Genomic DNA, 126,594 nt, shown 5'->3' on the forward strand with positions numbered 1-126,594 from the left:
GGATATGAAATGTTTTTCTTTCTGCCCACCTTTTTTTAATGGAAGCAGAGTTGATGAACCCCATTGGATCTGCTCTGAAGTTCAGATGTGTTGTGATGTTTACTTACTAAAAAAAAAAAAGGAAAGCTTCAGAAAGCTAAGCCAAAAATGAAAATTTAAATCCCTTTAAAGCGATAGTTTATACAAAAATTCTGTCATCAATTACTTGACCTCACTCTTGTGTTGTTCCAAACCATCAAGACATCCGTTCATCTTGAAACAGGAATAAATATAAATATAATTTTCTGTCCCTCACCCAAAACTCTGAAACTTCAAAACATTCATAATGTACAGAGCCCCTAAAGGGACATGGTGGTGGAAAATGTATGAAATGGGAGGGAAAATACAAAGTGTTGTCATGAAACTCTAGATGGTGCAGGCTGATAGGTCCTCAACTCAATCTGCTTGCAATCACATCATTCTCTATAGGACACAGATGATTAGTTCGTGCTGTATCGGTAGCCAATGACCTCAACCTTCAAAACTTGGTCAGCATTTGCTGTAGCAGTGCAGTCCGTTTTCAGACACCCTCCACCTTCCCCAGCTCCACCTGTATAGGGTAATTCATGTATGCTATATTGAGCAGCAGCGGCATGTGTATGTATTGACAGTAGCAAGTCCCGTACTTGCTCTGCAGCAGCAGCGGAGCAGATCTGTTCCACCAAGGCCAATATCCATTACCATGCCAAACCCTCCGAGAGATGTCATGTGAAACTCAAAAGGTTTGCGAGCGAACATAAAGTTCTCAGGGGAACGCAAAACATTTGTGAGAAAGCATTGACATACAATTTTTCCTCCCATCTCAAACTTTTTTCCATCACCATGTCCCTTTAGGGGCTCTGTAATAAAGAGTTTGTGAAAGAAATCCAAGCACACTTAATTCAAACACGCGAGAAGAAACTTCACTGGTTCTTATGGAAGCTCAAACGTACTGCGTAAAGCAAGAATTAACCTTGCTGGTTGTTGCGCGTTGAGCTGAACTTCCGTTTACCGAAATTAAATGTTAAAAACGCTGTTTGCTGATGATTGTTTTTATATGAATAAAAGCTGAAATTAAATCTGTTCATCATATAAAGTGATCGTGTCTCTTCAAAAGACTTGAATTAAACTGCTCGATTCACATGGATTTCTTTTACCATCTCTTTATGAACGTTTTAAAGCGTCAGAGTTTACTAAAGGGAGGGACAGAAATCTCAGATTTCATTAAAAATATTTTCATTTGTGTTTTGAAGATGAATGGAAGTCTTATGGATTTGGACTGCACAAGAGTAATTGAAGATTTTTTTGGTGAACTAACCCTTTAAGTCTTTGTGTCTTCAATACAAATGGAGAATTATAAAGATAGACAGAAATGGAAAGTACTCAACAAATCCATTTGGATGACCTCATTCTCAATGTGTCTGTAAATGAGCTTAAAACTATGCAGATATAATAGGAAACAACTAGATTTTTACATTTTCTTAGTTGCTTGCTCATTCAAAAGTCACCTCCTCAAAGCAAAGCTGTTCTATTGCTTTGCGGTTGATTTGGGTGGTTGCTGTTAATAACTTGTATGTATTTTATGTTACAAATAACCATAATCTAAGCTGCCTAAAAGAGCCAATACATACAACATTCCTTTTTAAAACTTCCTGGAATTTCTTTGGATACAACATACAGCGGATTGAGGTATAATGTAATTAGTTGTATGCCAGAGTCAATAAACCCCACAGAGAAGTGGTCAGTTCATCTCCCTGTGGACTGAACTTTTACAGGCTCAGCGTTTGCATTCTCTTGTGTTTATGGCCTTCCTCTTAGGACTATGCCAACTTTTGGCTTTGCATGGGCAATGCTTTAAAATGAACACAATACAACACAACTTCAATTAAAACAACAATTCCCCTGTAATTTTTCTGTTATATCATGAAGACTTCAAAATAAGACATCTTGTCTTTTGTACACAGAAGTGACGCAAGTACCAAACATCTCAAGAATGTCATATTCTACCCTTTGGTCAGAGAATCAGCTGTCTTGATGACATAAGACCAGTGTGTTGGATCTAGTCTCACAGAGCCAGACTTTTGGCATCAAGCGTTGTCCACAGTGTATTCTGGCCAAAAACCGCCCACTTCTAGTTTAAAGCTTCATCATAAATATGCTAAATATAGGCTACACTTTCCCTTACGCATTCTATATTTTAATACAGTCATAATGTTGAAAAGCAATGTATGTTTTACATGCCATTTTGAAGAGTATAAGTCTGAAAAAGCCTTATAAAGAACAGAAGAAATATGTGGAATATATAGACTTCATAAAAAGAATTTCTGTCTGACCAAAACTAATACATACTGAAATATCAAACACAGCTGTAAAGCTGAGACTATGTTGGATCACATAAACAGATATGTGATCACTGTTAGACTGGACAACCGGTTTTATGTTCAGAGTGGAAGTATTCTGCATTCATCCTTGAGCGATGAGTATGTTATGTTTTGTAGTTGGCCTACCTCTCAAACATTTACTGAAAGAACACTTTGTCATGGGGAAACTGGCTGAGTGAAAATTTCCTTCTAAAGCTAAAAATGTCTTAAGGTGGAAAAGAAAATGTACTAACGGTTCCAGAACATTGCAAGAGACCATTAAAAGAAATCACCAAAAATAGATTTGCGACCTTATCTTTATGCAATGAAGATATTCAAGAGTGCTTTCACTGAATGAAGGGCACGGGCATATTACAACTTATGTTTTAAGATTTTTGACCAAATTAGGCTGCATGTTTTCCAAATTCTATCAAAAGGAAAAGTTCCAACATTATGTCCACCACACGCAATCCTTTATTCATTTTGACCGTATCTGGTAACATGCAGAGAGGACATTTGTGTGGCTTCAGATGATTATATGATGAGAAAAGTGTTTATGAAAGATATTAAATTACAGAAAATATATATAAGTAAACACATTATACTTAAAGGGATAGTTTTTTTTTCTTCATACTGAGGAAGTCAATGGGGTCCATCAACTAGCATTCTTCAAAATATCTTCTTTTGTGTTTAAAGGGTTATCTCACCCAAAAATGAAAATAATGTACTTTATTCCACACCCATAAGACCTTTGTTAATCTACGGAACACAAATTATGATATTTTTGTTGAAATCCGATGGCTCAGTGAAGCCTGCATAGCCAACAATGACACTTCCTCTCTCAAGATCCACAAAGGTAAACATATTTAAATCAGTTCATGTGAGTACACTGGTTCAATATTAATATTATAAAGCGACGAGAATATTTTTGGTGCGCCAAAAAAAATAAATAAATGACGACTTATTTAGTGATGGCCGATTTCAAAACACTGCTTCAGGAAGCTTCGGAGCGTTATGAATCAGCGTGTCGAATCAGCTGTTCGGAGCGCCAAAGTCACTTGATTTCAGCGGTTTGACACGCAATCTGAATCATGATTCGATACGCTGATTCATAACACTCTGAAGTTTTGAGTACCTTTCTGGATCTTGAGAAGTTTGATGGCATTGCTGGCAAAGCAGGCCTCACTAAGCCATCAGATTTCATCAAAAATATCTTAATTTGTGTTCCGAAGATGAACGAAGGTCTTACGGTGTAGAACGACATGAGGGTGAGTAATAATGACATTATTTTCATTTCTGGGTGAACTAACCCCTTTAATAGAACAAAGAAACTCATACAAAACAACTTGAGGGTGAGTAAATGATGACAGAATAATTTTGGGTGAATTATCTCTTTAAAGTCACAGTTCACAAAGCAATAAAAATTCTATTCATTTAGGTAAAAATTCATTTAGGTACTCATTCTAATGTCCTTCCAAACCTGCATTTCTTTCTTCTGTGGAGTAAAAAAAACTTATTTGAATAAGAAAAACTTTAAAAACTTAGAACATGGACTGACAACAAATCTGAATAATGAAGGCGACATGTTCTCCTCAAAAGTAGCTATGTGATGATTTCTGTCCTACTACTGACAAGAAACATTATTCAATAGCTACTGTTTAGTAAAGCAGGCTATAAGAAATACAATATTTTTAATACATTTTACAAGTGTACACAAATATATATACACACATATACACACTTTATTAAAACTATTAAAACTCTACTTTGTTAAGGGTTTCTGTAACATATTAATATTCTTGATGACGCACAGCGTCTCTGTCAGCACCTCTCTTTTACTGTCCGTGAACGCGCGTGTTTTCCCGCGGGTTCTGCCTTGTTCTGTGACGTGTGTGAAAATCTGCGAGCAGTTCTGAGGCTGGAGCCCACCAAAGATCATTCAGCAGGACGCACAGCTCTGCTCCACAAGGTAAGAGCCTATCACTACACATCCCTTCTTTATTTAGACTTCATTTAGCCTGTTTTTAGCGACGCATCAGTGCCGTCCATACGGATAAAAACACCTGTAGAACAGAACATGCTCATGTTAGTGACCGTCTGCATAGTCTTTACATTCATAAACGTCTATTACGTTACATGGTTTTAGCCTATCATATGTTATTTTGTAAATACGCTGAAACTTTTACGTAACTCGCAAAAGCTTGCAAATATGTTTGTTCTAACAAGAGACAACGCTCAAAAATACATTAAAATGCAATTTATACAAAACATTACTTATCTCTTTTCATATGTTTTGATGGTTTAAAAAGATGTCTGTGATGAAACTGTCTACAGAATGTGCTAAAGAAAAAAATACAAAATGTTTAAAATAAAAAATATAAGTCTAAATACTTTGAAATAAGCTTTATTTCTTAAAAACAGTAAAGCTAAATACTACCCTAAAATATTAATGCATTGAGCCAGTTTGCTGTCATGTTACAAGAATCAAATATTCCAAATGTATTTTTGAGTAGCCTAAATAACATTTAAATCAGCCAATGTAAACTTATTTTTCAATATTGTTTACAGATGAACCTTTTTTTTTTCAGTATTATTGATTTGGCAATCTTTTGAGGTTGAATCAGAGATGTAATTGCATTCATAATGGCTACATCTCTGTCTCAATCTCTCCCTCAAAACCATTTGTTTTATCTTCATGTCTTCGTAAAGCTGTTTAGTGGTTTACCAGCAGTTGAGTCAATTCATGAATCCTCCCATTAACATTAACACAAACAACTTCCCCTTGTTATTTCTCAATGAATTATGAGACAGCCTGGCTCCAAAGAGACCAACAAGTGTAGCCCACATTCTGCAGAGTGAAAAGCTTGCTTGTTGAGTCCATGCATTGACAGAATGTTCTTACGAGGCAAAATAGGCACATACAGAGGGTCCACTTCAATACAGGCAAAAGTGCTAAGAAGGAACAGATGGTTATACAAATATTAGGGGCCAAGAGTGTGTAAAAGTATAAATTAATAATGCATGGCTTTATTTGACACATGAATGAAGCACTCTGTATTGCATGGAGGGCAGAGTTTGCCATCTATTGGTTTGGAGCAACCTTAAAACTTGAGCTTCAGTGAGCCACTATGGTGACACTTTGCCCAATTTTCTTACCCCAGTTATATATAGACAGACCTGGAGCTAAAACAACACCTCATGAAAAGAAGCTAAATACAAATGCACTCTTGTACATTCATGTCATTTATGACATTCTAATAGTGTATAAGTGTATACTAACGCAACTGCATAGTTTCCTTTCAGTCTGTCTGGTCTTTAAGGTGGTAACGCCATTGTTTCAGCTGACACTATGGTTCTTTAAGTAAAGCTTGTTGGCATAATGCATGTTTGCTATTTAGCGGTGGTTAATCAGATCTGTCTGGAAGCTGTTTGGCTGCAGATCTCAAGGTCATGTCGCCAGCTTTCTCAAAGATATGTCTAGTGGTCTGTGATCACCATGGTTGAACTCCGACCTTTTTCTCACATGGTTGCCAGAGCACATTAAACCAGCCGATTTTCCAAGTGACCTTTCGTCCTTATTCTCCACAGTGCAGTGATGTAGAGGAGGGTGGCCTGGGGTAATGCAATTAATTTCACCCCTGGTCTCCTCCAGGTTAATGTCTTGCATCACTTCAGAGTCTGTTTTATCTCATTAAACATTGTTCATTTCATGCTTAGACCAGTGTTGTTAATCAGATTTGAATAAAACTATCAATGTGTTTTTGTCCATAGAGATCTATTAAGCAGAACAGAATGTTCTTCAGTGGTTATTTGCTTCACCTTAGGTTTAGCAAAGAACATCTTGTTATGAAGAACCATTTTTCATTGTATTGCTATGCTCTTTGGACATAATAAAAGCTCTCGTTTTAACTTACAAAGATTCTCCAATGGCATCAAGCTATAAAACTAGTGAAGGATTGTTGCTTTTCATAAGGGCAGATGACATCAGGCACTCTGTGGCCCTGTTTACACCTGGTATTAAGGTGCATTTTGGTCAATTGGACCAAAGTGGACGATGCTAAATACAGGTGTAAATGGGGTCTAAAAGGTTTTGAGCTTGTCCACGTTTGACCACTTCCAAAGTCGAAAAACACATTCGACTGGATTGCTTTCGTAGTGTAAACGCTGTGGTCGAATGCTTTGAGCCACAAAACACCACCTACTCTCCACCTACTGACCTAATGCATAAACATTATGGGAAGCACGCTAGCCATACAGGATTTAAACTTTGTTGGCTGGATACTCAAGTTTGGCTTGAAGACGAAAAATGTACCATATACCATGTTCTTTCACCATTCCTGATTTATAACTTACACTAACGTACATACAGAAACGAAAGCTGCTGCTCCCCGTATGTTTGTTTTTCCGTAGTATTTTGTCCATTATATCGTAAGATCTAAAAAAACCCATACATTTACCCACCCATAGACCCTCCTCTCGAATAAATCAGAAGTGGTCAAAAGCAGACAAAGGAGGCGGATTAAAACACCAAGTATAAATAGGAATGTGTCTCCCTCATCTACTTGTGATCCAATCGACCAAAAGGCATCTTAATTCTAGATGTAAACAGGGGCTAAAATACAGGAATGCATGCCTTTTGAGACTGGACTGCAATACAACAATATTAGTATACTATACTATCTGCTTAATGCTAACACTTTATTTTGATGGTCTCGGACAGACATTCGACTGACTATAAGTAACTTTGTAACTACATGTCAACTACTAACCCTAACCTAACAGTCTACTAATACTCTAATTAGAGTTAGTTGACATGTAGTTGCAAAGTTACTTAAAGTTAGTAGAATGTCTATAAAGTATAACCCAACACTGAGATTGAAACATGCTATTTGGACTGAGACAAATGCAGGCTGAGCTTTGTTTAGGACACTTACAATTGCACATTTCAGTTGTAATGAATGTTTCAATATGCTTCATTTCAAACAGCCTATTGTTTAGAGTAACTAGATAGTATTTTCCTTTTTTGTTTTCTCTTCAGAATTTTTAATTTATGGCCTTTGGAGACCTAACTCTAGGGTGTGGGAGAGTATCCGGTTTGAAGATTTGGTTGAAGATGCTGTAGTAGAGAGACGGTTGTAGTTTATGCATCAGCACTGAGGACTCTTTGTGTGTGCTAAGGTGGTGCAAGGGTGACGTCAAAACCCACAGAACTCTAATGAGATGCTGGATGGAGGGGACTGGCATGAACTCACCCCATGTACAGCTAGGAGAAAATATTCTTTCTCAAACTAACAGTTTATTTGTGGTACGGAATATTTAGCTTTCAAATATATAGACATATCCAAGAGTAACAGGCTCAGTTTTTTTGCCTACTAAGTCACTGGCTGTTGATTTCAAGAATGCTACCTGCTGCTGCCCAATCAAAAAGCCCATCTGCTGTCCACCAGTGACGCCTTACGATTCCATTTTTGGAGTCGGTATGAGCACCCCTATTAACACGCCCAGGTAGTACCGCCAAGTCAAAGGCTCTTTATGCACTGAGCACAGAGCCCTTCCTCATGCTGGAGTCTATGAATAGGAGGTACATTGTCTTAAACGAACATGGAACATATAAGAGAACAGTAAGGAGCAGGTACAAGCGGAATGAACGGTTATAACACAACTGCTGTTTTTCCCCATTAAATTAATGAAACATGAATGAAACTGGAACTTTGCTCGAAAGATGCAGTATGCTTTTTCCACTTAAAGTCTAATACTTTACAAAAAATGTTTAGAAATATAGTTACAAGCAGAAAATACTTAAAGGGATAGTTCGCCCAAAAATGAAAATTCTGTCATCACCCTCAAATTGTTCCAAATCCCGAACGATTTATAAATCGAGAGAACGAAATAGTAAATCGTAAATAGTAAATTTTTTTTCTTGCATGTCATTTGCTTAATTGGTTATTTGTGTTTATCCAACAAGATACTTGAAAGTAGAGGAGTATAATAATACTAATCTTTGTTAGTACAAAAATTAATGCTGTAAAAATATATTGCTTAAATTGTTAGATTTTGTTAGATATTGCATTAACTCATGTTCACAAATGAGACCCTATCGTAAAATATTAGAAGAAAATGTGAGTTTTCCTCATATCACAAAATAGTTTTATATGTGGATCTTAGACAGCCTCTTTGTATTATTCCAAACAGAGTGTCTCTTTATTGTTCATTATGAATGGCTGAACTGTTTTCCGACCTGTGCATAATTTTTCCTAAATAATGTGAAATATTCAAATATTTTAATAGACCCCATTTAATACATCTATAACTCAGTACACAATACTCACCCTCATGGCATTCCAATTCCACTCATTCAGGTTTGGAACAACATGAGGATGAATGCATTTCTTTTGTTTGGGTCAATTATTTATTTAATTCACAGAATGCAAATAAGGCTACAAACCATGTCCATGTGTAGTAATAAACGTTCATGACAAATATACTGCATATGACACCTGTAACTAATTGATTTGACTTACTAACAGAGTCCATGAAACAAATTCAGTTTATTAAGTGCTTGCACAGAGTGGAGGTCGAACACACGCCTGACCCCTAGAGAAAACACATGGAAAGATTTTAAATGTTGTGACACGGCTCTTTAAGTTTTTGGGAGTGGTGCTTTGGAGACCAAAGACTGCGTAATGGCCCATCCAATTACCCCGTCAATGGGGCCAGTCTTAGATATGTTAGTGCACTAAATCTCCTGAAGTGTCAGTGGGTCTTTCAGTACTGTTTAGAAATAAATATAGTTGATTTGCCTGGAAAATGAAATGAACAAGGTGAAGCAAAAAATTAAATCCGTGTTGCCTGAAAACATCAAATCTATACAGTATTCAATTACAATTTTAAATGGTTAAGAGGGTTAGGAATTTCAAACAGAGTAAATAATTTTGTTAGGAATACCTTTGTTAGGAAAACTCAATGTGACTCTAATGCCAGGTTCAGACTGTGCAATATCACCCTGATTTTGGCACAATCCCTTTGATGTAGGGTGTCATGTTGATTCGTAAAAGAGAATGGATGTTGAGATGCAAGAATCAATTGTTTTTTCTTGTATAGTGTGTCATAGTGGATAACAACCAATGCCGCATCTGCGACGCTTCTACGTCACAACAGAAAGAACACGTTTAATTTGTGACATTGACCAATAGGAGCACAGAAGCTCTTCCATACACAGCTTTCAAACATGGTGAAACGAAAGAGAGAAGAAGGTATTGGTGCTGCTAGCTGGAATTATGCAATAGAGGAAAGATTCGTGGAACTATGGCAACAATACTCCTGCCTTTATAATGTTTCCTCGAGGGACTACCGTGAGTGAAAAAAAGATAAATGCTGACGAACAATAGAAGAGGCGCCTGAGCAACCTGATTAGTACTGGAATTAGCATTAAGCTAACATGCCACTTCGGTTGCCATTGTTTGTTTACACAATTCCACCTTCTCAAAGACATCATGCACATAAGTAAAGATGGCAAGTGATAATTGGTCAGGAAGCAACGTGTAGTCTGACATGTTTCTTGTCCATGACACGAAAATAATTTAGGAGCCAAAATCACAAAATCTGACAGTGACTATCAGCAAAAATGTTGTGTAGTCTGAACCCAGCAAAAGTCAGATATCTTACACCGTGTCTACACCGGACGCAACCGTTGTCTCTCGCGTTGCAGCGGCTAAAACCTGTCTACACTGAATGCGACAAAGCACCTGTTGCAAAGCATTTGTCCTTCATGTCAGTACGTCATAAATAGAACGAGGCATCAGATTACTGTCGGAGATTTGTCACTAGTGTCGCACCACATCCAGTGTAGACAACATCAATGATCATAACTGGTTCTATTGTCTTTTGTCACATGACGCCGCTCACGTCTGGTGTAGACATGGTGTTACTTTAACTAAACGTATCTTAACGTTAGGACGTGGTGATTTCAATAAGCATTTCATCACAGACGGTTGCAATGTTAATGCTGGTATTAAGAGGTCAAGCTTAAACAGCTTTTTCAGGACTTTAGTGTAAAACTGCCCTTAGTAACTAAAACAGGACGTTTAGGTAGACTGAGTGACAGACATTGAAAATAAGCCTGATTTCACTGTAAATGAGAGGTTTTAGGATTCCATTCATGCACTGTCATCGGTCTAATGTCTGGTGCAGAGAGATTGTGTGGCCTTCAAAGACAGCGACTCGTTTGAAGGGTGAAAACAGTCCTCTTACTGATGTTATGGAGATTAAGGGTTACAATATGCTTTGTAGAATCAAAGGTAAGCTTTAAACATGAGTCATTGAAATCACAGGTTTACACTGCATCTATTTATGTGTTGAACTGTTTCTGCATTCACCTGAAAATCACCACTGCCATCTGCTCAGGTTTACTGTGGACTCAGCAGGTTTACTGCCTTAGGCCATTCAAATATCTCTGTCTTTCCTGGCAAGAATAATTAACTCATTAACAAACACATTACAAACACGATCTTTATCTAACATGCTCATACATTCATCTCACGTTGAAATTAGAGCATACTCTCTATTATTGCTATCAGGTGTTATCAGGATTGCTAAAGGACATCTCTGTGCTCTAAATTTAGGTAACAGATTAATTAAAATGGCCAAGTATTGACAGATTAATCAGTCTGGCCTATATATAATGGTCCATTACTATTACAAAAAATGTATTGCATTTCTTTGACAAACTGGAATTATACTTTGCAGTGCTTTCTGAAAGAAAGAACACATTGCTTGAAATTAGGTTGACTAGCATAATGCAGGATCACTGAAAGTAACATTTGGCACTAAATGAACATGAAAAAACACAACCACTATCACTTCTGGGGATCTTGTGCCAAATGAGGAAAGGAATAGCCCTAATAGTAATGCAAAGTGATTAACGACGACTACTCAAATCAATTATGTTTTGGCACATTAGGGAATGGGGTCAAAGGGGAATGAGGTTCTGGCCAAAAAGAATCCATCTCCCTGAGGAGTTGTTGAGGAGTGTCATAATGAAATGCCCCCCAAGTTGTGTCGACCATTGACCATTTTGTAGTCATTGTGTGTCGACTTATGCGTTTAGTCTCCAAACCTGGAAGTGTCTAACAATATATTTTCTTTTACTAACAAAAGACTTTTATAACAAAGGTTCTAAGTAAAGACTGTAAATATTTAGTTCTATTCAAATAAGCAAATCTTTCTTATCTTTGAAATTGGGCTTTTTAGGAGCCAAACCCAATGCAATAAAAAAGTACTATTTACATCAGGAAAGGTCATTTCAGAGCCCATGCTATCAAACATCACTTTAAAATGACACTAATAGACACATACTAAAAAGCCCAGTTAACTAAACACTTTACATCATTAGGTAAAAAGCATAACAAAAGAAGGGTTAGGATCTTTCAAAAGGGATTTCCAAACGAGGACTGGAAAGTTCTACAGAAACAATCTGGGACAATCTGTGCTTGAGTTAAACAAGCATGTTTGATCAGGACCTGTCCCAGACCTCAGATTGTTGACGAGTCATTTATTTTCTTTACATATGATGCCATGCTTATTTTCTCATATTCCACTGCACTAAGACTTTGCAAGTGACCTGGTCTGGCAACTATTATACTGCTTAAAGACCTTGAGCATGATTACTGAAAAATTGGCATTGTTGTTAAACAACAAATGAAGCTGGCAATGCTTACTTTAGAGATCAGGATTTAATGTCAAGGTAGTAACAACACCCTGGCTTAAACATACAAAAACAGGAGTAGTACAAGGTTAAGTATCAGAGAATTGAGTCATGTTTAAACTGAACTGTCTTAAAGCCAATTCACCAATCAAATTTGTTTTCTGGAAGCAAGTGATTTCAACAACGAGGGATTTTTTTCCCCCAATTGCAGAATCAGTGCCTCTTCCCAGAAGATAAGTTCTCAAGTTGTGCAAGACTAAGATTCTTGTGATGCTTATGTGAATTAGCTGGTGGTCTGGCACCGTTTCTAAACCATTGCTGTCTTCTGATCAACTGCAGTAAATGCGTTTAGGACATTTACCCACATTTAAAAACTCAAGGCATGAATTGTTTTCCCTGTGCTTGACCTCACTGTATACAATGGAGTCTCACAAAGGAATGTGGTCGGTAACAATGTTCTGTGTCAACAGCCCAGTTAGTGTGGATAAGAGTTAACGGCCTGTGTTTGGTTAACCGTCAGTCTGCAAAACAGAGCATGTTTGACAGTCGTTACACTAAAAAGGCCTTAGGGTCATTTGGGCGGGAACGAATTCTTTTAACCGTAACAGTTGTGCCATAAAATGGCCTCGTAGGGCAATTTAGCACAGCAGACCCATGTGGAGTCCTCCAAGCCCCTGCCTAATTCATGATATTACTTTTTTGAAACAATGCCTAGATCTCCTTTGCACTGTATTTGGTCTTTGTTTTTTTTGTTTTTTTGCAACAGAGGACTTGATATCCTTCGCCTGCAGTGAACCCATATGATTTTACCTTGTCACAGTTGAGCAAGCTCACTGTACCAAGGTAACTTATCTGTCACAGGAGAGGGCACTGCATCTGCGAGTCCTCACTGTTCTCAGCGGTGGCTTCCTGGTATGCGTAATGACTGTTTGCAGGCTGGGTTTGGGGGGGTTGGCTACTCTGCAGAGCAGTTCTGCTGACTGCAGTAGAGAGGAACTACCTCAGTGCGTCAGCACTCTGAAATGAATGAAGAAAAAAACGGATCAATCAGAGTGACTGCAGAGAGAGAGGAGTCTACACACTTTCTAACCCTGATCTTTTGTGTAGCTGTCCTCACATGCGCTAGTGTCCGGGAGCACACACTCCGTAAGATGGTAAGTCCTTTCTGAGCTTGTTGTCTGTAGGGAGACGATCTGTGTTAGAAGTATGCCTGCAAAGTTTTGTGCTAGTTTGTGCTGTAGTGAGCATCTTGACTGCACTTTTCTCATACTTCAGTGCCTCTTAAGGTGAAGGGTAAAGGAGGCAGTCCTGCAGCACTTGTAGTTGGATTGCACTAGTGTTAATTGGGATTTATGAATGCGTGAAAAGTTTAACGGTCCTAGTCATTTATTTCTGTAGCTGTCCTATTTGTGTGAGTGGCTTTCTGAGCGATGTGGTGAAAAGGACACTGTGTGCACTTGGGTCTGCGTGACAGCACTGCACTGGGGAGTTACTGCAGATGGAAACGTGTATGAGATCTGGTGCAAGTCACAAAAAACTGAACTCTCTCACAAACTCCATAAAGCCTAATTATATAACTATGAAGAATGTCTCCCTTATAATATTAAACTAGTTAAGATATACAGTAGATAAATGTTTTTTTAAAATGCACACTGTCTGACTGCCCTTATTCCTGTGTTCTCTATGTAGTGAAGTACCTCCCAACCCCCCGGTGCTATAAATCAAGATGACCTTCCTGCTTTTTTTCCTCTTGGTCCTCTCCGAGAGCCGAGCTGACAACTTTGATGAGGCTTACAGTGACCTGGAGCACTACAGGACCATATACATCTCAGGTAAGAGATGGAAAATGGTGTGTTTGTGTGTGAAAGTAAATTGTAGAAAGAGAGTGTAGAGAGATAGAGAGGGGGTTGTACTGCCCATCCCCTAAATGGTGTTCCCCTCCAGCATTTCTTAACAGGGGCACTCACCGTAATTATCTCATTGGGTGTTGGGCTCATTGGGCTTAGGTGATTTGAAACCCTCTGGCTCCCATCACAGGACGCAAAGTGGCTGGAATTACTTACTACAAGTGTTAAATAATTGATAAGCTCCATATTTACTCATGCTGAGATCTGATTATAGTATTATCAGCCTCCCCGTCTGCGTATGCAAAATAACCAAGATTGGTATGTGAGAACAATAATACATTAAGTATTAAAAAGTATAAAAACACCATAATGTGTCCTAACCAGGAAAAATGCAACATTTTGACCTAAAAAGCCACATCAAATGCACAACACAACTTGGTAGCTTGGTTTTAATTTCTTTTTTCTATTTTGAATCATGCACAGTAGCCACCAGTGAAATCACGTTTGTTCAAAAATCTGAAATCCTGTGAGACTTTTTAACAGTTTTAAAGATAGAAACTTGTTGCATTGCACCTGGTTAGGACACTGTGCCAGTGCCTGTACTCAATGTTTGGTTGACGTTTTGACAGAGAAGCATTCCCTTAGCAGAAGCTGAATTCATCTGCAGTTCAGCTGTAGTGTCTGTTTGCTGACTGGATAACTTGCAGGTTTTCAACAGATCCATCAGGGTGTTGTTGAGAACTTGTTTGTGACAGTCCAAGTCTAACTCAGATCCTTATCTGACCCGCCTGTTCATGGGGAAGAGTATGGGAGAGTTATTTTGACATATAAATCCCTCTAACGTTTATTTAAAAATGAAAACATTTGTTTTACCTTGGACGACATTCTCCAATCATGTCTTCAACAAATCCTAAATATGTCTTTCACCACTTTTCAATCGTTATGAGAATCAGATTTGTCAAGCTTATCATACAGTGTAACCCTCCTCTTAACTCTAAATAGGTACAATAGATACAAAAGTGCAATAATTTAGTTTTGGGATTATGGATTTAAGAAAAAACTGGCCAACATTATAGTTATATGTGCACCAAAATGGTTGCAAGTGTAGCAACACCTACTGGAGGGTCTTCATTGGAAGAGCGTGCACAGTTTCTGTCATAAACACGTAGGGGAATTTCATTACTAAGAAATGTAGCAAACATGATGATTCATGTATTTGCATAACCACAACAGCCTGTAGCAATAAGACAAGGACAGATTCACGCCATCATCTTTGTGAAACGCCTTAAGTTATTAACACTAACCAATGCAACAGGGACAAACAAATCAGAGCCACGGCTATTAAATCAGTTGCATTCTGCATTATTATTGTGTCTATTTCTTTACTTCTTTGAATGAACATCTGAATATCTCATTCTTTGATTTTTAGAAAATGGCCCCCGACTGTCAGTGGACACAGCTCAACCCAAAGTAATCTCACAACGTGGAGGCAATGCCACACTGCCATGCAAGTTCAACCGAGATCCCTCGTCTGCACCAAATCCCAAACTGAGGATTAAATGGACTAAACTGACTTCAGACTATCTAAAGGAAATCGATGTTTTCGTAGCAATGGGCTTCCACAAAAAGAGCTATGGTCAATTCCATGGCCGCGTGTACCTTCAGGCTGCCAGCGAGAATGATGCCTCACTGGTTATTACCGAGATCACTCTAGAGGATTATGGGAAATATAAGTGTGAAGTCATCGATGGCTTGGAGGATGATACAGCAGTTGTATCCCTTGACCTGCAAGGTAAAACATGGATTTAGGTTATCATGCTGGTTTTTATGTTGGATTTATTTTATCTTGCTGGTTTTTCCTACACAACCTCAAGGAAATGTCCCTCTAGCAACATTTAGTCATGCAACACCAGGTCATTTGGGAAGTTTTAATTTTGTTTCTGAAGTCTCACCCTCAAGAAAAGATGATGATCTTTAAGATGCTGGTGTAGTGGTGTCACTACCATGTTTTAAAACTGGATTAACTAGCAAGATTTACTTGGTCAAACAATTTCATCAGCCAAGCTTTGGACCAGCACCAAACAAAAATCTTTCCTAAAACCATATTTTTTTTTTGATATCTTTGATAGCAGTCAATTGATTGTGTTAATGCAAGAATCAAACTTTACCATTACCAAAATTGTTTTCTATCTACATTGTGTACATCTTCTGCATTTTCTAACACGATAACCTCTGAAGGTTTTAAGCGAGCCTCTGAAATTGCCACATTTTGGTGGTGCATGGAAAAATGTTGCTAAAGTGACATTACCATTTTGAGACTGGGCTTGAATTTTTTGGAATATTACACACAATTCTATAAACAGTTTATGCAACATCCTTGGCTGTTGCTCAAGCCATTTAGCTATGAGAAAGCATTGTGCTGACTCTCTTCACACTGTGTGCCATGTAAACGCTATTCAATAGTCTTATAATGCAGACTAGAACAAGTTTTAAATCTGGACCATCAGCAAGATCCTGACACAAGAGCTATCAGTGCCAAATAATGGGACATTTATTTGGTCCTTGCTCTCTGCATTCTTGGCATCAGTTCAGTGGCATGTAATAAATCAAAATTTTAATTCACTTTAGATGGTGCATTGGAAAAAAACATAGATTTAGCAATCAGGAATTTGATTGCCAGATTACATACATTATTCTCTAATCAGGAAGCATTTTTAAGCACTTATATTATGAAATGATGCAATTTCATACCTTTTCTGGTCTTCGGCTTTCTACAGGCATTGTGTTTCCATATTTTCCTCGACTGGGTCGTTACAACCTGAACTTCCCTGATGCTGAGAAAGCTTGCAGAGACCAAGATGCCATTGTGGCATCTTTCGACCAGCTGTACGATGCCTGGAGAGACGGGTTGGATTGGTGCAATGCAGGGTGGCTCAGTGACGGATCGGTGCAATACCCCATCACCAAACCCAGAGAGCCATGTGGAGGCAAAAACACCATTCCCGGTGTGAGGAATTATGGGATGCGTGACAAGCAAAAAGAAAGATATGATGTCTTCTGTTTCACCTCTAACTACAAAGGTTTGTCCTTTCCAACTGTTTGATAAAAGACATTGAAATAGGCTAGCAACTGTAAAAAATGAAATGCAATTGATGTGATACATAATGTATGAGTTCACCCATGCAAAGAATCTCTAATGCAAATTATTTGACTGTAACCAGCTTTGAGAATAAACACATTTCCCTTTTCTTTTCTCCAGGACGTTTCTATTATTTGATACACCCTTCCAAGCTTACATATAACGAGGCAGTGCAGGCATGTCAAAAGGATGGCGCTCAGATTGCAAAAGTCGGTCAGATGTACGCAGCATGGAAGCTGCTGGGCTACGACCGCTGCGACGCAGGCTGGCTGGCAGACGGTAGTGTACGGTACCCGATCTCAAAACCACGCAGGCGCTGCAGTCCCACAGAGGCCGCTGTACGCTTCTCTGGATTCCCAGACAAGAAGCACAAACTCTACGGCGTCTACTGCTACAAGAGTAACAACTGAGCGTACAAACTATATAACTCACGAACTAAGTGTAATAATGTAAGGCATTAGTTCGAGTGCATTAAAACTGTGACAAAGTCTCTAGATACTGTAATACAGAAGGATTTATAGATAAAGTAAGTAACTGATGTTTGTTTGAAGGAAAGATTCTGTAGGGTTAGGCACCTCAGGCGCCCTCTTCCCTCAAAATCAAGACTTCATTACAAGATGGCAACAGGACAGGAATAGTATTCATAGGATGCCACAGAAATTATAGCTAATTATAGCTACAGCAGTGCTGAAGGAAGAAATATTTGGCGAGATTGAGGTAGAAATTCACACTGTGCTCTTCCATTTAGCATGCAGTAGCTTGAGGGATGTTCTAGATCTGAATGACAGAAAGGCTTAAATACTTTGAACTGATACCTTTGGGCACTTAGTTTGTCATTCAAGAACATCATTTCCCATATAAATAGCATGATGGAAAATACTGTATATTTTCTGCTGATTAGAAAACAAATTCAACGAAAGTGCTAAACACCATACAGAACCCTTATGGCACAATGAACGCAATTTTTCCTTTTGCCATCCTTACAGGGTGCTATATTGTATTATTTTCTATAAACATACCTTTTTAAATTTAGTTCAAAAACATTTTATGTGTGGACCAAACCATGTCATAGGTCACATTAAGAAACAAAACATTGTTCTGTGATTTTTTTTAAACTGTTGAAATATACAAGTAGAGTGTTTATAAATGTATGTTAATTATCTTTTTCTTGAAATAATGCGTTTATAAGATGTCTCCCCTACGTCACAAAAAAATTTAGAGCTTCACTGTATCGACCTCATCACTGTCAAACATTTTTTTTTGTGTCCAGGACGATGAAGAAATTTGACATAATAACAAAACCATTGTGTTTTAAAAGTGTTTTTCAGATTGTTTTTAGTATTTCTGTTCTGTTCTATTTCAGACCTGATGTGATCAATTCATGAAACTGTAGAAAACCTACCTTCAAACATAGCCCATAGCAATGGTGCCAAATGTTCATACAAATTAGTTTGATAGAGGAAGTCATGTGAAAGAAAGCACACGGCCCAGATTTTAGCCCATGTGATGAGTAGTCTATGCATGTTACAGTTTACAAATAGCAAGACTGAGGTGGTCAAAAAGATGACAGTGCTAATGACCATGTTGTGTTACTTAGTAAAAGAAAAACAGCACAATGACATCTATTTTCTATTCTAGAAAAAATAGACCTTGCAGGTAAAGGTTTACTCAGAGATGATGCAAAAAAATAATGGCACAACAAAAAAAAAAAAGTGCATAATTAGCATGCTGCATTCAGTCTTTACTTGTCTGTGAAGTAGTAGACCTTCAGAAAAAATGTCAAGCCAAGGCATTTGGAAACAAACCATTAAAACCGACTGCCAAGCTAGGACAAAAACAACTTAATGATGTTTTATTCTTGTTATCATTACTATTAGGGTCAACACAGCCAGTTTAGTCCTGAAGGTCATATTAGATGCTACAATAAATTACCAGCTCCACAAAAAAGAAAAGCAGTACTAAAATAGGTTTCAAAATAATTGCATATCTATTCACATTCATTCATTATTCATTTTGTTTTGACTCTGGCAACTGTACATGTGCCTTGTTTACAAGATTTCAGAATCAATTTTAGAACTGGATGCTTAGACATTTTCCACCCATGTTTTGTGTACATAAAGTAATTAAACGGATGATTTGACTGTATCAATGTGAAAAAAACCATTGACCCCAAAAATAAACAATCAGTCAAATACATATTTGGTTTGGTTGTTTTCTACTCTGCCAAAATACAAAAGAAAAGAAAAGAAAAGAAAAGAAAAGAAAAGAAAAGAAAAGAAAAGAAAAAAAAATGTCAAGGAAGAGAAATCGCAAATATTTCATTATATTTGTTTTGCCAGTTCTCTCACATAATTTTTCATCTCCGCTGATTGGCTCAAAAATACAAAATAATAATAAATAAATAATTAAATATCCTTAAAGGATTAGTTCACTTTGAAATGAAAATTGCCCAAGTTTTACTCACCCTCAAGCCATTCTAGGTGTATATGACTTTCTTCTTTCTGATGAACATAATAACAGAAATATTAATAAATATCTTGACGCATCCAAGCTTTATAATGGCAGTGATAGGGATCAATGAGTATGAGCTGAAAAAAGAGCTTCCATCCACATCCATACATCATAAATATGTACTCCACACTTCTCCGGGGGGTTAATAAAGGCCTTCTGAATCGAAGCGATGCGTTTGTGAAAAAAAAATCCACATTTAAAGGTCCTCTAAGCGATGTCACGCGTTTTTAGGCCAAAACATTTTTTGTCACACACAGCAAACATCCGCTAGCTGCCTGTCCCCTGAACACACTGTAAAAAAACGCGGTCTCTGTAGTCGCCACAAGCTCCAAAAACAGCAACAAAAACAAACTGGTGCAGCCTGGACCACGAATCATAATAAACACGCTCCAGCCAATAACCGACAAGAATGATTTTAAATGCGCGTTCATGACTGTTTCAGGAAGCACTGATGGGAGGGGAGGAGGAGGAGGAGGAGGAGGAGGGAGGGTCTAGCTAGCCTCTGTTTTGTTTGACAACACTTCGAACGTCAACAGGAAGTTACTCCGCTCAGGATCGCTTAGAGAACCTTTAACAAGTTAGGAGGAAAATATCTAGCTTCCGCATGAGCCACCTTCTGTATTCAATGTACACAGAAAGTGTAAAACTCTTGCGGTTCACAAAGCTTACGCTACGTCCTACAGCCTTCCCTATTCAACTTAAGGAAAAAATTTAACTGACGTGACGCCAGTTTACACTTTCTTCATAAATTCAATACGGAAGGTGGAAGCTACATACTTTACTTCATAACTTGTTTGAATTTTTTTTTTTTTTTTTATGCAAATGCATTGCTTTGCTTCAGAAGTCCTTTATTAACCCCCCTGGAGCCGTGTGGAGTACGTTTATGATGGATAGATGTGGATGGAAGCAATTTCTTCAGCTCATGCTCATTGATCCTTATCACTGCCATTATAGAGCTCAGATAAGTCAGGATATTTATTAATATTTCTGTGATTATGTTCATCAGAAATAAGAAAGTCATATACACCTAGGATGGCTTGAGGGTGAGAAATGCTTGGGCTAATTTTCATTTAAAAAAAGTAATCCTTTAAGAATTAAAAGTCCAAGAACATATTGCAGGGAGGAGGTTGGTATCTCAAAAGTGTTATATTTTAAACATTATTTGAACCAGCAAAATTTGACAATGGTATCACAAACATTGCCGACAACAGCACATAAGCTACAGTAAGACAGCCTAAAGGCTAACAGACATAGACTAATGCCACAAAACTATATTTTTATGGGTCTTTAACTAAACATAGCTGTGGTCACTGTTATTTCAGGGCAACTGAAACCATCTTAGCTTCTTCAGGTCTAAACACAAAGTCAAAGTCTCTCAGACAAAAAACACACTAAGCTCGACATTTATATATGATGAAGAGCATCAAACAGTGTTCAACAACCCACGTCCTTACCGTGTCAACGTTATCAAGTTGGTTAAAGCGTCCAGTAAAAAAAAAAAAAAAAAAAAAAAAGGCAAAACAGAGCAGCTGTCTGTTCATTCCTGTCACACATCAACTTCATGAAGGCGCGGGAAAATCTCCTTTACCGTTACATCGCCCTCCTTTGGTCAACATCAGCTACAACAACAACTTTCTATCAGAATTAATTTTTCTGAAATGCAATCAAACACACGGTTCAAACGAGTTCATAATATACTAATAGCGCTTTATTCAAAATCTCACAGTTCATTCATTGTTATATGTATCTTCAGCAATAAATTAAACTTCTATGGCTTCATGTAACATTTGTAATAATGTTTGACAAAAATGCTAGTCCATTCAACCACACATACAGTATTCATATTTTCAAATTTTACCATGACATTCATTTAAAAAAGTAAAAATGGTTATATTACAAACCCACATATAAAAAAAAAAAAACTGCCTAAAATATATATTTTGATGCCATATGAGAATATGATTATGAGAGTGTACAATAGTTTGGTGTTATCAGAGTAATCCTCACAACTAGAAAGGATGCTGCCGAGGAAGATGTAGATGAAGATTTGTTTTCCAGTCATGAGTTGCAGTCCTTTCAGCATTGTCCTCCAGCCCCGTGACATCCCTTTTGAAACCCCCCCCCCCCCCCCCCCCTCAACACCATGTGAAACAATATAATGCCTATTGTTCTTTTACTCTTCGTACTGTAATTGTTCTGTTTATGCTCTGCTCGTACCATAGTGCTCTTTTATTGAGCCAGAGAGAACAGGAAATCCAGTTCTTTGTAAGCAAAAGTTACGGATTGAAAAAAAAAAAGAAAAAAAAAAGTCACCATTCACAGCTGTTTTTACTTGTTCATTATCTCTACTATATACATTTCAACCAGAGACCCCCTCCCCATGTCAAAACATTAAGACATTATTACAATATGCATAGTCAAAGATAAAGTACACTCTCAGTGGGTGGATGATGGTGTTTTTTGCAGTCCCTCAGGGTAATTCACTTCGTCTCTAAAACATTCATCAGGCACATAGTTTGGCTTTGCCCCTTTAGACTGAAGACCTTCTCTGTGGATGTGAAGCATCTGTAGGTCAGGATGGAGATCAGTGTATGGAGTCATCAGTTGTTTTTGACCAGCGATGACGGTACTGCGACTCACTGTAGCGTCTCTTACTGTTGTTGTAGTAGTTATTGTTTTGATATTTGTGTGCATACGTCTTCTGGTAGGTAGATGCTGCAGATTAAAAGGAAAAGATATGTTAACTTAAAAGGATAGTTTACCCAGAAAAGAAAATTCTGTCATTATTTACTCATACACATATGACTCTTTCTTACATGGAACTCAAAGAAAAATGTATCGCAAAATGTCTTGAGTGAGACATTTTTAACAATTTTGACTTAAATCTCTATTTTTTTTCCACCTCACAGAAATGCTTTTGTATGACTTCAGAAGACATGGAATGCACTTTCTGACATTTTTAAATCTGGACAGATTAAAGTAATTTTCAATAATAAAAAATCATTAAAAATGGTTTCCATTAACTGAAATAAACTAAAAAAAAAATTGATGAAAAACATAAACTTAAAAACTTTTTTACATAAAAACAAAAACAAAACAGTGCTGGGTAGATTACTTATAAATTGTAGTCTGTTATTGAATCCAAATTACATGACAAAAATTGTAGTTAGTAACGTAATACATTACACATTTGATGTAATATAATCTGACTACTTTTGGATTACTTTTCACCTGAATGAATGACCAATGAATTATGAATAACTTGAGAAGAACATAATTCATAATTCATGTAATCAATAAGAAGTAAATTTAGTCTGATTATGAGTATTTTAAAACATAATATAATCTAAATAATATCTATCTATCTATCTATCTATCTATCTATCTATCTATCTATCTATCTATCTATCTATCTATCTATCTATCTATCTATCTATCAAGTTTCAATACTAGTAAACTTAAAAATTAAGTTTAAGTTTACTAGTACTTTAAAATAAAATACAGACAAAGCTAAATAGATTTAAAATAAAAAAATATGTATATATATATATATATATATATATATTATAAAATGACAAAATGATTAAAATTTCGACTTAAATTAAAATGAAAATTAAAAATATAGAAATAAAAAAATAAAAATATTAATAAATACTTTAATAATATATAAATAATACTAAAACAACACTTTAATTTTAAAGGTGCAATATTATAGTACTTAAAATAATAATAATATAGTACTTAAAATATCCCAAATGTTTCCAACTATTTGTAAATCGTGAGAAAATTGCAGTTTTAAGCAAGGCTCCGGGACGTGTGAGGAGCCGCTTGTCAATTGTGTCATACCTGCGTTACCTTTGGTCTCCAGTTTTATTTTGTAGAAACCATGGAAACACCAAAGACTCTTTATATATTACATATTTACATGTTTTAATAGACAAGGGAACAACTGTTTGGATATATTTATAGACAAAAAACTTAATTATTGTTATATAGCTCCACACGTTTAATCTTATTGCTTAAATCTAATTTTCTTGATTTTTTGCGAGTACCATGCTTTACCATGCCTCAGAGAAAAACACCATTTTGTGAAGTAGCTAACATAGCATCATCAGCTTTATTTTTAGTAATAGTAATACAGCATTTTCTCCATCATACAATACGTTTTAAAATTAATTGCATGCCATTTATCAACACAAGCCATCCAGCATTTAATATGATATTCTAAAATCTTACTGCAGTGTGTCTCAAACAAGTGTCTGACAGCAGCCGCTGAGCGACCACATGTCCCAAGATTCTGCACTCAAACTTTGCGTCATCAAGCTATGCCTTTGTTTTAAATAGTCCTCTAGCGACCTCTAGAAAATTTTACATAGTGCATCTTTAAGTCTGGATTTCACTTAGCATCTATTTAAACAGAGACAGCGACTTACGATTCAAGCATGTGATTTTGGGCTTGTCCCAGTGGCCATCTTCTCTGCATCTGATAGTAGGAACGTGTCTTTGGATGAAGCCATCCTTGCAGTGGTACCTGACCAGAGAGTTGATCTCATAGCGTGGCTTCATGCTGCCATAGATATGGGCGTCTTTTATGACAGGGGGCTGACCGCATGACACTGGGACAGAGGAAAAGGAAGGTCAAAGACAATGAACTCACAGTAAGCAACACTGCAGACTAGATTAGGGGGGAGAGGAAGTCTCACCTGTGCCCTTCTTGCAGGTGAAGGTCAGGTGGTAATTGCAGGGCACATCATTCCACTGGCCGCTCTCATGCCAGATCATCACCACGCAGTCCTCGCCCGTGGAGAAGAAGCTGTCCGGCTGACCCTCTCTCCAGTTCTCAAATTGCTATAGTGCACAAGAACACAAGTAGAGAGTGTTATTCTATTCATGCACCACTGCATGTGCCCACACGAGGGTGCAAAGATCACATGTAAGAATCAAAATAGACTGTATTTCATCCACATTTGGAAGGGTTACATGGGACTTTCCTTGATAAAAGGGGGAAAGGGGATGCTATGTTATTCAAACAAAATGTACTGCTGCACTTAATTTGCATGGGTTGAACACAAACACACAAGCATATTTCATATGTAGAAAGGCAGACAAAACATCAAATAAATAAAAACGGGATGACGCAAGGTCATTTCAAAGATTTAAACTGTATATTGTGAGTAAAATCAATATTTGTGTAATGTATATAATTTTAATATATGCATATAAATACATACACACAAACACGTTTTCATGTTTTATGGAGACTTTCTATCTTTTTATACTGTACAAACTCTATATTCTATCCCCTAACCCTAAACCTACCAATCACAGAAAACTTTCTGCATTTTTACATTTTCAAACAACATCACTTAGTGTGATTTTTAAGCTGTTTTCCTCATGGGGACCAAAAAATGTCCCCACAAGGACAAGGATTTCGAATATCACCATTTTTGTGGGGACAACAGGACCACACACACACACACACACACACACACACACACACACACACACACACACACACACACACACACACACACACACACACACACACACACACACACACACACACAGGTTTGTTCTGCTATCAAAGTGAGGACATTCCATAGGCGTAATGGTTTTTATACTGTACAAACTGTACATTCTATCCCCCTACACTACCACTAGCCCTAAACATACCCATCTCAGAAAACATTCTGCATTTTTACATTTTTAATAAGGCATTGTTTAGTATGTTTTTAAAGCTATTTTAAATCTGAGGACTCATGAAATGCCCTCATATTTCATGTTTACGTCATAATACCAATGTAATACCCATGTCATTATACAAATTTGTCCTCATAAATCACAAAAACGCGCAAGCACACACACACACACTTCGATATGGCTTTTAAGTTGTATTGACTTTCAGTCACAATAGCATACTACTATTTTTTGCAGTATGTAGTATGTGTCCACCTTATTTTTTTAATGTAAGAGTGGGTGCAGTTGTAACTTGACTGTGCAAGACTTTCTGTGTCATCTTTCAGTTATTTTATGCTGCTTGATATTGCAAACATCTGTTATATTATTTATGATTATTGTCATAAACATAGTTTTACCGTTTAATGAACTTTGATATTCTTCTAGTTATTTACATATTGCCATTAATGAATAGTAAGTTTCACACATTCACAAGAAATAGCTGTTGCAAAACAAGTTGTATACTGTAGACAGCATGCAAATATTCAGTATGCATGGAATATCGAGATATACATAGAACATTAGTCATTAATTTAATGAATTGTTAAAAGTCAAAACTTCGAAAAAATATTTCGATGATGATAATTGGACTTCACTTGCTGAATTTAACATGCAACATTAAACTTTTGCAAAATGTGCAGTTTTGCATTCTGATTAATATGGCATTGTAAGTTAATTAATTAACGTTGAGAACTGCTTTTTTAAAGTGCCCTGTGTGCTTCTGTTTATACCACACAGAATGCTAGAAATGCTAAATCAAGAACTTTCCTATTAGCATTAGAATCATCTCATGGTTTATTGATGAGTAACAGTTGCACTTGGGTGGCAAATTTTTATACTGAGTTTTTAAAGTCTGTGCACTATGGGTTCTCACCAATTGCAGGATCAACCTCATTTAATCATTGTCAAAAAAAAAAAAGGACCAACAAAAACAAAACAAGAAAGACTCATATCTCTGCAATGTTGGTCACCTGGAAAACAGACGTGCATCTAATAAACATTATTAGGATCAAAATAATGAATCCCATCTTACCATAGGGTGTCCATCAGTCCAGCGGAAATCATTGTCAAACATTTTATCATTCAGCCCGATCCACTGATAGTCATGGCCCAAACCTACAAGACAGTTACACAGATTTCAATCAATATCTCTGCCAACGTAGTACATACAAACCATCATATAACTTTAGAAGACTTAAGATATAGTGCACAAGTTGTATGTCTATTTTATGCTATTGATTATCTGTTTCATTCTGCTGCTATTGGTGGGAAAAATGGATAGTTCCCGCTTCATTCTCAAACTGCTGTGTCAGGCTGGTTGGGAAACTCAAACAAACAGAGCAATGTTTTCATAGCACCACATGCTTATACTTTTTGGGATAATCAATCCACTTATAGCTGTCTCTGCGTATTAAACTCGGAAAAGAGAACATATTGTAATATGAAAAAAAACATCTTTAAGCAAATAGATGTGTAATTTTAGAGAAGTCTACATAGAAGCCCTGAGAAATGGAAAAAATCCATTAATCTTTCTGTATGAGGACCTTTGCAAACTTCTTTGACATCTTTATAGACTACCTGGCTGATGTGAAAATAGCAGGAAATCAGTTAAACCAAACCACACATCAAATGACAAACAAATGTAGAACAAATCGTTTCTGTGCCCCGAGCAACCAAGATGAAGTTTGTTTAGTTTAGAGTCAACAGCGTGGTCAAGCACTTTTAATATGACATATGCTTTGTTTAACCATTGCTAGAATTCATTTGGTCCTGAATATCTTTTTTTGTTGTTGTCCTAAAACGTAGAGAAATAAAACTAGATTCTTCTACATTTTATGAAAATGTGTCTGTCAGAACTTGCCACCACAATGTTAGGCTGCTGTGGGTGTTTGCCAAAACCATTGCTATAAAGTTGCTAAAATGTTCTTGTGGTTTTTAGAGCTTTGCTATACAGTGATGTAGATGACGTATTTTAGTAGGCCAAAACTCAGAAACACGTTAGCATTTTAGACACTTCCTGTTCCACCGTCCTAAAGTCAGTGGGTTTTTGGGATTGGGATTCTTGGGATTTTTTTAAAGCTTTTACTTGTCATGAAAAAGGTGGTTGTTAATGCTAACAAGTGGCTAAATGGGACTACAGAGGCTGTCAGGGACATTAAAGGTCATCAGCCAAACACGCAAACTCATCTCACTAGTCGCTTTCACAACCTCATTGCATTTATTATTACACTCTTACAAACTATTCTAACTCAAACTTTCAGGGAAAAAGCTTTTAAATAAAGACTGAAAGAGTTATCGGAAGCTTAATGGTGGTGACGTTGAAGTCATGTGACCAAGGTGTAGTTAATGTATAGCCTACGTTTAGCTTTTGACTTCTGCCGATTGTATTTATGCTTCAAAATTCATAAAAGTTGTGTTCATTTGTTATCATGATGAATGAAACATGTAAGACTCCTAAACTGTTGTTGGTCACAAAGACTATTTTCTGAAGTAATCCAAAAGTCAATAGAAAAATCTTTTGGGTTTTTGTCGAGGGAACCAGGGTGATGCTAACTTTTGGGTTGGCATACAAAAATACATCATCACTGAAGCTCGCTATATAGAATACTAAAAGAGTTAGGAAGTAAAAGAGTAAAGGGTTTGTTCAAGCCCTAACTATTAAGTGTGGGTGTAGTGGAGACCAGGTAAACCAGCGACTGAGCCTAGAGAGGGGAGTGAGCGTCCTTGTCTTTAGTGTCCTTGTTAACGCGCCCACCTCCCATGCCGGAGACGCCGGTTCCAGTCCCACTCAGAGCATGGCGAGTAGGACCGGAGGGGTTACATTGGTGCCGTGACCCGGATGGGAGTTAGGTTTAGGGTGAGTGTAGCGGAGGCCAACTAGTGAGAGTTGTGTGAGTAAACCTCACTCCCCTGATCTTAAGAGGCACACTAGCAACTGACTCTATAGAATGTGGTCTTTAGTGTCCTTGTTAACGCGTCTGCCTCCCATGCCGGAGAAGCCAGTTCGAGTCCCACTCGAAGCGAGGCGAGTAGATCTGGTTACATTTGGTGCCGTGACCCGGATGGCAGTGAGGTTTAGGGTGGGTGTAGCGGAGGCCAACTAGTGAGAGTTGTGTGAGTAAACCTCACTCCCTTGATCTTGAGAGGCACACTTGCAACTGACTCTATAGAATGTGGTCTTTAGTGTCCTAGTTAACGCGTCTGCCTCCCATGCCGGAGAAGCCAGTTCGAGTCCCACTCGAAGCGAGGCGAGTAGAACTGGTTACATTTGGTGCCTTGACCCGGATGGGAGTGAGGTTTAGGGTGAGTGTAGTGGAGGCCAACTAGTGAGAGTTGTGTGTGTAAACCTCACTCCCTTGATCTTGAGAGGCACACTAGCAACTGACTCTATAGTATGCGGTCTTTAGTGTCCTTGTTAACGCGTCTGCCTCCCATGCTGGAGAAGCCAGTTCGAGTCCCACTCGAAGCGAGGCGAGTAGATCTGGTTACATTTGGTGCCTTGACCCAGATGGGAGTGAGGTTTAGGGTGAGTGTAGTGGAGGCCAACTAGTGAGAGTTGTGTGAGTAAACCTCACTCCCCTGATCTTAAGAGGCACACTAGCAACTGACTCTATAGTATGCGGTCTTTAGTGTCCTTGTTAACGCGTCTGCCTCCCATGTTGGAGAAGCCAGTTCAAGTCCCACTCGGAGTGAGGTGAGTAGAACTGGTTACATTTGGTGTCATGACCTGCATGGGAGTGAGGTTTAGGGGGGTGAGTGTAGCGGAGGCCAGCTAGTGAGAGCTGTGCAAGTAAACCTCACTCCCCTGGCATCAAGAGGCGCACTAGCGTCTGACACTAGAGACTGCGGTCTTTAGCGTCCTTGTTAGCGCACCCACCTCCCATGCCAGAGACATCGACTCGAGTCCCACTCGGAGCGGGGCAAGTAGGACTGGAGGGGTTACATGAGCAATAATATTACTGATGTCTGCTTTGGCAAATACATTCATAAATTCAATAGGACACAGTTCATGAAGAAGAACTTACGATTTACAAAGAGCTGCTCCTCGTGGGACAGGACGCTGGTGAGGTGACCACCCTGCAGACGACACTCTCTTTCTGCTGCTTCCCATGTCCGTCGGTATGTGAAGTACTTATAGCAGTGGCTCTGAAACTTGTGCCAGCCAAAGTCACAAATCTCTGTATCTGAAAGTGTGAATGACAGACATCGAATCATGAGAAGCTAAGGAAAAGAATCCTAAAAATTTGTAAAACCGGTAATACATATTGGATAGCTTCCATAATCTCATCCATATCGGTGCACCCCTGTTCAAATTGTAGATGCTTTTGTAATTCATTATGCAGCAACAACAAACATTATATAGTACCCATAGTTTATCACAGAAAAGACATCTCATGACAGCCATTTTCTTTTGCATTAGCCATGAACAAGCCTGTCTTTCAGATCATATGGTTATGGTGCAGAATGGACACACAAAACTGCATCTGTTTTGAGTTCTGCCATTAACTGGGTTAACCTAGTGCAAAGCACTTTTTATTCTATGCCATACAATGAAGATCATCAACATTTTACTTGGACTGAAACCCCCTAATGACCGCAGAGCTCAGTGTGAAAGCTAAATGCAAACAATGACATCTAATGAGGCTGGAAAGAAAACACTAGTAAATGAGGCCAAGTAAATCATCTCAGACGCACGGCCCATAGTGCTGTTTTCTTTAACTGATTATACACCATTACAAGCTCGCTTCATCCTTTGCCCTGAATGGCCAGTAGATTAGCAAAACTGCTGTCATAGCAGAGTGCATGTACTGTATATTAGAAAATCTGTTATAATTGCTACAATAATATCCAAATCTCCAATTTACTTGAGAATGTATACTGTCCCTCCAGTTTCCGTTGTCTTAAGTTGCATATTTTTTAAAGAAATTATGAATCACTGCAAAATAATTTAGCCAAACTGACCAAATTTGATGTTTCATCATGAATAGCACAATTTAGTAGTAATCAAATTATGGTCAGAGGAAATATTAACAATTGTCTACTTATTTCAGAGAACTAATACAGACAATGGATGAAATCAGGAAAAATACTGTAACCGCTAGTCAGTAACTAGCAACTGGCCGTTGCATGCAACTTTGGCTCTTTGTCAGAAAAAAGTTTGTGTACTTTTTCTTGGCTTGGCATCTTGGCCATGACAAAGACTCTTGTCTTCCAAAGTTCTGTCTTGTGCCATTTCAAATTTTGGCTAAAATATTGCATTCATCACAATATCTCAACGTTTAATGCAGCAGCTATAAATGAATTGTTTTCAGCTCTCAACAAAAGTCCAGATTCCGCTTCACTGATTAAAGAAAACTGAATAGAATGTGAAAAAAGCATCTTTTTTTTACATTGCATGGAACGCAAGAGTTCGGCTTTTTACAATCACCCCTATTCTTTGGCTAAAAAGCCTGAGAAAACAGATGTCCTCAGAGGTGATGTTTATGCATGGAGAAGATTAGCTCTGCTGACTAATAGCAGCAATATTTTGTATGAAGCTGGAACCAATCCATTGGGGGACCAACGCCCAACACGACAGCCAAGCCTGTGCAAGTGAGCGTAAATGTCAAGTCCTGAGAACGTTAATAGCTCTCTTCAAAGCTAAGACATGCTCGCATTCATAAGTCACCTGATTATTTTCACACTGTAAAGCTAAGGAAAAGCCCTACACCAGACTTAGGCAGGTGTTTTTGGAGTTTCTATACTGTGGCTTGTCCCCAACGTGACTCAAAAGGGGTCTCCATGAGCCTCTTGGACAAACAACGATTCATTAATTGATTCCAGCTGCTTTTGCAGTACAGACCCATATGCCAATAGCAATCGCCTTCCCAGAATCCTTAGGGGTCTCACCTTTAAGTGAGGGAACAGCAAAGAAGGGCCATGTCATCAGAGGAGAATGGCTTGACTTCATCATCCTCAAACATGATACACTGTCCACAGCCATGTGAAAAAGAGATTCACTATTTTCTTTTTTTCTATGAGTTGTTTGTCTTAGCGAAAACCACAACAGACAATCCAAAAGGGATGTTCCCATTTTTGAAGTGCTTCACTTAACATTTTGATGGGTAATGGGAACTAACTGTGAAACAAGGCTCTCACTGCACGCCAATAAGACACTTTCTGTATGTAAATGTGATACCAGTAAAAAATACATTTTATCTTCATTTCAAGCATATCAAAGCATAACCCCTAATCAGAACAATGCCAAGCCAATGGTCAGACTAAATTATCAGCATGACGGTGGATTTGGCACCTACAGATAAAATGCTTTGTTCCCCCTTCAAGCTTCATGTGATGGTATTAAGACAACATTAAGACCTTCTGTCACGTACAACAAGGTTATATTATACATACTAACAATAGTTAAAATCTGCGAAAACAAGCACTGACCAATGCCAACAGAAGCCGACAGGGGAAAGACACTGGTCCAACAAAACCTAATAAACTTGTCTGTTGCAGATGGTCAACGTCTGTCAGTGCTGTGTGAACTGGCCTTAAAGGGATAGTTCACCCAAAAATGAAAATTCTGTCATTAATTACTCACCCTCATGTGGTTCCAAACCCGTAAGACTTTTCGTTAATCTGGGAAAAACAAATGAAGATCTTTTTGATGATATCTGAGAGCTTTCTGTCCCTCCATTGACAGCTATGCAACTGACACTTTGATGTGTCAAAAAGTTCACAAAGATTGTAAAACTAATCCATATGATAAACAGATTGAATTTAGGCATACATTCACATATAAACATTCATCAGCTCACACATCAGTTGTGGTAAATGGAAGCTCAAGCATGCTTGCTTGACGTGCCAGAGACAATTCTCGTATGTTACGCAGCACGTTTGGGCTTCCACAGGAGACTTTTTCTCACGCATCAAGCAGGTTTGGTTGAGCTTCTGTTTACATTTTCTGATCAAGGTTTATATGTGAATAAAAGTCAAAAGTCAAATCATATGGATTAGTTTTACAATCACTTTATGAACTTTTTGAAGCGTCAAAATTAGGGATGCTCATTTCGGTTAAATTTCTCGACGGACAACCGACGCTCGTTATCCGATTATTAACCGTTAACTGATAAGATTGTAATATTGTATAGCCTAGCTATATGATGATAATATGACATATATAGGCTATGACATTAAATAAAAAATACAATTGACGAGTGTCTGTGTCTTCCACGGGTTTATTTTAACATGCAAACAGCAGCATAGAACAGATAAACAACAGAACCTGGATATGGGCCATTCCACCGAATGGGTAACATTTGCCTACTGTAACTTTTAAAAATTAAACTACTTTTTTTTTCTTTTTTCTACACTGAATCTAATAGCACTAATATTTAACTCTTCAAAATGTATATTGGTCAATCTCAGGTAACTTTATTTCATTTTTTACAAGGTTTCAAAGTGGGAAATTGATGCATTTTTCTCAGTCCTGTTACCAAAAATCATGTGTCTTTTAAAAAGCAAGTTTAAAAGCAATGTCAACTATTTTTTTTGTTTTCCTATCACAAAAGTGTTTATTTTAGAGAAATGGTTGATTACATGTTTAAATAATTGATATTTGAAAAAAAAAATCAGTAATATATGCACATAATGTGTATTTCTTTTAAAAATGCAAAGCCATCTTTTAATTTCAAAGGAGACCTAAACCTCAAGTTTAATTCATTTTTTATCATGTCATTAATTAAACTATTGGTTAAATGATGGACATAACACAATTGAGAAAAACAGTGGTTTATCTTTATTTTTTAGAGAAAAACAATTTAATAACAGGACTGAACATTGCGTAACAGGAATGAACGCTGAGTAACAGGACTGAGTATCTGTACTCTCTCTCTCTGTGTGTGTGTGTGTGTGTGTGTGTGTGTGAGAGAGAGAAAGAGAGTGTGTGAGAGTGAGTGAGAGAGTGAGTGAGTGAGTGAGTGAGTGAGTGAGTGAGTGAGTGAGTGAGTGAGTGAGTGAGTGTGTCTGTGAGTGTGCATAGCTTGTGTGTGAGAGAGATGTGAAGGAACGTAAAGGAACATGCTTGTAGTTTGTCAGCAAAAACGATGGAAAGATAAAGAAGGAGACAAAGAAGGATTGTGGCGGGTGTATCTCCTTCCTCGTCAGCATGCCATGGTGGGTGTTCCTGGCTCTTGGGTTCTCTCCATCTTCATGTTCAAAACAAAAAATGTTCAGTTGCAGAAAATACACCGAACAGTGTTTTAGCTAGAATGGCACTGAATTCATGAAAACAAACTTGTCTGACCCTTTCTAAAAAGCTGCTTCTAGTTTGGCCCAGACTTCTCTCTCAATTTCCATGTGACGACCTGTGACTGGCCTCGGGGGTGGGATGATACACACAATGTCCTCAAACAAGTACCAAAGAATGTCTTCACGGGCTGGCCAGAAAAACCTGTTGACCCCAATCTTTTGCATACAGCGGACCTCAACTTGCGTTTCACTTATATCTGTGATGACTCCAGGGTATAGATCACCATCGTACTTCAGCACACACCATTTACCAACAACTTCAAGACTTTGCCACTGATCTTCTGTCACTGTGGGAGCCATAGGAGGCGTCTGCTGGTTGCTGAACTTGAAATGCTTTGTATTAAAGCACCCACAGTTCAGATTTTGTGTTGTTGTGCACAAGCAGCTGACGTCCCTGTATATCAGTACTCCATGGGCTAGAGACACAACCTGATGGATCCTCATAATGGACGGAATTGGTGGCACATCATTGGGCATCTCCAAAACTGCTTTATCAACTGCTTCCTCGCTGACAAAAAACAGCTTGATTTTTGTGTTTGTCTTTTGCAACACCTCAAACAGCTCTGCAGCATCAGTAATGACCCTTCCTTGGCTCACCAGACTATCAGCTCTCCACTTCAGGGCCCCTCCCACACCATCTGCGGCACCCTTCCCATGGCTCGCCTCGAAAAGTTCCAAGTACCAGCAGTGAATCCTTGCCTGAAGAGCTCAGTACAAAACAAGAGCAAATTACCCCTTTGTTTTGTATTGAGTGAAAGGGCCATCGCTGTAAAAATGGATAGTGGACACCTCCGGATTTACACTATGCACATAGTCTAGCACAGGGGACAGGTGTTGCCAGATTGCTGGCGGGCCCTTTATTCTTGAGGGTGACACTGTGCAGAAGGACATCGGGTGAGGGGCTGCATGCACATAAAGCACACCTGTGTGCAGTGTTGCCTGCTGATGTGATGCTCCGAAGTGGACGGCCTGTATTTCTTTGCTGTACTTGCAGAGGTAATTTTCAGAAAAGTCAACATGAATTAAGCATTCATGTGCTTTTAAGTTTTGTCTCAATGCCCTGTAGTGGGTAAACTGATTGTTAATGTTAAAAGTGTGTCTCTTGAACCTGTGCAGCAGCAGGTTTAGCTGTTCCAGCATTTCTTCTTGAGTGGTATGAAATTCTTTTTTGATTGTGATTTTAGATGTTTTGCCATTGGGATCATTCTTGTGCTGCTTTTCCACAATTACCCACTGGATATAAGACACTTTATTCTCTGGATTGTACTCTGTAGAGACTGGGCAAGAGAGGTCCTTGCACGCAGAACATTCTCCATACATGCACTTCACATTTTCTGTCTCACATGAGATCTCTTTCACAAGGTTATCCAGATTGTTGGTGCTGATTACTTTCAAGTAGTGTAACTTCTGGACAAGAAAACCCAGATTCTCATGCATCTTGCACATGCATGTGTCCCGATCACTCAGAGTCGGATGAACAACCCAAAAAGGTCTGAGCTTACAGAAGAGTGAGTAAGAGATGGAGCTTTGTTCTTCAGCCAAAAACTTCCTGTGTAAATTTTTCATGGTATCCAAAAGGAATCGTTTTTGCTTTTTATTTTTCTTCTGAGTGAGGGTCTGCCTCTTCCCAGTTGTGATGCGACTCACATCATCCCTTGAGTAAAAGCCCTCACTCTACTTATCAGAACATCCGCAATCCTGTTGTTCCGCTTCCGCTGGTAGGTGTAATTAACCGTATTCTTCTCATTGTTTCTTTTGTTTGAAAAGCCCAATGAATGTTGAGCTAAGCGTTGCATTCTGTACTTTTTCAGAACTTTTCCTGTTATCACTTTTGAAATGATTTGCCTTTCCCTCTCCCCCTGTGCATTTTTGTAATTGTTTCGTATGTCCTCCACCAGAGCTTCATGAAACAAAAGAGTCTTCCGAATGGCCACACTTGAAACATCTTTCAATTTTTTGTTTACCTTTGTGCGTGGAGATGCATTTTTCTTTTTAATTCGTTGGAGTTTTTTCTTGTACTTTTGTGTTTTTTTGGTTTCTTTTTTCAACAGAACCTTTAGTTCTTGAATTTGTTTATGAAGCTTCTTTCGTGTTTTCCGGATTCTTCTCTGCCCTTGATCATGTTGCCTAAAAAAACACATGCATCACAGTAAATTACACATTGCAATAGTCAGGAAAATGTACTGTTACACTGTTAAATTAACTTCTATGACCTGATAGCTAAATTCATAACCCTGGTTTCACAGACAAGGCTTCACACTAAAATGCATGTTTGAGCTGTTTTAACTGAAGGTTACTTACACTAACATATATTATAATATGTCACTGCCATTGTTCTGTCTCAAGATGCACACCAGTAATGTTTTTTTCTATAAGGCACATTTATTAAAGCTTCTTAAATGTCCTAATTGAACTAAGGTCTAATCTTGGCTTAACCTAAGTCCTGTCTGTGAAACCGGGCCATTGTGTAACATAATCATGTCTATTTTCATTAACCCTAACCCTCTAGCACATTGTCTTTGGCACATGATCCATTTCATGAAGTAGACCTGGAAGTGCTTGGCTCTGGATGTACTGCTTGCTCTGGTGATAACTGGGGGCTGTGCGGAGGGGTGACGAGATGTTGAAGGGCTTCTTTCCTGTCCTTGATCCTATGGTAATCCTCCCTCCACTGTCTGCGACGTCTTTGCTTTGCTCTCTGACTGAGGTCACTGATTAGTTTCCTCCTGCCTGACTCAATGTCCCTCCTGTATTTTTCACATTCTCTCTCTAAATATTTCTGTCTCCTCTCTGGGTCTGCATTGCGACGAGCGCGATAGAGTCGCTGCTTTTCTGCAGCACTTAGTGGTGGATTGGCTCCCTGTAAGCATGGTATTCACATTTGTAAAACTGAAAACTACAACTTAAGTAACTGTAAAACTTAAAAATTGAGTAAATTGTATTACATAAACTTATATTCACACTAATAAATCAATACACCATATGATGATACTCAGTCCTGTTACCTATTACTCAGTCCTGTTATGGTTTATATGAGTAACAGGACTGAAGGTAACAGGACTGAGTTTTTAGCATATCATTAGCAAATACATGAAATATAGCCACATAGCATACATGCTAATAGCATGAGGATACAAAGCAAATTCTAGTGATTTATCAAACATTTGTAAATTTAAAATAAACAAATAACATCTAAAAAATATTTTAGGTAACAGGACAGTATGTTAAGATTGACCTTCTCAGACAAAGTTGCAATATCATCAAATATAAAAAAAAGAAAATGAGAGGACTTACTTTTGGTCTTCCCATTGCCTTCAGAAGATTCAGATGATGCAACTTCCTGTTGAAAATGTGCCTTATGGAATATTCCAAGTTTTTCAGGGGGGGAAATGTGTTAGGGTAACAGGACTGAGTGAAAACCGGGGGACACGACTAAAATGTGTATTATATCTAAAATATTATGAATTTCTCATGCAAAAAAACATTTTATATCATAAATTGGATAAAACGTCACACAACAATGCAAACAAAATAATATTTCTGAAGGATTTTAATCATTATATTTCATGGTAAAGTACAGAGATAGAGCGTGGGGACATGCAACAAATGCTAATTTTTAGTGTTCTAAGTAGTTTTTATAAATGTTTTTAATTATATATTTTAAATTTGCAGTTAGCATAATGTGCAGGACACTTTGCTTAATAATAAAATGTATTTTAGAGTTAATGTTCATGCATTTTTATACATATAATGTCCTGGGGACTTAAATGTTACCCATTCGGTGGAATGGCCCATTTACATTATCAAATTGTCACGCACCTGCAGCGTTTCTGACAACAGAAAAAAATAATTTAAATAAAAGGCATAAAATAAATAGGCCTACACTAAATATTTTTCACTTAAATGTTTAACAAATTAAGATGACAAAGCAAAAACACGGTGAAGCCATTGAAGCTTTGAACAACCGGTATTTTAGACATTTTTTCCGTCAAATAAAAATAGCAGGCTTACCTCAAGGATTGTTATTGTTGTGACCACGGACGGTGCACGTGTGCATACCGAACGCGTCTTTCCGCGCTCATGGGCAAAGGAGTTTCTTTGAAAGGCTCGCGCACGAGACTAAGCGGAATGCGGGAAATGAAGTATACCATGGCCCTAAATTGTAATGGACTGGAGCTCACGGTTCACATCGAGAGAAATGGGAACGCGGGGGCACCGCGATGCGACCGACAAAAGGCACTTTCACTTTCGTGATCAAAGTGCATGCCACTGATAAGCTTTGTAAATGCAGTATTACAGTAGCTATACACATACCAATTAAACGCGCAGGTCTCCTCTCGTGCTCCTCCCCACTGTCGCCGGTCGAGGCAATAATTTTCGTTTCGCTTTTAGATATCTCTTTTATATATGCCATCAATGCTTTTAACTTTCTAGATACCGAACTCAAAACAGTCCATAAACTACAAATCCTCACGAAAACTTCCGTCAAGCCAGCTCGCGCGTCAATCTGAGAGATCAGCCTCTTACCTTGAAGTGTCAAATTTCTTGGTTTCTGAATGGACGGTTTAGCTTGATTGACAAACGCTAACGTTCGGCCATGATTTATATACCATCGACCTGTCCTAAAACGTTAGCACGCTGTGATCGATTGCTTGGAGATCGCGTGTTTCTCTGTTCGAGAGCGCATTTCCTCTTCTTCACATCTGCGACAAAACAGTTGATTATTTATGAACGAAAGCTCACAGAAACGTGAAAATGGTCTCATTTGAAAGAAAATATCCTAAGCTAAAAGATGATATATTGTGACTGATTGAAGCAGCCCTTATCAAAAGTGCGGGGGTCTAATTCTGTCTTTTCAAAACTGCGGGGGTCCTGACCCCCCTGTCCCCCGTGCCAACGGCGCGCCTGACCCTTTCTATCGAAATGGTCAGTACTTCTTTTCGCTTGCTTCATTTTGCTTGTTGCTTAGCGAAATATGTCTGGCACGTGTGAAACGCCCCGCGAGTTATAGGTATATATATAGAGAGGTACATATAGCATATTTTTCTTTAACCATGCAGCAAAGAGCAAAAAAAATAAAAAATAAAAAAAAGTTTAACTGATAGTATTAATCGGTTAAAATTCTTACTTTCGGTTAACGGTTAAACGGTCAATGTGAGCATCCCTAGTCAAAATGGTAGTTGCGTAGCTGTCTATGGAGGGACAGAAAGCTCTCAGATTTCATTAAAAAAAAAGACCTTCATTTTTGTTTCCCAGATTAACGAAAGTCTTACGGGTTTGGAACAACAAAAGGGTGAGTAATTATGACAAAATTTTCATTTTTGGATGAACTATCCCTTTAAGATATTCTGGTCTTTATGGCTTCAGTGTAGATCTAAGTTAGTCTATTGCTATTGTCAAAGCAAACAATGCTAATCTTAGCCTGAAATGTCAATCTCAAACCAATTCCTGTCCTATATTATTTTCTTCTGAATATTTTGTTTTACGCCGAAATATGCCATATTATGAAATTCAGTGTGCTGCAAACGTCATTTCATGCTGGCTTTAATTACTTTCCAAAGCCTTCTAAAAGTCACAACCTAAGCCTGGGACCTACACAAGTCATGCTTTTGTGGTGGACGAGTATGACGAGGCAACCAAAGGAAAATGCACGCATCATTTACGTAACCACTCTATGTGCCTGGGACCATGCCAAGTAAGGCAGTTGGCTTAGCGAATTGCCCATTTGTGAGAAGTCTGGTGGGTGTAAAGGAAGAGGCAGTGCTGTCGCTGACTGTCTGACCTTTTCTCTGAACCCTATTGTTGGCACAAATCTGCTTTCATCCCTCTGGACACCATACTGCAGACTCTCTAGAGGATCCGGCCTGCCAGAGGTGATGAACTGTGTGGTTTGGTTTGCTCATTGCTAACAGTTTGGACTGACCACTATATACAATTTGCTTCACTGGAATTATTAAACAGACACTATTCACAATTTAGAAAATAGCCCCTTGAATCATAACATATTCCATTCGCCGGCTCCTACAAATTTAAAACAAGTTACAAAATTATTCCACTTATTGGAAGCCTAGCAGGCAATCAGGCAAAAAAATATGCAATCACCTTAATGTTTCAAGAATAAACCATAAGATTTATACATTAGGCATTGAGTGATGTGATAGAATCGCTTAGCAACTTGATAGCATTTAGTTGCAAAAAACACAAATATTCCTTTAAGAATTTAATATATTAGTCTACGTAAAACAATTGTAAAGCATCTTGTTTTCGTACCTTGCTCACAGAGGGCTCCTGAATAGCTGGGAAGACAGACACAACTGAAAGAGTTTAACCCGTCAATGCATGTAGCTCCATTGCGGCAAGGGTTTGACTGGCATTCGTCAATTTCTGCAAGAATTAGGATGAGAAAACATATTACTTTTCTAACAGAAACTCTCAAAAGTTCATCAAAAGTAAATAAACTGAAAAAGTAATAGTATTAAAGGCTTCAAACCATTTTCACAATGTTCCCCACTAAATCCAGGCATGCAGAAACAAATGTTTCCTTTTCCATTAGAATAGCATGTTCCACCATTTTCACACACACTGACGGAGCAAAGTGTGAGATCTGAAATAATAAAGTAACGTCTATTAGTGGATGGACAAATCCACTATGGACAACTGAAATATGAAGCAATTAAACTAAATCAACTATTTGTAAACCTCAAGATAGTAACTTTGGAAATTTCCTATTTACCCCTATGTAAGATAAGCAAGATACTTTGCAAGTTACAAAAATACATATTATGTGAAACTGTACCTTGCAAATCCACCATAAGGCTCACAACAGTGTTGCTGGATTCTGTCCAGACCTCTGGTTTTCTTGTGGTGAACTCTTCCCTGGATGGTGGTTGTCCTTCAACAATTGAGGGACTTGCCACATCTTCATAACCAACGGCATTCACTTCAAATGCCACAATACTTGTGTCTTTGGTGGTGGTGAGAATGTCTACTGAAGCAGAAGTAGTGACTCTATCTGAGACCTGAACTGGCTCTTGCACATTTAAGTCTATAGGAACACTGGAGGAGGGACGACTAGAAACTGGAGATAATGAAGTGAGAGGCTTCTCTGTTGAGAATCCAAACGTAGAATGTGATATTTCTTGTGTTGTCTCCTCTGAAGTCTCTGATGACTGCACTGGGGTGGTTGTGTCTTCTGAAGATGTCTTTTGGATTAGAACAGTTTCTTGGGAAGAAGACATTACTGCTCTAAGACCATCAGTGGGCAGAATGGTGGTCTCTGAACTCTGGGTTGTGAATTTTGTTTGAGTCTGGACACTAGCAAAAGTCAATGGTGTTGTGTCTTCTGCAGAACCTTCAAATACTTTAGCAGATTCATCATGCGCTTGACTGAGAAGGGATGGAAAAATAGTTGCAGTGAAAGGTTGTTTTGAGAATGCTTCAGTTGGCTGATCACCAGAGCTGATGTCCTCAGAGCTGGTTAAGTTTGTGTTTACATCTTTTTCAATCTCAGGGACCAACAAAGGACTCTCGGGTGTACTTCCGTTTTGATCTTTCTCAGAGTATTTAATATAAGGAGTACTTTCCTCTGGGATTGCCCCTGCTTGAGGAGTTGAGACCACCTGAATGGCAGGCTCTGTACTGGGCAAAGGCGAACTAACAGGTTGCCTTGGCTCTTTGGGATGAGTACTTGTTAAAGAACTTGTAGAGCTGTGAGATGAAACACTGAAAGATGGAGATAAAGTTGGATGTTTTATTTCTTCTGTTGAATATATATCTTGTCCTGAGCCTTCATCTTCAGTGGAGGTGGAGCCCTCAAAATCTTCTGTTTCTGGTTTCATTTTTCTTTCTACAGTGCTGTATTCTGGAGTTGTAACAAATGGTCCTTTGGTGGAGCAATCCACCCCAAATGCCTGTGTAGTCTTCTCTGTTTCAGCCTCGTCAGTAGCCACCACATCTGGGTCATTAGATTCCGTTGTTGAAAGCACGTCATCCGCAGAACCTTCCAATGGTGTCGGTTCCTCTTCATCATCTGTTGGCCGCATCCCAGAACCTTCTTCATACTTCGGCATGCTAAATGATATGGCTTGTGAAGTCATCTCCTGGCTTGGAGATTTGGTTGCAAATGTTGGAAACTCTGTCGTGGTCGTACTTTCTGAGCTCTTTGTTGTGAAATGGGGCTCAATTGGGCTTCTTGTCGTTGACCCAGATTCATTTGTCTCAGGGGAAGATGTGCCGCTTTCAGCCTCCTCCGTCAGTATTACCATCTCGTCATCAGGGATGGTTTCTTCTTTTGGTGGGATAGCAGTGTCAAATTGGTCTCCTCTAGCCTCCTGAGTTTGGTCAATGTCTGGTTTCAAAGTCAACTCGTGCTTTCCGTTAATGAAACTCAGTTCTGGGGTGATGGTAACAGAAGCTGAGGGATATATTTCAAGGTCTCCACTGCCCAAAGGTGACTCATTTTCACTAGATGTTAGGGTTTTAGTAGTTTGCCCAAGGAATTTCAGAACAGAATCAACTGCAAACAAAGAAGAAAAGACATTACACAAACACTTTCTAAGTCAACAGCTAATCATGAAGGGCTGTTGTGGCCTAATGGTTAGATAGTCTGACTTATAACCCGAAGGTTGTGGGTTCGAGGTTCAGTACTGGCAGGAAATGTAGCCGGGGCAACTGGCACTGCATGTATATTGCACTTAAAGTCTAGAGTCTCTTTTAAGGCAAATAAAATGCTCAAGTGAATTATAATTTTGGCTGTCAAGATATTACTTATTATTGTTCCTACATAAGTAATGGCTCTACTTAAATAGAGTAGAGCGAATTGCTTATTATAAATATGTCCCTGTGAGACCATAAAGTATACTATATTGCAAAATCACAAGGCCCTTTTCTTGTTCAAAATTAAACAAAGTGATTCCAGCTACTGGTACATCACACATTACACTGTGTGAAATATAGCCAGAAATTTTACTACATCCTGAAAGGCCTCAATGACATACATAACAAAATATACCTTTCCTTTGGCTGCTATGGACACACTAGCAGCCACATATGGTAACCTGATCTTTAGACTGGACGAGGTAAGGGAAAGTAATTAGCTTGCAGTGATTACTTTGCTGACTGATGTTTTAAAGCGGCTTTGCCATTTGACCCAAGAGGCATTTGTCTATGGCTTTGAGAGCTACTCTTTCTCACACTCAACACCTCTGTCTCTCTCTGATGTTTTCCTAGAGTAGATGCCCCTTTAACAGTCTCAAATGGTATAAATGGGTCAACTGATTAATGTCGACCCACAGGACCTACAAGACAGGAAAACTGGCAGCAGTCCATTTACAGATGTTTATCAACATCATCACTCTTTCCAGCAACACTGGAAGTCAATTAAGTTCATGAGAAGGCATGGAAGATCTGTTTTCCTTTCACTTATTTATGCATGTAGGCAGCACCACTATTTTAGCTATACTTGTGGATGATGTAAAGATCTAGCACAAACCAACTACAAAAGCAACTGCATAAAATCAAAGGGTCAAGTCCAGACCTGTTGTTTGCGAGAAAGCAGTAGGCGTTGCGACAGAGCCAAATATGTACTCTCTTTAGCCAAGATCTACATTCATTTTGCGTCTCAATGTTTCCTAAACCCAGTCACTCATTTACAACATGCTGCTTTGGACAAGCAACGATCACAGAAAAACAATGCTGCAAAATACCAAAATATGAAAGGATGAGCAAAATTGGTTCATGTGAACAAGAAGTCAATGTATTACCATTCTTTCTCTGGTAAAATTAGCTTCGATATGATTATCGATTATGAAGAGTCCTATCTATCTGACCTACCTGACTGATTTTGGTCCTTAATGTTGACAAAAAGCATATTGATGTCTAGTGGAAAGCCGAGGTCATTCGTGGAATCAATCTGTTGGCTGTGCACAACCTTTTCACTTAAACCTTCTGTAGTCGTGTTTGCTGTGGTTTCGTTCTCTTTGTACACAATTTTTGGCTGGTCTGGATCTCCTTTGAAGGTCGTAACAAACACAGGCGAAGTAGGAATCACACTCTCAGAAGTATCTGTGTCGCCGTTGCTGCTACCCTCAGCACCACTGTATTCAGCATGCGGAGTATCTAACACAGGATGTCTGATCCCTGCGGTGGGCTGACGGGGTAGCTGGATAGAGAATAAGGAATCCAAATAATGGGGCATTTCAGTTGGAGTGGGGACTGAGAATGGCTGAGAAGGAAAGTAAATACCGGCACCAGGGGGTGCCCCTTGCACCAAGGAGTTTTCGTTGTCTTCATAGTCTTTAAATGTGGTCGGGGTTGCCATATCTGAAATCGCCTTGGCTTCAGTTGGTACAACAACTGTGGATTTAGCATAAGGATATGCTTCAGGAGTGGCTCTTTCGCGTGGAGCCATGCTTGCAGAAAACATGGATGGTGGCTCTTCTGTGGTGCCATGGGCTGGTGTAGAAGGCATTAATTTAAGGGAAGAGATCTGAAGGCTCTCCGAGAGAATTTGAGATGTTGTGGGTCCAGCTGTGGGTACAGTTGTGGGATCCCATCCTGAGAACAGAGAGAAGAGGAAAGATGTAATTTTGACCAAGAATTTCAAAGGTAAAGTGTAGAATTTTGATGCCCCTATTGACACCAAGTGGAATTATAAAAATAATGGTTTGTTTCCAAACACTTGCCCATCTTCCATTGTTTAGCTAGTCCGCCCATATTCAAACCATTTATTGACAAAAGCTGACAAGTCAGATTGCCCAAGCAAAATTGAAAGAGCCACAGTGTCAACCTACAAACGCATATTTTTTTACAGTATATTTATCTATATTAATTTGGGATATAAAAAACTATATCAGCTTTAAGATGTGCTATTAAGGAGAGTACTGTAGAATGCTTTTGTAGTTTTATCACAAATCAGTCACAGCCCTCAGTCTATTAACACTGACCAAGTATGCACAATCACTGGCAACAAAGTCAAGATATTTTTAAAAATTTCTAAAAACACCAACAACAGCAGAATCGTCTAAGCATGAAATAATTTTTTGGCTGGTAAAGAGTTATTTTGGGAAAATTACTTGCTATGACAGGGTAGAACTTGACAGTTTACATTTATTTTGAAACTCTAGCTTCCTTTCCAGAATGTTTTTGGCAAGGTTGCATATTGCCAAACCCCTTATTTTGACTCTGACCAGTAGGTAAATAGTCTTGAATAACTGCACTTGGAATGTTTTATAGTTTAAGTGCCAAAGGTGTCTCATTTCTCACAACGGATAAATCAAACCGTAACACTGCTATCTACATGCAGGCTAACTCTGACACACTGTCACAGACCTATATAAAAAATGCAAATGTGGCAAAGTAAACTACACTATAATGTTCACTCCTGTCTGTTCATACACATATAGCTGCTGTGCTCAGGACATGTTGGCGGACCTCCAAAGGTTTGACTCAGACTGTAAAAAATGTTCGTGCTTAGCAAGAGGTTTCAGCAGCAAGGCAAACCCATTTATGACGACATGTATGGCAGTCGCACGTCTGGCTGTATACAGTGGGGGTCCTAAAGTCTGAAAGAACAAGTGAAAATGCCTCCATTTAGCTGAATTTAAAAATATATAGAGATTTCAGAATGTCTTAGTATATAGTGTATATCTTTTTCTTTAATGACAGAGCATGAACAAAAACAGACAATCCATGTTATCCAGGCTTAATCAGGCTAGACGCCATATTTAATTTTACTAATATTTAATTTTCTATTAATAAAAATGAGGCTGTGAGGGATAGACATATATCGTTCAAAAGTTTGGGGGTCTTTTATTCAGCAAGGATACCTTAAACTGACCAAAAGTGAAGGTAAAGACGATTTCAAATGCACTGTAAAAAAGAATTGTTGGTTTAACTTAAAAAAGTAAGTTACCTGGTTGTCTTAAAATTTTGAGTTAATACAATGAAGGCGATTGATTTTATCAACAGAAATTCAAAATATTATGTTATCTGAACCACATTAATTATCTAAGTTGATTTGACAAATGAAAAAATGTTGTGATAACAAATCATGAAAATATTTTTTTACGGGGTAAGTTCTATTCTTTTGAACTTTCTATTCATCAAAAAATCCTGAAAAATAATGTATCACAGTTTCAAAATTGAGAGTAATAAGAAAAGTTTCTTAAACACAGCATATCAGAATTTCTGAAGACTGGAGTAATGATGCTGAAAATTCAGCTTTACATCACAGGAATAAATTACATTTTAAAATATATTAAATTAAATATTTGAATATTCAAATAGAAAAGTTATTTTAAATTAATATAATATAATATAATATAATATAATATAATATAATATAATATAATATAATATAATATAATATAATATAATATAATATAATATAATATAATATAAAAATATTACTGTTTTTACTGTAGTATTATTAATCAAATGCAATATTTGTGAGCATAAGAAACGTCTTTCAAAAACATTTTAAAAAATCTTGGACTCTACAAAATTAAACGTGACTTAGTATCTTAAGACAGTACAACATATTGAACAAACATCTATGCCACATTTTGAAAAAAATAAATAAATAAAAATTACATTGTGATGCCTATGCTTTTTATCTATTGCATGTTTTCAGAGGCATTTCACTAACAGTAGTCTGACTTATGAGACAAAACACTTGTTTTCAATAGTAACCACCAATTGTTCTTCTTTCAGCATTTACTGCTTTTGAGAATTGATGTTGTTTTGAGTATGTTTTTATATTTCAGCTGCATAATGCTGAAGTTATGCAGAGTGTTGTGTATAGACAAAGACCCACACCCATCTCTCCATCCTTCACTTTGCCAATTCTGGCAGTCTATCTTCATCATTCTGTAAGCCTATACATATCACAACCAGAACAGGCAGACTATAAAATAACTGAATTCTTATGACGACGTTATGTTAATCTGGATCCAAACACATATGAAATTATGAGAAAAATTCATTTTTGGGTGAAGCCACCTACTTTTGCTCATGACAATGCTATGACAGTACAACATCTCACTGCTTCTTTGTCTCAGTCTCAGTGTGTGGACACACAGCCAGCTGTTAGACGTTAGGGATGTGTCCTCTTTTCTGTGCAGCGCCTCTGATGTAAAACATCAGGCATCTTTTTCCTTTATAAAACGGCAGTGATCTTGAAACAGCACAGGAGGAAGCCACATCCCCCCACTAGCGCTTGTTTATATATTATAGTGGGGCGCTCTTGCCCTCCACGCTCTTTCCTGGCCTACTCAGAGTTCTTCTGTTTGTTTTGCGGTAGAAGCCCATTTAAGAGAAGTGTTTCAAGACTGGTTACATGAAACAAGCCACGGCTAACAGGAAAGCCACAAGATCCCTGGAGGTAGGGGGTGAAAAGGAGATACCCGATGTAAAATTGGATTAAATGCATGTTAAGCTCTGCTTTTGTGTGGCCTGTTTCTATTTTCCCTCTCAAGTGACAACTGAGGTTGTACAGACAGAGAGTTTAAACAACCCCCAGCAGGACAGTTACAGGGTTCAAAGGTCATAGTCATTCTGGGCAGCGGAACTGACCTTAAAACAGGTCAGTTAGTTTGCCGTTTTAAGGCACATATTTGAGCTCGACTTAGGACAGACGTTGAACAGATGAAATCTGAGGATGCCCTGGAGAGAACAAATTATTCTGCTTCCACCCAGCTAGCAGAGAGAGAGAGGAAAGGTCCTCTCGGAGTCACAGCTGTTATGATATCACAGCAAAACAGACGCCTCCCTATCTACAAAACAATAGATGTGTGAACCTCACAAAACCTGTCAAAGATGTTACCATATTCCTCCGAGAAGGCAAGGGAGGCAGTGCCTCCTCTAAAAAATTGGATGAGAAAATAATCCATATTACAAAAATAAAAAGGCAAATATTACAAAAAGCGACATTAAAAAGTGTATAAATCACTCCTTTTTCTACAGTTACAGAGGGTGTAGTTTGTGAGATAATATATTGTGCAAAAATATTATTTAAATACATTACACACACAAACGTACACTATATTGCCAAAAGTTTGGGGACGCCTGCCTTTACGTGCACATGAACTTTAATGACATCCCATTCTTAATCCGTAGGGTTTAATATGGAGTTGGCCCACCCTTTGAAGCTATAACAGCCTCAACTCTTCTGGGAAGGCTTTCCACAAGGTTTAGGAGTGTGTTTATGGGAATTTTTGACCATTCTTCTAGAAGCACATTTGTGAGGTCAGGCAGTGATGTTGGCGAGAAGGCCTGGCTCACAGTCTCCGCTCTAATTCATCCCAAAGGTGTTCTATCGGGTTGAGGTCAGGACAGTCAAGTTCCTCCACACCAAACTCACTCATCCATGTCTTTAGGGACCTTGCTTTGTTCACTGGTGCGCAGTCATGTTGGAACAGGAAATGGTCATCCCAAAACTGTTCCCACAAAGTTGGGAGCATTAAATTGTCTAAAATGTCTTGGTATGCCGAAGCATTAAGAGTTCCTTTCACTGGAACTAAGGAGCCAAGCCCGACCCCTGAAAAACAACCCCACACCATAATCCCCTTTCACCAAACTTTACACTTGGCACAATGCAGTCAGGCAAGTACCGTTCTCCTGGCAACCGCCAAACCCAGACTCGCCCATGGGATTGCCAGACAGAGAAGCGTGATTGGTCACTCCAGAGAACAAATCTCCACTGCTCTAGAGTCCAGTGGCGGCGTGCTTTACACCACTGCATCTGACGCTTTGCATTGCACTTGGTGATGTAAGGCTTGGATGCAGCTGCTCGGCCATGGAAACCCATTCCATGAAGCTCTCTACACACTGTTCTTGAGCTATTCTGAAGGCCACACAAAGCTTGTAACTATTGACTCTGCAGAAAGTTGCCGACTTCTGCGCACTGTGCGCCTCAGCATGCGCTGACCCCGCTCTGTGATTTTACGTGGCCTACCACTTCATGGCTGAGTAACTGTTGTTCCCAATTGCATCCATTTTGTAATGATACCACTAACAGTTGACAGTGGAATATTTAGTAGTGAGGAAATTTCACGAATGGACTTATTACACAGGTGGCAACCTATCACAGCACTTGAATTCACTGAGCTCCTGAGAGCGACCAATTCTTTCACAAATGTTGGTAGAAGCAGTCTGCATGCCTAGGTGCTTGATTTTATACACCTGTGGCCATGGAAGTGATTTGAACACCTGAATTCAATGATTTGGAGGGGTGTCCCAATACTTCTGGCAATATAGTGTATATACATGTGTCTGAATATAAATTATACAAGAAAAACAAGCCCGTTTTTAGCATTTTATATTATTATATATATTATTGGAGTTTATTATCATATAAAATAAATATAATATTAAGTTAATTGTTTGTTTGTTTGATAGATGTTGCTGATATATTGTTACCATGTCAATCATTTTGGTCATCATGAGTTGATTTTAAAACGAGCAATATTAAATAAATGTGAATGAGTAATTTCTCGTTTTTTTTCTTTTGATTTTGGTATGGCATGTTTCCCTGAGATTTACCCAGTAGGTTTTAGGATTCATGAGCATTTCATGAAGACCTACCTTTGAAACAGAAAGCTCCCAGTTTCTCGCTCGGTAAAGGAAATCCTGTCTGGTTGAGGTAGCGGTACATAGTCCTCACTCCCAGCTGTCCTTTGCCGCACTGAGTTCTGGGTACAGAGATGGGGTAGCGGGCGCTGCCGTCAGACAGCCAGCCGAAGTCGCAGCGGTCCATGCCGTCCCTCCAGGCTGCATGCAGGTGACCTGGAGATGCTAAAACGGCGTCCTGTCTTTCGCACACTGCCCTGGCCTCATCTAGAGTCATCTTAACATCCACAGGAGGGAAGAACACCTCACCTGAGGTCAGACACACACAAAAACACATTCACTTTATACATATTACACAGCCTCTGTTTCAAACCCTAGTAAGCTGCCTATCTAGACAACATTCATAGGCATCATACACCCGACACAAATGCTAACTCAAACACGGCAAAATTAAGATGATTTGGCTAAAATCTATAAGGTACCATTTGATGCTCTTAACAAATAAGGCAATCCCAGAATGCACTGGTATGAAATGGAAAAGTAACTACGTTACAACTAGTCCATTTAATTAAAAGTCGACTATTTCACCCAGAATTTGTGCATAAAAGGTATTTGTGTGCTTATTAAAGTATTATGTTTTGCTTAGTGGCATGCTAATGACCTGACTTGGAATCAGCTGTGAACATTGTTATGCATTCATGTCATTAAAAAAAAAAAAAAAAAAAAAAAATCATTAATTACATGTTTTAACTCATACCATTTTAACAAGTGACATCATATAAAGCAGCTAAACCACACATTTGACCATTTGATGTGTCATTGTGCACCTTCTTTATCTTTCGATATTTTGCAAAAGAATATAAAAATAAATGAATAATGTGATTGAGTATTTGCTGACATCAGCAATAAAGACACACTCCTATTAATTAAATTAAATCAAATCAAATCAAATCAAATCAAATCAAATTAAATTAAATTAAATTAAATTAAATTAAATTAAATTAAATTAAATTAAATTAAATTAAAATTAAATTAAGATTTCTTCCCTTCAAATTGAGACATTTGCCTTCTAAATTCTCATTACTGCAGTGAAAAAGAAATATTGTAAAATACATATATATATTGATAGATATAATGTTTAGTTATATTTGTTATTTGCTGTCATCACCAATAAAGCTGCACATGGATATATTTAGATTTATATTTTCTGAATAATAATAATAATAATAATAAAGTATTATTTTATTAAAATAATACAAGCATTTGTACATGATAGTAATATTTTTTTATATTTTTCTTTCCGAAAATGTTGGGGTGATGTTTCCGTGAGATTCACTAAGTAAGTTTTAGGATTGTTTTTCTTAGGATTTTTCTTTTGCAAGAAAATATGTAAGTAAGTTAATGTGATTAAATATTTTGCTGTCATCACCAATAAAGCCACACACTGATATTGTATTTGTATTTCTTTATCTATATCTATTGATTGATTGATTGATTGATTGACTGACTAACTGACAGATTGATTGAAAAAATAATTTTTAAACAAAAATTTAATTTAATATATGTGAACCTTTAGGATTTTTTTAAAATGACATTTAGGTGTTATGAGCGTTCCCATAAAAACAAGTAATTTCTGAGTTTGAGCACGTGAACAGCTCTGAGCAGTCATCTCATAATTATAGTAATTCTGACAAGACGTGATCACAGAATGAGGAGCGCTGTTGGTGTATGAGAAATCCATTCCCTAGCTGATTTCTAAACTTACCCTGAAGTTTTCCTACATAGCAGTACACATCATACGTTTCGGAGGAATTTCTGAGTCCGTATGTTCTGACTCCTGGCTTTAGCATCATATCGCCATGGCAACCTTCCCTTGGCTTTGTGATGGGGTATCTGTGGAGAACAACCCCAGATGTGGTTGTCATATCAGCAATATACAAATGTAGATAACATGATTTGATAGATTTGTTTTTGAGTCTGGAGCTAAAGAAATCACCTGACGGTTTGGTCTGCCAGCCATCCGGCGTCGCACTGGTCAAATCCGTCCTCGTATGCCGAAAACAGCTGCTCAGCGGTGGCGATGGTCGCGTCCACGTAAATGCAGGCCTGCTTGGCGTTCTCGAAATCTAAACTGTAGCGACTGGTGTTGGCACGGTAATGAAACACAACACCTAAGAAAAAAAAACAAAACAAAAATCAAGTTCATTAGAAAAGAACAAAATCGATTTGATCAAACTTTATAGAGAGCAAATTTTGATTGATTTTTGTGATGCACTAATATATTTTCGAGTAAATGACAAGAACACCATCTACTATGGAAGCTTGTTTCGCCACTGAATAAAAAATACAAAAAGTAATTGTGATTTTTTTTATCTCAAATTCGCAATTGTGAGTTATAAAGTCAGAATTGTGAGAAAAGTGTGAGAAAGTGTAAATTTTTCCCCTCAGAATTGGACTTTTCTCAGAATTCTGAGTCAAAATCACTAGATATAAACTCACAATTGCGAGAAAAAAGTAAAAATTGTGAGACATAAACTCGCAATTGCAAGGGAAAAAAAAGTAGGAATTGCGAGTTAAATATAAACTTGCAATTCTGACTATTTTCACAATTATCTTTAAAAAAAAATATTCTGTGGCAGAAACAAGCTTCCATAACTACTCCATATACTATTATATTATAAAAGTTTGAGGTTAGTAAGATTTTTTTAAAGAAATTAAAACTTTTATTCTGCAAGAATGCATTAAATTGATCAAAATGAAAGTAATGACATTTAATATAAAAAGATTTCTACTTCAAATAATTGCTGTCCTTTTGAACTTTCTATTCATCAAAGAATCCTGAAAAAAAGCATCACAGCTTCCACAAAAATATTAAGCGGCGCAGCTCTTTTCAACACTAAAAATAATGATAAATGTTTCTTTGAACACCAATTCAGAAAATCAGAACAAATTCTGAAGGATCATGTGACAGTTTTACAGAATTTTTTATTAAATATAGTAAGCATATATAAGAGACTTTCAAAAACCTTTAAAAATTCTATTTTTAACAATCTGATTCTCTTTCTAGTCAGGTGGTCATATGGTCAGTGTTATATGATTTAACTTTATCTAACAATAAATGTGATCAAATAGGCTGTTTTTGTGAGGAATCACATTTGAAGAGGGCCGCCTTTGTACTGAATGTACAAGAATCCTTTTATTGTTCAGCTATTTAGGAACCTGCCGTGTCAAATACTGAACATGATCTGAATAGTAATCACTCTCACAGCATTACACAGCACAAAAGCAACGCAATGGCCAAAGGCGTGTATGAATGTATATGAATAAAACTGCCTAACAGCTAAAACTTGCAAATAAAATAAAATAATAAAAAGATTTAGGAGCTGTTCACACAGAGAATGATAACTATAAAGATAACTATAAGTATAACAATATTAGTTTCCACATGACCACACAATAACATTTTGTATATTATATTATATATATGTGTATGTATGTGTGTATATATATATATATATATATATATATATATATATATATATATACACACACACATACATACACATATATATATACATATATATACCTACATACAGTACAGTCCAAAAGTTTGGAACCACTAAGATTTTTAATGTTTTTAAAGAAGTTTCGTCTGCTCACCAAGGCTACATTTATTTAATTAAAAATACAGTAAAAACAGTAATATTTTGAAATATTATTACAATTTAAAATAACTGTTTTCTATTTGAATATATTTCACAAAGTAATTTATTCCTGTGATGGCAAAGCTGAATTTTCAGCATCATTACTCCAGTCTTCAGTGTCACATGATCCTTCAGAAATCATTCTAATATGCTGATCTGCTGCTCAAGAAACATTTAATGTGTACAATTGTACAAAATATTTGTGTATTATTATTTGATGAATAGAAAGTTTAAAAGAACAGTGTTTATCTGAATTCTAATCTTTTGTAACATTATAAATGTCTTTACTGCCAAACTTTTGAACGGTAGTGTATAATGCTACAGAAGCTTTGTATTTCAGATAAATGCTGTTCTTTTGAACTTTCTATTCATCAAGGAATCCTGAAAAAAAAAGTACACAACTGTTTTCAACATTGAAAATAATCATAAATGTTTCTTGAGCAGCAGATCAGCATATTAGAATGATTTCTGAAGGATCATGTGACACTGAAGACTGGAGTAATGATGCTGAAAATTCAGCTTTGCATCACAGGAATAAATTACTTTGTCAAATATATTTAAATAGAAAACAGTTATTTTAAATTGTAATAATATTTCACAATATTACTGTTTTTTACTGTATTTTTAATTAAATAAATGTAGCCTTGGTGAGCAGACAAAACTTCTTTAACAAACATTAAAAATCTTAGTGGTTCCAAACTTTTGGACTATATATATATATATATATATATATATATATATATATATAAATATATATATATATATATATATATATATATATATATATATATATAAATATATATATATATATATATATATATATATATATATATATATATAAATATAAAGAAGAAAATATATATGTAAGGTGGATGAATTTATGGATGAAACTTTGGATGCAAAGAGGGTTTTACTGTCCAAACTGTCTAACAGTTATGGCATGCAAATAAAAAATTAAATAAAATAACAGCAAAAAAATAAACAAGAAAAGAAGACTTTTGGTTCCTAAACTACACAGCTTGAGTTCCATGTTGAAGTTTACTACTTCAGCACATATAAGCAATAGTACTAGTTATAGTTATAGCTACTAATCAGGCTCTCAGAACAGGCTGTGCCTTCAGACTCTGTAATTTGTCCTTATATGGGCTTATATGGGTCTATTTTTGGGTACAATAGCAAAACTGCTGGCTGAGCGGGCCAGGTTCTGAATGCTCTTTCCTCAGAGGGATGGCAGTGTGTTTTTTGGGCAAGCGCTACTTTTGAGTGGCAATCAGCGCTGCCCGGACCTCAACAGAGGGCATTGAGTGTATTTGGCAGGAAGGCACACAGCTCTCTGCGGGCCTACAAACTCTCCAATACCACCGTCTCACCTGAGCCAGATGTGCTCATGTTTTACTGCAAACAACTGGGCATCATAATGCGGTAAACAAATAAAGTGTTGTTTGTCACCTAAGAAGATCTTTAGGATGGTTTCTTTCACTTCTTCTGTTAAAGGAATGTTCCAAGTTCAAGTTAGGTTCTTGCACGTATAGCGCTGGATAAGGTCATGGGTTTGATTCCCAGACAATGAATTAACTGATTTGGAGAAGAAAAAAGTCGCTTTGGATAAAAGCATCTGGCAAATACATAAAAAATTTAAATATTTATTCCATTTCCCAGCTTACTTCCATAGTAAATGCTTTGCTATTTTTGTTTTGCCAAAAACAGTCTATTTACACTTCACCCACCAATGTCTGATTGGGCCACACAAGATTAATAAATATGCATGCCATTCAACATCTGCAGTGCTGTAGGCCGTAGAGAGGATGACGCATGGAAGAAGCTTTTGATGGCATCAACCCGCGTTTGAATCTGCCTTTTGCCAAACTCGCTCTTCTCCCTTTTCCCATCACATATCAGATCGGAAAGGTATTTATTTTCAATAAAAATGAAGAAAAAAAGTGTTTACTAAAAGTGTTTACTAATAAAGTATTTATCAGGTAGGTTTAGGGGCAGGTGTAGGGAGGACTTAATTGTCCCAATAAGGCGGGATCCATTTAATAATTTTAAAAAATACAATCATTTATACTCTCTGTTATTATTGCATCCTGTTAATGTACAACAATACTGAAGCGCAAAGGATCTGCCACTATTTAGAAGTATAAATAGCATCTAACAACTATTTGCACTATTGCAAAGAACTGCTACTTTTATAGCTAGTGTAAATAGAATATATTGCTATTTTCACTTAGTGTAAATAGCATCGACAGCTATGTGCACTTAGCCGCTGCCTTTAAAAAACCCTGAGGGTCAAATCATTTTCAAACATAATCGACGTAAACAGATACATTTGTTCATAATGTAGTCATTTAGCAAACAAACAAACAAACAAAAAAGCATTAAACATTTTCTTGCATTGATTAAAACAAAACATTCCCCCTTACTTTCTATTATTTAGAAACACAATAGGGCCTTGTCAAGATTCGAGGTAAATCCAGACTCTGAAAGTGATTTTTCCAGACTCTAAAGTAAAATAATCTTTCCTCCCTTGTCTCCTGACAGGAACGCTATTCCATTTTGGCTTTCGATGACTAATTACATCATCACATGTGCTTACAAGAGTAAAAAAAGCGCAGCACATCTGAGAGCCATTGCTGAACGGGTTTGCCAGTGGAAACCGTGCAAGATGAAAGAAGTTAAAGAAACATTTTACCTAAAGCGAATTCAACGAAATCGTTCCTCTGTGTTGTTATCGTTTTAGTTGTGCTGTGGACTGTTATTCTTTCATATTTGGAATGATATATAACTATATCTTTAACATCATAGTAATCGTCCTTGGTCTGAACAGGCCTTAAAGGGATAGTTCATCCAAAAATGAAAATTCTGTCATTACTAGGGTGAGAAAATGATGACAGAATTTTCATTTTTGGGTGAGTTGTTCCAAACCTGTATGAATTTCTTAATTCTGATGAACAAAAAAGAAGATTTTTTTGAAAAACATGGGTTTGGATTCAGGTTTGGAACAACTTGAGGGTGAGTAAATGATGACAGAAATGTAATTTTTGGGTGAACTATCCCTTTAAGAGCTCTTGGTGACATCATTAGCGATTAAACGATTGAACTTTGACCAAATTACTTTTTTAAAATTTGCATAAAGAATCACTGACCACTGACGTCCAGGGAGACTGAATCTTGAGTGTCTTCAATGCCGTGCATGACCTCGCAGCGGTAGACGCCCGCATCACTGGCCCTGAGTCTCGTTATGGTCAGAGACGCGTCGCCCCCGCTCTCGGGGTGGCTGGGCACCGATACCCTGTCTTTAAATGCCTGGCCGATCTTGATGAACCCATTCTGGGCCACCATCACTATGGTTTCCTCATCGCCCTCGAGTTTAGTCCACTTGATGCGGAGATGGTCCGGGTGGGCGCTGGAGGCCGTGGCCACGGCAGCAGCGGTGGATGTGCTGGAGATGCCGGTCGGGGGTGGGAGGATGGAAAAATGGCAGGGCAAGACCACCTGCTCCGCCAGGGACCCTCGGACCGGAGGACTCCTCTCCACCCTCAACCTACGGGCCGAGTCTGGAAACAAGAGCAGACATATCATATAATCTTCTGGAAGCTTTTACAAACACACACTTTGAAACAAAACTCAAACGTTCTGTTTCCAGAGAGTCATTAACTTAGTGTTTAATCAATTGTTTTAAACATGTAATAGTTTCATAAACTAAAAACGTTGCAGTTCATGTCTCATACTGTATTATGTGGTCACTTATAGCAGACAAGGGTTGTTATTTTAAAAAAAAAAAAAAAAAAGTAAAAATGTACCTGAAAAAATAAATAAATAAATAAATATATTATATATATATATATATATATATATATACGTATATATATATATACATATATATATATAAACATTTTTTCAAAATTTTTCATTTTCATTTAGTTTGTTTAAATACTAAAGTAACTAAAACTAAATGAACTAAAACTTAATGAAAAATATATAGACATATATAATATAATAAACATAATAAATAAATAATATGATAAAAACAAATATAAGAAAAATGACAAAAACACTGCAAAATTATTAACGCTTTAAAACTAAAATTAAACTGAATTTGGAAAATATTAAAAAAATAAAATCTAATGAAAAATTTTAACAAAAAACTATAATAGAGTATCAGTGATACTACAACACTGCAGCAGACAGGAAGCTGTCATTTAGCACACAGGAAGTGTTAAGTAATTGGAGATAGGGCTAACAGTGATTACTAGGGATGCATGATATATCATCATTACTGGCCGATGTTATAGATTTTTAATATATCACATTGGTTAATTTCTCCTAATTTTAATTTTAGTTTCCTTTATTGACATCTACACTAACATCAATCTTTAAAAACACTAATATTTTAATAATATAAGTCTAATCTTTAACAGATCTCTAAATAAATATTTTATATAAGTGAATAATTAAAACATTTTTATTAGAATATGAAAAATCATCATATTTATTACATATTTTAATATAGTATACTGAGTAGTAAAAATACATTAATAATAAATATGAATATAAATATTAATACCTTAATATTAATATATTTTCATAATAAAATATGATAAATAAAATGAATATAATTTTTTAATAAAAAAAATAATTTAACTATTTTTAATTTATTTAAAAAAATAAAAATAATTGATAAAAGTGAAATTAGGTATATAGCACAATATATGTAAAATACTGACTATTTAATAAATAAATAAATAAATATAGTTGTACTACTGAATACTAAAAAAATATAATTTTAATTTAATTTAATTAAAAAATAATTATTAAAATAAATACTATCATTTATTATAACAATTATAAATGTAATTATTAAATATAATTATAAATAAATTATTTGAATATTTTCTCTCTCTGTCTCTCTCTCTCTCTCTCTCTCTCTCTCTCTCTATATATATATATATATATATATATATATATATATATATATATATAAATATAATCTCCTTTTTTATTTTTTAAAATAGATTAAAAAGTGTTTTATTTTTAAATTTATTCAGATAAAATAGTATACAATTTTAATTGCCATTTATTGATATCAGCCATTATATTAAAATGATTATTAGCTTATCTGTATTGGCAAGAATTATAATATATGTGCATCTGTGCATATTTTAAAAGTTTGGAGAGTCTAAATTATCGTAAAAGTGAAAAGTTTATAATAATGTGGAAGAAGTAAAAACAAAAAAAAAAGGCAAAAAAAACAAACAAAAAAAAAAAACCCTTATAAACTCACCATGATGGGTTACAGCGCTGCAGACACAGACCAACCACAGGATGTGCTTAACGTCCAATAACATCTCAAATCTGGAAATAAATAAAGCTTTTCATTTCATAAAAGTCATTTAGTCATGAGTTTAGTTACAGATTACTCCTAACGTGGGTTGTTTGTCAGACTGTTTCTGTTTCATGTCTCTGTCTTTGTTCCAGCTCCAATAGGTCTTTAAACACCCACTCTCTGTTTGCTTTCTTGTCTCACTTTATCAATTCAATTTATGGCTTTGCAGTCAAACAGAGAAGGTGTTTATGAAAGCTTCGGTTAAAAAGGCTGTTCCATCTTAATACACTGGACAGTCCTACTTCACTCATCCCTCGGAAATATAAGACTCATCCTGTGACAGCTGTGGTGTCCAAAACCCTATCACACACACGCCCTACATAGTGCACACTATTAAACACTATATATAAAGCATCTCCACGCGTCAACACTTAACATCGCCATGAAATCTTCAGTCTGAGCGCGCGCTAAAGCCAGACTACGCGTAATGAAGACAGATCAATCACACCAGACCAAATTAAATCCAAAGCTTATCTGAACACCCGCACCTCTGATATCACACACTCTCTGCGATCCGCATTAAAGCACAAAATGACAATGACGAGATAATGATAAGTGGAGCTCCACTGAGAAGATGCCAAGCGCGAACAAAGCTTCAGGGTGACAGACAAGCTCTCACAAGACAACCAAATGAGAAACAAAGAGATGCACTGAGGGATCGATATAAAACAAAGGTGAGCAGAGCATGGTAACATTAAGATGCAACTGACATTTAACTACAGCAATTACTTGTTAATGTGCAATAATATATTCATCAAGTATCAGCATTGTTAATAATAATAATAGTAATAATAATAGCAACACTATTAAACACTTACTTATTTTCCCAGTAGACAGTCTTGACTATTCCTGATTCTCCAAATTCAGTCCTTCACAAAAAGTGCCAATATTTGTGATGCTCCAGCAGCGAGCAGCAGACGTCAGTGCTCTTTCTTCCCCTGGTGCCCACGAAAAGACTGAAGACATGAGCCGGCAGCAAGTTCAAATTCCATGTCCACCCATGATTTCGTCAGATTTCAGAGGAGGGGCAGAGAGTGCCCACCCAAAACGAATCCGATCCATCCTGCTGACTGAAGAGGAACAGGGATGTTCTGCGCTCTTAATCTCGGTGCAGATTGGATCTTGAATCACCGATTAAGCTATTCTGAGCGTGTAATTTGGGATATAAGTAATTAAAAAAATGAATTATTTGTTTCTCTTCTCTTTAATTGTAGCTATTAATGCACTGCGCACAATCTTGGAGCTACACAGAAAACTTCCGCGCAAAGTCCAAAGCAATGTCCATCTGCTCGTAAAGTACCTGTAACAGCTAAGATAGTGACTTCTATTTGACTTTGCAAATTAAATCAACATTCGTTCTTCAGATTATATACACAGTACATTCGCACTCCTAACCATTGAGCAGCTCTCTGTATTACGCGGAGTCGCGCGCAAAAGCGCATCATCTGGTCTGACAGAGCAGGGATAATCAGACTGATGCTGAAGGTGCTGATGGAGTAAGTGGGTTATTAAGGGGTGTGAAAGTGACCAAATTACTCGAGCAGATGTGAACTGCCCTACTCCACTACTAAGAGCTTGCCCGAGTTTTCCACACGGGGGAGAGAAGGTACCGCTACCTCCTCTACAAATAACCTGCGCCATTCTTTAGATTTTGAAATTGCAATGAGTGAGATTACAAACCAAGTCCATTCACTAGCATTCGAATGTTTGGGGTAGGATATGCTCACCAAGGCTGCATTTATTTGATCAAAAATACAGTAAAAACATTAATATTGTATTAATGATGTATCATTAACATTTAAAATAACCGTTTTTGTTATCTAAACAAAAAGTATTCCTGTTGAATACACTGAACAACAAGATGAATGTTACCATAAAAATATTGAGTTTAATATTGAGTTTTAAACAGCTTAAAGCAGTCTAAGCTGGTTTGCTGGTCGTAGCTGGTTTAAGATCTAGCTGGTCCAACTGAAAAAGTGCCCAAAACCTGTCTAAAACCAGCTAACAGACCAGCCTGAAGTCCAAAATATCAGCTTAGGCTGGTTTAAAGGGATAGTTCACCCAAAAATGAAAGTTTGATGTTTATCTGCTTACCCCCAGCGCATCCAAGATGTAGGTGACTTTATTCAGTAGAACACAAATGATGATTTTTAACTCCAACCGTTGCCGTCTGTCAGTCAAATAATGCTAGTGGATGGGAACTTCTACTATAAGAGTAAATAAAACTTGCATAGACAAGTCCAAATTAAACCCTGCGGCTGGTGACGACACATTGATGTCCTAAGACATGAAACGATCAGTTTGTGCGAGAAACCGAACAGTATTTATATAATTTTTTACCTCTAAAACACCACTATGTCCAACTCACTTAGTGAGGTCTGATCGCGCTCTGACAACGGCAGTGATGTCTGGCACTCATTGAAGTATATGCGTGAGACATCACTGCCATTGACAGAGCGCGATCAGACCTCACTAAGCGAGTGCTGAACGCAGTTGGACATAGTGGTGTTTTAGAGGTAAAAACGATATAAATACTGTTCGTTTTCTCACACAAACCGCTCGTTTCGTGTCTTAGGCCATCAATGTGTCGTCACGAGCCGCAGGGTTTAATTTGGACTTGTCTATGCAAGTTTTATTTACTCTTATAGTACAAGTTCCCATCCACTCGCATTATTTGACTGACAGACTGCAACGGTTGGAGTTAAAAATCATCATGTGTGTTCTACTGAAGAAACAAAGTCACCTACATCTTGGGTGTGCTGGAGGTAAGCAGATAAACATCACATTTTCATTTTTGGGTGAACTATCCCTTTAAGATGTCTTTTTTCAGAATGTCCATAACAGCAATGGTGCAGCATAACTAATGCAATAATGAATGCAAGTTGAAAATGCAGGGTTGGGGTTCAATGTATTTTGAAAATAAGATGACAACTTAGGGAATGAGAAAAAACAAATCTTTATTCACATTGATCATATTTATTCACACCTTACATTTAAAAATGGACTAATTTTGCCTCTTCATTCTTCAGTTCTCATTGTTAAAATGTAGTGTTCATTTTTTTTTTACTTTCATTGTTTAATAAGCTTGTTTCCGCCACATGACCGATTTAAACTTGCAATTCTTACTTTTTTCAGAAGTGTGAGATATAAAATGGAATTGTGAGAAAGTCAGAATTGTGAAATATAAACTCAATTTAAAAAAGGTAACTGCAGCTTTTTATCCCACAATTCTGACTTTTTTTCTCCTCACAATTGGGAGTTTATAACTTGGGATTCTTACTTTTTTCAGAATTGTGAGATAAAATTGGAATTGTGAAAAAAAAAAAGAGTCAGAATTGTGAGATATAAACTCAATTTAAAAAAAAAAGCTAAATGTGGCTATTTATCTCACAATTCTGCCTTTTTCTTGCAATTGCGAGTTTATATTCTGACTTTTTTTCTCGCAATCTCACAATTCACAATTGTCAGAATTGCTAATCTTGCAATCTTTTTTCTCACAATTGAGACTTTTCCAACAGAATTGTGAGAGAAAAAAAAAAAATCAAAATTTTGAGATAAACTCAATTACTCTTTTACTTTTATTCCATGGTGGAAACAAGCTTTCATGTTGTAGAGTCAATTCATTGTAAAAATACTTAAAAAATGTATCATTTTATTACTCCTATAGTTTAAAAACAGTACAAAAGCCATGCTTATCATGATGGTGCTCATTAGACCCCAAAAGAGGGTCATATATCATCGAACAGGTCGTCTGGATCAAGGTTCGCAGCAGCGGTTGCTGGTTTCAGTTGGACGTTTGACGTTTTGCTCGTTTCGGCTTTGGCCTCTTCCGTCGGCTTCTCTCTAAAATTACAAAGTGAAGGAACAACCGTCAGCAGAAGGTGAAGGTTAAATGCATAGCAGGAGCTGGTATAAGTCATGACACTGGAGTAAAGGCTTACTGCTGCCTGATTACAGTGACCCAGTCAAACATGATTCCACCTCAGGCTCCTTGAAACAGGGTCAAGTCTAAACACTGTACAGTTCACCCTGCTTCATCCTTTATAATCAGGCGCATACCATGTGTTTTTAGCATCATACATTTACTGGATGCTAATAAGAGTTTGAAGGTCACAGATCGTGTACCCATCACTTTCAAAGTGGATCTGACACTGATGTACAAGGTGACATTTATGTCCCAAAGTCACTGCAGAACTAACTTACATTGATGGTATGAAGATCACTTTTGCTACAACATTGTGAAAAGATGACCATGTAAAAATGCTACTTCAGCATTGAAACAAGAAATAAAGTTTAAGCTGCAGAAACTCCCGCAGGATACTGTCTATAAGGACTTTGGAGAGCTTTTGAAAGCGCTAGAAGAAATCAGGTCACAAGGAGGGAAAATAAATGAGATTTATGGTCCCGTAAGCCTGTTAATTTCAGGATGTGCCGGGGATCATGTAGCCTTTTAAGCAAAGCTTGTCCTGTGGCGTACCAGAAAACACATGGACAACATGGCTGGAATTACACATACACGCACATGAGAGAAAGTTAGTCGGATTGCATCACATCTAGAGAAAAAGTTACAAGATGAATGTAAACTCTTGAAAATAAAGGATCTTCAATGGTTCAGCAAAGAACAATTTTTCTCAGTATATAGTAGGGGTGTAACAGACGGTATATGTATTCGTCCTGAACACACAGTACGGGCGTCAGTTAATGCAGTCAGATGATGAATACAGTCAGTCATGGGCGAATCGCACTCCAATCCAGAAGGGGGCGTGCAATAATGCAACGCTGCTTGAGAATAATATCTCAGGTAGCAATACATTTACCTCAGGCAAGTCATTCAGTGTCCACAGCATGTTAGTTCACTAGAGAAATTAACTATAGAGGGGAGCGTTTCACTAAATATATGCACTTTATTAGCTTATATTCATAATATTTACTTTATCTGTTAGTAATGTCTTAATTATTTAATATATGTTGTACCCTGCTGTACCGAACTGTGACTTCAATACCGTGGTATGTACTGAATTGTCATGTTTGTGTACCGTTACACCCTATAGCGTTCTTGAGTTGAGCTAGAGTTGAGTTGAGTTGAGCTCTTGGAGATTATAATACATACACATACACATACACATACATATACATATACATATACATATACACATACATATACACATACATATACACATACATATACACATACATATACACATACAGTACATTGTTCACATTAAATGTTTCTTGAGCAGCAGATCAGCATATTAGAATGATTTCTGAAGGATCATGTGACACTGAAGACTGGAGTAATGATGCTGAAAATTCAGCTTTGATCACAGGAATAAATTACTTTGTGAAATATATTCAAATAGAAAACAGTTATTTTAAATTGTAATAATATTTCACAATATTACTGTTTTTACTGTATTTTTAATTAAATAAATGTAGCCTTGGTGAGCAGACGAAACTTCTTTAAAAACATTAAAAATCTTAGTGGTTCCAAACTTTTGGACTGTACTGTATATGTATCTGTATCTGTATATGTATGTGCGTATGCATGTATGTATGTGCGTATGTATGCATGTATGTATGTGCGTATGTATGCATGTATGTATGTGCGTATGTATGCATGTATGTATGTGCGTATGTATGTATGTATGTATGTGCGTATGTATGCATGTATGTATGTGCGTATGTATGCATGTATGTATGTGCGTATGTATGCATGTATGTATGTGCGTATGTATGCATGTATGTATGTGCGTATGTATGTATGTATGTATGTACGTATGTATGTATGTATGTGCGTATGTATGTATGTGCGTATGTATGTATGTATGTATGTGCGTATGTATGTATGTATGTATGTATGTATGTGCGTATGTATGTATGTGCGTATGTATGTATGTATGTATGTGCGTATGTATGTATGTATGTATGTGCGTATGTATGTATGTATGTATGTGCGTATGTATGTATGTATGTATGTATGTGCGTATGTATGTATGTATGTATGTGCGTATGTATGTATGTATGTATGTATGTGCGTATGTATGTGCGTATGTATGTATGTATGTATGTGCGTATGTATGTATGTATGTGCGTATGTATGTGCGTATGTATGTATGTGCGTATGTATGTATGTATGTATGTGCGTATGTATGTATGTATGTATGTATGTATGTATGTATGTATGTATGTATGTATGTGCGTATGTATGTATGTATGTATGTATGTATGTATGTATGTATGTATGTGCGTATGTATGTATGTATGTATGTGCGTATGTATGTATGTATGTATGTATGTATGTATGTATGTATGTATGTGCGTATGTATGTATGTATGTATGTGCGTATGTATGTATGTATGTATGTGCGTATGTATGTATGTATGTATGTGCGTATGTATGTATGTATGTATGTATGTATGTGCGTATGTATGTATGTATGTATGTATGTGCGTATGTATGTATGTATGTATGTATGTATGTATGTATGTATGTGCGTATGTATGTATGTATGTGCGTATGTATGTATGTATGTGCGTATGTATGTATGTATGTATGTGCGTATGTATGTATGTATGTGCGTATGTATGTATGTATGTATGTGCGTATGTATGTATGTATGTATGTGCGTATGTATGTATGTATGTATGTATGTATGTATGTATGTATGTATGTATGTATGTATGTATGTGCGTATGTATGTATGTATGTGCGTATGTATGTATGTATGTATGTGCGTATGTATGTATGTATGTATGTATGTATGTATGTATGTATGTATGTATGTATGTATGTATGTATGTATGTATGTATGTATGTATGTATGTATGTATGTATGTATGTATGTATGTATGTATATATTTATATATATATGCATGCACCAGGAATCATATTCAGACTTTTCTGTTTTGTCTCAAGCATACTAATATTTGAGCTTTAATATGCTTCAACATGGGGGAAATGGAGTTCATTAAATGTTAACAGCGTCCACGTAAAGCATTCACACACCCTTAAAGAGTCTATCCCTGGAAACTAACTCTTCCTTATTAGAAACAGGTTGGCATCCAGCAGTGTCCCCTCATAATGTGGCTACAGGAATCAGGTGAATAAGATGCCGTTTTAGCGGATCATGCTGAGGAGATTACAGAAACTTTTTAGTATCCTGCTGAAATCCTAAGAGCTGCTCCATAAAATACCACCATAATAACAATCAGGAAAAATAAAAATGAAATATTCAACTGCAATGAGGCTCATTTGCTCAACGCGTAATTTTTAAATGTTCAGGGAAAAAAATTAACATAATTGAAAGAGTATATATTATATATATATATATATATATATATATATATATATATATATATATATATATATATATATATATATATATATATATATATATAAAGTTTACATGAATTATAAGGAAGAGGGGTCAAAAAGTCTGCAGCCACATGGAAAATATGTTTTCCTTCATATAAATGTAAAAATTGTACTAATCGTAAATGCAACATAGAAGCATTTTCATTCGTGGAATCAGAGCCCAACGTACAAGCAACAGGGCCTTATGTTGTAAAACAGATTGTGTTTCCAGATTCATGATCCCTGTAGAATCACATTTGAGGTCTCATCTTGCCAAAAGTGCAGTTCAGGGCTCAAATACCTGCTTCAGAGACGTGCAATTAAAGAGCTGTCTGGCAAAAAGGAAGCAAGTGTTAGGTGAGGTCCACAGGGATTGACACAACAGAATGGAGCGGAAGTCTTTAAAAAACGCTTGCACATTGCACAGATGCCACATTCTGTTGCTTCAAATAAATACATTCTTTAGTAAAATCATAGGTGTCTATGAAATAGCATGCTTTACCCAGGACTAATCTTGGGTCATTTGGAAAAAACCCTGAAGTCACCATGATTATTGTTTTATGGAATATTGCAGTATTTATTATAAATGATTTATCCGTTTGCGTCATTTTTTTTTTCTCTCAAATTTATGTGCTCATAATCTTTAAAAAGAATAACTTCCCCTTCCTCTTGCAGCGACATCTGTTCTCTTGGATGATGTGGCATGAGGGCGTGACAACCTGTCACTCACATGAGATCGACCAATAGCAAACCACAACCATCCAATCAATTCCTGATGGACAAAATCCAAGTCCCGGCCTACATTTTTTCTTGTTTGAGAAGCGGTTTCATTCAAAATGGGGAAGAAAAGACTATTGCAACTTCTGTTTCATGCCGACAAGCAGCTCCCGCTTGCAAATATATGGTGTTCCGTACTTTAAAATATAATAAAACAAGTGAGAAAAGTCAGTATTTGTCCTTTTCTTGTCCTTTTCGTGTGTTGGTACCAAACAAACACTGAGAAGCCCAAAGATTTTGATCTTTTTGAAGATGTAAACACTGAAATTGAATCAGCTGATTAGTTTGTTCTCATTTGACTCTCGAAAACCTCATTTTATTGAACTAAGTAATTCGAGCATCAGAAATGCATCTTTAAAATGCAAACCCCAAACGTTCATCTGTGAAACAATGCTTAGTCAGCGCAATCTCAGTGTAAACAGTGCATTTGCATTTCTGCACACGTAAATATCGCAGTTTGATCAAGGGGTTCCACTGTGCGGCCCGCATCTGGAAGTCATTTTGACACAACTAAACTCTCCTGTAAGGGCAGCTTTGATGATGAACAGAAAGAGTTGCTTTCCTACTGCCCTCTGGGAGGAAATCCGTAGGTACGGGCACGGATAACGGGTGAGCACACACGTAGATCACGTCTTGTAAGCCTCTATATTTGCTGTCGTGATTCACTGGGAACAGGCCGGGGATTGTCTGCGGGTTGGGAAAAAAGGTCTTATGTTTCTTTTAAGTTATTATTATGAGAAGCACTGGATCTGGTTCAGAGGAGCCCAGAAAGATGTTACGGTACGATTTCTAATAAAAACCACAGCCATATATGAGACATAAGAGTAAATAATGTAAATGGGTAAATGTATATCCACATATGAAGTAAGCCAATGGATTATTTAATTAGAATGATGAAAAACAGGTTTTGTTAACACACACTGAACTCAAGTAAAATAAATAACTAGCAATGAAAAAAGTCTTACATGACGTCTGAAACACCACCATTGGTCTTTGTTAGATGTTGTTACATAAGTTTTTCAAGGGTAAATATTTCTTAACAGAAGCAACACAAGAGTGAATCTCTCAGAAACGGACTTGAACAAATACATACATATATAGTACATACATATACATACATACATATATATATATATATATATATGAAAATGATGTCACATTGCAAAAAGAAATCTTTATGCAAAATGTAATTTTTGTTTCTTTTTTCTTTCGATTATGGAGTGAAACATGACCTGGACATTTCTTTGGGAGACCCACAAAGCCAACAGCAGCAAACACACATGCTGAGTGCTGTATTAATGCGGTGTAACTGGCCTGATTGTTGTCTGTTGTCATGCTCTGCCAGATCCATCTCTAGGCAGGTGCTGGGAGACTGTAGAACAGCACTGTTTCAGCCAGGGCCCAAATGAATCCATGTCTGTCTGCCTTCTCTCACTCTGCCTTTCTCTGAGAGCTGTCTTCCTCTTCTTCATCTTCTAAAAAATGACTATTTAAGTTCTGATGCATTTCTGAATCCTCTAACACAGTTTCGACTTTCTTCTCTTCGACCTGGGAAGGAGACACTTTACAGTCAAATTTTCTTTACTGTCTCAATGAATTTTATAATGTCTTTATTGTTTGTCTGTGCAATCTTTATTCAAAACTATAACCATTCTAACTTTCTCCTCCTCAGAAATGACTCTTCAATCCCTCCCTTTAATCACCTGCCTCCATGTTGCAAAGTAACACTTACTTTTCACAACCCAGCCCTTCATTACTTTTCCTAAAAGACTTACACAAAATGCATTACAAAAAGTTTTTCATGTACATTTAAATATAAACCACCCCAAATGAAGCTCCCCTGATCTGAACCTTCGGTTCTGTAGCTGAATAAACAAATGATGTCTGCTGGCTGATTCTTTTCAGCCTTTAGAGGAGAAATGCTTTTAAAAATGGCCTTTATTAGAGCAGATGCCATGGCACAGAGTCTCACCATCTGTGGACAGCAGCGATTGTGCGATTTGTTTGTAAAAAAAAAAAAAAAAAAAAAAAAAAAAAAAAAACTGTGGCACACAGTTCTTGTCTCTATCTAATGACTTGTATTTTGCCTGCTGGGAAGCTGCTACTGGCGAATTTCTTGATGCCCATACAGGGCTTTTAAACCTACAATAAAAGGCCATTTGCTTTTTGATTACTCTAGAGATTTTGGCAGAGACGCTGGCTTGGAAGGTGCTAGAGGTCTGAACAGTGACTGTGTTCATAATCTTTGATATCTGCTTTATTTACACTAATGTTCAAAAAGATTTATTTTTTTAAAATATATTAATACACCGGAAAACCCGGTAAGTTATGGTAACTCAAACCATTTTAGGAAACCTGTAAGTATGAGTACTGCAAATTCATATATATTAAGTTAAATTCACTAATATTCTAGTGTTTGTTTAGTCAATCATTAGAGTAAACTCAACTTAAAGATTAATTTATTTCACTCATTCAGTTTGAATTTGAGTAACAAATCTAAATCTTAACTATATAGCTACTTAAATGGTTTAAATTCATTAAACTCAAAGTAATAATGTTCCATAAGACTAAGCAAAAACTTGGTACAAAGCAATGATGACACACTGTAAAACTCAATAAGTTCAGAATACTAAAATAATTTAAAGGTGCCGTAGAACGTCTTTTTAAAAGATGTAATATAAGTCTAAGGTGTACCCTGAATGTGTCTGTGAAGTTTCAGCTCAAAATACCCCATAGATTTTTTTTTAATTTATTTTTTTAACTGCCTATTTTGGGGCATCATTAGAAATGCGCCGATTCAGGCTGCGGCCCCTTTAAATTCTCGTGCTCTCCACCCCCGGAGCTCGCGCTTGCCTTAAACAACATAAAAAAAGTTCAAACAGCTAATATAACCCTCAAAATGGATCTTTACAAAGTGTTCGTCATGCAGCATGTCTAATCGCATAAGTACAGTATTTATTTGGATGTTTACATTTGATTCTGAATGAGTTTGATAGTGCTCCGTGGCTAAAGCTAACATTACACACTGTTGGAGAGATTTATAAAGAATGAAGTTGTGTTTATGAATTATACAGACTGCAAGTGTTTAAAAATGAAAATAGCAATGGCTCTTGTCTCTGTGAATACAGTAATAAACGATGGTAACTTTAACCACATTTAACAGTACATTAGCAACATGCTAACGAAACATTTAGAAAGACAATTTACAAATATCACTAAACATATCATGTTATCATGGATCATGTCAGCTATTATTGCTTCATCTGCCATTTTTCACTATTGTTCTTGCTTGCTTACCTAGTCTGTTGGTTCACCTGTGCACATCCAGACGTCCTGCTCTTGTCTAATGCCTTGAACATGAGCTGGCATATGCAAATATTGGGGGCGTACATATTAATGATCCCGACTGTTACGTAACAGTCGGTGTTATGTTGAGATTCGTCTGTTTCCGGAGGTCTTTTAAACAAATGAGATTTATATAAGAAGGAGGAAACAATGGAGTTTGAGACTCACTATATGTCATTTCCATGCACTGAACTCTTGTTATTTAACTATGCCAAGATAAATTCAATTTTTAATTCTAGGGCACCTTTAAGTAAACTACAGTGTAACTGATTTTATTTAAGTTAGTAGTAATATTTTTACTATTTATTTATTTATTTGACATTTTTGGTACTTGAGAGGCTCAGTCCCTATTATTTTCATTGTATGGAAAACAACATGAATATTCTTCAAAACATCTGCTTTTGTGTGGAGAGAGAAAGTCATACAGGTTTGGAAAGACATGAGGGTGAGTAAATGATGACAGGATATTTGGGTGATCTATCCCTTTAATGCCACATAAAACGCAGATTCTTTTATGATACACCACCACTAATTTGTGTCATGTTCTAGAAGAGCGTTCCAGCTCTCAAATTGTGCATAATTAGCCAAGGCATTCAAAGCCACGCGGCTGTTTAAAAACCTCATTCCAGTAACAGAATGAACGACTCCAGCTGGATCTCTCCACTTGTGTGATACGAAGTGGCATATGTGATATTATCCTCTAAAGAGGTTAGAGCCAGATCTCCATGCCACAGAAGTCTATTAACGTTTGGAAAGTCTTCGCGCGGTAGCAGAGCCCGTTTTGTAACGGCGGCCTGCAGAAAGAGAAAGAAAGTCCAATACAAACTCTCAATGTCCCTCAACACCTGACATGCAAACACACGCACAAAACATCTGGCGTAGAGGCACCATTCTGTCATAGACCACCGCGGCCTCGTCCCGCCGAGGCCTGCGAACGTCACTGCTTTAAGTGTTCGCTGACAGGGGGAGCAGTCATGACACTGGGAGACTAGAATCACTTTTAAACAGAATCAGTTTAAACATTTACTCCGCCTGCAGAGCCACACAAACATTCTTGCTTTACCAAGTTTTAAAAGAGCCTCATTAAACATTAATCTCTCCATATCCCAGCATAACGTCAATACAATATGAAGCCAAAGCGTCTTTCGTATACGTCTGCCAACTCGAGTAACTTTCATATATGTCTGCCAACCTAAAAAACACAGGATCTGTTCCAAATGCTGGTTAGCTGCCCTTCTACCTACTGTCTACTTTGGCAGCTCCCTTTTAAGGCAGCATCCAAAATAAACTGATTTGAAATGAACAGTTAACAAATCAATCGCGTCACACGTACACAAGCGCATCAGACATTCATGGATGGATGGATGGATGGATGGATGGATGGATGGGACCGACCAGTACATAAACAGATGGATGGATGGATGAACCAATAAACAAATGGATGGATGGATGGATGGATGGATGGACCTACCAGTACATAAACAGATGGATGGATGGATGGATAGACCAATACACAAACGGATGGATGGATGGATGGACCGACCAGTACATAAACAGATGGATGGAAGGAAGAACCAATACACAAATGGATGGATGGACCGACCAGTACATAAACAGATGGATGGATGGATGGATGAACCAATACACAAATGGATGGATGAACCCATACACAAATGGATGGATGGATGGATGGGCCGACCAGTACATGGATGGATGGATGGATGGATGAACCAATACACAAATGGATGGATGGATGGATGGACCGACCAGTACATGGATGGATGGATGGATGGATGGATGAACCCATACACAAATGGATGGATGGATGAACCCATACACAAATGGATGGATGGATGAACCAATACACAAATGGATGGTTGGATGGATGGACCGACCAGTACATAAACAGATGGATGGATGGATGGATGGATGGATGGATGGATGGATGGATGGATGGATGGATGGATGGATGGATGGATGGATGGATGGATGGATGGATGAACCAATACACAAATGGATGGATGGATGGATGGATGGATGAACCAATACACAAATGGATGGATGGATGGATGGATGGATGGATGGATAGACCAATACACAAACGGATGGATGGATGAACCAATACTCAAATGGATGGATGGATGGATGGATGGATGAATGGATGGACCGATCAGTACATAAACAGATGGATGGATAGATAGATAGACCAATACACAAACAAATGGATGGATGGATGGATGGATGGATGGATGGATGGATGGATGGATGGATGGACCGACCAGTACATAAACAGATGGATGGATGGATGGATGGATGGATGGATGGATGGATTTATGAAATACTATAGACAGATGGATGGATAGACCAATACACAAATGGATGGATGGATGGATGGACCCATCAATACATAAAAGATATGGATGGATGGATTTATGATAGATAGATAGATAGATAGATAGATAGATAGATAGATAGATAGATAGATAGATAGATAGATAGATAGATAGATAGATAGATAGATAGATAGATAGATAGATGATAGATAGATAGATAGATAGATAGAATCACCTAGGAATAATAACACTGGAATAACAACTCAGAAATAATTAATGTCAAATAATAATATCCAAAACAGTATGACTATTTTAGGATAAACGCAACACGTTTTCTCAGGATCGGCATCCCTCAGGTGTCATCAAGTCTGAAGAAGTTGCTCAATTCAAATCTAAACCATTCATGGGATTTTTATTGTACAATTATGGAAGCCACTGAGGTACTGGCAAAGTAGGAGATGAAATTATACACATTTTCCTATTAATAAGTAAAAAATCCTGGAAAGAGAAGCACCCAGGGGGGCCTCGACTGGAAAAATACAAGGTGCTGGCAAAAGACCAATGTTTCCGTACAATGTAAGAGGTTTCTGGGAAACCCGCTTTTGTGTGCTCGACTGGCTGCAGGCGTGGAGAGAAAGCAACATCCAAGGTTGCATGAAGTGGACACCAGAGAGTAAGGCAACCGGAATTATCACTGACAATTTTATTGCAGCAGTCACAGGGGTTTATGGGTATCATATGCAACGTTAGATAACAGGCCTCCAGGAGTTTGGGTGCGTTACGAGCTGATCGACCACAATAAAACATGTAATTAGATGGAGGATATGTGTAAATCTGAGGATGTGAATGATGATACCTGGATCTCTGTCGCTGGTCCAGCGCTGCTCGTTTGGCTTGAGTCTCCAGCTGTTGGAGATGTCGGTGGCGACGTTTGCGGCAAGGGGCCACATCTGTGATGTCATTTAGGCTGTCGTCCATCGGGCTGCTTTCTGGCGTCTCTGTTAGACAAAACATGGAATAGTTCAAGTGTTGAAGTTCATCTATTGTCAGTTTTTGTCATTTGATGAAAATGTACTACACATTTAGAAAAAATTTCATTATGCCATATTCATGAATTTTACTTGAGAAATGGTATAGATAATTAATTGTAAATGCTATTTGTTTTTTTAGTATTTCAGCAGAAAATATTTTAAAAAATGTATAATTTCAATATATAAAAATGTAACATGTTCACATTATAATGCGCAGAATTAACAATGTGCATCAAGCAGACCAAATTATAAACAAATTTGGGAAAAGAAATACAAACATTTATATATTTATTATTTATATATTATTATATAATATTCATATAATATTATATATTAAAATAATAGCATATAATATTAATATATTATATTGTATGCTAATAATCATTTTATATTTAAATATAAATTATTTTATAATATAAATATAATAATAATAATATAATATAAAATAAAACTTTGTTAGTGCATTGTTAATGTCTTAAATTGTTATTTTTATTAGCATGTAATTTAAAAACTAGTTTGTCTTAGTTATCATTGACAAAAAAAGTAAAATAAAAGAAGTAAACAATAATTAACTGAATTATTTTGCCAATAATTTCATTTCATTTACAAACACATTTAATTATAAGAAGAAATATCCAACCTGATCGATTATTGCCATTTCTAAATATGATCTACATAGCCATTTGCTGCAAATTTAATGATTTCCGTCATTTAAAAAATGGACAAGATGAGTTATTTATGTGAATGTTTGAATGTATAATAGCTCTAAACAGGATTAATGGGCAGCCGGCAGCCGGCAGCCGGCCAAGATGTGACTCCGCTAATACAATAAACATCATTAACGCATTAAAAGCATGTTGAGCATCAACAATAAGCATGGTACATGCAGCTTGACTGCAATAAACACAGCAGGAGAACATCAGTCTCGTGTGATATGACATTATAGCACAGTGGGAGATTGATCAAGACTGTAAAGAATCCAATAGTCATTCTCATGTGCCATTGACTTTTTGCATTGCCAGACATGTTTCTGGCAGTTGTTTACATCTACATGAGTTTAATTTACACTGTTGGACACATATGAAACTGGGTGGATTTGACTCACGTTAGTTGGTGCAACAAACATCCCAACCACATTAAAAACTTTTTCAAATATGCCTCATGTACTGCACCCTTATGGTAAACTTTATAGTGAAGAAAAAAAGACTAAAGCTACAACTCCTACTCTTTAAGTACAAAAACATTACCAAGCACACACATCTGAAACATAAACCATTGCATCATGCTTGAGGAGAAAGGAAAAGCACAATAATTGAAGCCCGAAGGGCTCCGTCTGAGGAATCAAGCCAAAGCAACTCACACCTAGCAACCATACATTACAATTCAGCCTGTTTACAGGGTCACATGACTGTAGAAGGGGGTTTCTAGCTTTTCACTTTTACTCCACAGAGCTTACACAGGGGGAAAAACAGAGAAATTGAGCAACTTGCAGAATAAATCATGTGTGACTCCACCTCATTTCCCTTCTGTGCCTCAAAACTCTGACTCAACAGCCTGATGAAGCCCCCAAATACGGTATTTGAGTAGCCCGATGTCGAAACCGACCAAAAACAGATGGTGTTGCCAAGGAACAACTATTCTAGGAGATGTCATCATAGCTGGGTAAGCTATGACGGACGAAGCAAAGGAGGGCTAAGGCAATGAACTACCTGTAGGCTGTCGTAGTTCTGGCTCAAAGGTTTAATATGCTGCTTCATCCAACCTTCAAAATCAAAATCACCCTGCTGGATGAGCTTTAGACAAGAGCGAATACCTACAGTGATGTCATCTCTTTCATGGACGTAATGCATTATAAGTCTTTGCCATTTATTTGTGATCTACTGGTAGAAATATTACAATATAAGTAGTGTTATGTAACCGACCGCTCAAAATAATTAATTGGTTTGAGTAGGACAGAATTAAATTAATTAGTTCAGTCAAATTAACTTTTATGAGTATTGAGCACTTTCTTTTTCTTTTAAGTTCACAGAACTGATATATTTTAAGTAAACTGAACAGTTTCATTGTTCTGAGATCTATTAACTTATTTCTTTTAATTTAGTCTAATTTAAGTTTAAGTGAAACTGGGCTGGGATTTCTAGTTCCCAGCATGCTTTGCCCATGGCTCAAAAAGGAGAGTAAATGCTGTTTTTTTTTGTGCAAGATTAATGTTAAGTGGGAGATTTAGCAGTGATTAATGTTTTGTTATGCTAATTTAGAAGAGTTTCTATTAATGTGTGTTTTGGAGAATTACCATCATAGTGACAAGTGGTTTGTACTCAATCAGCAAGTCTTATACCATGCTATTGTTAACATGTTGGCAAATTAGCAAGTTAGCATTTTATGAATTAGCTTGTTATAGTTTACACTAATAAAAATGTTCATATTGAGGTTACATGACAATTTTAAGTTAAATGTATGGATTATTGTACTCAAACATTTCAAGTTAAGAACAATTAAAATGTACGAGTACAAAATCTGACAGTTCTGCGTACTTAAACTTTGAATTTCTAAACAACTGACTGCCTCAAATTTTTTGAGTTTTGCCTACTTATTCAGGTTTACAGTGTGTGGCTGTGTCCGAAATCAGCCCCTATACCCTCATTCACTATTCCCTACATTAGTCCACTAATATAGTTCACTTGAGTAAATGAGTAAAGGAAAGTAAATGAAAATGAGTGAGTGAATTTGCACTCGATAACATGGTTTCGTACACCACTACAAATTGCTGTTCCCTCAAATAGTGCCCTTTTTAAGGGTACATGGGGTGATTTCAGGCACAGCCTGTATATGCAATATAGCTATTTTTACCAAAAAGGGATTTAATTAACCATGCAGTAATACCTATTATGGATAATCCAGTGAATTAAATACTTTACAAATGAAAAATACACCATTTTATTTGATTATTTTCTCTACCTGATGGATGCAACCCAAAGATAACATTATTTATAAATGAAAAAGACTGATATCAGTGTAAGAACAGCTGCTTCACATTGTGTAACACAAACACAAAAGACCTACAAGAGTAATATTAACAAGATCTTAAAAAGTCAATATACAAATCATAAATTGTACAATATTTGAAATACACAACCTTGTAAACCGCACACAAGTTGAATTCCATATTAATGCACCAACTTGAGATGTCGCTTGGCTAGTTCTTTCTCAACAATATTGCTGAATTCTTTCATGTTTTTTTAGTCGATTTCTACCACTGCATGGTATTGTCATTCTGTCTGGCCCTATGTCAAGATGTTGAGGCCGATCTTTCATCTGCTTGCCAGAGTCACTCTAGATCAAATCTGCATCATTGTTGTCATTCATCAACCTGAACTTTCTTGGAAGAAATTTCACTAAATTCTCTACACACGCTGCTAAACTATATTAAAATATGAGTTTCATTTGATGTTCTGGGCACAAATTCAGTTGTAGGCTCATCTAGTTTGACTTCAAACTTTGTTAACTTTGCAAACCTGCCCAATGAACACAATATTGCATAGTCTTGAGAACAAATCAACTCAGAATATACAGCTAGCTGAAATATGACAATTTTAACCAAATCCACACAAACTAATCACAGACTTTGTAAAAAGTAGACGGAGAACACATGCATCTGAAATTGTGGCTCTCTGAAAACTTTCTGTGAAGTGACATGTGGCCAAGTATGGTGTTCAATACTCTGAGTTTGTGCTCTGCATTTGCACACACTTGGCAGTGAGTATTGAACACACACACCATGAACACCATGAGCAGTGGGCAGCCATTTTATGCTGCATCGGCCAGGGAGCCACCTACATTTCCTGCTGGAGCTGAGATTCGAAACCTGCGACCTTTGGGTTACAAGTCCGACTCGCTAACCATTAGCGGAGCAACTAAAGGAGTAGTTCACTGAAGTCACTGTGGTGTGAGGTGTGTTATGAGTGACTGAATCTGCTCAGAGGAACATCAGGGCCACGCCCATCTCAAATCCTCCTCAGAAATCCTGTTGTGTGGGGGGAACCCCGAGGACAAATGCGCACACACTCTGCAGATTGTCACGTGGAACAAAACAATACCCAATCAGAAAGCGAGCTGACGAAAGATGGACGCATAACACAACTTCATCCAAACCTTTTTCTTTTCTTCCCCATGAATTTTCTGTAAAAATGTGTCCAAATGCTATTATCGCCATTTTTTCTTGCCCGTCGTCTGCCATGTTTGTTTACTCTAGTTCTGGCTGCATCTATAATTCAGATTTTTAATCTCCGTATCCGCTTACATATATTTATATATAATCTATTTTTAATCTCTATAATAAAAATGTTTAATTCAGATTTTGATCTTCATATCCATTTACATATATTATATATATCTTCCAAGGGGTTTTTTCCCTCCTAGGACTTTTTTCCCAGTGCTAGCACGCTGGGTTTTTCTCCTAGGGGTTTTTTCCACCCCTGGGAGTCAGCCGACATTTGCTTAATGTAGCACCATCTTGTATATGTTACATATTACCACGCTTGTTTGCACAGCTTATTTTTAACCATTACCATTTTTTCTGTGCTTCTAATATATAAAGCTGCTTTGAAACAATTACCAATTGTAAAAGCGCTATATAAATAAATTTGACTTGACTTGACTTGACTTGAAATTTGACTTGACTCAGCCATCGCAACAGCGTTCAAGTGCGTAAATGCCAGATTTTTTTAAAGGTTTATAGGGGGGCGTGACCTGTATTGGTCTCATCATGGCATTCCACACACTATGGGATCAAACCTGTTAAATGTATGATTTTTTTTATTGTCATGTTTGTGGTCTCTCACATTTTAAAAATCTTTTAGTGTGGGCCAGCCTTTAGAAGAATCACCTTGTGTAGGAGGCTTTGGGTCAGGGCGTCTGGGTTCAGCCTCCTGTTCGTCTTCTGTACTACCTCCATAATCACTCTCTTCTCCGGGACTTTTATCTGCCGCAGTCTCAGTCGCCTCGCAGTCTTCACTATCTGCCTTTTTCTTTCTAAGAGACATCAGTAGGTACAACATGTTAACCAGATTTATGCATTGAAAATTTCTCTTTCATTCAAAATGTGAACTAATGAAAATTTGTTCTGCGCTTGATGGGAAGTTTTCGTTATTTCAAAAGTGTGAGGTCAGTAAGGTACTTCAGTAAAGTATTCAACATCATCCTGAAAAAAAAAAAATCATGGTTTACATAAAAATATTAAGCAGCAACTGTTTCAAGATTGATATTAAAGAGATAGTTCACCCATAAATGAAAATTCTGTCATCATTTATTCACCCTCAAGTTGCTGAACACAAAAGAAGATATTTTGAAGAATATGGATAAACAAACAGTTGATGGGCCCCATTGACTTCCATAGTGGGTTTTTTTTTTTTCATACTTCCAGAGAAGTCAGAGGGGCCCATCAACTGTTTGGTTATCCATATTCTTCAAAATATCTTCTTTTGTGATCAGCAGAAGAAAGAAATTCATACAGGTTTGGAACAACTTGAGGGTGAGGAAATGATGACAGAATTTCATTTTTAGGTGAACTATCCCTTTTAAAAAGTAATGTCTCCTGAGCAAAATCAGCATATTAGAAGATTTCTGAAGGATCATGTGACACTTAAGACTGGAGTCATGATGCTGAAAATTCAGCTTTGCATCACAGGAATAGATTATATTTTAAAATCTATTCAAATACAAATTTCACAATATGACTCTTTCAAAAACATACTGATCCCAAACTTTTGAAGGGTAGTGTACAAAAAGGCAGAACTATTTATTTGAAATCAATCATTATTTTTGCAATTCTTTCAGTTGGCACAGAAATTAGACTCTGCTCCTTTAAACATCTCAATCCAGAGCACAATGCTGATGGACTGAACCTTCTTGGGTTTGTTGTGCCCAAACGTTTTAAGGTTTCCATCACTCCACAGTTGTCAACGAGCTTGTTGCTGTCGTTTTAAGTTTTCTTTTACACCAAAGCGCAGATAGGAAAATATTCTCAAAACATAACTGGAAGTGATATTCATCAACGTAATATCTTGGGATTACCTAATGAAATGGGCATTTCGTAAGTAGGGAAGGAAAAAGTTGAACTGAAAAAATGCTTACTATCAAAACGTTGCTTCATGTGAGGTTGTATCATAATGAAATGTGGCACACATCTTTACCTCAGTCGATTCTCTTCTATAGATTCCTCTAGCTCTCTGACTCTCTCCTGCAGGACTCTGAGTTTGGCTTTCTTCTCATTGAGGACCAGCACAAAGCGACTGTAAAGGTCTCTCTCCAACGTCTCCTTTCCCTGAACGTACCTTTCCATCCTGTGGCAAAAAAAGAGCAATTAGACACACCCAAACACTCATATGGCCCAGTCTCCCTGGTCACACAGACATCTGATCGCGTCGACAAGAGTGGAAATGTTTAGTTATGAGAGTGTTTGTATTACTTACAATTTTTGTGTGTGGTTTTATAAGTGGATAAACACTCAATTACTTAATATGGAAAACTTTAAGAGTGTGTTTGAACTCAGACACCTGTGGCAGTTGTTTGCAAAGTACAAACCAACGCCAATAAAGTGCCGTCAGTGTTGGGAAGCATTACTAATTCCCTATAATTCTGGTTTTGGAAGATTTTAGAAATCAGTCTGGCTGGTTATGTCACTGCTGTCGTTTCTCAGAGAGGAAAGATTGAAGCACGTGTAGAACGAGAAAAGAAAGTAAAAATGAGCTTCTCATCAGGTTGGCCCAGGATTCACTTGTGCGCCACCACCCACTCCTCCTGAATGCGTTATGTGCAATAAATCAGCAAAACAGATTGTGTTCACATATCTATAGTTCCCTCTTTTAACATGAGTGTCACAGCAAACACAAACTAAAACAGCCTCGTGTGTTTGGACTTCCTTAGTAACATTTAAAAAATGCAGCCAAGATGCTCTTTCATTCTGAATCATGGGAGATCATGAGGAGGGGAGAGGGTAATCTATGAGGAAGTTGTAATCATGAACAGGTGAAGGGCTTGCATAATCCCACTATTTTGTTTGAAATGAGTTTTGGCAACACACACACACACACAAAGGTTGTGGACTTTCTCAGGAACAAAGAAATAAATTGAAAGCATATTCCTCATGTTTTGTAGTCCACTTATAAGATAGTCAAGGTTTTATGCAACAATTATTTGATTATTGTGTGTATATATATAAATTCCATTGCTCCATGGTCCAGTTCTGATGCTCACGTGTCCACTTTTGGCTCTTTCGGCGGTGGACGTGAGTCAGCATGGGCACCCTGACTGGTCTGCAGCCCCATACGCAACAAACTGTGATGCACTGTGTATTCTGACACCTTTCTATCAGAACCAGCATTAACTTCTTGAGCAATTTAAGAGACAGTAGCTCATCTGTTGGATCGGACCACACAGGCCAGCCTTCACTCCCCACGTGCATCAATGAGCCTCGGCCGGCCAGTGGTTCACCACTGTTATTTTAAACTTTAAAGTTTAAAAGTTTCAAAATTTACAATTTACAGATAACTGTTTGTAATTGTTTTTAGAACTAAAAGTCTCTTCGAGGAATGCTAATCGCAGAGCTTAAAAAGGTGCAAGTAAGCGATTTCTGAGAAACACTGTTGAAAGTGGATCGGACTGAGCACCACAAACTTGTAGCCAATCAGCGGTAGGGAGCGTGTCCACTCATGATGGAGGAGGAGACAGAGTGAGCATGAGGGAGATTTGAAGAAAGACTAGAAAGAGATGGCTGAGAGACATTACAAAAGAGAAAATGTCAGAACAATATTACTAGAAAAAGAAGAGTTATGACCAGGCAAGTGCTTTAGGACCCACGCTAATATTTCCAGCATTTTCATATGGGAAGGCCTAAAAATGGATGCTGAGGTTGCGTTGTTTCTGCTCCAAACATGAGTAATATTGGTTTTGAGTGCGTGCATGACTAACAATGAACTCTTGCTTATATATATTTAATTTTTTGTTCTTCCTTGTCATTGTTCATCATCTTCGTTTTATTTTGCTTTGCTTCTGCTATGATAAAGAGAAATCCACTCTTGCATCTTCATGCATTTTTGGGGCGGAGCAATGAAGGGAGGGGTGTGTTTGTTTGGGTTGATTTCAAATATCAACTGTTTAACAATTCTCAGAAATCCCTTACTGCACCTTTAAAGGTGCCCTAGAATCAAAAATTGAATTTACCTTGGCATAGTTAAATAACAAGAGTTCAGTACATGGAAAAGACATGCAGTGAGTTTCAAACTCTATTGCTTCCTCTTTCTTATATAAATCTCATTTGTATAAAAGACCTCCGGAAAACAGGCGAATCTCAACATAACACAGACTGTTACAGATCATTAATATGTACGCCCCCAATATTTGCATATGCCAGCCCATGTTCAAGGCATTAGACAAGGGCAGCCAGTATTAACGTCTGGATCTGCAGAGCTGAATCAACAGACTAGGTAAGCAAGCAAGGACAATAGCGAAAAATGGCAGATGGAGCGATAATAACTGACATGATCCATGATTACATGATATTTTTAGTGATATTTGTAAATTGTCTTTCTAAATGGTTCGTTAGCATGTTGCTAATGTACTGTTAAATGTGGTTAAAGTTACCATCGTTTATTACTGTATTCACAGAGATAAGAGAGCCATCGCTATTTTCATTTTTAAACACTTGCAGTCTGTATAATTCATAAACACAACTTCATTCTTTATAAATCTCTCCAACAGTGTGTAATGTTAGCTTTAGCCACGAAGCACAGCCTCAAACTCATTCAGAATCAAATGTAAACATCCAAATAAATACTATACTCACATAATCCGATCCATGCATGCAGCATGAATGACGAACATCTTGTAAAGATCCATTTGAGGGTTATATTAGCTGTGTGAACTTTGTTTATGCAATGTTTTATAGTCGAGAGCTCGGGGGGCAGGAATATTTAAAGGGGCCGCAGCCTGAATCGACGCATAGTTAATGATGCCCCAAAATAGGCAGTTACAAAAATTAATAAAAAAAAACAAAAACGATGGGGTATTTTGAGCTGAAACTTCACAGACACATTCAGGGGACAACTTAGACTTATATTACATCCTGTGAAAGAACGCTCTACGGCACCTTTAATACTCATAAATCATAAACCACTATTCTAAAAACACATACGTAGTTCCTGAGGGCACTCGTGTCGAATTAGCCTTCCAGACTAACCTACAAATTGATGACATGAGTGAACAGCTCCATTTTACAAATAAATGTATTTATTCCAAACATTCATTTGTGCTATATTGTGAAAGTTGAATGGGTTTGGAAGTATTGATCTGGTGTGGACCTACTCTTTGGTGATGTGTTCCTGTTCTTTCCTCAGCTTCTGGTTCTCCTCAAGCAGGTGCTGGTTTTTGGCCCGTAGACGTGCGCTCTGCTCCAGGCTGTGACTAATGAGCTCCCTTATGACTTCAGTGGGCTCAGGCACCGACTGCAGCTCAACCACACCGAGCCTGAACTGAGAAATAAAGAGAGAGCAAGATTAATAATAGAAGACCTTGTGCAAGCAGGTACCTGGAGGAGACACCTACCCATCAGCTATTGGCATTAGCTTCCTGGCTGTAGACGCAAGGGAGATGAACTGCACCCACAGACAGTGAGATTTATTTGTTTGGTTCTGAGGTTCAATTTACTGGAGCTGTACCACATTACTCCAGACACCTTGTGCAAGTGTACTCGACTTCACCAGGCTTTCTCACTATTTTTGACCAATGAATTTCCATTACTTTTCCATGGCATTCGGTCAATCCTTAGTGCATAAGAATTGTTAAAACTAATTTTGATTTAGAGCAATTCTCTAATGAATCATTCAAATATGTGAACCTGTTTGACTGATTCATTGAAATGAATCACCTAAACAGAACAAATTCACTCAGAAATATATATAGACATATACACATCTCCGTTAAATAAAATCAGAAAGAACATAATAGTGCAAAATTATATATATTTTTAGTATTGAAAACATACAGTTTATATATTTTTATATCATAAATGCATACATTAATAACAAATAAATAAATAATAAATAAATAAAAAATTAGTAATAAATATGCCATAAATTAAATAAATACATAATTACATAAATAAAAAATAATGAAAGAATTAAGTAAAATAAATGATACAATTATTAATAATTAAATGAAATTAAATAATTAAAAAACAAGAATGAAAAAATAAGTTAAATAAAAATAATAAAATAAATCAAACTTGAAAGAATTAATGAAATAAAAAAATAAAATGCAAATTTTTTAGTATTAAATTATATATTATAGTTTATTAAATATATAATATATATATTTTATATTTTATAAATATATAAAATATAATTCTATAATAGTTACTCATAATAAGCTTAATTTACACATAATGGATACATATTTGCAGCAAAAATAAGACAAATTACTGAAATTAAATATGCATGGCATTGCTATTTTATTTATTGCTATTTCAGCAAAGATAGCATCTTCAAGAAAAATGTGGGTGTTTAGTAAATATAATGCTTCTGAATTATAAAACTAAAAAACTGAATTCACGCTACAGGGATTTACTGCCCAACTCTGTCTACCACCTGGACAAACACAGAGACTTCCAGCCTGGACTCTTATACCGATAAGACAAGCCAACCGCTGTGATGAGAGCCAACGAGCGACAGTGAGTCTCTGATCCTCAAATAGATGAACTCTGACAGTATACACAAGGGACCGGCGCTCGGCCTGTAGTGTGTGCCACTCTGTGAATGATAAGGACGAATGCTTCAAGACAAGAGCGCTGAAGATAACAGACCTCTCAGGGACCTGAGAACACAATGAAGTTCTGCCGTAAACCTACTGAGACCATCCCTTAATCAAACTCTTTTGTCCTATAAATGACTCTTGATCTTGATGGCTCTAAGCACAAGACAATGGGAACAATCAAGCACATCTTTATGACCTTGTTGTGCATGACTCGAGTACTGTAGGTAGTCATTAAGCACACACTTTTATCTAAACTGACTTATAATGCACAGGAACAATCATCTTGGAGAAATGGGAAGTTAAGAGTCTTGGCTGAAGGCACAGTAGGTCATTGATTGTTTCTTGTGAGAATGTTTCAATTACCATTTCTCATCTAAAAATAAACATTCGGCCATCATTTACTCACCCTCTTGTCATTCAAAACCTGCAAGGCTTTCTTCCTTCCACTGAACATTAAAAGAGAAGTTTAACAGGATGTCCTGGAAGCTCTTTTGCATACAATAAAGCAGATGGAGATGGATGCTATCAAGTTCAAAAAAAGTAATGTAAAAGTAGACAATTCTATTCTCCTGAGGACAAAGAAATGCTATGTGTGAGTAACAGATTAAAAGTTACACCATTATCAAATCTCCTTTACTATTTTACTATCAAATTGCTTCAGAAGGCTTTTAGAATACAACAACACAATTCATTTGGACTCCTTTTATGGTTTTTCATGCATTGTTTGAAGCATGACAGTCACATCTCCTTGTTATCCACAGAAGAAAGTCAAATGGATTTGGAAAGACATGCATGAGGTGAATAAATGATGAAAGATTTTCAGTTTCGGAAGAACTATTCCACACCATACCACTCCAATTTTTCATTCCACACAGAATGAAAGAGCAAAAACAAGCTCTGATGTAACCGTCACATTTACAAAGCAGTAAACCAGAGATTCAACATGGATCTTTTTCCAGCCAGAATCTGATGTACCAGCGAGCAACACATACACTTGTTGCTCCTTTAAGTGATGAGCTAAGAACTTCCATGTCTCAGAGAGTTTATTAACTTTATAACTTTCACGTTGAAGTCAAGAGCAATTTTTTTTTGTGTATAAAAAAATAAAAAAAGAATCCATATAATCCGCTTTTACAAAATCTTGATTTTGTTTTTGTGTTCTACTAGAATAGGTTTAAACTAGTGCTGTCAATGTTAACGCATTAACGCATGCGATTAATTTATAAATATTTAACGCAATTAACAGCATCTGTTTTTTTCTGTCATTACAATATGATCACGCTATCATTGATGCAAATACTTTTAAACCATTTAAGCACACCAAAAGAGAAAAAGAGAATGCGCTGTCTGTGAATGTCCTGTCACGCAAACAGGAGCAAAAAAAAATAAAAAAATAAATAAAAAGGTTAACTTAAAATATACAGTGAGATGAAATATCCATGTAAAAAGATATTTGAAACACTGATTAGCATTATAAGTGGACTTCAAAAGGAAAAAGACTGAAAAAGAAACAGCAAAGTAGAACACAGCCCTTTTAAATGAGGAATACTGATGATGACGGATGTGAGGTGAACACAACGAACACGTAATCCAGCAAAGTTAAGGAAACGAAACGTTCCCCCAAAAGAGTGACTAAGAGTGACCTCTCGACAGAGCCAGTATTGTTTCTGAACATGGCTGAATGGTCTGGAAAGTATTAGACAGTTTCATCTCTGCAATCATTCAAGTGGCCGGCAGAACCCAGAGCAGATGCCATCATATCCCCGCGAGGACGCTGGGAACCGATCTCCGTTTGTCCCTGTGGGAACGGTCGTTTTCTAGGTGCCACAAATGCACTAAACCACACACAGAGCGCTGCAGACCTCCCAATGTTTCTGAGGATCACGTGATTATGAAAGTGTGCATCACTCACATTCCAGCGAATCTATTGTTATGAGCAAAGACAGCTTTCAGGGCACTTTTGGTTCAGCAGGAGATAAAATATAGATTTCATATTTCTTATCTATTTTAACACCATATACTAAATGAAATTAAATTCATTTAAATGCGTTAAAAATAATATATACTATTATGAAGAAATGGACTAACAAACATAACATGTATACATTTAAAAAAAAAAATGCTTCACTTTTTGTAACCAAGTCTCAACAGTTTACTTGATGACGGCTCAGTTTAAACGCATCCACATGTGTTGGATAAGAGTTTGTGTAGCCCAGCTCTGGGATGCAGAGCATCAGTGTCAAGTTAGTTTACAGCTGTGATCTTCCACACGCTGCCAGGAGCGCTTCCACATGTGCCACAAAAAGACTTGCTTCAGCGCCAACACATGAGAAGTGCTAAACAATTAACAGCAAAAGAACAAGAGCAAGATCAGCAAGAGTTTTTTCTCAAGATCCTCCTTAACATGGGTCTGATAGCAATTACAGCATTTACAAAGATGTGGAGGCCCAACCCATGGCAACGTTTAAAATTGCTTGTGTTTGCTGTTTGTTTGCTGAATTATTTGAGTAAACCGGATCATATCATTTTAAATTTGGCAGTAGAGTCTGCATGAGAAACCATGAGAAACTATGAAAATCAACTTTGAGATACAGATGGTAAGCATTTAAGCACAGGATTGTTCAATTTAAACCAATCAGATCCTTATTTTCTCACCAACCTCACCTCATGCCACCTCGGAGCGACCGTGTGCCCTATCACGGCACAACAGGACCAACAATGTTAGGAAAATGTGCTCCTGGACATGGCCATGGGAACTAATGTTCTTTCAAAGCACTTTAATCACTGCACATCTGTTTTTAACCGAAAAAGGCAATGTTTTGTAAAAAAAAAAAATTATATATATATATATATATATATATATTTAACACTAATAAACTGATTTTTTATTTATAAATTATGAAAAAATATATAAATACATTATATAAGATAATTATGTTGCATATTAGTAATTATATAACTATAATGTTATATATCCCAGAATGATTTCTGTGTGTGTGTTTTTGTGACATATCAGGACACAAATTTGTATAATAACATGGGTATGACATTACAAGGAGAGGGTGACTTATGAGGACATGTCCCCATTTTTCAAAAGGCTTATAAATCATATAGAATGATTTTTTATTTTTTTTTGAGAAAGTAAAAATGTGCAGTTTCCTGTGATGGGTAGGTTTAGGTGTAGGGTTGGTGTAGGGCGATAGAAAATACGGTCTGTACCGTATAAAAACCATTATGCCTATGGAATGTCCCCACAATTCACAAAAACAAACGTGTGTGTGTGTGTTGTAGTAACTTTCTTTAACACTATTATAAAAACAAATTAACAAATTTCTTAACAAATTATAAAAAAAAAAAAAAGTCAAACCAAAATTTATTCAGACACCTTGAACATTTCATTCATGAATACAGTTTATTCACTATAGTTAAAAAAAAAAAAAAAAAAATTAAAGCTGCAAGCAGCGATGAAAGAGCCCTCGCACCCGGGCTCACCGCCATCCGTTGGCCTCAGAAAAACAGTGAACAGTGGGCGACATGCATGTGAGCGAGTAAATACAGGAGAATTATGGCAAAATCATGTAAAAGTGCCACACTTCCTGCTGCCAATAGGTGGTGCTATAGCTAGCTGAATATTGTCATATAGATGTCTTTAGGCCAGGACTTTTATCACTCATGTGAAGTTTGGGGCAGATCAGACATAGTATGCCTGAGTTACAACAGCTTCATCTTTCATGGCGAAACATCAAACTTTGTCAGTCCGCCACGGACACGCCCTTCAACAAAAAACTCAAGATCTTTAACATCTCAAAGGCCTTAAGATTAGACTGGCCATATATGATGTTGATCTGGTTTAATCTCTATGAGGAGTTAATCACAGTGTAAAACATGTCATTTCCTGTTGCCCCCAGGTGGCGCTATGACTGTAACTGAATATTGCCATAGAGATGTCTTCAGGTCAGGACTCTAATAAAACATGTGAAGTTTGGGGCAGATCAGACATTGTATGCCCGAGTTACAACAACTTCCTGTTTCATGGCGAAACATCGAACTTCGTCAGGCCGCCACGGACACGCCCTTCAGCGAAAACTCTAGATCTTCGCAATTTAACATCTCAAAGGTCTTTAGATTAGACTGACCAAATATGATGTTGATCTGATTAAAGCTCTAGGAGGAGTTCGTTAAAGTACAACATGTGGAAATGGCAAAAACTGCCAAAATTTTGTAGAGAAAATTCAAAATATCTCACTTCCTGTTGGGTTTACAAACTTTGCACCCGGGGGCTTTTTTGTAGGTATTGGACTGTTACATCTGTCTACCGAATTTCATAACTGTACGTGAAACGTAGCACGAAGGGTGCTTAATTGAAATTTTGTAGGTGGCGCTATCGAGACATTTTGCCACACCTAATTCTGAAACCCATATCAGATGTAAATTTTCACCACTTCTGATGTGTGTGCAAAGTTTCATGAGTTTTTGAGAATGTTTAGGACCTCAAGAATGCGATTCATTTGAGAAGAAGAATAATTGGCTGAGCAATTCCAATAGGGTCCTCACACCATCGGTGCTCGGGGCCTAATAATATTAATTATGTCAGATAACACATGGTCAGGTCAAAGTGTCTGAATAATTTTTGGTTCCAATTTTTTACTTTATTTTGCTATCCTCACTTACATAAATTAACTATAGTGTCCTGTACCCACTTGTAAAAATATATCAAAAATGTCTGAATAATTTTTGGTTTGACTGTATATAGCTATATGTGTTTAATGATTTTATATATTTTATTAAAATATTAAAATAAAATATTAAAATAAAAATACATTTTATTAAAATGTGTGTGTATATAGTTTTTTTTTTTTTAGAAATAATTAATAAAAAATTACTATTTTTATTATAACAATATAAATGTGGGCGGTCTTATGTTAATGAGCTCATGATTTTGACTACAATCATTTTTATACCATTTTTGCAGCTTACTTTCCATAAATGGTCTGAGTGTAGGCTTGTGGTGTTGTAGTTAAAGTCTATATAGCATATTGAACTATTTAAAAAGAGCAATAAAAAAAACTATTTTCCATGATATGGCCCTTTAATGACTTTTTGTCATTAAACATAGTGTTTCTCTAAAATATGGCCAACCATTACTAGTGAAATGTGTAATTTCCTTTTGACATTGCAGGAATACCACTGTGTCATCACGTCGTGCAATCTCAGCTGTTCAAGAAAATGCCTGTTTGTATTTGGGCATTGACAGCCCACCTGTAAGGAACATCGGTGAGGAGTATGCTTTAGGAAACAGAAGTCCTTTAGAGGGTTACTGTAATGAAAGTGCCGTCTTCAAACGCTTGTGTCGGAGCTGTCCTGGCAGGCCAAACACCTGCTTTTCCAAACCTTTACCTGACCATTCGCACGAGACTCTTTAAGGGTCTTCTGTCAGCTGTTGCAATGAAGAACACTGCAGCTGTGTCTCACCACCACACTGAAGGCTTGAAAAAAACCACAAACAAATAACAGCCTGTCGTTACTTAGAAAGTATCTTCCCTTCAGGAACAACAAGCTGCAAGATTTGACAAATCATTTATGTCTGAAGTACAAAAAAGGTTTAATACTTATATTAGGTGATTGTTGGCCTTAGAACGTATGGCTAAAAATAAAAACTTGCTCGATAAAAGCTGTTTGATATTGTTAATATCGAACAGAACGCTCATGTCTCAGCAGTCCATTAATTACCTCAAATATTTACTAAATCCTAACACTGGCACAATAACACTCACATAAGAGTGCTGGTCCAGATTTTTAAGGTGTATTTGGAGCCAAGGAAGCAAGCGGAGAAACGTCAAATGTCCAAAACAGCTTTACTCAAGAGCATAATAATGGATAAACTACAGTGTGGGAGCTCAGACATGCTTGTGGGAAGCTACAGAAGCCCTAAACATACTCAAAAGTCAAGAAGAGGACATCTGGAGCTTTCTGTTAACTTAATTTATAATGAAAGTTCAGTGCACTTAAACATAACACACTACAGTTCAAAAAGTTTGGGTTCGGTACAAATTTATGTTTTTGAAAGAAGTTTTCAGGGCCGTTCCCACAGAATGTTTTTTTTTTTTCTGTTCCAATGCACTACTTTTATCTTAAGTATATATGAATTATACTAATTTAAAATACCCATATATGTAGCTTATTATATAATGTGAAAGAAAACAAATTAGTGCATAATAAAACCAAATGAACGTAATTTCGTAACTGTTAATTAATAAATAAATAATTATAATAGTTTACAGACTAATTGGGTATCTGTATGATATGCTAGATTATAAATCAACTAATACAGACATAAATGGTCATTATAATGTAGTTGAAAGTGAATTTATCATAACATGATTTTGTAGGAATTGTAAACAGGTGCTAAAGAAAGTACCTATTAAAAGCAACCAATGAGATCGCATAATGGACACTCAATTCGGGGGGACCCAATTTGTCACTATACCGGAAACCCTGAATAAGATAATATTTTTTCAAGCAATTATCACAACCTGTTTGTAAAAAAAAAAGCTATTTCTGTTATTTCCATTATTGCATCACATCTCAAAAGCGTGTCTCGAGACCCTCGCGTTTGAGCTGTGCTTTATAAAAAATAAAAAACAAACCTGTATCTCACATTTTTAGACGCAAAGACGTGTTCTGTGTGAATTGCTCTGGCCCTTACTGTATTATTTGATCAAAAATACAGTTAAAACAGTAATACTGTGAAATATTATTACAATTTAAAATAACTGTTGTCTATTGTAATATATTTCAAAATGTAATTTATTCCTGTGATGGCAAAGCTGAATTGTCAGCAGCCATTACTTCAGTGTCACATGATACTTCAGAAATCATTCTAATAAGCTGTTCATATGAACAGTTGTGCTGCTTAATATTTTTGTGGAAACCATGATGCAGTTTTTTTTTTTTTTTTTCAGGATTCTCTGATGCATTCATTTATTTCATATAGAATGTTTTTGTAACAATATAAATTGCACTTTGGTAACTATAATACTGCCATCATTACTGCAGATGCAATATTCAATGTTACAAATTGTCAGCAAGCAACCTAATAAACATTATGACGAACTCTTTTACACCAAATTACGCATTTGTCCAAACTTTCCTCTCCTACTGAGGGTCAGTTTCCCTTTTCCCAAAACCGACACTTGAGGTTTTCATTTAGTCACCTCTGCTGTGACAGCAAAAAAATAAAAAAAAGAGAAATGACTTAATGTTGAACATGACATTATTACATCTGTCGAGTTGAGCAACAGGCTGTTAGTGAAATGTAAGAAAATAACAGACATTTTCAAGCCTACAAAACAACTTAAATGATTAGTTCACCTCAGAATTAAAATTTCCAGATCATTTACTTACCAAATCTTACCAAGCCCAAACATTTGAACAGTAATGTATAAGAAATGTAAGGAGATGCTATAGAGAAGGATCAAGTGCAAATGATCATGTATTTATTACCAAATGAATGTAAACGGTCAGGATGTTAGGGTTTGTTTCTGTACTTTGTTGCAAGCTACAAGAGCCCTTCCCCATGTGTCTATGATATTTCTCTATCCGTATATACAGTATATACGGCAGTGACCCACAGAGGCCTATAGTAAAGAAATGGCATATCTGTCCATCTCCAATATTACTTGAAAACATCTCATGTCAAAGACCCCCCCGCCCCACTTAATCCCTTAAAAATGAGCATGCAGAAAGAATTGGCTTCAATTTAAGACGGTCGAAACGAGACGTTCAGAGTGAAGGAATTCTCTCTTGAGACCCATTTTAGACAAAGCAAACCTTATGTGAGATTCATCTTTCTCCAGGCTTCAATAATTATGCCGCACAATTGCACCACAAACAGACCATTTCTGCTACATTCACACTACACAAATGGAAATGATGGATGAATTTAACATTAACAAACGCAGCAGAGTAAAAACATACTTGGATCCGGTACGTGATCTAGGTCTTGACGTTAGAGTTTACCGAAGACTTCCCAGACACTGGAGTTCCTCGGCACCCTTGAGCTTGGCAAGAGATCAAACGAGGGGAATCTCCTTTAAAGCTCGACATAAAGAGCAGTAGTTCTCTGGGAATGGTTAAGTGTTGAGAGTGATTTTGGCCAATCACGAGTGCAGTAGAGCCTCAAGCAAGCAGAGATCGCGCAGTCCTTCTCTCATCCATGAAACAGATGTGTTCCCATAGAGAAACAAGACCGATGGAGGAACGAACGAACAAGTGAAAGAATGAAAAATTGATGGAGATAATCAGCTGATTTGTTCATGTAGATCAATGGTTGAGACAAATGAATACTACAGAAAAAACTATTGGAATTTTTACCAGAATAAGTTAGTTCAGGCCAGAACTTAAAGGGTTGGTTTACCCAAAAATGAAAATTCTGTCATTAATTATTCACTTATTAATTACTCACTTCAGAACACAAATTAAGATATTGTTTGATGAGATCCGAGAGGTATATCACTAGTCCACAGACAGCAATATAATCAACAATTTCAAGGTCCAGAAAGATAAAGACATTGTTAAAACAGTCGACGTGACTACAGTGGTCCAAACTTAATTGTATGAAGCGACGAGAATATTTTTTATGTGCAAAAACAAAACAAAAATATCGACTTTATTCAACAATCTCTTCTCTTCCTCTCATTATCCTTATGCAGGTGAAGCAGTAGGTACAGTGAAGGCTTCAGTGTTAACGCCAGAACGCCGACTCAGTATTGGCCGACGCTGTACACGTGAGGAGCATGACGCATGCGTGTGATGCGGACGTAGGAGCCGCCAATAATGAGTCAGCGTTCTGACGTAGAACCTGGAAGCACTGGACATAAAAAACATATAAGAATGACAGAGACAGAAGACATTGTTGAATAAAGTCATTATTTTTGTTTTGTTTTTGTGCACAAAAAGTATTCTCATCACTTCATAAAATTAAGGTTAAACCACTGTCGAGTAGTCACGTCGACTGTTTTAACGATGTCTTTAGCACCTTTCTGGACCTTGATTATATTGATGTTATGAACAAGTCATATACCTCTAGGATTTCATCAAAAAGATCTTCATTTGTGTTCTGAAGATGAACGAAAGTCTTACGGTGTGGAAGGTCATGAGGGTGAGTAACTAATGACAGAATGCTCATTTTTGGGTGAACAAACCCTTTAAAAAACAAAGTAAATTCTATATTAGTACTCAATTTAAGCTTGTAGGAATTAAAGCATAAATACGCTATCAACGTTATAAAATTAAGAAAAACTTACTCAACTTTCTGATGCTGGTGTTCCCATCATGCATTGTGGCATGAATAATTAATAAGGTTGCATTTTTCACTGTTTTAAAGCTGTATTTACACTGTTTTATCATTGCTTTTGTTGTTAGGTTTAGTAACTTACTGTTTTGTGATATCTGGAGTTCATTTTATACTCAAAATGACACATTCATGCTCATAAATGATCCAACGAATGTTACTGTTATTGTGTACCAAGTATTGAGGTCTCTGTGTTCGGGTGGGTACCACATTACTTCTATTATATAGATAATGTTGTCTACACAATATCTACTGTATAATTTTATTTAGATGTTCTAAAGCAAAGCATACATTTTTTGGCTTAATTCAGTGTTATTGTTTGAGTAAAATGTACTTGAAACAGTGTATTGCAAAGTAAACTTCAACCAAGCAGAAATGACTTAAGCTTTAACCGGCCAAGTCAAATTTACTCAATTTTTCTTTTTGTTAATGTTACTTAACTTAGTTAAGTATAGTTTACTTAAAGCTGCAGTCCACAACTTTTTTTGTGTTAAAAATTTACAAAAATTATATAATGAGAATATACAACATGAATCCATTTTCCAAACTGTGTTTTTGTCTTATCCTGAATCATTATGGTACACATAAGAAGTGTTTATATTTGGACTATTTCAGACCGGACTGGTAGGACTCGCCGCAGAGTATCACAGTAACTGCGTGACTCGCCATGGACATACAAAGAGAAAAGTAGCTCTGGCCAGAATGTTCCTCCGCAAGACACGTGCAGTTCTGCTTATTAACCGCTAGAGGGCCAAAAATCGCAGACAGCAGCTTTAATTCCATATGTGAAATATACTTTTAAAAAATCTGCATTCAAAAACTTGCAAAAGAAAAGTAAAAAGTATATTAAAGTTTAAGGATCTATCTATCTATCTATCTATCTATCTATCTATCTATCTATCTATCTATCTATCTATCTATCTATCTATCTATCTATCTATCTATCTATCTATCTATCTATCTATCTATCTATCTACCTATCTATCTATCTATCTATCTATCTATCTATCTATCTATCTATCTATCTATCTATCTATCTATCTATCCAGCAATCCATCCATCCATCCATCCATCCATCCATCCATCCATCCATCCATCCATCCAGCCACACGGCCACCAAAAATATACCCTTTGTCCGGGTTCAACTGAGGATTAAACAGACAAGCAAACAAATGAATGAACAAGCAAATGAACAAAAGATTGAATGAACAACACCTAATAGATGGAATCAATCTAAGAAAACCTCCAAGAAAGGTGGATTGAGAAAAAGCTACTGCTCATAAAATGCTCTTATCAACCAATAAACAGTATTTTACTTTATTCTTATTCTACTAATATCAATGTTGCAATGGAATTATTTAACATTTAATTATTAAACTGGATTTCACTCCACATTTATTATACTGGAGAAAAAGTATTAAAACTTTTGACGTGAACTTTACATGTAGATAAAGTTGTTGCTCAGGTCACTTACATGATCGAGGGTCAGATTATCATTCTTACAATTTTGCAACATTGCAGTTCCTTTTTGCATTTGGCGCTCGGTGAGTGTTAATTTTGTACCCTGTCTGCATTCTACACAAGCGTGTGTCAATCAGTGAGGCTATTACATCACTCTGTGCTGTGTAGCGATCTCATGCGTACCACTCACCGAGATGTCGTTCTGCACCTTCTCATAAGACAGCTGCAGCAGGGGGCTGCCGGGTCTCTCAGGTGTCAGGTGGAAGCTGTACTCCCCCTCCGCTGCCGGTCCCTCTCCGGTCAAAGCCAGGTGCAGGTCACCAACATACCGCTCTCGCTCCATCTCGATCTCCTGGGCTTCACGGGACACATCCTCCTCTGAAACTAACGGATGAACCCAATCAAAAGGCTTGAGGTTTGAAACCAACAGCATGTTCCTGGCAGTTTTGAAGGATGTTGATGTCATTTAAATGTGATCATTTGACTTCTTACCTTCACCACTCCACGCAGAGACACCATCGGACAGAAGGATTATGAAGCCGGATCCAAGATCCTTAGCCCACTCTAGCTTGAGAAAGAACATGCGATGAGGCTCAGAGGAAATGGAGATCTGACGCACGCTAGTGCTATGACACCTGCAGAAAGAATTACCATAATAACATCACACAGAGCTGAAACAAAGAAAATTAAAGCTGCAAGCAGCGATGAAAGGGCCCTCGCACCCGGGCTCACCGCCACCCGTTGGCCTTAGGAAAACAGTGAACAGTGGGCGTCATGCATTTACGTGAGTGAATACAGGAGAATTATGCCATTAAGTCATTTCGAATTGCCACACTTCCTGCTGCCAACAGGTGGCGCTTTGACCATAACCAAATATTGCAATATAGATGTGTTCAGACCAGGACTGTTATCAAACACGTGAAGTTTGGAGCAGATCGGACATCATATGCCTGAGTTACAACAACTTCCTGTTTCATGGCGTTAATCGCATACATTAGCACTTAGCCAAGTGTTGCATGATTTAACGTGTTTCTAGTATGTTTGATACTTTGTGGCATATTGAAATGTGGTTCTGGGAGGGAATTACAGTGTAAAGCATGCCATTTCCTGTTGCCAGCAGGTGGCGCTATGACTAACTGAATATTATCATATAGATATTTTCAGGCCAGGACTCTAATCACACATGTGAAGTTTGGAGCAGATCAGACATTGTATGCCTGAGTTACAACAGTTTACTCTTTCATGGCGGAACAACAGACTTTGTCATGCCGCCACGGACACGCCCTTCAGCGAAAACTCTAGATCTTTGCAATTTAACGTCACAAAGGCCTTTAGATTAGACTGACAAAAATGACATTGATCTGATTAAATCTCTAGGAGCAATTAATCACAGTGTAAAACATGTCATTTCCTGTTGCCCCCAGGTGGCGCTATGACTGTAACTGAATATTGTTATGAAGATGTCTTCAGGTCAGGACTCTAATAAAACATGTGAAGTTTGGGGCAGATCAGACATTGTATGCCCGAGTTACAACAACTTCCTGTTTCATGGAGAAACATCGAACTTTGTCAGGCCGCCACGAACACGCCTTTCAGCGAAAACTCTAGATCTTCGCAATTTAACGTCTCAAAGGCCTTTAGATTAGACTGACCAAATATGATGTTGATCTGATTAAAGCTCTAGGAGGAGTTCATTAAAGTACAACGCCTGGAAATGGCAAAAACTGCACAAATTTTGCAAAGAAAATTCAAAATATCTCACTTCCTGTTGGTTTTCAGATTTCACTCCAAGATACTTTTTTTGTAAGAATTGGGCTGTTAAATGTGTGTACCAAATTTCATACCTGTACGTGAAACGTAGTGTCAGGGGCACTTCGTTGAAATTTTTTAGGTGGCGCTATCGAGCCATTTTGCCACACTTAATTCTGAAACCCATATCAGACGTAAATTTTCACCACTTCTGACGCATCTGCAAAGTTTCATGAGTTTTCGAGTATGTTTCGGCCCTCAAAAAAGTGATTCACCTTACATGGCGAAACATTAGAACCATGTACACGCCCTTCAACGAAAACTCAAGATCTTTGCAATTTAACATCTCAAAGGCCTTAAGATTAGACTGGCCATATATGATGTTGATCTGGTTTAATCTCGATGAGGAGTTAATCACAGTGTAAAACATGTCATTTCCTGTTGCCCCCAGGTGGCGCTATGACTGTAACTGAATATTGTCATGAAGATGTCTTCAGGTCAGGACTCTAATAAAACATGTGAAGTTTGGGGCAGATCAGACATTGTATGCCCGAGTTACAACAACTTCCTGTTTCATGGCGAAACATCGAACTTTGCCAGGCCGCCACGAACACGCCCTTCAGCGAAAACTCTAGATCTTCGCAATTTAACATCTCAAAGGCATTTAGATTAGATTGACCAAATATGATGTTGATCTGATTAAAGCTCTAGGAGGAGTTCGTTAAAGTACAACATGTGGAAATGGCAAAAACTGCCAAAATTTTGTAGAGAAAATTCAAAATATCTCACGTCCTGTTGGGTTTACAAACTTTGCACCCAGGGGCTTTTTTGTAGGTATTGGGCTGTTACATCTGTCTACCGAATTTCATAACTGTACGTGAAACGTAGCACGAAGGGCGCTTAATTGAAATTTTGTAGGTGGCGCTATCGAGCCATTTTTCCACACATAATTCTGAAACCCATATCAGATGTAAATTTTCACCACTTCTGACGTGTGTGCAAAGTTTCATGAGTTTTTGAGAACGTTTAGGCCATCAAAAATGTGATTCATTTTGGAGAAGAAGAACATTTTGGCTGAGCAATTCCAATAGGGTCCTCACACCATCGGTGCTCGGGCCCTAATGATGACAGTACATAACATTCATTACATCTGTGAAAATGAACAAACAATTCAACAACTTCAAAATAATTCTAAGTATATATTGTTTAAAATAAATGGCTAATTTCAATGATTTTGTATCTCTCAAATATATACTATTTAATTATATAATATTCATAATAATATATTATAATTAAATACTTTTGAAAAAATAATTATAGAATTAAATATTTTATAATATTATAATTAAAATAATAGCAAAATATACATATTAAATATTTAAAATACTGTACTATATATATATATATATTATATATATATATATATATATATATATATATATATATATATATAATTTATTTTTATTTTTTTTTTTTTGGATATATAGTCATTTAAAGTGTAAACTATGAATTATTTAAAGCTGCAGTCCATAACTTCTTTTGGTTACAAATGATCCAAAATCAATTTCTGAGTAAGCCAAGATTAAAACTATCCTGCAAACTAAGCCCGCAATTCCGGCGTTCAAACAGAGATGGCGACAAAGAGGTAAAATTTATGGACTGCAGCTTTAATACATGTACAAATTCTTTAATTCTACAATTATTATAATATTATATTAAATGATTACAATAATAAAAAAATATTGTATGTATTGTATGTAAATGTATTATATAAAATATTTATATTAAAATATATATTTTATATGAAAAATAATATTAATTTAAATATATCAGCACTAGTCACAGACTGAATCTGCAGTACTAAATTTCAGCACTGAGTCCTTGTGGAAAACCTATGGAATTCTGCGGAATAGATTTAAATAAGTTTACACTAGTGCCTGTTTATTCTGGTGCGTTTTTGTTTTAAAACAGCGCTTAAAATGAAAGCGATCCTCGTCTACACTGGTGTTTCCACAGCGTTTCAGAAACGACCTCCATCTACACTACACGACCGAAAATGCATGTCACATGACCGTTCATGCACACTGGGCATGCGCGTACAAGTGTAAACAGTTGCCTCTTGCGCATGTAGGCAGCTGCAGTATTAAAAAAAAAAAAAAAAAAAACACAGTTTAACTGCACAATGGCTGCTAAAAATGACAACAAAGCCAGCAAAGATTGCAGTTCAGTCTCCATGTTATTGTTTACACAGTCATCAAGGATACGCAGAGTGAAAGTGGGCAGCCTTGCCATGGTATTCAAAAGTCTCTGTTTACACTGAAATGCAACCCTGGTGTTTTCAAACTAAAAAGGAGTCAGCAGCGTTTTTGAAAGTCTCCATTTTTGAGGGTTGAAAATGCCGGAGTATTGTAAACGACAGGCAGGAAAAATGCACAAGTGTAAACAGGGTCTAAGGTAATGTGCGTAAGAAGTGGAAAGTACTATACTCTTGATAGCTAAAAATTTGAATAAATTAATCAAAAGTTCATAACACTTGTAGAACTTCGTGGAAGTCTATGCAAAATCTCTGCTTTCTAGATCCTGGTTGGCCATTACCGGATGGATGCAGACCTTACAGGAGTCAGCAATATCCAGTGAGTGATGTGTGAGAAACATCTGACCTCTCAGGTCAGAGTTGACAATTTGCAGCGGCGAGGGGAAAGGTGAAGGACAATATGCAGTATATTTGTGTAGACTGACTCTAGCTTGCTTGTCTAACTGATAATCACTGTGTCCAAATCCATCAGTGAACAGCTTACATCTGTTTCCCTCCTGTCGCGCATCACGACCAATTGTTGCTATTTCTGACGTGACTTTTGGGCAACCCGCAACGTAAACGAACAGCGGGGGTCATTGACTAGCCGTATCTGAAGAATCAAGGGAACAGGATAGCCATTCATTAGCTACAGTAACATCTGCACAGAGGTGATTTTTCGTCCTCGGTAATGACAGATGCAGCAAAGCCTATAGGAATATGAGAAGGCGGCTTTGAAAATTAAGACAAAGAATTCTCTTTAAGATGTGGCTGAGAAGCCAAGAGGGGGTCGGGGTGGAAAGTTTGGACATGGTTCGCTTCTCAAGAAGTTCAATCTAATTACCCAAACATTTATCCACAGCCCTGTTTTATCCAAAAAAAACAAGTTTTATGTGCAATAATCCCATACATAACGTGTGACTATGGCTGTGCGACTTCGCTGCTATCTTTCCAGTTGTGTCTGGCTGGCCTGGATAATGGTGGATGAGAGAAAGCTGTTCTTCTAGAAGGTGGTGAAGCATATAAGGGGGGTCCCAAGTTACTTTCCATACATAGAATTTAGGAATGAGAGGAGATAAGGAATTGGGAGGAGGCCATTGTGATAACAAAAGAAGGGAACACAAAATAATGCATGTCACAAGCTATGTTTCCATCCAATGTTAGTCTTAAAATATGCATAAAACATTTGCGAATGAAGCACCGTTTCCATCCAATGTGTTCAAGAGAACACAATCATCACTTCCTGCGAAACTGGCGCAAAATATCTTTAATTAAAATGGAAGTTTCTGTAACCGGGGATGCCACTGTGGCTCTTTTTTCCTTCATCGTAAATGACTTGCACCTCAGAGCATGCAGACGAAATGCAATAAACGCTGTCATGTTATCTTGCGTTCGGAGGCGAATGCCTGGTCTTTGGGAACACTGTTGTGTGAGAATGTTCTGGGAAGGAATTATACCCAACCATTTTGGTGACAGACTTTGGCTCAGGCATTTCAGAATGACCAAACCAGCATTTGAAATTGGTCAGCTGGTTAGTCTAGTTATGCTGTCCCACCGTCCTATTTTTCTGATCATGTGATCTGTGGAGGCACAGTCATGAATGAATTACAGACACAGTCATGAATTTTTTGTTTTTTGTAATGGGTAAACATGTTTCCGTCGTAGTTTATGAGAAGATAAAAAAGATACAAAAAATATTTGCCTCAACATATGTTTTTTTATGTGCATTTTGAGAATTCATGCACATCTTGTTTGAAATGTCTAAGTCTGTAATATTTTAAAACGGACTAAAACTTGACAGGAGGGATTTATAATCATGAGGGTCTGGGTCATACTCACACTACCAGTCATGAGAGATTATTGGTTTCTTAATAACATATGTGAGAGCTTCTGAACGACACTGACTGAGGTGTAATTAAGACACAGATGGTCACGAGCATCTCAACAAAACCCTCTTGTCTAAACAAGACTGACATTCTACACTGACAATCTCTTTCAAGAAGGTTATGAAATATGCAAAAGTATCCCTGAATAAATAATAAAAAATAAAAAAATTGTTTTAAGGTTTCTTCTTTCCTGCACAGTGATGGAAACAAAACGAGGTATCTCAAGGGTGAAAAACATTTTTAAAAAAGTCTAGGTTATATTCCACCCAAAAATCAAAATATAAAATAATTGTATTTTGCATAAGTATCAATTTTCTTTTATCAGCAATTTAATTAAACACAGTTTCCCTGTAAATTAGTATAACGATAAGAAAAAAACAGAGAAATCCGTTTACCTGAGAAACATTGTGTTCACTCGCAAAACCTTTGCGTTTACCCAAGAAATTTCGCGTTCACTTGCAAAACCTTTGCGTTTACACGAGAAACTTTGTGTTCCCTCTAGGCATGTGACGGTATCAATTGCTGAAGCTTTTATCACGGTATGCGGTATGTAATAAAAATAACTCTGAATGTTTAAATACAATAATACAATACACAAAAAATATAAAGTCAAACAGTGAAAAAGAATTAGGCTATAAAGAACAACATAACACTTTACAGTAAGGTCTCATTTAAAGCATTAACTAAGATTGAGCAACAGCTACATTTGTTACAGAAAGTATTATTTTTTGTTAATGTTAGTTAAGAAAAACAACTGATCATGGTTAGTTTTCTCTCAGGTCCATTAAATAAGTACTTTTGATTTTAGTAATGTTATTAAACAGTAACTAAGAAATTAACATTAACTAATAATAATGAATGCTTTATAAGTATTTTTCATTGTCAGTTTAATGAATTAACATGCTAACTAATGAAGCCCTATGTCTTTAAGTTTTACTGAGCAATAACAAATAATCAGAACATTTCTAATCATTAGGGCATGTTGTAGTCCAGATTAAAATATATGTTTGAGGCATTTTAAAAACTTCACCAGCGCAGTTGCTTTGTTTATGGGGTTTCCAGGGTAACCGTTGCACTCTGCTGTTCCATCAGCGCCCTCTGCTGTCAGAGAGTGAACGCACAATTTCATTCAGCTCATCTCCTTCACTCTTTCCGCCATGTGCTTCTCATGCACATTGGGCTTGTTTACATCTGAGCATGTGTCCTTTTGACGTAGAATACAGCGGTGTTGTGCACTTTATACGGTTGATGGGGAAAGTATTCTTATATGCATTATAAAAATTTTAATAATTGGTAATAAATGATTATTTACGGTATTTTGAAATGCCCACGATAACAATACGGTGCATATTCATTATCGCGATATATCGCATTACCGAATATCGGCACAAGTCTAGTTCCCTCGCAAAACCTTTGCGTTTACCTGAGAAATTTCACGTTCATTCTCAAAACCTTTGCATTTACCCGAGAAACTTGGTTATCCCTCGCAAAACCTTTGTGTTTGTAAGAGAAATTTCACGTTCATTCTCAAAACCTTTGCATTTACCCGAGAAACTTGGTTATCCCTCGCAAAACCTTTGTGTTTATAAGAGAAATTTCACGTTCATTCTCAAAACCTTTGCGTTTACCAGAGAAACTTTGTGTTCCCTCTCAAAACCTTTGCGTTTACACAAGAAATTTCGCATTCACTCGCAAAACCTTTGCATTTACCAGAGAAACTTTGTGTTCCCTCGCAAAACCTTTGCGTTTACCCGAGAAACTTTGTGTTCCCTTGCAAAACCTCTGCGTTTACCCGAGAAATTTCATGCTCACTTGCAAAACCTTTGCGTTTTCCCGAGAAAATTGCCGTTCACTCAGAAAACCTTTGCGTTTACCCAAGAAACTTTATGTTCATTTGCGAATCCTTTGTTTCCCCAAAAAACTTTGCGTCCGCTCGCACAACCTTTGCGTTTTCCCTAAGAAACTTTGCGTTCGCTGCTCACAAAACCTTTGTTTCCCCAAAAAACTTTGCATTCGCCCGCAAACCTTTTGACTTCTTTGCAAGCAAACGCAAAGTTTCTCGGGGGGATGCAAACATCTTGTGAGCACACACAAAAGCATTAACATCATTTTTCTTCCCAACTGAATTTTTTTCATCACTATGTCCGTAGTACTGAGAATTTTGGGTTTAACATGTTTAATTGCCATGAAAATTATTTCACAATGCACATTTTTTTTTAAATTTTCCTTTGATTTTAAAGTGAAATATGACCTAAACCCTGACTTTACAGCTTTCATGAGACCAAAACATTATTGTTTCTGCATTCCACATTTTGCATATTTCTGATTTTTTCTGAGCAACATGTTCTCCATGTATCCACCCATGAATAGAGATATTCATAGTCCACCAAAAGCTGTAGATTTATGGCTTGCTCCTGTTCCCAAAAGTCATCAGCGGTCAGATACAAAACACAATAAATCAATTCAAAAGTCTATTTTTAAGGGAAAAGTTCCACAATTTCTAATTTTTAAAGCGGAAAAAATGTTAATCCTCAATGAAAAAAAGAGATTGTTGAAACAAATGGCTTGTGTTTTGTATGTCCATAAACAATTTTAGACTGACAGAATCACCAGAGAGCATCGCAGGCAAGGAAATAGTCAATTCATGAACAAAAGCCTCAGTGTGATCAGACGGGTGTCTTTGGCTACTGTCTAGTGTGAAAATGATAGTATGACAACACAGACCGCAAAAACCTCAGCTACTCAAGCATGAACACATCAAACATCACTGTAAATGTCTTTGCATGAAGATACAAAACGTCAACTCCTCACAAAAATTATGTAATTTCATAATAAATAAATGTATAAATAAATGTAAACATTAACTGCTTGTCAAAAGGATAAAGATTATGATACATCCCATTTTGTGTTCATGTGAAAATGGGAACAAAACAAAAACAAAGTTCCAGCACCACATGTAAAAGACACTAAGTCACTATGGTATGGTAGAATTCATAGACCGTGCCTTTTTACATCTGATAGATCCACATCATGTTAATTCATATCTTATTTACCCTTACAACTTGGTGCCATGAAAATATAACAACCTGGTATTGGCATTAAAATGAAAAATGAATAAATTATATATATATATATATTAATTATACACACACACACAGTACCTGTATATACTGTATTACTATTTTTAATGTTTTTGAAATAAGTCTCTTATGCTCAAACCAGAATCAAAAATATAAAACAAAACTAATATTTAAATATTATTACCATTTAAAATATTGTTTTTATTTTTAATATACTTTAAAGTACAATTTATTTCTGTGATCAAAGCTGAATTTTCAGCATCATTACTCCAGTCAAATGATCCTTCAGAAATCATTCTAATATATATATATATATATATATATATATATATATATATATATATATATATATATATTATATTATTATTATATTATATTATATTATATTATATATTCCCTACAAATCGCACCCTGTATATATGTATATTTGATTATACTAAAAAAAAAAAAAAAATATATATATATATATATATATATATATATATAGTATAAACAAATTTGTATTATATTTTAATCTATTATTAATAATATTCTTATTTTACAGCAATAATACTAACTACAGAAATCAAAACAAAAAAATGTAATGTTGATAAAAACCCTCTTCAATGCTCTTATATGTCATCTAAAAACAAATTACGTTTCTCATATTTCTTGCTTGTTTATATCTTTTGTATGCATCATTTTATGACTGATGCAGGAATTAGTCTGTGTTTTGTTTATGAGAGGAAACTAATCAGCATTTCAACAGAGAGCACAAACACCATCATCATATTTATCATAAACAGGAGCCTTTCCCTATAAAAACAGGAGCCTTTCCCTATAAATATCGCGATCACATTGCGCTCTACGCATGCATAGTCTCACCTCATTCCGAGATGAAATGGATGTTGTATGTTAAATCAGTTTGAACTCAATCTAACACACTCCTGCAGCAGCACTTGCTTTCATTTCCTCTCTGTTCATCCGGCTTTTCGATACTTCGCGCTTCCAGGCTGCCGTACCGGTGACGCAATTTCCACCCTACACCGGATGTGTGAGTTGGCTCGCCGGGGATATCAAGATGGTGAGTATAAAACTGTTATTTTAAAATAGTTTGTACAAAGTGAAATAGAAACGAGCTGTCAGGTTGATTTAATTGACTGGTACGTCCTCGCATGCTGTCTGATGTAGCGATAAATCTGTCCACGGGTCAGTGGAAATGAACCCGATGGCAGCAGAAGCGAACTGTTAAATGTGATGCGGAATATAAACAACAGAAAGTAGCTGGTCGTGTTGATGAAGGCAGTGTTCATATCGCTCTGTTCTGCACCATACTGAACTGTCACAGTTGAGTTCTGTTGAATTCACCATTTGACAGTGTTGAGTACTGAGCTGCGAGTGTGATGTGGCAGTGAGAACATGGGCCTTGAACTCAAGCCAACTGCACAATAAGAAGTCATTTCTGCAATGAAATATTATTTATGCAATCTCCAAAGAAGTAGTGGTGAATGAAAAGTCTGAAATGAAAATGTGTTTTATATATAAAATATATATATATATATATATATATATATATATATATATATATATATATATATATATATATATATATATATATATATATATATATATATATATATATATATATATATATATATATATATATATATATATATATATATATATATATATATATATAATTTATATTTATATATATTTAGATTATAATTATAAATTATAATATTGTGGAATATATAAATAATTAACAATATTACACTTTTTAATGGATTTTTTTTTTTTTTTTTTTAAATAAATGAACTTGTCATTATATTCTTCTTAGCTATTTTCCTACATTTGTAAATACATATTTGGAAATTGCATAAAAATAATTTTAATTGCCAGAAATTACTTATTTCTGCACATTTGATGAAATGTTGCTTTTTTTTAAATGCACAAAATAATTACAATTCAGCTTTACCACCAGTAGAATAAATTGCATTTAAAATATATTAAATATATTAAAATTAGTTATTTTAAATTGTCATTATATTTTATAATATTACTGTTTCTACTGTATTTTTATTGCTTTGGGGATTTCATAAAATGCACAAAAAAATGATAAATATTATTTATGCAATCTCAAAAAAAAGAAGAGGAAATAAAATGCAATCACTAAATTAAGATGAAAGTTATGTCACAAATTAATTTTCTTTCTTTATTTTATGGTTAGAATTGATTTTTAGGGGTTTTTATGTCAAATGCCTCATCAGTTAATTAATTAATTAATTTGAACAATTATGGTTCTTATCTATAAAATACAGAAGAAGCTGTAAAATCATGCGCAAGATGTCATAACAGACGTATATGCTATGCTAGGATGCATGAAAAATAATTTTCTGTCTACTATAGATGGATATAACTAGATTTCATTGCAATCATTGTTGTACTTTCTTTACATGTTAATAGATTTTTTTTTTTATCAGAAATTACTTAATATTATCTATGTACTCAACACCTCAGAGTGAATACATACTAGGCTGTTAAACCAAAAATAACATCATGGTTTTGCCCTCCTTTGCCCACCAGTTTATCAAAGAATATTAATAAGCTAAACCATTTATATATTATAAACAAAAAAAGCTCTTTAAATGTGCATTAAAACACACACGTATAATTTTTTCATGTTTACTTCTGTTTTTTTCTGTTTTTTTTTTTTTTTTTTTTATTGATTTTGGGGAGGGGGATCATGTAAGGGGTTAATAATGGACAACATTTTATTGTTTACTGTTTTCATGATGTCCTATTCTGTACTGTCCCTAAAAACCAATAAAAAAGATTGGGAGTAAATGTGCATTAAATATTCCACTTTTTGGGGTTACAGTTCTTATAAGTTTAGTTGTTCATTAATAAGTGATTAATTTCCTCTCTTTTTCTCTTGCAGTCTGCCATATTTAATTTCCAGAGTCTGTTGACAGTTATCTTACTGCTCATCTGCACCTGCGCTTATATTCGAGCTCTCGCTCCCAGCCTGCTGGATAAGAACAAAACCGGGTACGTTTACTGCCATCTGCATACGTATATAGCACACATTCTGACCATTTTAAAATAAATATGCCATGGATGTAAGAAAGTCTTTCTGCGTTAAGCACCTAAAGACAGGTGATTTAAAGGCTAAAGTTGCTGTTCAAACAGGTCTGGGTTTGTTTTATCATTTAATACAAACACAACTAAAGTTCCCCTATTGTGCTTTTTCGGATATTACCTTTCATGTAGTGTGTAATGTAGCTGTTTGTGAATGTAAAAGGTCTGCAAAGTTTCAAAGATCAAAATGCACTAAATTTAGAGTTATTCCCCCGGTTTCACAGACAAGGCTTAAGCTAGTCACAGACTAAAGTGCATGTTTGAGCTGTTTTAACTGAAAGAAACTTGTACTGACAGATCTTAAAATATGTCACTGCCATTGTTTTGTCTCAAGATGCACACTAGTAATGTTTTTTTCTAGAGTATGTTTATAAAAGCTACTTAAATATCTTAATTGAACTAAGACCTAATCCTGGTTTAGGCAACGCCCTATTCTGTGAAATCGGGCCATTGTCTGATTCGGTAGAGATGATGCTGTTTTTTTGAAGATGCAGCCTTTGTGATTTCACAATAGCACTATGCTATATTATCATTTTTAAATGTTTTTTTTTTTTTTATACATTGTGAAAACGGTCTAATAATAAGGTTCATGGATTCTCATCCGTGGAATGCACCACTTCCGGTGTTGTGCTGAATTTCGACCCCCTGCCAAATTATTATTAACCCCCTCGGTGAAGTCGCTACCTGATTGCCTAATCTTAACCCCACCCCTAACCCCTGCCCCATACCTACTCCTAAACTTACCAATAATAGGGGGGTGAAATAATCTGGCAGGGAGTCGAAATTCAGCACAACACCGGTATTTTGCCGGTTATTTGACATGTGCAAACTGCAATCCAGGATTTTTTAAAAATCGAGTACTCCGTTTGAATCGAGGAATCGTGACAGCCTCACTGCAATGTATATTATGCAAAATTTAAAGTGTTTTTTGACCTTATTATAGGATACCTAAAGAAAAATTAGGCTTTAATTCCCAGAAACAAGAAGTGAACTGAAAATCAACTCTATATTTTATAATCTAAGTTCAGTGTCATTGTTTGTTTTGGGGAGATGTCTGTGAAATGAACTGATCCTCTAATGTCGAACTCGAGCAACAAGGTGTTCACCACATGTTTGGACTTCAGACGACAGGACCAGGAAATGAAGGAGATAATTCACATCCAGCGATCTGATCTCAACAAACACATGCATTATCCAAGACAAATTAGCTGGAGTCGCTACATATTAAAGTAATGGTTTTCGCACCCCCTCAAACTGCGTACAACTGAGCCTTGTTTGTTACCGGTAACTGTGTTTGTTTTCACTGTCACACACGTCCATTTTGGCGTTTATAGTGAATTACAGCAAAGTACTCATGGACAGAATCTGGCAGCTCACAAAGTAAATGATCGGGTGAAAGGACATAAAATATTAAGTCACGTTTGTATGATTGATGCGAAGGACAAGGGTATGAATCCCTGGAGAATTGTGTTAATGCTTTGTTTAATGTTGGTAAAACGGAGGCACGGTTTAGTTCCCAGGGCTCTGCGCAGACTGTTGACAGTGGATGTTCTCGCTGACCTCTGTTTGTTGTTTCTGTTCATGCCAGATGCCCGTCTGCTCATAGATCTCCGTTCTGTCAGGCGTCTGTTATGACATTTTAGCCCCTGTGAATCTCGTCAGTCATCTAGTTCTGCCCCCTGTAATCTTCTGCTTCACGCTTCCTAGACAAGCAGTCAGTAGACTGAAGCTGCTCTAAGACTTCGGCCCTCTGCTTTTTCTTTTACTCGTCAATGTCTGTTTCAAGCCATGAAGTACTGCTAAATCAACATTTAACAGATATATACATTTACAGACTTTCTCTTCTAAGACTGCATTTATTTGATCAAAAATATAGTAAAATCTGTCTGAATGTAATATGCTATATGCTGATTAAAAAAAAAAAAACCTGATACATTTTTTTCAGGATTCTTTGATGAATAGAAATTTCAAAAGTACAGCATTTATTTGAAATAGAAATCTTTTGTAACCTTACAAATGTCTTTACTGTCACTTTAAAGGATTAGTTCACTTTCAAATTAAAATTTCCTGATAATTTACTCACGCCCATGTCATCCAAGATGTTCAGGTCTTTATTTCTTCAGTCGAAAAGAAATGAAGGTTTTTGAAGAAAACATTCCAGGATTTTTCTCCATATAGTGGACTTCAATGGAGCCCAAACAGTTGAAGGTCAAAATTACATTTTCGGTGCAGCTTCAAAGCGTTTTACGCGATCCCAGACGAGAAATAAGAGTTTTATCTAGAGAAACCATCGCTCATTTTCTAAAAAAAAAAATAAAAAAAAATTTATATATACATTTAAGTAATTGTTATATACTTTTACTAGCAGGTTGTATATGACAATTTAGTTTAAACTTTGACCTGTGGAGGGCAGTAATACACTTAGCAGTGTCTACACTGCCAGAATTCTAATAGAGAAGAAGAGAGCTAGTTCAAATTGAGAATTTATGGTTAAAATGTAAAAAAAAAAATTAGAAAATGAGCGATGGTTTCTCTAGATAAGACCCTTATTCCTTGTCTGGGATCGTGTAGAACGCTTTGAAGCTGCAATGAAACTGTAATTTTGACCTTCAACTGTTTGGAGTCCATTGAAGTCCACTATATGGAGAAAAATCCTGGAATGTTTTCATCAAAAACCTTAATTTCTTTTCTACTGAAGAAAGAAACACATGAACATCTTTGACATGGGGGTGAGTAAATTGTCAGGAAATTTTAATTTGAAAGTGAACTAATCCTTTAATGCATCAATTTAATGCATCCCTGCTGAATAATATATATATATATATATATATTAATCATTTATAAATATTACTTATTTTACGGCAGCAAGACTAATAACACATTCGCTTTTTTGGCATTTTTCTGGTCCGTTTTATCTTAGAAAGGAGTTAAATTTAACAATTTTGTTAATTAACCTTTTGGTAAGAGGGTCTGGCAGTTGTTGATTATATTAAACTGAAATAAAAGATGTGACATTTTTTTGTGGAGTGTATGTAACTTTTGATATTCTATGCAAATGTTTAGGGCTGCACGATTAATCCCATGAGATTGTCATGCGTGTCTCATCAGTAAAGCAGATGAATCGCCTTCGATTATGAATGCGATATTGCATAGCTTGTCCGCGAACTACGGCTCTGTATCGTGCAGCCCTACAAATGTTGCATTTGTTGTAATATTATTGGTAATTTTTTTTTTTCTAATTTAAACGAGTAAAGTCAGTGCACAGTTCCCAGAGCTGCTGCTGATGTTAATATGGCTTCATTTTTAATTGTTTTACATTATATCTGTTCAAGCAATAACCTTAAACCCTTTCCTTTTGCCCTCAGATTTCTTGGAATATTCTGGAAATGTGCAAGAATAGGTACACAGCGTCATTAAAACTACTGTTTCATGTATGGTTTGTTCTTTTTTAGTATGATTTATTATTTTGCTGGTAATGATCTTTTACATTACTTTTCAGGTGAGCGCAAAAGCCCTTACGTGGCATTTTGCTGTATCATCATGGCCTTCACAATTTTATTTTCGGAGTAGCAGCGGAAGCATTTGAGAATTTGGAGCAGGCAGAGATGATTTCCAAGAACAGCTACAAGATTCTCCAGCAGGGAACAAGATGTGTGATCGGGCGACATTCAGACTCTCTCAGGCAGAACTGTGCTTCTGTTAATGCATGTGGAAACAACTACAGCCTCCCGGACCTATTTTTGTAAATACAAATTGTTATTGGTCTCCATGGTAATGCTCCAGTTGTCAGTGACTCGTGCACTCAAAGCTGTTCTGATGTAACATGTTTGTTGTTGGAGCCAAAATGCTTGTCACTGACAGTTTTCTAATAGGACATTGAGGATAAATCTGATGCACATAGAAAGATGTGCTTGATATCGTGCTTGTCAAATTGTTCAATTGAATCTGTTAACTTTGTTTTACATGGAGATGTGGCGAAGTTTGCATTAAAAGATGAATTTATTACAGAAATCATTGATTTCAATGAAGTCATTGACCATTAATTGATTTAAATGGTGATTTTTGTGACATGTCTGTATAGTAGAATAATATTAGTGATACGATGATTGATATAAATCAATACAGTAGAATTGGTCATTAAAATTATTTAATGCGCATGGAATATTTTCATAATCTGGCATTCATTGTAAAAATTTGAGTTAAAAAGAAAAGGTTGGAAAATATGCTTGATATTTGCTTCAAATATAAGAAAAATCAAATCACCAGTGCCAGTGATAATTAAGAAAATGCAAATATTGGCTAAAATCTGTATATTGTGCATCTTTAAATAATAGTTTTTTTTTTGTTTTTTTTTGTATAAGCAAATGTATAGGTGATTCAAATGTAAGTGCAGTGTCTAAAAATAATGCATTCATTTGTTAATTAAATTCTATATTTTTCAACCATTTGTTTATTCAAAAATATTAGACCTTGTGCGCCAGAGGAACTATAGCGCAGCCATTTTGTCATTGAACTTCCGTTTGCCTTATCTCTATATTTCTACGACATCGTTGTCGAGCAGTAATTAGCTGGTGACTTGGATTGACTTATTGTAGAGTTAACGAAAGTTATCATCAGCATTGTAATGATTGAAGCGGATGTCATAACAAATGTCAGTAGACCGGGAAGATTTTAAAACAAGTGGTTCTTTCATAAATCCGTAATCTTTCATGCTGTGGAAATCGGACCGGAAGACGAAACACAACGAGCGCAGTGGTGAAAGGGGGCGGGGCTTCAAAAATTGCAATCAATGTTTTCTTATTTTTGTTAGTAACACTAGAAACCCATAAAAACCAAGGAAATAGACATGTTAAAAATAGTCTATCGTGCTAAATGCCAAAAGTAATCTGTCTCCAGGTTCCTTTATTTAAACTGGCAAGAGTTTAGTTTTATCCCCGTCAGCAAATGGTGCATTCTCTCATAAAACGCTAAACTTACAATGTCAAGCCATTAAAAATATGACTGGTTATCAACAAATCATAACGCATTATGGTTTTTTAGGGTCGTTTGCATGAAATCACAAATCTGTCAGTTCACACAGGAGGTACTGAAGATGTTACTGTGGAAATAGTTTTCTCTGGCAGTGTTTGAGGTCATAAATCTGTGCAAACTTCAACCATGCATGACAGCGATCAAAGTAAAAGCTGTACAGTAAATCACAGTGTTGAGGATTTTGTCTATTAGCCATTGTAAAAACTTTTACTTCAAGACACAACAGAGAGAAGACTCATTTTGTGGAGAAGTTATTCTTCAACACCCTCAAGATCCTGTAGTTCCTCTGATCACTATCCTTTTGGTTTTTGCAAGCAGAGATGTTGAGATGCTATTTTAAGAATCATTTATTTAAAGGTGCCCTAGAATCAAAAATTGAATTTACCTCGGCATAGTTGAATAACAAGAGTTCAGTACATGGAAAAGACATACAGTGAGTCTCAAACTCCATTGTTTCCTCGTTCTTATATAAGTCTCAATTGTTTAAAGTACACATGAAATCAAAATTGACCTTATTTATTTTGTTAACTCAAATTGCTAGTTTTGTGGTGAACAATTCATCCGTGAAAGTCAATCCACACAAAAAAATTGTTTGGCATAATATTTAATCAAAATCTGAAAATGCTCCTCCCCTCTGCAACGGTGCCCCTTTTCAGATGAAATCAGTTTGACGGCTTGGGTTGCAAACACTTAAACCACTCCCCTCCGACCGTTAGTCTGCTATGAGCAAGAGATGGAGAGGAGGAGCGCTAAAATAAAACTATATTATTATACTAAAATAAAACTATACTATTCAATATTCCGTTTCACTTGGAAATACGTCACAGCACTGGAGAAAAGACGTTTGCAACTTCCGGTTCACGCAGACTTTAAAAGACCTCTGGAAAACAGGCGAATGTCAACATAACACCGACTGTTATGTAAGAGTCGGGATCATTAATATGTATGCCCCCAATATTTGCATATGCCAGCTCATGTTTAAGGCATTACACAAGGGCAGCCAGTATTAATGTCTGGATCTGTGCACAGCTGAATCAACAGACTAGGTAAGCAAGCAAGGACAATAGCGTAAAATGGCAGATGGAGCGATAATAACTGACATGATCCATGATTACATGATATTTGTAAATTGTCTTTCTAAATGTTTCGTTAGCATGTTGCTAATGTACTGTTAAATGTGGTTAAAGTTACCATCGTTTCTTACTGTATTCACAGAGACAAGAGCCGTCGCTATTTTCATTTTTAAACACTTGCAGTCTGTGTTAGGGCTGGGCGATGTATCGAATGCTTTTGTCACGCGCATTTCTTCAGTAAAGCCGGTTCCCTGATTACCGCTAAATCGCCATCACTTGCTTTCAAATGAAGCGGCATTTAATAAACAGAACCGTAGTTCACTGATAAGACACGCAATATCGCGTTCAATATCGATATGTATCGCCGTCGATATTGAGCACGATATTGCGTGTCTTATCAGTGAACTACGGCTCTGTCTATTAAATGCCGCTTCATTTGAAAGCAGGTGATGCCGATTTAGTGGTAATCAGGGAACCGGCTTTACTGAAGAAATGCGCGTGACAAAAGCATTCGATACATCACCCAGCCCTAGTCTGTATAATTCATAAACACAACTTCATTCTTTGTAAATCTCTCCAAGAGTGTAGCATTAGCCGTTAGCCACGGAGCACAGCCTTAAACTCATTCAGAATCAAATGTAAACATCCAAATAAATACTATACTCACATGATCCGATCCATGCATGCAGCATGAATAACGAACATCTTGTAAAGATCCATTTGAGGGTTATATTAGCTGTGTGAACTTTGTTTATGCACTGTATAACTGCACTTATAGTCGAGAGCTCGGGAGGGCAGGGAGCAAGAGATTTAAAGGGGCCGCAGCCTGAATCGGTGCATAGTTAATGATGCCCCAAAATAGGCATATTTATAATTAAAAAAATCTATGGGGTATTTTGAGCTGAAACTTCACAGACACATTCAGGGGACACCTTAGACTTATATTACATATTTCGAAAAGACGTTCGATGGGACCTTTAAATATTATTTTGTTTGAATTGGTAAAACTCATCAAATTCACTCTCTAACAGTAGATGGTGCTAATGGAAGAGCAGATATATAGCGGTTACCCCAGTTACCTCTGTAAACAATGAAACACTACTTTAGCATTATAAGGAGGTAATATGAAAAGAAAATACTATCAGTTCCCTTCAGATATACATTCACATAGCCCTGAAAGTGTAAGCCTTTTACTTTCAAATGTGCAGCACACGTTTATTTAATTAAATGAGCGCCTTTTGAAGTTTAGTAATCAATCACATTATGCCATATTGTGATTTTTGTTTTTCTAGCCTCCAATTTAAAACCTCTTGAAATTGTATTTTAAACACTTTATATCATTTAAGATAGGCTGTTTCAACAGTTCGCAACTGTTTTACGTTTTGCTTAATTGGTGGATAATTTGGTATGAATTCGTACAATCTCACTCGTACGTTTTCGTACGATCTGTTTAAACCCCAGTGATGAGTAAGTTTAGAATCGTATGTTTCGTAAGATTCAAATTGGGTTGGTCATGTATGACTTTTTATGGCCTTATATTTGACGAAAACTAAATTTAAGACTGTTTAAGGATCCTGTCCAGTATGTCGACACTATCAGTGCCATCTGTTAAAAGACATAAATATGTGTAGTAATGACTCAGACTCATCTCAGAGCTCGACCTTTGGTGTCCTCCTCGCACTGAGCAGGAAAGACTTTTATATGCTTTTAACAAGCTCTAAACATTTATGTATCCAGTCAAATGACTTCAAGGGCCTGCCCTGAGGAGCTTAACAAATATTCATGCAGCATGCGTCAGTGTAGAAGACCCTCTCAACGGGGTTCAGAAGCAGAACGCACCAGCGGGGAACAGACTTTAACTTTACGCTCCTGTTTAAAACCAGACTTCAGAGTTACAGGTCACTTTCTTCTAGGCTATAAGCACAAAAGACGTCACATGATGTTAAAAGTGATCGCTGGGGGTTGTTAAAGCAGTAGGGAAGTGTTTTAGATCTTTAACAGTAGCAGCTCCTTTTCAGGAATAGCTTGATAAAAGAAAACTTATAAACTAATAGAAATTTATTCAGTGTTAAAGGTTTGTCGACAGCAAGCAATATCAAACTCATTAACACTGCTATCGTAAGCGTGACAATAAAGCTAATTCAATAAAATCCCTTTACTTATTGGGCGATCAATTCATCCAGAACAAGACAAAACAGACAAAAAAATAAGGGTGCGTTCACACTTGTAGTTTGGTTTGTTTGGTCCGGATCTCTTTGGATGTTTTTGAATGGGAAACATCAAATTCTCTAAAGTTGTATTTTGTATCTGAAATCACCAATGAAATTTAACAAGAACTGTATCTTAAATGTTGTTGCTAAATGCTCACATCATGAAAAAAACTGCATTTTTCAGGCTGGAAGTGCGCATCTCAGAACACTGAGGCCCTCATGATCTTCCTCCATGTCCACACTTTTGTGACGTAATGCCACTTTGACTGTCAGGTAGACGTCTGCTGTGGAGCTCGCGGGCTTGGCAAAGTGAGCATCGAGGGCGCATATTGTTCGCAAAAGGGGGGAGCTCGCGCACACAATGACAAATGTGAGACCCTACAGACAGCTGACACTAGCCATTGACTTCCATAATATTTTTTCCCTACTGTGGAAGTCAATGGCTACCATCAACTGTCTGGTTACCAACATTTTTTAAAATATCTTCTTTTGTGTTCAACAGAAGAAAGAAACTCATGCAGGTTTGGAACAACTTGAGGGTAAGTAAATGAGAATTTTTTTTATTTTTGGATGAACTATCCCTTTACTGGACATACGCACGTGGCGACCATTGTAAATCCACAAGAATGCAAGTGCACATGAAGTGTGCCATTTGGGACAGGGCCTGACTGTTTCAATAGCAACCAGCTTCTAATGGCAGCTGCAGTGACACAATGACTTTACCGATTTGCGATTGGCTCTTTGTCTTTAGTTTTATACACCTTATTTTTCAACACGGAAGCAAGCAATTTCCTGCAAAATGTGCAAGACTTCATTAGCCATTATAGGTAAATAACTAACAAAATGCAGTAAACGGTAAAAACTGGTTTATTTCCATAATAAACCAGTGTGTTTAGGAATATACACTGCTAAAAAGGATTACCTTCTTTATTTTACTAATTTTTGTCTCATTTTCCATTACAAATATCTAAAAAAATTAGGTTAAAATATTTTTAATGAGTATACAATCAGAGTATACAAAATGGTTGCACCATGCTGACGTCATTGACACATCATTAGAATTAAAGCATACCTTAGCTAGTAGATATTTTAAATTTACATCTTATTGATGACGTGTTATTAACATCAGTTCAAAAGTAGTTGAAAAAGACCTTTTTCCCCCACATAAATTATTAGATTATAATCAGGTCTTTCTTATATTACCCACCTTGACTCTGCTGAGGTCCCCACTTACCTTCAGTGATTATGGACTCAGATCAGATGAACTATAAAGACTGCATTCATTGTTCCTGCCACCCATTGCACAGAATTTTTTACTGAAAACAGGATGAAACCTGATTCCCTGTAAAGAGCAATGGAAGTGGCCAAATGATTTGTCTAAAGATCAACTGCCACAACACATTACATTTTGTTTTCGTTAAATATTGCTTGACTAGTGAAGGTCTTGTTTAGTAAAGGACTTGACTGCATGATGAAGTGAAGTGAAGTGAAGTGACATGTGGCCAAGTATGGTGATGCTGCGGCGCCCGGGGAGCAGTTGGGGGTACGGTGCCTTGCTCAAGGGTCTCACCTCAGTCGTGGTATTGAAGGTGAGGAGAGCGCTGGACATTCACTCCCCTCACCGACAATCCCTGCCGGACCTGAGACTCGAACCCATGACCTTTGGGTTACAAGTCCGACTCTCTATCCATTAGGCCACGACTGCCCCAACATTGATCATAGATATGTTTCAGAAAGTGTAATACAAAAATTAAAGGGGTTTAAAGGGATAATTCAAAATTATGCCCAACCTTCATGCCATTCAAAATTGTATGACTTTCATTATTCTGCAGAACGGAAAAGTTGATATTTTGAAAGTCAAACAATATTGGACCCAATTGTCTTTATTGTATGGAGAAAAAAACCTAACACAAGACATTAAAAAAAAAAAAAAAAAAAATTCCACAAAAGTTTTTGGGAAAGACATGAGGGTGATAAAAATGATGACTGAATATTAATTTTGGGATGAACTATCCTTATATGGTCAACACACTGACTTTTTATTATCAAAAGTCTTAAAAAATAAAGGTTCCAAAAGCATGGTGATGCAACCGAAGAACATTTTAGTGAAATGATCTTAAATTTTTTCTCAGTGCAAAGAACATTTTAATAATCTAAAGAACCTTTTTCCACTATAAAGAACCTTTTGTGCAATGAAAAGGTCCCATGGCTGTTAAAGGTTCTTATATGCCAATAAAGAACCTTTATATTTTAAGAGTGTGGCTGCTTACATTGCAAGTGCACAGTGGTTTTGCCACACTGGGTCTCTCGTTTTCAGTATAGATGCAGACTAAGCCATTCTTAAAGCATGAGATCTTAGAAAAAGAAACAATACATTTAGGCTATAGTACAGGAGGGTTGTTAACCCCCTTGTTGTGTTAAATTGGAAACAGGAGCTTTTACAGAGTGAATTCCCATGAATAGATTCTCTGTGTATTGTTATATAACTCAACCCCCTACAGATGAAACAGTTATAATTGAATAATACACAACACATGAGCAGATCTGTGCTGGAAACATCAGCTGGGCCTCTGGGGCTGCGTTCACTCTCTCCAAGGAAAGCCGCGCTGGGCACATATCATCAGTACAGTGCCCCATGGTGCCCGCAGGCACACCTTTGGTGAGTGGAGCATTTGGCCCATCAGTGGTCTTACCGTTTGAAGGCTGTGGGGTGCATGTTAAGTGATCCTGGAAAACAATTTCAAGCTGCTGTATGTGACCCTTGGCCCCCCACTTACAGAGAACCCAATCAACCCTTGCTCTCTTTGCTTAATATGGACTTACAGTACAAAACATTTCAGGGTATTTATGTCAGTTACTAAGAAAAGGGAACAAGATGCTCTTATTTTTTATAGTAAACTGCATAGGGCATATGCAAACATTAAACCACTGCAAAACCAGGGTAAATATCATGTGGTGCCAATAAAGACTCTTAAGTGGTACTTAGTAGCAAAATTTATATAAAATTTGGTTCTATATGATTCCTTAGAGATCAATAAAGTTTGTGATGTGACATTATTGGTTAATTAGTGCAGTGCATAGGTTCAAATGATCCTCCTGGGTTTACAGATGGCTTTTCGTAGAACTATGAAACTTAAAAAGATTGCCTTCAGGCTGTAAATTTATTACTGTACATTTATTTTTAAGATTGGCAAGTAATATTTGAATGGTTGGATGGATGGATGGATGGATGGATGGATGGATGGATGGATGGATGGATCAATACACGAACAGATGGATGGTTGGATGGATGGGCTAATTCACAAACCGTTGGATGGATGGATGGATGGATGTATAGACCAACACACAAACAGATGGATGGATGGATAAATACAAAAGCGGATAGATGGATGGACAGATGGATATACCAATACACAAACAGATGGATGGTTGGATGGATGGATGGAGGGATAAATAAATACACAAACAGATGGATGGATGTATAGACAAATACACAAACAGATGGATGAATTGATGGATGGATGGATGGATGGATGGACTAATACACAAACAGTTGGATGGATGGATGTATAGACCAATACACAAACAGATGGATGGATGGATAAATACACAAACGGATGGATGGACGGATGGATATACCAATACACAAACAGATGAATGGATGGATGGATGGATAAATACACAAACAGCTGGACGGATGGACTAATACACAAACAGATGGATGAATGGATGGATGGATGGACTAATACACAAACCATTAGATGGATGGATGTATAGACCAATACGCAAACAGATGGATGGATGGATGGATGGATGGATGGATGGACCAATACACAAACAGATGGATGGATGGATGGATAGACCAATACACAAACAGATGGATGGATGGATGGATAGACCAATACACAAACAGATGGATGGATGGATGGATGGATGGATAGACCAATACACAAAGAGATGGATGGATGGATGGACCAACACACAAAGAGATGGATGGATGGATGGACTAATACACAAACAGTTAGATGGATGGATGGATAAATAAATACACAAACAGTTAGATGGATGGATGGATAAATAAATACACAAACAGATGGATGGATGGATGGATGGATGGATGTATAGACCAATACACAAACAGATGGATGGATAGACCAATACACAAACAGATGGATGGATGGATGGATGGATGGATGGACCCACATACAAAGAGATGGATGGATGGATAAATACACAAACGGATGGATGGATGGATGGACTGATGGATATACCAATACACAAACAGATGGATGGATGGATGGATGGATAAATAAATACACAAACCGATGGATGGATGTATAGACCAACACACAAAGAGATGGATGGATGGATGGATGGATAAATACACAAACAGATGGATGGATGGATGGATGGATATATGGATGGATGGATGGACTAATACACAAATAGATGGATGGATGGATGGACCAATACACAAACAGATGGATGGATATATGGATTGGATGTATGGATGGATAGATGGACTAATACACAAATAGATGGATGGATGGAAACTATATAGCAACACACCAAAACCACCCAGAACAGCTTAGCGACATAAATAGAGAAACAGGCTGAAACACTCTAAACACCTTAGAAACACCCAGACAACCACCCAAAATATCCTAGAAACTGCACAGCAACACATAAAAAAATCCAGAACTCTTTAGAAATAGCAGCTGGCATGGTCATTGCCATAGCAACTATAGATAGCTCTATGAACTGTATAGCAACTAAAAAACTACCCAGAATACCTTAGCAACACCCTGGCAACCACCCAGAATACCAGAGCATCAAATATTGCTACTTACAATTTCTTCAGAGAATGTCTAAGGCTGTATCCAAAAATCGCATACTTCCCATATAGAAGGTGATAAACAGTATGTTACAAGAGAAGTATGTTTGAATTCACAGTACTCATAAAAGAGTTGGCAAAACAGACGCTGGTAGGTCACTTGATAATGACAACATGGTGAATGTAGTATGTCCAGATTACATTCATAATATACAACTTTTTTAGCGTTTTACTTATTCAGATCAAATGTACCTATTCAAAAGAGTATACGATTTTGGATGCAGCCAACATGTAGTTTATTATTAAGCAGCATGCCACAAATTTGAGTCCCTAGAAGAGTGTCTTGTGCCAACATTCCTTACAAGAACTGCCAGCGATGTCACAGAATCACACAATTGTTTCAGTGTTGCCTAACACTTGAATGGAGCTCTAAAACAAACAATGACCAGACAGTATATCTTTATTAACTGTTTAACAGTGAATTACTTAACGCAGCGTTGTTAGAATTGGTCTTTAGATAAATCTCCCCCAGACAGTGGATGTGCCCACAGCATAAAACTACTTCCAGCATGCTATCATTGGACACTTTTCAATTGTTGTATATCCTCTTGCACAATGAGTGTTTTAAAAGGCAACAGCTGTGGCAGAGCGTCGGAGGGGACATTTTCCTTCTCCCTGTGGTGTAACTGCAACAGAGGAAAAAGCATAAATTTCAGTAGGATTTCTGCAGGCGGGTCCTAGTAACATTTCATTTACTGCGCATTTAGGTCAATATCTTGGTGAGAAAAGAAGTTAGCCATATTACAAGTGAAGTAAATGTTTTGTTGTTATTGGCTTGTGCAAAAATTACTGCTAGTTTTTTGTGGTTACCAATATTTTGCTATGTGGTTGCTAAGGTGTTCTGAATGGTTACTAGGGTGTTGCTTGCATTTATTTGTGACCAACTTGTAGTTAATATGATAAATTTGCCTACAAATTAATTTGCGTGTGAAAATACGGGTTTGCATCAATATTTGCCAGAATACTATATTTTTCTAAAGGCCAATTCAGGGGAGGTATGGTATAGGTGATGTTTCAAAAAGTCAAACAAGATAGCAACCTTTGGAGAAATTCATCCAGGAAAGTCGTAAACCAAGCATGCTAAGTTAAGTGTAGTGTGACGCACACATGACCATATGCACATGCTTGTTTTTAAATGACTCATCTCTGAACATCAGGGGTTTTTGTGAGCAGGGGCTCTTTGAAACTGCCTGTAAACTTTAACTACTAGCATCTTACATTTCACGGAAACCAGTGCAATATCCAGCCTCCCAATAAGAAGCAGCTGAACGTGAGAGTCATTATGGAGACTTCACACAAATGAAAAACAAACTGGAAAGCCACACAGGACTAATCCTGCTATTGTGTGGATATTTCAATACATGCGATGAATAAATGTGTCACTTTAGCAGATCAACTTTAAGTGCTAGTGTACAAGATACAATGTGATAAATGACACCAATATTCAGTTATAAAAAAATTAAAAAGTAAAAAAGCAACGTAGTGAATATATGGTGCATTTAAGAAAGATAGTATTTACGAGTTGACCGCACATGAATGACACCATGTTACAAGTGGGAAACTCTGGATTTTCTTTGGGATTATCTAAGTTGGGGGTGCATCAGAGCAGTGTTGCCAAGTGTGCGGTTTTCCTGCGGAACTGGGCTTTTTTAAAACACTGTTGCTGCGGGTTGTTTTTCATGTCCGCAGGTTGAAGCAACCCCACATAATATGATATTTATTAATTTTACTAGGGAAACCACACAAAAAAACCCACATATTTTACCCCCCGGAATGCAATTTTTATCGGAGGACCCCCCTGAACCCTGCGTCAGAGAGAAAATATGGAGGACGAAATGGATGCATCGTCTACATTCGCAGTAAATATTTTGAAATGCATTAACTTTTTAAAATTATTTTTCCAAAATAATACAGTATTGTAGTGTTTTCAACAGTACCAACTTCAATACCAGGTCAATACTTGAGCGCGTGAACACAGTGGTTAATCAAATGTGTTGACAAATATGCTCAAAGCGTCACATTTTTAAATTTCAGTATCGACTTGGTTTCGAAAGTCAGTACTTTTGACACTACAGTATTGTACAATATTGTACAATTAGATAGAATATATAACAATTCAGTTAACAACATTTTTATCAATTGAATAAAAACATAAAAAAGCAAAAACACACCTGATACACATTTTTTATTCATAATTTTGTAGAAGTACGGTACATGGCCATCTTGCTCTGACCAAAACCTTTGTATTTACGATTTCCCGACTTGTAAATATGATTTGAACGGACCAATAGCATGTGCGGTCACAGTCATTGGATTCATCCAATCAGAATTTAGAATCTGTTAACAATCCACCACATAAAACGATTCATTAGCATATTGCGGGCTGCATCTTACAACATACTGTAGTAACTTGACAATTAAAGGTGCAGTAAGCGATTTCTAAAAAAAATGCTGTTGAAAGTGGATCGGACCAAGCACAAAACACACTTTGTAGCCAATCAGCAGTAGGGGGTGTATACACTCATTAGGGGCGAGGTGCCTGTGTTGCATAGCTCCACCCCCAAATTCACAAACACGCTATCATGATAGGGGTGTAATCCTTTTGGGTAGGGGTGTGTTTGTTTTGGTGATTTCAAATATCAACAGTGCTTCTCAGAAATCGCTTACTGCACCTTTAATACATAATGTGCAATTGCAGGTTTGTGTTTAACAGCCATGACACTGAACATGGATCATCCAATTAGAATTTAGTCTTAATTAACTACTTTTATCATTAAGCATTTAATTTAATAATCACCCATGAATCACAATGGTCAAAGATCATATCCATATGATTTGCTCATAACCTTTCCTCCATGGGACCATAAAACCAAGAGCGGCCATCTCTTTTCTCTGCAGGTGTATGTCATCTACCAGAGTTGTCCTTCCTGTGCACTTTTCAGAAGTTCTCTGCTTTAATCCGGTTGTATGTCAGCTCCGCTAGTGTCTGATTCCCTCCATATGGGACTACTTCCCTGAGCTGTGATCCAAACCTGAGAGGTGCATTTTAACAAAGCCAGCATGGAATGCTGTGCACACATAGGGCGCAGCGTGGATGAATCTACAGAGGGGAAGGAAGACACATTAGCGTAAGCTTTTACTTACCAACAAATATTCATATCCAATCCTGTATTGATTTTTACATGTTTAATGTCTAGATCAGCGGTGTCCAAACTCGGTCCTGGAGGGCCACTGTCCTACAGAGTTTAGCTGCAACTTACCACAACACACCTGCCTGAAAGTTTCCTGTATGCCTAAAAACCTTGATTAGCTGGTTCAGGTGTGTTTAATTGGGGTTGAAGCTAAACTCTGCAGGACAGTGGCCCTCCAGGAGCAGGACTGGACACCACTGGTCTAGATTGAACCAATTTTTCTGTGTTTTTAGCCTGATCAACAGTAGATGTTTAAAGTCCTCTTTGGTTCTTACAGCCTCATTTTCTCTCTCAGGTTTCTGCTCTGGATGTAACATCCTCCAGCAGGTTTATTATAAACCCTAAGCTGTGCTCTGAGAGTTTGGACGCTAATGAGAAACACATGTATGGAGCGAAAAGTGAGATCAGGACCAGAGGAGCATGGGAAAAACAAAGCAACACTGGCATAAAAAGGTGCACTCTCAGACTTACATTATCTGTGACGTTAAACGCTTTTCTTATTTTCCTGTGGGAACCTCCCCTGTCAGAAAATTGCAGTTTTAGTGTGGATTATGATGATTTCTCACAGTTGTCAATGGGTTGGTGTGTCCTATCGAAGTGATAGACTTCGATAGGTATCCCCAGACATCCCACCTCTCCAGAAGTCTCCCGCATTTTGATAACGTCTCCCTGACGGCCCGCAAATTATACAATATCCAACCCGATTTCATGGCAGTTCGCACGCATTTTATGAGGTGGCAAATTTGTACAAATGTGCGACCTCACTCGTAAGAATTTGTAAGTTTTTTGCTAAATCTTACGTATTTTACGAGTTGCTAACCCCTTCCTCGTCACTAGGGTTTAGACAAATTGGATGAATTAGTACGAGTGAGGTCGTATAAATTTGTATGAATTAGCCACCTCGTAAAATACGTACAAACTGGTCGTGAGATAGTGTTGACGATAGGTTGTTTGCACATGACGTCACAGCAGCAGCGCGAATGAGTCTGGAGGGCAGGGAGTGATTTTTCTATATAGGAATCCTATCAAAAACTCAAAATTCGTATGTTTTGCGTTGTTTATGGTGGCTCAAATCGATAAAATCGAGAACCCAGAAGGTGTTTATATCGTTTACATAACTTAGTTTTTTAACTTTAAAATTTGTCGCCTTTAATAGCGTTTTGCGTATGCTGACACTGAAATGAATGGATACCTGCTTACCTTATTTGTTTTTGATTTGGTTAAATATTCACATTCTTCATGGTATCGTTTGCAGGGAAGAGAAGCTATTGTATCCCATTGAATGAAACTTTGGTGTTTTTACTTCAGTTTTGTAGTATTCCGTTCACAGTGTTGTTCTGGTTACCATGAGAAGAGTGTCACGTGCTGCTGCTTCAGCCATCATTTAAATGCCCAAATAAATAAATGTTTAACAAGTGGACAGAAGTCGATTCAACAACAAAGACAACACTTTCAAAAACACTCAGCTATGTGATTATTTTATTGAGTATTAGTGTGTTTTTACAAGTAGAAAAGGCAACAATTGTATTATACCGTCCAGTTTTCCCCTGAACGATGATGTGAGCTCCTGTTGCAATTCTCGATTCCGCATAAATGACCTACAATGGTGACATTTTTCACAATCGCGACAGAAAATCAAAATACTGCTCTAACTTCACTAGCAGAAAGTAAACAAACCCAGACTAGAACTGAACGGCAGCTTCACATCCTCTATATCTACCTCCTCGATGGCAGTAAAGTCTTTTAATTCAGTGGAAAAGTCGCTCCTCTTCATAACATAAGGTTCACGTCCAACATATGTTGTGATTTTCTGTTTATACCTTTCTAAACCAGCACAGAAATGATTTTTCTCCATCTCTTCCATTCCAATTTTCACTGCTTGCCCTCCACCGGTATTTCGCGTGTCACCAGAACCACGTGATTGGAAACAACCTATTGGCTTGTTTGACTTAATGCTGCGCCGCAAAGTTCAGCTGACGCCTGACAAAAGCAATGCATTCTGGTTAGAAAATTAGTCTGACTTTGATTGGTGCTGCAGCCACCTTACAGTCACATAAGCTATCAAAGTACAGGGAGAAAAAAACGAGACCAGCTGCCTAGGTCAGCGGCTGCGAAAGCCTTGATGACGACACACTTTATCCTCATTGGTCAGATTCTGTGATGACAAGACGACGTGTGTTGTGTGTTTTTTTTCTTAGACAAGTTCCTGTATTTAACCAATTTTGATATTGAATATCTGATATTCAAAACATAGTAATTTCAATCGCGTCGAACTCGGCTACAATCAACGCAAAAATTGTGTGGTCCGCTATGAATGACGTTGGTTCAGCACACTACAGAAATCATGAAGTGTCGACCTAACGGCACTTTCGGTCTTGTGGACTTACAATGGCCGCTGCGTGTGCGTGTCAATTAAGTCCACAAGAACGTAGGGTGACGCATTCGTCAATTAAGCTTAAAGAAGGGTGCTCGTGAGCGCCCCCTTTGCGCCCTCGATGCACACTTCTGCTGAGCCTGCAAGACTGTGAGCTACGCAGAGGACTTTACCCGGTAGTCAAAGCGGCATTACGTCGTGAATGTGCGGACTCAGAGGAAGACCATGAGGATTTAGGGTGCCATTTGGGACAGGGCCTCTGTACGCCTCCCTCGCCTGCAACCGGCAGATCTCGCCAGCCGGTGGCAGGATAGTGTAGTTCATGTTGAACAATACTTTGAGATAATTATCACAGATGAACACAACTTTTATGAATTCTGAAGCCTAAATGCAGTTACCAGAAGTAAAAAGCTAAAGGTAGGCTATAAACCAACTACACTACAGTCCCACGACTTAAACGCCACCATCACTAAGCTAAAAACATTTTCTAAGAACATAAGACTTGTTTATAAGAGCACAATTATAAGCACAACAAGGCTGTAAAAGCATACTGAGTTTACCTGTTGGGCGTGATGACATTTAATCTCCCCGACTGACTCTGTAGTCACATAGAAACCGCCTTTTTCAAGATATGTAACAGCTTAAACAAAATCTGGTAATACTGATGTATTTTATGTCGTTGAATAAAACATGAGTGTCTTGAGCTTGTGTTCACCACAGACCTTATTTCAGCCATTTAACCAAAAAACCCATTCAAAAACCCACTGACTTCAGGACGATTGAACCGGAAGTGTTCAAATACTAATGTGTTTATATGTTTTGACCTACACATTGATGTCATAACTGCACCACTCTATTAAAGTGCATTTTAGGAGAGTCAATCAAAAGTTGTCAACCAAGATGCACCGATTTACTGTTTCCACCTCATATACATGCGCTTGACATTGTAAAGTTTATACATTAAGATTTGC

At 36.9% G+C, this 126,594-nt stretch overlaps 4 protein-coding genes across 5 annotated transcripts; 2 read left to right on the forward strand and 2 right to left on the reverse strand.

Moving 5' to 3' along the window:
* Positions 1 to 4,308: 4,308 nt before the first annotated feature.
* Positions 4,309 to 19,512, forward strand: hapln1b (hyaluronan and proteoglycan link protein 1b). Of its 2 annotated transcripts, none has more exons than XM_067399044.1 (5): positions 4,309 to 4,347; positions 13,771 to 13,913; positions 15,358 to 15,720; positions 16,706 to 17,008; positions 17,188 to 19,512. In XM_067399044.1, exons 2-5 carry the CDS (start codon positions 13,808 to 13,810, stop codon positions 17,475 to 17,477), a joined length of 1,062 nt encoding a protein of 353 aa, XP_067255145.1. In that variant the 5' UTR covers positions 4,309 to 4,347; positions 13,771 to 13,807; the 3' UTR covers positions 17,478 to 19,512. The 2 variants fall into 2 exon arrangements, with proteins under 2 accessions (XP_067255145.1, XP_067255146.1); XM_067399045.1 differs by lacking the exon at positions 4,309 to 4,347 and adding an exon at positions 13,087 to 13,235.
* A 2,234-nt stretch (positions 19,513 to 21,746) lies between these two features.
* Positions 21,747 to 59,202, reverse strand: vcanb (versican b). The gene is made up of 15 exons (XM_067397532.1): positions 59,082 to 59,202; positions 58,162 to 58,232; positions 56,024 to 56,434; positions 51,170 to 51,344; positions 50,939 to 51,066; positions 49,189 to 49,482; positions 43,438 to 44,160; positions 40,403 to 42,121; positions 40,097 to 40,210; positions 39,877 to 39,990; positions 29,340 to 29,498; positions 26,348 to 26,430; positions 24,282 to 24,426; positions 24,012 to 24,194; positions 21,747 to 22,293 (listed from the first exon to the last, which is right to left on the reverse strand). Exons 2-15 carry the CDS (start codon positions 58,223 to 58,225, stop codon positions 22,163 to 22,165), a joined length of 4,443 nt encoding a protein of 1,480 aa, XP_067253633.1. The 5' UTR covers positions 58,226 to 58,232; positions 59,082 to 59,202; the 3' UTR covers positions 21,747 to 22,162.
* Positions 59,203 to 61,255: 2,053 nt separating this feature from the next.
* Positions 61,256 to 104,721, reverse strand: xrcc4 (X-ray repair complementing defective repair in Chinese hamster cells 4). Its single transcript, XM_067399047.1, has 8 exons — positions 104,595 to 104,721; positions 95,215 to 95,357; positions 94,913 to 95,106; positions 82,464 to 82,630; positions 79,295 to 79,444; positions 77,989 to 78,134; positions 72,929 to 73,070; positions 61,256 to 62,106 (listed from the first exon to the last, which is right to left on the reverse strand). Exons 1-8 carry the CDS (start codon positions 104,597 to 104,599, stop codon positions 61,992 to 61,994), a joined length of 1,062 nt encoding a protein of 353 aa, XP_067255148.1. The 5' UTR covers positions 104,600 to 104,721; the 3' UTR covers positions 61,256 to 61,991.
* Positions 104,665 to 111,232, forward strand: tmem167a (transmembrane protein 167A). The gene is made up of 4 exons (XM_067399048.1): positions 104,665 to 104,793; positions 106,651 to 106,760; positions 110,216 to 110,250; positions 110,350 to 111,232. Exons 1-4 carry the CDS (start codon positions 104,791 to 104,793, stop codon positions 110,418 to 110,420), a joined length of 219 nt encoding a protein of 72 aa, XP_067255149.1. The 5' UTR covers positions 104,665 to 104,790; the 3' UTR covers positions 110,421 to 111,232.
* Positions 111,233 to 126,594: the final 15,362 nt, after the last annotated feature.

Source organism: Chanodichthys erythropterus, chromosome 10 (genome assembly GCF_024489055.1).
Source record: "Chanodichthys erythropterus isolate Z2021 chromosome 10, ASM2448905v1, whole genome shotgun sequence".
NCBI classification, from domain to species: domain Eukaryota; kingdom Metazoa; phylum Chordata; class Actinopteri; order Cypriniformes; family Xenocyprididae; genus Chanodichthys; species Chanodichthys erythropterus.

Bases quoted from the DNA above. Each gene is read 5' to 3' on its own strand.
- tmem167a (XM_067399048.1), top strand. The intron at 106,761-110,215 runs GTACGTTTACTG...TTTTGCCCTCAG, and splicing joins CTGGATAAGAACAAAACCGG to ATTTCTTGGAATATTCTGGA. The intron at 110,251-110,349 runs GTACACAGCGTC...ATTACTTTTCAG, and splicing joins CTGGAAATGTGCAAGAATAG to GTGAGCGCAAAAGCCCTTAC.
- hapln1b (XM_067399044.1), top strand. From the start codon at position 13,808: ATGACCTTCCTGCTTTTTTTCCTCTTGGTCCTCTCCGAGAGCCGAGCT. The intron at 15,721-16,705 runs GTAAAACATGGA...GGCTTTCTACAG, and splicing joins TGTATCCCTTGACCTGCAAG to GCATTGTGTTTCCATATTTT. The intron at 17,009-17,187 runs GTTTGTCCTTTC...TCTTTTCTCCAG, and splicing joins TTTCACCTCTAACTACAAAG to GACGTTTCTATTATTTGATA.
- xrcc4 (XM_067399047.1), bottom strand. The intron at 82,631-94,912 runs GTGAGTGGTACG...TTTATTTCTCAG, and splicing joins AGGTGCAGAACGACATCTCG to TTCAGGCTCGGTGTGGTTGA. The intron at 73,071-77,988 runs GTGATTCTTCTA...TTTGTCTAACAG, and splicing joins CCCAAAGCCTCCTACACAAG to AGACGCCAGAAAGCAGCCCG.
- vcanb (XM_067397532.1), bottom strand. From the start codon at position 58,225: ATGTTATTGGACGTTAAGCACATCCTGTGGTTGGTCTGTGTCTGCAGC. The intron at 42,122-43,437 runs GTAGGTCAGATA...CTTTGTTTGCAG, and splicing joins TAAGGACCAAAATCAGTCAG to TTGATTCTGTTCTGAAATTC. The intron at 24,195-24,281 runs GTGAGACTTCCT...CCTCTGTCCCAG, and splicing joins CACCTGCAAGAAGGGCACAG to TGTCATGCGGTCAGCCCCCT.